Below are 142,188 nucleotides of genomic sequence, written 5' to 3'. Positions count from 1 at the left end.
TCATCTCTAACTGCCTCACTCAGTGCCTGTTACGGTGCATTTTCACACCAGAGCACTGGAAAAATCAGGTGTATTCATTTTCAGCATCTCATCTGTTGCAATACTGTGTTACAAGGAATGAGAACCTAATGGCAAAACTAACGGGATAATTTTGTTGAGATTTTTGTTTTAGTGTTTGTTACTTTGGGGAAAACTTTTCAGGCCTTTTTTATACACTCAGAACGAACCAGAAGTGAGGCCCCCTCCTTTCATATGCCAACGTTTACAAACTCCTGGAGGAACCAGAAGAGCCAGCCAACTTCAGTTTGGCAGAGGCAACACCTCATATTGGAGGTGTTCAATAATTTAGAAAACCGTATTTCAACATACACACTTCTGCTTTAACACCTCCAGGCAGCTGATGGTTGGAGCCACTACAGATTTTGAGCAGCAGTGTGAGGGACCTGGCGACTCCTGCCCCGCACGGGGGGCTGCAGCACTTCACGCAGGAGCCCCGGGCCACGGAGGTATTGGAGAAGGGCTCTGCAAAGCCATTGCCCAAGTGCTGGCATTTAAAGTCCTGGTTTTCTCTTTTCAAGTTTTTAATTTAAATATACGGGCTATAAAGAAAAGCCATCCAAGGGTATCACTAATGGATTGTATTTTCCAGTGTCCTACCTTGCTACTTTCTGTTACATACCATATCTCTATTTGTAGGTGAAAATCTAAACGTTTCTTTTATTTCTTCCATCAACTTGCTTGGCTGCGCCATTCCTGAAGCATTTCTTTAGTGCTGCAAAAGTGCATTTGTATCAAACTTTTAAAGCCATAATTTAAGAGGCGAATGTTACTGCTCTTGTTCGCATGCTTAGCCATTTACAGCTGAACAATACGTGATACTTACTAGCCATACCGATTCCTAACAAAGAGAAACCAGATACCAGGGGCCTCTTCACGAAACATTAACTTGCCAGAGGAAGACGAGAACTGCAAAGACCCACCCTGACTTCCCAGTTCAGTGGAGGAATATAGCAGCAAAGAGCAGGACGCAGATTCAGACAAAAGCCAAGCAGAGTAATGAACTGCTCAGAGGGCCCGTGACAAGCTACACGGTTCGTCTCGGACTATAGTTTAAACTTGGTAAGTTTAGGTACTGAGTCAATTTGAGTGAACATAAAGCCGAAGTAGACTGTTGTACCACAACAAGTGCTACTGGATAACGAAATCTGACCCATCACATTTTTAAGGTTCATCAGTAGAGGTCTCATTAATATGACACCTACTCTGATTCTGAATGTCTGCAGTGATTCTCCAGCTCTTCTTTGTTTCAGTCCTAAGCTTCAGGTGACTTCTCCTTGTACTGCCATTGTCTGGCACATAAAGAGAGTAATCCACTTCCACCATCTCTTTAAAAATACTTGTCGACTATAATAATGCCTAATAAATAGTTTAATAAACAATAGACATTGCCCCTCGTCTCTTGTTACAGATGCTTTCCTAAAGTCTTCCCAGTATTTTCCTCTTGACCTCTATATTCTGTGTAACCGTTCGTAACGTGAAGGAACGCTCGCCTCAAAGTCCAACAAGAAGCCAGACAAACACTTCCTTTGTGTCAGCATCTCACCTGAGAATGAACGGGGGTCAGAACAAGAAGACAGCCGTGATTAAAAGGTAGGGCAGGTCACGGCGTGCGAAAGCTCAGCTTTTGTTCCCAGTGGTTGCTCTACCGCTGTGCACACAACTGGTTAAGTAACTCACAATAGAAGCAGGCTCATTTTTACCAGCACTGGCCCAAATAATTGCTCGCTGCCCCATCACCAGCACCTAGACACGTTTCCTAGGAGCGGGGAATCCTGCTCAACCGACAGCGTTCCCTGCCCGACGGGAGGGAAGGGGAGACAAGAACTCCCTGGCCCTGCTCCTCTCCTCCTGGCTTCTCCCTCGCCGGGTGCAGGGATGCGCAGGGAGCACCGAAGCACACCAGACGTAACCCAAACCTCTGGAACACAGAGCTCCACCTGGGGTACCCCCAATCCCGGGCACTGCCCTTTCCTAACACAACCATCCGGTCCTTCCAGGAGTGCCAGGGAGATGCATTTCTTCTGTAACCTGACTTTTGTAACTCCAGTTTTAAAAGAAAAAAGGTATTAAGATGATACAAATTAGGACTAACGTTGTCTCATTTCTTGGGTCTAGTCTGTAGGAAGTGGATTGATTTCTGAAGAGCAGCCCACATGTATGCGTATAGTGGGAAAATATGCAGAGATATAAACAAGTTCTTTTAGCAGAATTTGTTCAATACGTATACTTTTTATACCCTAGAGATACCACATTTTTATGTCATACGCAGAGTTTGCCCTCTAGCTGTGGCCTTCTGTCAGCAAAGATAAAGTTAAATTTAAGTTTACGTGGAATGTAGCATACGAATTAACTGAAATGGATTTATTTTCTGCTCAATTGGAATGGGAATTCATGGAGTTCCATGGCCAAGCTGGTAAGAAGCTTGGTAAGTCACCTTTCTCGTTGCCCTGGAGCACCGTATTTCATAAAGAAAAGCACTCTTTACGCTTCCGCTTGTAGTGCAAAATATTTGAAATTACTTCTTTCCTCATAAAGAGTCAACTAGGCAATCTATTAAGCAGCTAAGTAACAACTTTTAAAAGACAGTGACATTGTAATACTTGCTTTTTCCTTTGTTCAAATAAAGCTTGTTCCTCTTTCAGCTCCTTTTCTGCTACCGATCCGCACTTTTCAGCTCGCTTTGCCTGAGTTGTCCTATCATAGGATAGGAACTCAGTAGATTTATTTCTCTGGGCGGACATCCTCCTTTTAAAATGGACAGCTTGATATTGTTAATTAAATGCTACATAGAAAACTAAGCACGTTTAATGATGGTGATATACACACTCAAAATGCAGTTTTTTATCTACTAGTGATCCTGCATATGAGCAGTCTGTTTTATTTCAATATAACCATTAAAGTATTTAAAGTAAAAAACACATTTAAGTAATTTACCGACTGAATTACTTCACAAAACCACTGCAAGCCCAAGGCTGTATTGTGAGGAAAAGAAGTAAGCATAAACGGTGAATTCTGCAAGATTTTTCCCATACTTCAAAACCAAAAAACCCCGAAACCGTGAGAGCACCAGTATCAAGCAGTATGCAGCACACAGGCCACGCGAGGCAGAGAACAGCGAGAAGCGGGGCGATGCGAGGTCCGAGAGCTGGCGTCGAGCGCGCGGCGAGGCCAGGCTGCCGCCTCCAGGCTCCGGCCGCGGAAGAAAAGCCTAGCAGCGAACCCAGGACGCACGGCTCGGGAACCTCCCCAGCCCGTACATCGCCGATTGCTGGAGACTTCCCCGTCCCCTCCCTGCTCGTTAAGCGCAGGGCTGCTCGCTGCCGCCTTACGGCGTCTTGCGTTTTCCGGGAGGGACACCTCCGGCACCGGGACACCTTTCCGGGACACCTCCCGGCAAAGGCGAAAGGGTGAGGAGCGAGAGAGAGAAAGCAAGAAAGAAAATTCACAGAAAATATAAAAACGCCTTTCTACTTTTGTTTGAAATCTGAAACCTAACATATGGTCAATATTTTAAAAAACCAGTCAGCTCTAGTTGATTAAAAACTAGTGTTAATACATAATTTTTAAGTAACAATAAAACCGTTCATGAGCGTTGGCGGAACAAATCGTTGATATCATGGCAAATACTGAAAATATGGCTGGACAAAAAAATAACATTAAGGACATTTCCAGTGTGTTTAGTCTCTCCTTTACACAAATCCTTTTCCAGAAAGGATTCACCAGCAAATTCTCCCAAATCGGGTTTGCATTATTTGCATATTGTGAAATATGACAAAGCATTTATTAAATTTATTAAATGCTTTGTATGCAAATGTAAAGGAATTTAACATATTCTCTTGTATTTATACTTAGTTATTTATCATATTGCATATACTAGAAATGAAAAATTAAGTTACCTGCAGGACTCTACAGTCCTTTGTTATGCTGTATTATAGAATTCTATTGTTTTCCAGTAGAATGAATCTGGACATTCAAGGGTACAATTATCAAAATAGGAATAAAAAAGGAAGTAAATGAGAAAACAGAGAAGATTGACAGTGTTTTTTAATTTTGGAGAAAAAATATTTAAAATAATAGAAAATATAAAAGTTGTTTTGTAGTCTGTATACTTATGTCAAAAATACCATTTATTGATCAAATACATATTTGACAACGAGTATAATGATGCATATTAAGCTGCTTTTATATTTTCCAGTAGAAACGCAGAGTTTTCCAGTGCTTGCAAGATGCTGATCACACACCGCTGCGTGCAGCTTAGTCGCCTGCACAGACTAGCTGACTCCGAGCAGAGCTGTTCTTTCTTTCTGTGGTTTTTCCCTGCTTCAGTAACGTCATGGATTGCACCTACATGTTGGTTAGCAAGAAATTCTTCTTTTTCATCTTTCATAATTTCTTCTTTCAGCCTCCGAAATCTTAGCTCTTCCTCTTCATTAGGCCACTCCTCTGACAAATCCAAACTGGGCTGCAACAGCTCACTCAAGTTGAGCTTTTCAACAGGTGGCATTTCTACTGGAGTTAAAGGGAGATTACTGTAATCCTATGTATCAATTCAGTTAAGTTATATTTTTTCCTAAGCAAAACACAGTGGTCGGGTAGTGTCAATCAATCAATCTAACAGAAGTGGGATTCGCTGGTCTTTTTTCCTTTTAATACATATTTTATTCTCAAAGATTTTTCACAAGTTTAAAGCAATCTGTGTTCTGGAAGAAACCAACAGTCTCTTGATGAATGCGAGCAGAACAGGGGCTTCCTTTTGATTGATAATTTATGCATCTCGTAATTTGGTAAACTCTGCACCCAGCTTTTTATCAATTCCACCACGCGGAAGCTGATTCAACGTTACAATCATTTTTGTGAAGTGCTCAACACCTCTGACTTACACAGAGTTTAAGAGCTGCGTGTCCTCGACACCCTGCAGAAATCAAGTTCTCAGAGTAGCGGCCACAGTCTTGCTCGCTGAAGGTCCCTCGTTGCCTTTACCACGGACACGTGCGACCCGAAGAGCAGGGCTCCGTATCACCGCCGGAGCCCCTGCCTCCTTCGGGGCTGACCCACGAGCCGTGCAACTAAACGCAGAGTCTACCACAGATGTCAGCAAGGCCTAAGTCTGGCCCTGTCAAAAACACTGTATAAAGGACAGTGATTTCTGAAACAGAGGAGGACCTGAAAGTGGAAAATCCCAGCTTTTTCCTGGCATCTCTACTTTGAGGAAAAAAACAGAGTGGAAATTAGGACTCACATAATGCATGTACATATAAGGATTGAGTTAAGGCTGTATATAACCCTAACTTTTTCTCTCACTTCATTTTTCTGCAGCATTTATAGCCTGCCAATGTAGATTGGGTATAAATAAGTATTACATGAACAGTCATTACATGACTGAATTAAAGAGGGTTTTCTGCATGATGAATAGGAGTTAAAAATATGTTCCATGTATCAGAGGAAGTAAAAAGGCAAAGCAAACAGATACAATAATCACTAACATACTATAAGTGCCCAAATGCAATCTGTGAGGCAAAACAGGAAAGATCTTTTAACACAATCAATTTAACTATGTAATGTAACGTAATGATGAAAACCAAAGTACTGATGAAAGCTTTAGCACACCTTGCATTTCATCCCAGCTGGCATCTCGGGTGAAACAAATTTAGCGTCATCTCAACTTACACCCTTACAGGTATGAATCTTCACACACAACTGAACCTTCCTATTGGCACGACGATGATTAATTCTAGGGTGTATGGACGCTCCCCTCCAAAGCGTGACTTACGCTGAAGTACACAAACCACAGTTACCACGAAGTTATGAGGGTACCCACAGAAGTGCCAAGCTCAGCAACAGTTGACCACCACAGAATTCATCCACTTTTTTGGGTAGGTCTGCACCCTAGACCTTCTGCTGCCCCAAGAATAACCACAACAGCCAACTATATCGCAGCTCAACTTTGACCGCGGCATTGAGAGATCATGAGATACACAAAGGTTTGGTTCTATATAAGCTATAGACTTAGGAGGCTCCCTGAATCCTAGAAAAGAAACACGCTGGATTTCATCTCTCTCCTCTTCTCACATTTTACAGAAGCAGCATTATTCCAAGGTACATTCTGTTATCCTCTCTGCATGAAGTATGTATATACTACTTCTTACACACTGCTCTCATCCAACGTGAACAGATGGGCCATGTGGGAGGGAGCAAAAAACTCTTGCATATTACAGAAGGTTCCCAAACTTCATGTGCATGCCCACAGATTCTAAATATTAAAGTCCACGGGATTATTTTTCTTTAAATATACCACTATCTAAGCTAACATTAAACATGATAACATAATTAAGTTACAACGCTGTTCCAGAGCATAATTTATAATCGTTTCGTCATTCTAATCTATTGTGTTTGAATTAAGTAGAACAGAATGCAATCCCACATTCTTCTGCAGGCAAAAATCAGCAGAAAAAAATGCTTTTGATTTGCTATTTTGAAGAATACTAACAAAATCCTCAAAATTTTCAAAACTGTGTACAGTGAAGGGGAGTTAAAAAACAGAATAACTAACTAGAGTGTTTCAAGTATATTACTTGTTTATTTTGAAAGGAAGCGTGCAACAAATGCATAAGGGAACTTTGAAAAACAGCTGTAATAGTCCACTCCACAATACAAGCAACACACTACCGTCAGAAACTACTCTGCTGTCTCCAAACAAAACTCTCACTTCACATACTAACTTGAAGAGTGATCAGCTGTAATTAATTCTCAGTTGCTACGGCTCAGTATAGAAAGTGATCTCTGAAAAATAAGACTGGTTCACCTCACACAGATAGATAAAAAGTAGACAGCCATTTCCATAGTCTGCACATCTTTAAAAACAAAATCCGAGAAAACCTCTTTCAGGTCATCACTGAGCTCCTACCACTACGCTAGCGTCAGCAGCACAGTACACAAATACACTCAGCCAGATGTCCCTACGATGGGTACCTTCTCCTGTTCAGGGGTTTTACTACTTTAGCCTAACACAAAAAAGACACGCTTTTGTTACTTCCCTAAATTTACTTTAGGTAACAATTAAAAGTACTCAAAGATCATTAATTTCCTAATTGTAAAGGGGAGAATTCATATCAATAAGCACAGTAAGAATCTGTACTCTATTCCACAGAAGTTCTTCTTCAGTTTTGCATGATTTGCTTATTAAAACTCCACTTGAATGCTAGAAAAAGCTTAGTTTAATTGGACCGAAGCATTCCAATCTATTTCAACCATGACAAGGATTTGTTACCAAAATACTCAGAAAGTCTATAAAAGGCATAATTTTGAATATCCAAGAGCCACATTAGTTCTCATTGAAAATTAATGGCAAATCTTTGGCATTTTATTCCCACTCCCAAGTGTTTTTCCTATTTCGATTCTAAACGTTACTCTGCTGTTGATGGAAATACCAAGTGACCACCTACACTTGGCATTAGGCCTATGTCCAGAAAAACAAACATTAGCCTCAACTGCATTAAGCACAAATGAAACAAAGAGCTTCTTTCCCTCTCATTTTAGTACTCTTTGTAAACAGATGTAGCACGATGCACCAGTAAACGTGACAGATTCTGCAGAACGTACAGCAAAAAAAAGTTAAATGACTGGTGTATGTTCCTGTATGCAAATGCTAGTATTTAACAAAAAAACCCCCGAAACACTTAATGAAGCTCACCCGCTTCCATGGGCCACTGATCACCTTCCGAGGAAGAGGACATCTCTGATTTTCTTTCGTAACATTTAGCAATGGCCAGTGCTGATTCCTGTAGGAATTCTGTGGCAATTCTGTGGAATACAGAACTTTGGGGCTCTAGCTCTATCATTAGGACTACATTAAAAATTAAACTAGGACTGGACTTCTAAAACAGTAAAATATATTTAAAAGAGCAATCTTGCATCTTAAGAGGTCTATTTTAATATATCACTGGTTTCCTTCCTGGAACACCCTGTGAATTTTTCCAGCTGATGAATTTACGCTAACGCTGATACCGTGCGGCTCGAGGCAGGTGTCCGGAACACTTTGTGCAGGCAGGTGCTGGGCTTGCTTCCTAGCGCACCTCTTCCAGTTAACGTCGTTCTTGACCTACAACAGTTCTTACCTAGCATGATCCTTGTTTGAGGAGGTATCAAAATCAGTGTGAAGCTAACAAAATGTGGTCTGAAACAAGCCTTGCTTTAGGTCTGCTGAGAAAACAGTTTAACTTGCCAACCCACTGAGCTACTTAACTTCTCTAATATGTTGTGTGAATCTGTCTGCAGATTTGCGTAGAAAGAGGTTCTCTTGCAAGTGCAAAAGCCAAGCTAGGAGGATAATACGGACGCTATCTTAATCTATAACTTCACTTGAGATCCTGATGACTTAAGGTGTTAAGTAAGCAGCTTTTTACATATTATGCATGCTAAAATAAATGTCCACTAATGTGGAAAAAATGATATAAACATTAAGCACTAGTAACGCAGATAAAAATTATCTATATAGAAAAATGCACTGCTCGCTTTCAAGTCATGCTAAAATGTGGTGAAATTTGAAGGTAAATAGTGGTAATTAAGCAACACTACTGGGATATAATTTGTCTCAAAACAATTATAAACAAGGTCTTAAAACACAAAGGCAATAATCACGTGAAGTTCTGGAAATGTGCATGGTTCCCTTTAATGACACCATACATGGAACTGAGATTAATAAAAAAAGATTTAGTCATTATCTTTACATCAGTATTTTGACTTCATTTTCAGTAGCTTGGTATTTTGAGCTGGTATTTTTATATTTCACCATATTGCTTAGCATTTTAAGTGGCTCATTCATACTCTGAATTTACTGCGTTCCCTTTAATGATATCACATTTTAACACCCCTAATTTCAGTCTGATACTAATGGTATCCACAGTAATTAGCCTTCATTACAGGAAAGCTTAAGTATGAGAAGAGGTCTTCTGTGGGAATATGCCCAGTATTTCTATTATTAATGACTTCTGGAATCTATCGGACCATAAACAACACAAATGATGTTGCATCTTCTCCCCTCTGCTGACAACTTCTTAATTTTACCCTGTCTGGTAGACAGGAGATCCTGGGTTTGAATCCCAGCAGGTATCCACCCTTTATTCTATACCATCTATGTCATGCCCAGGTCTTACACTTTCCAATGCATTCCAATTAATCTCCACCACTTTCCAATACCTTCCAGTTAATCTCCACCACTTCCCCTGTCCTCTGATACATACACACAGATATCATTCCCTTGGTCTATGGGCCATCCCTCTAAAATGTCCGTTGAGTTCATTTAGTCCATGACTTTGGGTTCCATCTGCCATAACAGTCCTTCAGGGCAGGAGAGAGGCTGTGTGGTGGTGGACTGTTGCACGCTGAAGCCAGTTCTGGTTCCATCACCGCTGCACTTTGCTCGGTTTCATCAAAGTTCATTCTTCATTAATCTGGGTGATTCTTACTGTAATACCGTTGATAAGGCATATAGCCACCATAAAAGTGATGACATACAGCGTTATACAGCAATTAACATCACACAATTCAGTTCATCGTCTATTTTCACCCAAAATCAAGTCCCCTTGAGGTACACATCGGACTTCCCCATCCTCCTGCATCCCTTGCCAAGTGCACCCAAGGTCCTTGAGCAAAAGCAATTCCATGGATGGGTACTCCTTTGCCTGAGGCAGGAGTAACCCAGACTGTCTTCCCCAGCTGGTTTTTTATGTGCACTACAGGGACTTTGTCCCCTTCCACAGTACGTAAAAGGTTTGATTGGGCAGGGCCAGCTCGACTGACAGGTCCCCTGGTGTTGACTAACCAGGTGGCCTTTGCTAAACGTGTATCCCAGTGTTTGAATGTCCCACCACCCATTGCTCGCAGTGTCGTCTTTAACAGCCCATTGTATCGTTCGATTTTCCCGGAGGCGGGTGCATGACAGGGGATGAGATATACCCGCTCAATGCCGTGCTCTTTGGCCCCGGTGTCTATGAGGTTGTTTCAGAAATGGGTCCCGTTGCCTGACTCAATTCTTTCTGGGGTGCCATGTCGCCACAGGACTTGCTTTTCAAGGCCCAGGATGGTGTTCCGGGCGGTGGCATGGGGCATGGGAAACGTTCCCAGCCATCCGGTGGTTGCTTCCACCATTGTAAGCACATGGCGCTTGCCTTGGCGGGTTTGTGGGAGTGGGATATAATCGATCTGCCAGGCCTCCCCATATTTATATTTCAGCCATCGCCCCCCATACCACAGAGGCTTTAACCACTTGGCTTGTTGGATTGCAGCGCATGTTTCACATTCATGGATAACCCGTGCAGTAGTGTTCATGGGCAAGTCCACTCCTCGATCACGAGCCCATCTATATGTTGCATCTCCTCCTTGATGGCCTGAAGTGTCATGGGCACACCGAGCTATAAATAATTCACCCTTATGTTCCCAGTCCAGATCCACCTGAGCCACTTCAATCTCAGCAGCCTGATCCACCTGCTGGGTGTTTTGATGTTCTCCAGTGGCCCGACCCTTGGGTACGTGAGCATCCACGTGACGTGCTTTACAACCACGTTCTCTACCCGGGCAGCAATATCTTGCCACAATGCGGCAGCCCAGATGGGTTTGCCTCTGCGCTGCCAGTTGCTCTGCTTCCATTGCCGTAACCACCCTCACGGGGCATCTGCCACCACCCATGAGTCAGGACAGAGACAGAGCACTGGCCACTTTTCTCGGTCAGCAATGTCTAAAGCCAGATGGATGGCTTTCACCTCTGCAAACCGACTCGATTCCCCTTCTCCTTCAGCAGCTTCTGCGACTTGCCGTATAGGACTCCATACAGCAGCTTTCCACCTCTGCTGCTCTCCCATACTACGACAGGACTCATCAGTGACCAGGGCATGTTGCTTCTCATTTTATGGCAGTTTATTGTACAGTGGGGCCTCCTCAGCACGCGTCACCTCCTCCTCTGGTGATATTCCCAAATCTTTGCCTTCTGGCCAGTCCATGATCGCTTCCAAGATTCCTGGGCGATCGGGGTTTCCTATCCGAGCCCGTTGTGTGATCAGTGCGACCCACTTACTCCACGTAGCATCAGTTGCATGGTGTGTAGAGGGGACCCTCCCTCTGAACACCCAGCCCAGCACCGGCAGTCGGGGTGCCAGCAGGGGCTGCGCTTCAGCACCAACCCCTTCCGAAGCAGCTCGAACCCCTTCAAATGCTGCCAGTGTCTCTTTCTCAGTTGGAGTCTAGCGGGCCTGGGACCCTCTGTATCCCCGACTCCAAAACCCTGAGGGTCGACCTCGCGTCTCCCCTGGTGCTTTCTGCCAGAGGCTCCAGGTAGGGCCGTTCTCCCCGGCTGCGGTGTACAGCACATTCTTTACATCTTGCCCTGCCCGGACTGGCCCAAGGGCTACTGCGTGAACGATCTCCTGGTTAATGTGTTCAAAGGCTTCTCCTTGCTCAGGGCCCCATGTGAAATCGTTCTTCTTCCGGGTCACTCGATAGAGAGGGCTTACGATCAGACTGTAATTTGGAATATGCATTCTCCAAAAACCCACAACGCCTAAGAAAGCTTGTGTTTCCTTTTTGCTTGTTGGTGGAGACACGGCTGTTATTTTGTTGATCGCATCCATGGGGATCTGACGACGTCCCTCTTGCCATTTTATTCCTAAAAACTGGATCTCCTGTGCAGGTCCCTTGACCTTACTTTGTTTTATGGCAAAACCGGCTTTCAGAAGGACTTGGACTATTTTCTTCCCCTTCTCAAAAGCTTCTTCTGCTGTGTTGCCCCACACGATGATGTCATCAATGTATTGCAGATGTTCTGGAGCATCACCCTGTTCCAGTGCCGTCTGGATGAGTCCATGGCAAATGGTGGGGCTGTGTTTCCACCCCTGGGGCAGCCGATTGCAGGTGTACCGGACGCCCCTCCAAGTGAAAGCAAACTGTGGCCTGCACTCTGCTGCCAAAGGGACTGAGAAAACGCATTAGCGATATCAGTTGTGCCATACCCCTCGGCTGCCTTTGACTCCAGTTCGTACTGAAGTTCCGGCATGTCGGGCACGGCAGCGGTGGTATGACTTCATTCAGGCCACGATAGTCTCCTGTCAGTCTCCGCTCTCCGTAGGCTTTTGCACTGGCCATATGGGACTGTTAAAGGGTGAGCGAGTCTTGCTGATCACTCCTCGGCTCTCCAGTCCACGAATCAGCTCATGGATGGCAATCAGGGAGTCTCGGTTGGTGCGATATTGCCGCCGGTGCACTCTTGTGGTAGCGATTGGCACCCGTTGTTCTTCGACCCTCAACAACCCCACAGCAGAAGGGTCCTCCGAGAGACCGGGCAGGGTGGACAGCTGTTTCATTTCCTCCGTCTCCAGGGCAGCTGTACCAAAAGCCCACCGGTACCCTCTTGGGTCCTTGAAATACCCTCTCCTGAGGCAGTCTATGCCAAGGATGCACGGAGCCTCTGGGCCAGTCACAACGGGGGGCTTCTGCCACTCATTCCCAGCTCGGCTCACTTCGGCCTCCAATGCAGTCAGCTGTTGGGATCCCCCTGTCACTCCAGAAATACAGACGGGTTCTGCCCCTGTGTGGCTTGATGGCATTAGGGTACACTGTGTCTTCTACAGCCTTATACTCCGGTGGGTCTGATGTGCCGCCATCAGATCCACACAGTCCAGTAAACCCGGTTGTCCCTTTCCTCCACCTGGCTGGAGGCAGGGCCCCTCTAGTTCTGGTCATAGTATTCTTTACTCCCTTCTTGTAAATGCAAATCAAAAGTCCCTTTATCAAGATTGGAAGTAAGATCAGCCCTTCTGCTCTGTCTGGGGAACTGCTCACTGGAAACCGGAGCAGCAATTTTCCTGGAAGAACGCCCTTGTGTGATTGTTTTTCCTTGCAACTCACGTACCCGTGACTCCAGCGTCAAGGTAGATTTTCCATCCCACTTCCTCATGTCCTCTCCACGGTCACGCAGGTAAAACCACAGGATGCCCCATGGTGTGTGCCCTCCGTATCCTCTCTCTTGAGCGGAGGGATGCTTACCCCTACTGGATGAGATACTGGTGCGTACAGGTGGGAGCAGGACGTATCCTCTTTGAATTGCTGGAACTCCTGGGACAGTTTTTCAAACAGTTTTTCCACAGCCGAGACGCAGGCCCATAGGGAGGAAGAGAGACTTTCTTCGTATTGCTGGAGTTGGCCAGCCAATTCATCCACCATTTGCTCCTCTCCATCTTTCCTCATCTCTCTTCATCGTCGGTCAGTATTGCCAATGAGTTGGCACACGACGCTGGTGCGCTCCACACCACCTTCTGCCACGTGGGTCATGTGCACCGGACTTCATCGGGATCTTTGGATAACTGCTCGTTGTTCAGGTCACCGTAATCACCTCCAGCACGGCTGCTTCCCTCAGGTACTGGATACCTCTCTCCATGGTGGTCCATTTGCCTGGGCGATATATAACATCTTCCTTGAAGGGTACCTTTCCTTCACGCCTGACAGAAGCCGCCTCCGGAGGCTGAGGGCTGGTGCCCCTTTTCCAATCGCTTTGTCAGTGCCCCCTTCCCTAGAAAGGGATCCCAGCTGCTTGGCTTCCTTACCCTCTAGCTCCAGGCTACTGGCCCCGCTGTCCCAGCATGGGAGCAGCCAGGTGACAATGTGCTCACCTGGACGACGGCTGAAATCTTTTTGCATGTTCACAGCTCACTCAGGGATAGGGATCGGGTGGTTACCATCTCATTTATGGGTTCTGCCTCTTCCTCCTTCTGTTCTCGTGATGGCCCTGGCTCATCTTCATCCCTTACTAAACGAGCTGATTTTCTTGTGTATTTATCCTCGTGTATAGGGGTGACTGGTACCAGCACGGGCTGGTTCCTTGGTTCAGCTGCAGCGCCTGTCGCCGGGGCTGGAGTGGCCGCAGCGCCTGTCACAAGGGTAGATCTCTGGATGGTATTCTTCAATAGTTGTTTAACCCTAAACAAGACCTGAACCACATTCAGGAGACATAGCAATAGGAACATGCTGGTTTGAACATCCCAAGGATATTAAAAATTTTCAAGAGCTGTTGTGACTAGCCTGAAGGAGAAAGGGAAGGTGAAGGAGCGGGGGAAAGTCTCCCCCCCCCGCCTCCCCCATAGATTGGCTCTCCGAGAAGAAAAGGTAAAGAGTGTAATTATTAATAGTTTCCAACAGATGGCTCCCGAGGTACGGAGATGACAGCAATGCCGAGTACAAATGCCAGATTAGTCTCACAACCAGTAACTTTATCACATCATAAACCAGTGTTACACAGTGCAGCAAAATGATAACCTTGGTCCAGCCCCCAGAGGTGACAAACAGCACAACTGGGACCATATACTGCAAGCAAGGTGTTACACAGCACAACTCTGAGAGCAAATAAATCAACATTGTGACCAGCGACTATTAAACCAATATAATGAATGCTTATAACGCATTTGCCTTAACACGCTCTGGTCAGATTTGTCATTATCTCAACCTTTCGTGCCCCATGTTGGGTGCCAAAAAGGACTGTTGTGGTTTAACCCGGCAGGCAGCTCAGCACCCCACAGCCGCTCGCTCACTCGCCCCGCAGTGGGATGGGGGAGAGAATCAGGAAAAAAAAAAAGAGTAAAAGTCGTGGGTTGAGATAAAGACAGTTTAATAGGACAGAAAAGGAAGGGAAAATAATAACAACAGTAATAATGATAAAAGAACATTCAAAACAAGTGATACACAATGCAATTGCTCAGCACCTGCTGACCGATGCCCAGCCCGTCCCCAAGCAGCGATGGCAGCCCCCCGGCCAACTCCCCCAGTTTCTATACTGGGCGTGACGCCATATGGTATGGAATAGCCCTTGGGCCAGCATGGGTCAGCTGTCCTGGCTGTGCCCCCTCCCAGCTTCTCGCTGGCAGGGCATGAGAAGCTGAAAAGTCCTTAACTAGTGTAAGCACTGCTCAGCAACAACTGAAACATGAGTGTCTTATTAACATTATTCCCGTACTAAATCCAAAACACAGCACTATCCCAGCTACTAGGAGGAAAAATAACTCTATCCCAGCTGCATCCAGACCACCAGCAATATTCCTTTCAGATGCAAAGCTGGATGACACCCATTAGTGAAAAAGCCCACAAGGAAAGCATCCCTTCGTTCACACTTTTTTTCAAAACAAATTACAGTAAATGCACACAAATACCTCTCCAGCATACCTGAAGCGGCTGGCTGCATGCAGAGTAGCTTTCCATTCCCAGAATCCCGAAGAAAGCACAGGATGGACTTTAATCCCTTTTGTATGACATCTTTAGGTGGAAATTCAAGGGGACAGTGTCTCAGATTCAAGGCTGTCAACGAAGTTAAGTTTCCTGTGAAAATGATATAATTTAGCAAACACAGAATCATGGAACAGCCCAGGTTGGAAGGGACCTCGAAAGGTCATCGGGCCCAACCTTTCAACATTTTGAAAGATGGGTGAGTTTTCAGACACATATAGTAGTTAAGTCAAAGTGAATGACTGGTATTTACTGTGTTTATGATTTCTACGATAATTACCGTTATTACATAATTAGCTAACCAGTACAATCCCCCAGCTGCTGAGTTTTGCTTTTACTCATAAATGAATGGAATTTGTGGTGTTGATAAATCAGGTTTTTTACCCTATATTAATTTTAATATGAAAGGAAAGGAATTGAAGATTTTAATTAAAGTGTTCCTTCTTTTCTTTCTAGTGCATTGTTCTGATTTTCTACTTCTGAAATTCTTGGGTCTACATTGCTTCTCACAGCTAGCCTCACCATTAGCTATTCTTGCCCAAGAAAACAAAGGGCTACCATCCCTCCACAAAAAACAAAGAGAGCGACAGAAATCTTTAGCCTCCCAAGGGCTAATGAGTTCCTGCGTCTCGCAGGCCTGCTGCAGCCTCCGACTCATCTCATAAGCAAAAGTACACGCAGCACAGGTTACACACGTCAAGGGAAGACGACTAGCAGGGTGGCAGTCATCTGTCATGTTCTGCTTGCTGTCTGGTGAGGTGGGAACAAAGTGCAAAATACACACAATCAATTTCAGAAATCAGATTTATGCTGATTATTTATATTTATAGACTATGTTTCATAGAAGTAAAATAAAATTAGCAATTCTGCCTTCCTAACTAGGTTTGCAGAATTAACTACTTTCAGTCAGTTTTGATCCAAACAAAACCACAACAGTTGAAATCTGTTAAATCTTTCAAAATATAAATGTACCAAGTCTCTAAAAGAAAGGTAATACCGTGTTTTGTACTCATGTTTATTTTAGATCGACATATGGTTTATAACAACGTATTTAGGAAGTGCAGCATTGAAAACAACACAGACAATCTCAATCTAGTCAATCAGAATATATTTTTCATATTGTATTACTGGAGTCACACTTTAAATCTCCATTCACAGCTTGACTGTACAGTCTAATCTGCCTCACTTTCTACAGGTTGACTGCTTAAAATTCTGACTGTGTCCATCTGCTTTACTCATTACAGTATAAAATAGAGTATTTGCTCTTCTAAAATGTTTTTGCAAAACCTTACTTGCAGAAATGACAAATAGATTACTAATAGCCCAGCTATTTAATTTTAAATTACCGGTAATTAAAGCTGAAAGGAATGTTACAAAACAAATTTTACAATGTGATTAACAACTCCATTTGACATTAATTCTCTAGAAATGTCACCTACAGCAATATTGACAAAGTACACTTCAAAAGAAAAAATAAAAACCAGCATGAAAGCAACTGAAGGCAACGAGCAGCAGAAGCAGGTCCTAGGGTTCTGCGGGAAGCTGGGCAGCGCAATGGAGTTCTTCCAAGCATCACGATGGGGACAACTGCTGGATCCTCTGGGTCCGCTCCCTTGGAAGAGAGACTTGAGATCCAAGCAGAAATGGATTCTCCACATCAAGGAGAGAGTATGTACAACCTGCTACATGTAAAACTATACCACAGCTACACAGGGAATATACTGCAACATCCTATTACTGCTGCGGAATGCAGATTTGTTCCAATTTCACTGAAATGGAGAACAAATGCACCCAAAACTTATTTCTTTTCAACTACATTCCAATTTTTCATTGTTTATCTGGTTTTTTGATCAGCCACAGGGTCAGAGCTGACTTGTAACTTATCAGTAGTGTAAGAAAAATTGAGTTTTGCCATCCCAACACCAATGAAGTTACTTATTTGAAAGTTAAGGAAAATTCAGGTCAAACCTCAGAAACATTAAAAACTTATTTTTTTTCTCCACAGACTATAGCTAGAACTAGAACTCTCAAATTTTAATCAGAGCTATTACTTTGAAGTCTGCTAAAGCTGAAGTCAAACTAAGAACCAATGAAAACCAGAACTGTCTGAATCATTATTCTGAAATTGCGCTCAAACTGCAACTAGGGTGATTTAGAGAAACTGATCAGGAATGGCACTGAAAAAATTATTTGTTGAAATCCCTGGGGAAACATTTAGATGAAAATTTAACTGCACCACATGTGTACCACATGCTGGCTGCAAAACAGACATATTGTTGTTTTACTGTAAGTTAAGTTTATGAGGGAACAATGCAGAATCAGCCTGCCACCGTCTTGTGGAAGGAGAAGAGTTCTGAGGAGATGCCAGAAAAGAGGAATTACCTGGTACCATGGATCAAGGGAAATACCCCAGGCAGACAAACTGGCCAAAAAAAATACAAAACCCCACGAAAATACCACAAAGGAAGAATTACTTGACTACAAATTAAGAATACAACAGATCAGCAGTGCTATATATGTAATTATGTTACAGAGTAACAAAAGTGCATAAAATTGAAAATCCGTGTTTATTGCACAGAGACTAAATATGCTGTTGTGTAATTATTGCTGTTGGTTTTGTGAAGAAATATATCCATAGAGCTCAGATACGAGTGCATCTCTGGCAAACAAGCAAGCACTCCCTACGCTCTCAACAATCACACTGATTGTTGTCAATATGGCATTGACGATAAGGAATGCTGAGGTTTGGAGGTTTATTAAATTTACTATATTCTAACCATCTAAAACCAAAAGTTTGCTAAGTGAGTTACAATTACCAGAATGCCTTTTCATACAGTCATGATTCACAAATTAGAAAATTACTTCAAATAATCATAAAATACAAATGCGGAAATGGAAGAGCTACATTATTAACAAGAAATGGCTTTGAAAATGCACCTTGTAAAGAACTATTTGGGAATACAAGTAGATTTAAAATAGTTTAGTATGAAGAAATTGAATCTATTTTTAAACAGAAATGATCAAAATGAATCACACAGATGACTTCAGCACTGCAAAAACGAAATCTCTTTTTTATCTTGCTGAAAACCACTGAGGTTTGAACATGATTTGAATGTAGTGGGGGAGTCACACAGGACATGCAGCTACAGCTCACGCTAGATGATGCGGCAGCATGCGCTGACTTCACTTGCATGCCTGGGGGGATGGCAAATTGGCACTCTATCTTTCAGCATCCTTTTCAAAATCGTTTACTTAAACGGCATCACCTACTGAGATTCTTCATGCTTTAGAACTGTTCCTAAATCATTCTGAAGAACACTTAGGTAGATGCAGCAATAACATGATCTAGCTCCTATGCAATGCTTTCTTTAGCAGGCTTGAAGGGTTTTATAACAGTATTGTCATCCCCATTTCACAGCAGAGGAAACGGAGGCGTGGGCAGTCCGGTGCCTTATCCAAAGCCAGGTAACTCTCCTGACTTCTCCAGCAAGCCACTGGTAGTCCTGGAAACAGAAGGCATGTATCCCAAGTTCCCCACAACACTGCCCACCTAGCGCACAGTACACTGGAGTCTGAGATGGTTTTTTGAAACATATTGGCTGGCAATGAATTTTTCATCTTTGCTAATTAAATTCAGAACACATGATAATTCTACACAAATCAGGTGAACCAGTATAAACGCTCTAGGAACAGCCACAGGTGAGTAACAAAACTGTTTTGTTACCACTCAGACTTCTGCTCCCCTTCCAAAGATTTTTTCATTCACTGAACTTTTAACAAACAAACAAACAAATTTTCAATGAATGAAGGCAAACGTTGCAAATTCATTCCAGATTGAGATGAAAAACACACCCAAGAAATGAAGACTAACAGCTGAGGCAGTTATCATGGATCATCCTCCAAACGCATCTCAGTTTACATTAAAAACTTTTTGTTTGGTATTGATGATACCAGCATCGTAAAACTGGTGTTCTGCTTAGAACGAAAAGAGAAGACAAAGACTGACAGAATGGCCACTGCAGGGCAGTAGCTCTGATTTAAGTTAGTGCTGACGCTGTCAGCATTAGCTCCTACTCTGTTTCTCGATATAGGTGGTTATGATGGCAAGTGTACAGACAAGAGAGCAATAGGGAAGGGTAGGAGGAAGAGTGGGCTGGGAATTAGCTCATGAAACATGATTTTCTCAGAAAAAACTGTCCTGTCAAAACATGAGTGTTTTGTAAAAATATATGAGATTTTAACAACCTTGCACGACGTCACAGGCACAATTCCCAGGTTTTCTCCCAGCTTACCAGGTGGGCTGCTCGGTAATCTCCTCAGGTCCCCGTGACCGGAGAAGCCTGCGATTGCAGGCTGCCTGGGACGTGCAGGGGACTTGCAAGTCCTGACAAGCACAGCCCCGCCACAGGGAAATGAGAAGCCTTTAGTAACCTGGATTAAGGCAAATCCTTGCATTACATCTACCATCCTCTAGCTAGGGTTCAAAGCACTGTGCCGGTCCAAGTCTCACACTGTCCACTACGTAAGGAGTCGAGTCGGAAGCAGCTCAGCTGCTGCGGGGCAGAGGGAGGCACAGTTCTGCAAATCACGCGTGTATATATACGCATACACACACACGTGTATCTGTATATATTATACGGTGGCAATTGTGGTATATATGTCGGCTAGGCGGCAATGCCATGGACATACAGGCTCTGCCAAGGGAACAGATCATCCAAAGTAGGGCATATGGTAGGACAGCAGCACCCCAGCGCAACAATCCTGCCAGCCTTATCCAGGATCCTTGTGACTGTTAAAAATACTGAAGTGGATGTGTGCAAGTGGTTAAGGCAAATGATGCTGAAAGTCCTGCTGGCAGAGCTGGCAGAGCAGACCGGCCTGGCTTGGGCCGCCCCTCCTCAGCGCGGGGAGCACTGCAGCACTCGCTAATGAGCACATGCACAACTTTGGGAAGCCAGGCTGCAGCCAGCCTCCAGAAATGCCTCCAGCCATCTGTCATCGGTGCACTGCTGCCCAGCAAAACCTGCCCTGAAAATCCTGCAGCGCTGTTTTCCAACTGCTGTGCCTTGAACAAAACCTCAAACACAGCAGGAATGCTGGCATCCTGCCATTGGTACTTCTCATCCACACAGCCACGGGAAACAGGTAAGTGCCACATATGGTGGGAATTCCCTTACCTCAATACCAATCTGGGAAACCTGTAACGAAGCATTACAGTAGAAGAGTCCTGATCTAGGATCTGTCCAGAAAACAGCATCACCTAAAACAAGTTTTACTGCAGAAAGGCCAGCATACCAGTGGCCCATTCTACTTTGAGAGACACGAGGATGTTTAAACCAGCAAATAATATTTTTTTGATTCAGTCACTGCTCAGCTCAGGGCAGAAAGAGCAGAGTTCTTCCAGAACAGGCTGCCTCATGTGAAGCAGGAATGGAACAACTGACGCCCTCTGTCCTTCCCCTGCCTGGGCTACCAGCCATTCCTCTCCAGCAGCCGGATGGGCAACAGCAGGACTGCAGAGGTCACCAAGTCCAACTCCAGTTTGAGGCCACTTCCCTGCACTCTTATATGCTTTGATCCCCTGTTCAAAGCTCTCCTTCAAATAATTCTCGTAGGAGACAGACTCCACAGGAATAAGCCCTGCTTCAGGGCTAAAAGCTAAACTAAACTGCAACGAAAAGCTAGCTAGTACAGCAGAGTCGGTAGCGCGTGTGAATAGTCTCTGAATACGCAGCATCTGAACCGCAGGGGTCAGTTGGTTTTTTCTTCCCTACGCATGGATGAAGACACCATCAGGTCAGGCAGCGCGCAGCATGCCTGCACCCTCCGGCACGCTGGTCGTGAATGATTTCAGCACAGAGCTCGGAACGGCCAGAGGGGATTCTGGCCTGACCTGGGAGGATGAGCTGCCTGAAACCCGTGGGTAGAAGGCCTGAAGCAAGCAGGGCCCGAGAGAGCTGAAGAGTGCCAGGTCTGTGTGGAAGACCCTGGTGCTGGAAGCCTCAAAAAGGAACTGGTCCAGACTGCCCCAGAATAACTACTAGGTGGAAAGCAAGAGCATCAATATGGCATCAGCATCATTTTCTGCCAAAATCTGAGCAAAGGTACAGGGCTAGAATGGCTGCGATGTAACGATACTCACTGCTGTGCCTGGTTGCTTTCTTAATGCACTGCCCCAGGACCACACTTGCACAGCATTAAGTATGAGCAGCAAAGCTTTGTTAAAATAACAGAAAACTTAATAGTGCTCGGGAACATTCTTGGGCCTTAGACTATGACTGTCTGTATCACTAAAGGGCTGGACTGGTCCTTGATAGCGGTCTGCCTGTACCAGCCAGGCCTCTCCCAGGCAATTCCTGCGCGTGGCCAGGAAGCCGAGATGCTCCAGACGCGCTCCCAGGGCAGTTCTGCACGCTGCCATGCTCGGGGCCGAGACAGCGTAATCATATCGGAACGGGTCATTTTGTGCCAGCTGGCCTCAGCGCTTGGGGATATTCCTGGGCACATTTTATTTACTAGCAGAGACACCATCTCGGGGACAGAGGCAGGTAAGATACTTCATGCAGAGAGTACTGGAAAATGAAAACAAATATAATTAAGTGCAGCGAAGCACAGGAGCCAGCATGGTCTACCATAAGCAGCTGCAAAAATGTATGCCAAAGCGCAGTCTGAACATCAGCTATGTAAGCAGGAGGGAGCTAGGCCTAACTGGGTGGCCGTCTTCAGTTCGAGCCACTTGTTTGGCTGACACAAGCCCAGACTCCAGCTGCAGCGTCGGAGGGAGTCTCGCAGTACTACAGCCAGCACCCCTACAGCTCAGACAACATCAAATGGGGATAAAAAACCCTCCCAACACTTATGCTGTGAGGACTCCGAGAGCCCAAGGAGTCCCAGCTGGACCATCCCAGGAATCCATGCACCCTGCTCTGCTTTCCTTAGGCACATTTGGTTTGGAAATATTTGTTATTCCAAAGTAGTAACTGCTAATGCGAAAAGAGTTAGTAAAATGAAGTTACAAACTGTGAAGACATCCTTAAGTGTAAGAAACTGCTGTAGAAGTTCTCAGCTCTAATCACATTCAGTTATTTATGGCTTACTATGCAGATGTCTGAGATGACGGACGTCCGAGACACGTTTTTTACCTCAGCCTTAGTCAGAGAAACAATATTGAACATTTCTGATTAGAACACTACATTTAATAAAGTTTTCCCCTCTTATCAATGAAGGCAATCATTATAAATAACACAAGTAATTTTTTCCCCCTCTCATAGCACATGTTCGTGGTAGATTAAAACCGTTCTTTAGATAAATATTTTAAAGTCTAACCACAGAATTAAACACTAAGAGCCAAAAAACGTCTATGATATCTTCAAAAAAAGAAGGGAGTACTTACCAAGCTCTGTGGGTAGCTCTTTTATAGGATTCCTTTCTAAAACCAGAGTTTTCAATTGCCTTTTCAATAAAACAGAAAATAGTAGCAACTGTAAGAACGAAGTTCATTTAATTAAATAGAAACACAAGAATATTTTTCCTCCTTAATTTTTTTCTTGCTTTTGTTTCCTACTACGGAAAGGACTCCACAAGGCAAACCCACACTTCTCCATCGCTAACATTAGCGCTGGAAGATAACACACCCCAAAGCTTTCTGGTATGACAATCTGGAGTTTGCATTTATGCCCATTTATTAGATACTACTTCAGTGTTTAGTATTTGATCTTTCTTTGCAAAGCCTGCTTATCACTTTAAAGTCTGATACTGACTGTTCCAATTATAAACACATCATTTTCAGTTGTTTATAATTTTGCTGAGCTTCAATTGTTTGGGTTGAGTGCGTTCCTCAGGCTAAATCTGAGCTAAAATTGCTCAGCCATTTTTGATAATGAGATTAGAAAAAAATATGCCCTATTTGTATTTAATTTCGTTAACTTCTTTTTTTTGAAAAGCTCTAGCGTTCCTATTCTTGGAAGCAGCCTAGAAGCTTGGCATGGGTCACATAAAACATTTATGGTATTTATGTCACATATAAGATAATATTTTTTTGATATATCTGAAAATCTGCTAACATTTAGACAAATCCTAGGCTTCTGCAGAAACGTCAGTATGACTGTGCTCCGAAAACAATTGGTGTTAGCGATTAAAATGCCCAGAGTTGCTGTCCAGACTGTTGTGCGCAGCGTCTCTAACGCAACCTCTGGGCCACGGCGTGTTTAGGGTACAGGGCCGCTTCCTCCAAGGGCAGGGAGGTCCTCTCTTCTTCCCCTTGTAGCGCACAGCCGCTGACACCCAGGCGGCTGTGAAGTGGAGACTATACAGAAACCATACTTCACCCACTTCCTAGTTTTTGACCGCTTCATTTTGCCATTTTAATAGCATTCTTTTAAATAGCTTTTAATATCCAGCAACATAGCAGATCAAGTGATGTTCTGTAGACAAGATGCTGTCCGTACCATAAGTGAAATATCATCCTAACAGGAAAGCTAATGGGTTTTTATTTACTAGTGTTGCAATTTGACTTGTTTACTGTTAAAATTCAACAAAACAAACAAGAAGAAAGCTTGGTAGTTTCTGTCATAATATTTCTTTACCTCTAGGAAAGAAAAACAAACCAAACATTTTGGCAGCTGCTCAACACCGGATTAACATTTGTGGCAATATTTTAAGACATTTCAATTCAGTCAAAAAATGAAAGCACCGTATTCATGTTTGCATTTTTGAAGCGGAGTACTGAATTCCATTTAAAGCAAAAAACTAAGCGAAAGCAACAGGAGATTCCAGACTCCGAAACCCAATTCCCCCGCAGTTTGAGGCACCACAGTACGTATGCCGGGGCGATCCCGCTGCCTCAGAACCCCTCAGCGTTTATGGCCCTGCGCACGGAGAGCTGAGGCCCTGCGCCACGGCAAATGCTCGTTCTTGCCCACTCTTGCCTGAGTGCAACCTCTGCGGCAATGATGATGTGGAACATGCCCTTGGCTGATCCCTGCCCAGCCGTACATCCGGATCTCGCAGAGATTTCTAGAGATAAAAGTGGTCAAGTGGTACTTTCCCTCCCTGCACGCCGGGCTAGACGCCATTTCCTCAACTGCGGTGACGTTTTTGTTTGACTTGGAGAAACTCGTATCAGAATATCTATTAAAATCAGTGACAAGATTAATTTACAACTTCAATGGTCAATCGATCCAGCCCCAAACTAGCACAATGTTTCAATGAGTCTCTGCTTTGATGAAAACAACACTTTCGGCTGCTTCTAGAAAAAAATACCCAGAGAACTTCCAGACATCTTAAAATATATCTTAGGCTGCAATGTGTAGTAAGGATAAACTGAAACTATAATAATGTTGAGAAAGCTAAGTAATGTTCAGTCAATATTTCTGATGGGCATTTTCTAAAAGCTGAGCTGCTGTTTGAAGTCAGTAGAAAAATACAAACAAGATAAAGCATAATACATGTAGGGACTAATGACTGACATTATTTTTGAAGAAGATGCACACAGAGAATGTCTTAATTTCAAAGGATTTCAACCACTCGATGATGAGTGGAGTGAGTCTCATATGATTTACAAACCATATTAAAATACTATCAGTCCTGTCCAATTTAAAAATAATTTATGAAAGCTGTATTTAAAAGATTTGAAAACATCATTAAACTTGACATTTTTCAGCTATTTTTAGACGCATAACTTTAATTTACTGTATTTTTCTAATCACAGGTTGAATATATAATGATTCACAAACAAGTGATCTTAAAATAGCTTTAAGCACCGTGTTTCAATCACAAGATGCCATGAAATTGGTTTTGTTTTTTATTTTGGAAAATTCTGTAGTATATACTGTTCAAGGGTTGCCTCCTCTTCCTCCTTACTCGCTCTTCACAGAAAGGTTTCTTTTAGAACCACAACCACAAGCAAACTGTCCTGTGCTGGTCTTTATTTTCCTTCCACTAACAAAACCATTTCTTTGTTCCTGTTAATTCCCATACATGGTGATTCGTGGTCTTCCAGTTCTGGGCTGAGAAGCAAGGAATTGTCCAAGGACATTAAAAAAAACTGGTGAGAAGTTAGTTTTGGTGATCACGGCAACGTGAGAGCAAGTGCACTTTCCAGGGTCACAGCAATACGGTGTACTTTCCTCCTCGCATACTCCATCTGAATCAGCGACAGCCAATTAATCCTTCCAACAGTTAATACCACGTCAGACAACCATCAAGACCAGATTAATGGGTAACGTTCTTCGACTAAACTGTCCTTCATCGTCACTTAGGAGTGACGTGAAGTTTGTAACTGTGGGTCCCCGTTTTCACCTCACCTACAACGCTGTAAAAATAGTCACCTACAGTCAATAAAATGAAAATGGTGCAAAACCTATGTGAAAAGACTACAGGTCTTACATTTCTAAAGTTAAAAGAGTTTAGAAATTCACTGTGTAATATTAATTAGACCTTTCACTTCATCTGAGTTTTAGTAAACAAAATTAAGCTTATTTACCGCTCTCCTGCACTGAGGTCAACGCCAAACAACAGCATATAAAAGTCTGACTGTTACAATGAAATTACAGTAAGGCAAATAGAAGACAAATACAATTGTTATTATATTATCCGTATGACCAATGGTCTTACCTGTGGTAACCGATTCCGGGGGGAAGAGCTTTAATCTTGTTATACTGGAGATCCAGCCAAACAAGATGTGGCAGCTTTTGAAATAAATCCTCGGGAATCGTTGATATGACATTTCCTTCCAGATGAAAGTACGACCAGAGAAAAACATAAGCATGTTTTAAATCCGGAAAGAGAGGGGATGTTCCTTGGCATGCAAAGTTTCAAATGTGAAAACTGTAAACTGCTCTATGCTTTTATGGAAAGAACACTGTTAAAGGGGATTAAAGGATACACAACTCTACGAATTACACATGGAAGTGATTTATTTAAGGACTTTTTCCTGAAAAAAAACCCAACAAACCAACAAAAAAACCAGGGATTAAAGATCATAGCTAAGAATCTGTAGCTTTTCCACTCATCTGACAAAGCAACGAGCCCTTAACTGCTCTGTGCCATACTCAGGCCAAGGGCATCAGAACTACTTATAACAATTTACTTACCTTTATGCTGGGCAGTCTATATATTTCCTCAGTAAGATGCTTAATATTTTTCCTGCTGACATCGAGAGTACTTGAAGATGACAACAGACACTGTTCGACGGCTTTCCTGATCTCTTTTGATGAATTAGAATCAGACAAATTTCTCTTTTTGAGATGTTTGTCTCCAAAATTATCACTGCTGCTGTTAAATTCTTTAGCGTAGTTGTCACCCATGTGTCAGCAAGCCTGGAATACCGACTCAGTAATTCAAACTGATCAGCGGAAGGCAAGTCATGAGCTGAGAGAAACAACAATGCATTTCGGAAGGCGAACATAAAGCAAGTTTCTTCTTTATATTATTAATTTGCAGATTATCCCCAGTGCTGTGTGTTCTCTGTACGATACAAAACAGTCAAATAGTACTTTATATATGTACACTTATAATAATGATAGAATGTATCAGAATACATATTTCAAGGTATAGTAAATAAGAAAAAATCACCAACTGGCCCTTGTGGCTATTCTCCCCCCACACCACGTCATATGTAGGCTTGGCAGAAACACTAACACACATACATGCAACAAATAATCGCCCTTCTGACAGCATACTGCCCTGCCAAGTCTCCGGGCTGCCCTCTTGGTCTCGCCTCGTCTCATCAGGATCTCCTTCTCCCCTTTCTGCTAGGCGTCAGACGGGCACTCGCACCTCACCGCGGTCCCTCGCTGGGGTACGGAGCGCAGCCGGGCGTTGGGGCCCTCCCAGCCCATCTCCAGGGGCGCGGGTGCCGCTCGGGCCTCAGCCGCTCCGCCCGCTCCGGAGCGCGACCCCGGCGCTGCGGCCTTCCCTGCCCGCCTTTCCCCGCGCTGGGCGCGGAGCTGCTGGCAGGCGGCCGCCGCAGGGCAGGGCTGCCGGGGAGGGCCCGCTGCCCTGCTCCCCAGCGAGCGGCGGACCGGCCGCCCCTCGACCCGTACCCGCCTGCGCCCGGGAGGCTCTCCCGGGCCCTCGCCACCCAAGAGCCGGTGTGCGACCCTACCCATGCTGCAAGCCAACCCAAAGACGAACGCGGTCTCTCTGTTGCGGTCTCTAATTTCTACTGATTTTGGCGGGTGCTAGGATCCTAACAGGGTGCTTAGCTGTGCTCCTGTTCCCTCCGGGCCCGGGCTCTGCCTGCCCGACACGCACCGCCCCGCTGAAGCCGCCCGAGGGCTCCCGGTGCTCCGGCTCGCCAGACGCGAGGCGGGAGCGGCCGCGGGCCGCGCCCCGAGACGCGGGGGGCGCCCCGCCGCAGCGGGGGCCGCCCTGGCTGGGGCACCCGGCGGGGCGGCTCCTCCGGCGGGGCGGCTGCTCCGGCGGGGGCGGCCGCGGCTTCTCCGCCTCCCCGTGACGGCCCGCGGCGGGCTCGGCTCCGCTCCGCGCCGCACCGCACCGCACGCAGGCGCAGCCCCGGCCCCCGGCAGCGCGCCAAGGCCGGCTCCGCACCGCCGCCCGCCCGCCCGCAGGAGAGCCGCGATCGGCTCTTCGGACCAGGCCGGGCCGCCGCCTCGCCGGGCCCGCGTCTCCGCGGCAACGGGCAGGCCGGCCCCTGCTGCCAGCGCGGGGCAGGGGCGCGGCTGCCGCCCAGAGCGGGTCCGCAGCGCTCCCGCGCCCACCCGAGGGCGGCCCCAGCTGCCCCGCGCGGCGGGGAGCCTGGGCAGAGCAGGCGGGGCGGGGCCGGGCTGCCAGGGGAACGCGCGGCCGCGGCCCCCGGACGTGGTGGGCTCGGGGGAGCGCAGGGCCCCTCCTGCCCCGGGGGGGGCCTCCAGTGCCAGTCGCTCGCCGGGAGCTCTCGCGCTACCCGAAAGGGCCGTGAAGCTTCTGCAGAGCAAACCGTTAGAGGCACGCTGGGTCATTTTTCAGTGACCGAACAGAAATCCTGCATTCTCGAAGCATCTGCCCGAGCCTTGCAGGATCCTCTCGCCGCGCTCCGCAGCGCCCGTGCGCGTTGTTAGCTGGGCTCGGTGTTGGCGTTCTCTCCTCACGGGTAGAAGGTGCCCGTGCCTGGGTCAGCGTCGCAAGTACGGCATTCCTCCGCTTCTCTCACGGACTGCTTTTAAAGCATGTTTTCCTCCGTTTCCCATTATTACTACTTGTTTGTCTTCCAGGGCCCACGTCCGCCGTATCCCTCACCCCAGTTAAGCGGTTTTGTTTGCAGGTTTCCCTCTGGGGAAGTCACCGGGTGGCTGCATCCAGAGTAAAGGCACGAGCCGTGGAAAGACCCCCAGCTCCCCAGGAAAACCCTCCCGGTAACGCAGCCCCGTCGGGGCAGTCACTGGCTGGTGTTTCAGGGGCAGTGTCCCTGCAGAGCCTCTGCACAGTGCGGCGAACAACAGGGATTAGCCAGGGGTTGTCTTGGTCTGAAATAAAGTATGCTCTTAATTAGCACGATGGTGGAAATCCATTGCTGGGACACGAAGAGTACTTAATCTTACAAATCCAGATAATTATGTTCCCAGTGACCTGACCAAGTCTGATCAGCAGCACTAGTAGGGTTTAAAATACAGGAAATTCATTTCAGAGTTTAGATACATGATTTTTTTTTTCCCCTGACATACTGTGCTTATTAAACTAAATGAGAAAACAAAGCTATTTTAATGGGATTCCTTTAGAAGCTATTTCCTTACAGGAGCATTTTTTTTAATTTGTAGAAGAGAACCTGACACATTTTATTATAGTCTGTAACCTCAAATGCATATTGCACTCCGTAGGAAAGAGTATCTTGCCAACTGCAAGAACTATCATATGGCGAAATACAGAGCCTTGGCAATAATATTTTGAGGCAAACGGGTAAACTTCTTGATAGATCCCATGCATATACAGTGTCTGTTGCAGCAAGTACAGCTGGAGACTGGAATGTCTCAAACTGCCAGAGATACGGCATTAGTGCAAAGCTTTGACTCCATTAAATTTCTAATTGTCTTACCCTGGCTCACTTGAACAGTCCCCTCGTTTAGGAATTTCTGACCTCCAAAGACTATCCGGACAGGAGCCTGTTTTGTAGTAGAGCACGTTGAACCTTGAAAACTTCCATTTTATAGGAAATCTCTGAATTCCGAAAGAAAAAAACTATTGTGCTACAATACTGCCTTTTTCATGGGAACAGTTGGCTTAAATGCATAACTAAATCAGCCTAAATCTTCATGTTTGTTTTGTTACAGGGCCGCAAGCTTCCAAAAAATACACCATTACCTGGGCCGAATAAGAAAAAGCACCCATTCCTCAGCTGGAATGCATCTCCACTTTGAAAATACAGATTCTACTAATTAGGCTATTACTGCTGATTTTAAGAAAAAGCAGGTATGACTAGTAATTTCATTATGCTTTTCCTGGAATAGATTTTCTTTGAGGCTACTTAGGTGATTAAATCCTAATTATGGGCAATATTTATAAACCAGAGGGCAAAATTTATGAAAATTAAAAATGGATCAATGGCAAAGGTGTACTGAAAGAAGTATTGCTTTGCATTTGTTTATGCAAAGCCAAACATATTTTAGGATAATTTTATTTAAGATGACATAAGAAAAAACATTAGGATTAAAACCAGTGACATCATTCCATTAAAGCAGTGATTATTTCAGGTAGTTTTGGTCTCAGCATTCTGTTTAGAATTCTGTAACACAATAGCAACAGAGAAACATTTTCATGGGCATTTCAAGGAGAGAAAGTGAATCCGGAAAGATACCCAACTTTGGTAAATCATCTTAAAACAAGACTTTCAATGTTCCTTTTTCAACTCTAGTTGTCCAATTCAGCCTCCTCACTTCAGTTCTCTATGCAGTATCAGCACAATAACGCAATACCATTTCTTTAACATGACAGTATCTAGGAAGATTTTAATCTAATGAGAAGGCAAAAAGAGGTAATAGATCAAAAGTCAATCAATATATCCCTCAATACGTTCCTTTTACTTTTAGCAAGCCAGAGTTACAAGCTTCAGTCGCAAAGCAACGGCCAGTATGCCTATTTCACCGCACACCTCACTGTCAGGCTGGTCACTGCATTTTCAGGTTGCTGAGCTGCTTGTGAGTTTGACCCTCCCGAACCTCCGGACTCTGAGCTCTTTGGGCCACCCAGTCTCAATACCCGCAGAACTCCTTTACAAATACAATCACAACAACAAAAATGTCATTAAAGTTTGCACATGAGATGGCAAACGAGCAATATTCTGTATAGATTATTTCTGATCTTGGGGGATAACTGAGGGTTTCAGCTTTTTGTACTGGGAGTCCCCTCCTAGAAGGAAAATCCACGCAGGGATTGAATGTACAAAGAGAAAACCACGCAATTGCTGTGCAGGCAGAAATATCCCAAGGGCAGGCTGCAGTAACAGCCTTGTCCAGCCCTGGGCGGGTCTTGACCCAGCATGCTGAAGTGCAGCCAGGTCTCCACCTGAAAGAGTCATCCTAGTGATAGCATTGCACAGAGAAGTGATGTCAGAACAAGGGGGAACAGCGACAGCCAAGGGCTTGGATGGGATCGCTGAAGACCTGCATTTGTATCTTTCGACAAACACAGAACCTGTTTGGACATTGAAAGAAGAATTTCCCATAGGTGTTAGGGTGTGGTTTTTAATCCTTCAGCTGCAATGACACTAACATAATTTATGATGGACCAAAGTGATTGCCAGATTATCTCCAAAGATGTATAGGTCTCTACTTTGGGACTCCACTGTTCTGCTAGGCAAGAAAGGAAGTGCCACGTGTTTCATTTGATTGAATCACAAGATTTTTTTTCTTCTTTTAAAGCATGCCAGTCTCTGAGAAGAGCAAGCTTGGGCACTGATCTCCTGTCAGCACCTGAGCTGTTGAGTCTTCATTACAGAGGGCTTAGAATCCAATATTCCAGGGTGGACACTGAACCGCAGCCCTCCTTCCTCCCTAGTCCTGGTTTCAAAGACGCTGCACTTCAAATGCACCAGTACCCGTGGAACGGAGGGAAGCTGCCCCCGCGCATCATCATGCGTTGCCCTGGCACTAAAGCACAGCAGCCAGTTGTCTCCTACGACTCGGTGATAGCCTGGGTGGGCTCCTCCTCACGTGTGTTAGAGCCTCCCCGGGGCACCGTGAGCAAAACTGAGGTCTTTACAGTGCTTTGTCACTATCGACTGTTGCATACGTCAGTACCGCTGACACGTCTCTACAGCGTCGTAGATTGATGTGGGTGACAGAACGAATGGTGCCAGAGAGATTCTCACGCAGAGGAGTTGTTCGATTATGGACGTTAAGGGTAATGCATCATCCTACAGAGTCGCGAGTGATAACCAAGCTTCAGAGAAGCGTTCCGCTTTTCTGCCCGGCTACTTGTTCAGATTGGCAGGCACTTACGTTACACAAGTTTTACTTGCATTTGACTTCAGATAAGTTAGGAAGCAAAGTTTTTTCTCATCTTTCTAAAGTAAGAGACATTGAATAATACAAGAAAAGTCATTGCTTTCTATATAAAACTACTCTCTATAGCTTTATCTAGATTTTTTTAAATACTCCCATAAGTGAAAGAACTAGATGAGTGAATTCTAAGAATGAGTCTTATTAAAATATAGTAACATATGTTCTTAATTTCTTAGTGAAACATTTGGTTAACCTAAATAAATAGATAACATAAGCAGAAAAGTGAACAGACACACAAATGAAAGGAAACACAAGAAAATGAAAGGAGGCAGAAGTCACCAAAAATGTGAAGGGCTGGATTGCTCAAATAGTACCAGAAATAAAATCACTCTTTCACAGGATTAAGCAAGTGGAAGCATTACAGTATACAGAAAATTAAGCAGGATATATATTTTACACTGCAAAAGGCTAAACCAAAACAAGCAACTGCACTAGCGCACACTTACCTCAACAGCTTAAGAGGAAGAAGTTCGGTAGGGAGGGAGGCACTTGTAGCCCTCCATGGTCTGAGCGGCGCTGGTAAAAGGCATGCCAGCGGTGCAGCCGGCACTGCAGAAGCCCCACACTGCAATGAACGGTGTAGCCCTTTTTCTACCAGCCTGGACAAGGTTTGAGTTTTCAGGTTGCACGACAGCCGTTGTGCCTGTTCTGCTTGCTGTGGGCCACTGCAGGTGACCCTAGTAAGAGAAGTTACTGGTTAACTGTGGTGGTGTTAAAAGACTTTGAAACAGCTGGATCAGAGTGATTACTATTAGCATCTTTAAAACCAGAATTGGCACTATTTACAGAAACACTAATGATAGGAAAATGTGTGAAATTTCCCCCTTATGTAATGTTTATTGAAAGAATTATGTGTTCTTTTAGAGGAACTTTTTAAAATAAACATAGGCTTTTCTCTGTAGGCTTTCTTGATGAAGGAGGCATGTGAATTTAAGAATCATGGTAATATTCCTTTCATCATCTTAAACATGTTGCAATTATAGCCATTATATTCAGTAAAGGGCTTTTAATAGGAATGTGATATCATGGTATATTGCCCCCCTTGTTTCTATGCCTAAATTAGGAGTGTCTTATGTTATTTGCCTCCTTTGCAGTTTTATGATGATTGGTAGCATTTTTGTTCAGAAACCATTTTCATCAGCTCACTGAGAACAGATAACCATAAAGAATGCAATGCTACTTCAAGGCAGTTCTATTTTTATTTGCACTGGTTTTATTCAGGATAACTTCACTGATACCAGGGAACCTGATCCTGATTTCCATTGATGAACGAAGAAAACGATCACCATTCCACGCGACCAGTGAAAAGACAGAAAGGGAACCATAAGTAATAGCTACCAGTAGAGGATAACATAAAGAGGTAAACTGCAGGATCCATACTGCTTAATTGAAGTGTGAGATTAAGAAACAAAAATTGAAATATTATCTTCAGTTTCCCTCATACTAATTTTGACATGATATGAAATATACAGCTCACGATGCTTGGGAATGAGAATGATCAGGCATTCCTTGAAGGATACTCATTCACTTGCAGAACTGAGGCATTTGAGAACAATTGGATGAAATAATTGCTGATACAAATCCTTTGATTAAAAGAGTAATTCTGGATTTTCATAAAGAATTTATTTGGCCTGTCCTAGATTAGAACAGGTATCATGTCTCCCAGTTAAATGAATGTTGGCTTTGCCTGTTGAACGTCAGTGAGATTTTGATGACACACAACATAGGTGGTACTTACTATACGAAAACCTGACAAGTTTGGTTCAGCATGTGTAATTCCGTAAAGTTAGAGATGATTTCATGGCTGGTGAAATGAAAGAAAACTCCAGTCTCTTGGAATCTGTGAGAAAAGAGAGAATACGCAAAAGTAAACACAGATGGGAGAAGACAAACTCTTCCAAACATGAGAGTGGTTGCTCTGCCTTTTGAAAGTCTCCGCTTACGCCCAGGTAAAACACAGGCACGCAAGCCCCGTCTTTCTAAGGCGGCAGTAGGGCTATGACGTAGCATCTTGCCTATACTCTAGGCAGTAGTCACATATGCTTTGATCAGCTGATTTTCCACCATCACATGCCCTGAAGTGCTACGTATGGATGTGCTTCAGGCTGGAATCCATTTCCACAAGAAGAGACCAGGACGGCGCGTGGTTTGGAGGGCAGGCTACGCTATCTGTCTGCTTTGCAGTGGTGTACAGTCCCCTCCCTGCCATACCTGGCACTAGCTAGCTGTCGTCAGGCGGGATGGTGGACTAGGGGGACTTTGTGCACGCTGCTGACCACAACAGTGCTGGTTTGCCTAAGGTTTTTCTCCTGCTTTCCCTAGAAAGAATAGAACCTTCTTGCAGCTTTTCCTTCTTTTCTAATTTAAGAAAATAATCAGATCTGTTGTATATTAACAGTTTCTAGGGACAAACAGACATGCATATAGTATCCCCAAGACTTTCACTAGTAAAATGCCTAATTGTCTCTTAGTAAAAAATAAAACACAAAAAGAAGAATGGAAAACGGAAGAGGAAAAAATTAAAAAAAAGGAGTAATGAATTCTTAGTGGTTTCAGAAACAGTCTGTTCCCAATAACCTCTTTGGTCACCCAGCTTGCACAGTTCCCCGTTAGAGATGTAGTTAGAGTTACGTCCAAAGATGTCTTGAAGAAGATATTATCGTAAAAGTCAGGTTTTAATTAAACTTCCTCATTTCAAAACCAAAGTGGATCTCTGTTTCCCTGGAGACCAGGATGTGTAAGAAGGCAGAATTTTCTCTCCATTTCCCTTTCCTGTGTTGGACCACTGTAGAGCAGTTTATGTAGCTTAATTTTTTCTCCCGCAGGATTAGCATTCATGACTGAATGGACGTTTTCGTAAGATGGCTGTAGTTGTGTCACTGTGGTGGGTAATCTGCGTCGATACTCTTGACGTGCAGTTGTTCACTGAGGGGATCGACATCCTTCACTGCATGTTACTACGCTGGCTTTGAATAGCGGTATCGGACACGAGTGCCCGCTGAACAGAAGGGGAACCCTGTTTTCACGTTTTAGAAGTAGAAAATGAATACGATTCTGCTACAGAAATAACACAGACCTGTCTGCTTGAACCTCCAGCACACCTGCACTGTGGGTGAGAGCAAACACTGGTGTCAGAGAGAAAACAGGAGGGCTATGTTTAGTATTTTTGGCACTGATTTTGCTCCATTGTAAATGACTGTGCACGGGCAGTCGTGACCCAGCATCCTCTGGTTCACAAACTGACCCGAGACGGTGAGCATTTCATCCTTCGCTCAATTTCTGCTGGTATAGAGGAGGAGACAGCAACTGAGCTCCATCTGAATTACTCGAGAGTAGACGGAGAGTTAGGATTCTAAATAAATCGGAATTTATTTGCAATGGTGTTAAAATATTGAAAATGGAAAAGCTTATATAACACCATTTGTGCTAAAGATTTGCAAATTAAATACAAATTTCACTTTTCCTAATGAAGTCAGCAGCTGTGGCAGTTTCGCCCAAAGGAAGGACCACCACTACAGGATTTAGAGCCTGTACAACAAACACCACGTTTAATGACAGTGTTGTTTTTCTCCCCTTTTCCTTCCATGCACTCTCCAAAGTCAATGTTCATATGTCTCTCATTTCCCCTCCAACACATTCTCCTTTCTATCATTCAGATGTTGTCAGATATGACTTAAGATCACAAGGAAAAATACTGTTTTTCAAACTGGAACATCATGAACAATTTAGATAATCAAAACATAATTTCCAAGGGCAAAATACAGCCAAATACCGTTGTCAGTGGCCCGGATTCTTTGCCGTGCCACAGACGTCTGGAGGAACCTTTCTAAACTCTTTTATCTCTTGGTTCTGTCATCTTTGTTGGTGGCAGTTCAAAAGGCGCCAGCACGGCACAACAGTCTCCGAATACCAGGTTTGGTATTTAGAGTAAGAATATCCTTTCCCAAATGAAAGTAGAGGGCAAAAATCAGAAGAATTTATACCTGACAAGAACTGTTCTATTCAATTCACGATAAACCTCACCCAGTTTTCTATTCAAGGTAACACTCTCCCTGACAACTTCAGTATTATAATTTAGACTGACAATTTCAGTATTATAATTTAGATTGAAACGGGGCTTAGGTTTCAAACACGGCACCTTCTTCCCGTAGAGCCCCACGGAGAAGTCCGTGGCTGTCGTAATGAGCTGAGTAACGAGCACAGGACCAAACTCCCGGTAGCCGTCAGGGCAGCTCCCGCTGCTCCGTCCAGAGACAAGCCTCTGCAGTTACGGATGGGCTTAGATACCTGATAGTTCTGCCCTTAAAAAACAGACTAAAATTGTGATTGTCTTGGCTATGCAATAGACAGGCCTCGTGAACGGGCAGACCTCATCATGAGGATGATAACAAGACGATAATTTTCTTGGGGTTTGTTAGGAGTTTGTTGGGACATGTATGTATGCCTAGGGCTGACTTCCTAGGAAGCAGGAGTAAAGGAGAGGACCTCGCTTTAATTAGCCTGTATTAGTATCAAGAATTGTGAGCAGCACTTAGTAGTGCTCTGAATAGCACTAGAAAACCCCAAAGAAATGACTTACAAGGCCTTTTATTTCTCTCCTATTTGTCTGATCTTTGTGAAGGTAAAACTACTTATTATGCTTCCAAGGAAGCAAAAATTAAACAAAGCCCCACGCTGCACCTCCGTCCATTTCGCAGGCGAAGGAATCAAGAAATGTGGCGGAATGAAACCCTCCTCTGGTATTAGGACCATCACGTCCTTATTTCCCACTCTTTTTTCCTACACTACATCTTGCAGACTTCTTGGAAAAAGACTATGAGTCTGTGCTATGGATTTGATTGTCCAAATATTAGCGGAGAACGCGAGGGAAATGACAACTGGATGGCAGACAGCCTGAAGCCGTTTGATGGCATCTTTCATACTTTTCCTCCAGAATGTAAAGGGAAGAGGAAGGAAGGAGTGAGAGCTGATAGCTCAGAGATTTGCAGTGTATTTAAAAACAAACCTATCCCTACACAAAGCAAAAATTACTGTCTTGTATAAAAGTGTTCTATCTTTTTATTTGAGACCAATTCTTTCTGATTTCTCAAAGAAATATTCTTTAAGAACTATTCTTCACCTTTGGAAAACTGTTCTTAAATTACACCTTTCAATTGTAATCCTTTTACAACTTTCAGGCTCTTTTAAATAATGACTAACGCCTAGCAAATTTTCTGTAAGGAGTACAATAACTAACATATCCATTTCAAAACATGCTATGAAAGAAAACAGTGTAAATTTTAAATTAACAGTTAGGAAGCAGCACCTCAGAAATTATGAAGGTACTTACTGATGGTATAACAGGTACAATCGAATGGCTGAAGAGCTGCCACTCGCCTTGACATTTCAGATGCGGTCTGTTAAGATTGTAAGTTATTTCTGAGAAATGCGTTTCATTAGACATTCCACGAGACTCTTCAGTTCAACAAGCCATAGAAAGCGGCGTCACGAGCACGTTACAGCTCAGCATTCTGCAAAGTCTGTATTGTCTTGGGATGAATTCTTGTCCTGAGGAGCTCTGCAGCAATCCGAGTCTCATCACCGGCAGAGGAGCAGGAGCTCTCTAGAGCTAGTGAGATACAAACACTGAGTATTTAGGCAATGGGGCTTTTCCATTACGTAGCGCTGCGTGGAACAAAAACGCAGCGTAGGGCTCCTCATCAGAGCTCGCCCTCCCTATGTGTTAGCAGTTCATGCAGCAGAACGGACCAGTGGCATGCTTTGCTATTCGGGTGTTGGCAGGCTGTTTGCGACAGGGGCCGTGGGCCACGCTTTTCTCCTGACTACTTGAAAGTAGTGTCGCAGGCCCAGTAGTTTACGGAGGAAAATAGAGATCTTCTGGACATACTGCTGGGAGAACAAGGCATCTGAGGTACTGTCCGTTTTAAAGCTCTGAAGCAAGTCCTGGAGGCTTCACCCAGTCGGGCGAGGGACTCGGCAGCGCGGCGGGGAGGTGCAGTTTCCGAGCGGCGGTGGAACGTCTGGGTCTGGGCCTCTGCTCCTCCGCAGGGCTGCCTGCTGTGGGTCCCCCAGCTCTCCTCCGAGCCGGGCTTCCCCGCCAGCTGCGGAGCTTACCGCAGAGCCCAGCCCACGCCGCGCTGGCTGAGCATCGCCCGCCGGCGGGCTGCAGGGGCCCGGGCGGCAGGGCCGGGGGAGCGGTGGTGTCCTTCAGCGTCTGCTGAGGAAACCCGGGGCTTTCAGTGTGCGTCTGTGTTCAGGGCTCCGTTCTACCTGGGAAGAGATGGAGCGTCAGGCACTAAGTATGTTTCTGGCTTTGGTTTGGGCTCTTGCATTGCACCTGTTGCGGTGATCAGCGAGAACCCGCGTTTCAGGCCCGAACTACCAGCCTCAGGCTTGTTTTTCTTCTCTATCGAAACTTCCCATGTAACGTCTTCCAGACACACTGCAATAAAGACCTCCATAGCGAGGGAGCTTCCGAAACGCTGTGGAATCTCTAGACAAGAAAAAGATTGATTTTCCACGCTACCCACTAATTTAAATCAAGTCCTTATTTTATTACAATAGCTGGATAAAAATCAATGCAGCTGCCTTCACGTTAGCGAGGTTAAAAATCAGTAGCGAGTACTGGTGACTAATTTAAGATGAGCTGTTTGCGCTTTCATTAATAACAACCGCACGCTGGTGAAAGACTTGGCCATAATATCGGCTGATTGCCTTTCATACTGGTTGCGATGTTTATGTATGAGTTTAAAAATAACTGAACTGGGTGAGAGAGCTGCTGACAGCGAAGATGCCCCTGAGGGAGCGGGAGCGGGAGGCGCCGGGCCAGGACCGCTCCCGCGGGGCCGGGCCGGGCGCACGGAACCGGGCAGCTCGGGGCTCGGCGGGGAGCTGCCGTGCCGCGGTCCGGCCCCGCGGCCCCGTCCTGTGGCACCGCCGCCGGCACGGCCCCTGCGAGAGAGCCGCGCCTGCTGCGCGGAGCCGGAGGCCGCGGCGGGGAGCGGGGACCGGCGCTCCCGGCGGACGCCCCGCTCCGCAGCCGCCGCGGCCGGGCCTCCGGGCGGCTGGGCAGGGGAGGGAGGAGGAGGCGGAGCAGGGGGCGGAGGCGGGCCCCGGGCCCCGGTCCCCTCCCCGGCCCGGCCCGGCCCGGCCGCACCTGCGGGCGGCGCCGCTGCCCTCCCGCCGCCGCCGGGGGCGCTGCGCTGGGGGCGGTGCGGCCCGGCCCGCCCCGCCGCTCCGCTCCGCTCCGCTCCCGCCTCCCGCCTCCCGGCGCTGCGGCCGCCCGGCTCCCCGCCGGTCTGCCCGGCCCGGCCCGGCCCGGCCCGGCTCGGCTCGGCTCGGCTCGGCTCCGCTCCCCTCCCTTTCCCTCCCCTCCCCTCCCCTCCTCTCCGCTCCGCCCCGCTCCGCCCCGCTCCGCTGCAGCCGCCGCGGGCAGGAGGACGGGAGGCGGCGGCGCCGGGCGCTGCCATGCGGGCGGGCGGCGCCGGGGCGCGGGGCGGGTGAGGGCGGCGGTGGCGGCGGCGGCTGGCGGCGGCTCGCAGCGCCTGGTCCCGCCCGCGGGAGCCGCCGGACCGGCGGGGAGCGGCGCGCAGGGCATGCCATCCGCCTCGCCCCGATGTTTCACTGGGGCAAGTGGAAGAAGAGGATGGGAGCGAGCGCCTCCTCCTCCAAGAGACCCGTCTTCGACGAGCGGGAGGACGGTGAGTGCGGGCCGGGGTGCCCGGGGTGCCCTGCCCCGAGGTGCCCGGGGTGCCCTGCCCCGGGATGCCCTGCCCGGTGTGCCGTGCCCGGTGTGCCGTGCCCGGGGTGCCCTGCCCGGGGTGCCCTGCCCCGCACCTGTTGAGCCCCGCTCCGCCCGGCACGGCCGGTCCCGTCCCGCCCGGCGGGGCTGCCCGGGGGCAGCGGGCGGCGGGACCGCGGGGCGGGCGCGGTTTGCCGGCCGGGTCTCGCCTCCCCGCCGGGCGCAGGGGCAGGAGCCGCCGGCAGGCGCTGCCCCGCAGGAACGGGGCGGCCGTCGCTGCCATGACGGGAATTTGGAAGCGGGCGGCGAGGGAACAGTTTAGCCGTGAAGTTTCGGTCTGTGCAAGGAGGTCTGTGGTTTTAACCAGTAAAGATCCAGTGCAGCTGGCCGTCAAACTTCTAAAAACTACCTGTCATTGCAAAAAGGCTGCTTTGGGTTTTTTCCCCAAAATAGGAGTTTTTTGTAGAAATGCACCGTGAAATACCACAGTGGCGTTAGACTTCTCAGATGTAGGGTGAAATTTCAGAGGACCAAAGGAAGGAAACTCTGCCTGTGGGTGGGGGAAGACTCGGGAGAGGTGTCAGGCCAGCAGACGGGGTGCTGGGCGGCCACGAGCTCTCCCGACATACAAAGAGCGCTGCCATGGCCCTTGGACACCAACCGAGCACTGGCAAAAATCCCCGGCTGCTCAGAGCACTCGAATTGTACGCTAGATAAACTTGGAGTTAAATGTATATGTTAATTTGAGTCTTCAGGGCACGGTGATGCTCTAGTGTACGTGAGCACTGGGTCTCCTGGCATCCCCGCGGTGAGGGTGACCAACCCTGAGGCTGCCTGGGCTGCTTCTGACAGCGGAAGGGATGTTAAATCAGGTGAACTTTTACTGGAGAAGTAGCTGGTTGATATCACCAACAAGTATTTATGAGCAGTTCAGAGCATGGCACTGAATTGTTAACCCTTGCATCTCTTACTACAGAAGTGTAGAGAAACTGTCTGTTAGAATGGCCCCTCCCTGCCCGAGGGGTCTGCTGTGCCGTGGCTGAATGCGCCGCAAAATTGCTGTTGGAAGGAAAACTGCAAAAGGCATCCAGCCCCCCCGTCCCTTTCTACGAACGGCGTGCGTGAGATGGGGTCGGTGTGCGTGCGGGGTGTGTGCAGCTCCGGGGGGCTTGACCAGAACGTTGTGCTCAAAGTGGAAAATGTGTTTCCTCTTGGATGCGGTGGGTCAGCAGGAAGAGCAAGCGAGCCGAGTAACAGTGCTTAAATTGGAGGCTTTGCTACATAATTCCGAAAGCATTTCAGTCTGAACTGAGCCCGTATACAGCCAATATAGGGAAACTGAGCTTTGCAGGTGAAGGACCATTGACAAAAACCTGTTAACATCTCGTAAGGCGTTTTCAAGTAGCGCTTTTGCAATAGCGGAGACTTACTAGGACATTACTTTCTTAATATTGCCTCTTTTTCATCCCTGCCTGTTAGTGTGTGCTCAGAGCAATTACAGTGTTGTTCTGGTGAACTCATATTTACTGGCATGGCATGGTTGCTATGGAGATCGCTTAAGACATTCCAATAACTTCCTTACATAAAGAAGCCAGTTAATACTTTGGGTTTGTGTGTGACATAATGTGGCAGAATTGCTAGTGATGACAATTTAAAGTGAAAAAAATTAGAAAAAAAAAAAAAGGAAAAAGATAGGTTAGTATCTGAAATTTTACCCGTTGGTGGTTCCCAGTGATGGATATAGAATAATGAGCCTGACTGTCTAAATCCAATGGTTAATCCCTTTTAATTATGATAGGGTGTATGTAAGTAGAAGGTTAACCTTTATTCTAGTGAGTAGTAACGCAAGGCCCAGTATTTACTCTCTGATAGATCAAACTCCAAATGTGTAGATTTTTGAGGCAAGAAAACCCTTGCAGTCCTCTTGCCAGGCTTCCGTGGGACTGGTTTCAAGACTTTACTGAATTACCGCCTCAAGTCAAACCGGTGTGGTAAGCCAGAGCGTGGTGGGGTTTCCTGGGGGTGGGCAGTAATGTGTTTGCTCTCGGTGTAAAACACCCGGCCCCGGAGGATTATCCGCTCTTAACCTCACAGTTAGAAATCGTCCTTTCTCTCCAGTCCGCGTCTGTCCAACCTCAGCTTCCTACTGCTGGATCTTGCCGTGATAAACTGGAGGAACGCCTGTTGTCGTGCCCCCATCTCGGTGTAGCGGCAGGCTGGGATCGTGGCCGCCTGCGTCCTCGGCGGTGGGATGCGTGGATTGAGCTCTCTGAGTCCGTGACTCCGAGGGTAAACTTCATATTCCTCAGTCTGTCTCGTGGATCTTCTCTCAACCCTCTCCGTTTTTTTCAGCATCGTTTCTGGTAATGCTGGGACTGAACTCCTTGCTTCGGCCGGGATGGAGCGCGGGGCAGGTGGGTGCTGGCACAGTGCGTGTGCGGCGCTGGCTCGTCGTCCGCCCGGGGACAGGGTGGTGTGGAGCTGTGCTATGGAGCGTCGCGCCCAAGGAACGACTCTCCTGCTCCCTCCTCGCTCCCCTTCCTGGGTGCTGCGTTGTCCCCTGCCCCCCAGTTTTTCCCCGGTTCAGGTAACGTCTCCTGACTGTGAAGCTGGGTGCAGGCCAAGTGCGGCCGGTCCTTTGCATTTCACCTGAGCTGCAGTGGGGGCACAGTGCATCTGCATCTTTCTGACACGCTTTTGGTACCGTGCTTGGCTGCGGCGCGCGCGTTTTGCTGTTTCACGTTTGCGCGTACAACCTTTGAAATATTTCTGAGCGTTTTGGAGTCGGGATTCAACTAACAGAAAAGCTGACTTTGAAAGGAGAGTGTCTGCCTGTTTTGTGTGCTTCCGGAAGGCGCTGGTGCGTGAGAGATCGGTCCCGCTCGCTTTGCGAGGGTGGGCTTCGGTTGGCTCCATTTACACGGGAGCCTTGGCCTGTCCAGCAGCGGCTGCGTAGGCCCCAGTGGGGTGCAGGCTCCGGGCTGTCCAGCTAGAGGTGCTGCCTGGTGAGGCCTTTCGGGCAGCCGGTTTTTGGCGAGGTGCATTGCACCCTGTTTCTGAACAGAGGAAGCTAATGAAGGGGTGGGGGGGAGGGAAAAAGACTATAAAAAGGGCGGGAAGAAGGATATAAGGGCTGCATCAAAAGAATAGCAGGGCTGCAAGGCTGAGCACTCTCGGAGCTATGGTGTGCTGGAACAGGGTGGCCTCAGTAAGCTGCAGTGAACCGTCCATTTTCCATCAGGAAAAACAGGCCTTTGTCTGTAATGGCTTTTTAGGGTTTCTTGTTTACACCTGTAAAAACCTTTTAAAAGCTTCTTACTTGGTCGGTGAATGTGTTTGCCGGCACAAAGGCCCAGTCTGGGCGCCAGCGGCCTCCCTGCCTGTTGCGGACCATCAGCTCTCCGCGGCGGGGCACGGGGCGCTGGAACGTCTCAGCCCACGGTCGCAAGGCTTGTTTTTCATGGGGGCAGAAAGTATTTTCTGTTGTCGTTCTGGGAAATGGCCAAGCAAGTTTTATTGACACCCCCCCCTTTATTTATTTATTTATTTAACTTTATTTTTTATGCCAAATGGCGAAAACCCGTAATTGTGAAGCCACAGGAATGTTTCAACCCAAACATTTAAAAAAGCGTTTAGCAGAGTTGCTAGGACTTGGGAAATGGGACTGAGTAATAGGAAATACACAGCACTCTTACACTTAGTGCTATTAGCGTTGCCCACAGTTGTGTTATGCGAGAGAGGGGGAAAAACACAGCATGAGGGATCTTTATACGCAGCTATATCTAAACAGGAATTTCAAGAGTGCGTTTTGGTTGTGGCTTCTCCTGAATCAAAGTGGCCTACTAAAAAAGTGTGTGTAAATATACATGAGAATATGTAAAGCCATCTGGTGCTTTCTGCTGAGCTGTTCCTTCCTTTGCTTACACCGAGGTGAGTGGTCTGAGGGCTTTCTGCCTGTTTGCTGACACTGAATTAGATTTCCAGCTGATTTACAAGGTTTTAATGCTGCAGCCCAGTTATTTTCATCATGATTTTGTCTCGATCACTTGTTTGCCCGTCCCTTATTTGAGTCTCTCTACTGGAGTGCAGATGGCTTTTTGCAAGGGGGTCAAGTGCAATCTCCTTGGTGTATCTTACTTGCATCAAAATCAACTTTTTAAAACCAGTTCCCAGTTTTACAGCCCACAGGTACAGCTCTTCCAGTAAGCCAGTCTGACTCGGAGAAGCGTGGACTCAGGGTTAGCCTTTGGGTCAGGTGGAACGACCGTAGGTGTTCTTGTTTCCCCTCTCTATTTGAAATTCTTTGGCTCCGGTAATACCGGGAGGAGGCACCAGACTGGAGTTTGGGGGAGGAAAAAAGACCCAACTGCAAGGGCAGCCGGCAGCGTTCCAGAGGATGTGCGGGGTGCAGGGTGCCGGGGAGGAGGGGGAGCCCCGTCCCGGGAGGGCGTGGGGTTTTGGGGCCGTGGGGTGGGTGGATGCCCCCTCCTCGCGCAGTGCCGGGCTGGCTTCTGTCGGCCGTGGGGCCCCGTCCTGAGCGCAGGCCAGCGACGCCCCGCGTCTCTGGTGGCCGGTCTTCCCTGTGGCCTGCGCGTGTTGGTAGACGTGGGTCTAAAACTTATAAAAGAGCTGCTCTGCGAATGCCTGCTGCGAGTTTCCAAGCTGAGAAATACTATTCTGTAAAGATGTGTTTCCCTGGTAAAACAAGAAAACTGTTATGCGTCTTGAAGCTGTTTCCTAGCCACTCAGTTTGCTGAAGTGCTCCAGCTTTAGGGATGTGCTGGGCCCAGGGGGCTCTTGAAGCCCGAGCACCGCTCGAGGGACGGTCCCCGCTCTGCCTCTCTGCCATCCTCATCCTCGCGGGGACCGCGGGAGGCTGGAGAGCCTCGGCAGCTGCGCGGCATGGCGCCCATCCCCATGGAAACGGGCGAGAAGCTGCAAAACCTGGGGGAACGTGCTTAAAATAATCCCCATTTTAATTTCAAACCCTGTGTTGGCAGGCTGTAGGGTTACACACGCACCAGAGCGTGCATCCCTCCTGCCTCACCCTGGTGACCTGGTGATGGACAACTGGAGTGCTTCGTTTGTGAAGCTGTTTGTACAGAGAACGAACTGCACGTGCTGGTGCCGAACCTGCCTCTTGCTCCGACCTGCCGTCCCGCAGCCACCTTCTGCTGAGCCTGTGCCGGCTGGCTGCGGGCTAGCTGCCGGGTGCTGCCGGGTGCTGCCGGGTGCTGCCCGCCTCCAGCTGCAGCTTCGGGGAGCGCTCCCAGACCCACGTGTCATCGTCAGCTTACATCACTTTGAAGTCAAGAGTTCCGTTGTCACAGATTGGCAGGCTGTTTACGCTCCTCCTTTTACTTCCGATGTGCTGATCCGCTGGGAGCAAGGTGTCCAGCGTTCTCCACAGTGCTAGGCATTAGTTTTTCAGATCGGGATTCTCCCCCGTAATTGTTTGTTCCCAGGGTTGGGACCTTCAGGGAAGCAAGGGCATGCTGCCAGGCTGTCGGGGGTGTCGGAGTGACAGAGTCGTGGAGAGGACGGGGAGCAAAGCCTGACCTTGTCATGCGTCCCGTACCTCTGCGGTGACCCAGACCCCTCCCGCCAGGTTTGCCCCAGGTCTGGGGGCATCCTGCTGCGCTGCCAGGAGAGGGACCTGGGAGACGGGAGGGTCCCAGCCCTGACCCAGGAACCAGGGGAAGCTTCTCGCCCTCTCCTAAGGTGATGAGTATCATAAACCACGTGCTGCTCTTTCGGCCCCCTCCCACGGGGTGGCCAGCACGGCTCGGCCAGGTCCCTCGCTCCCTGGGGGCTGGGGCTGCCCCGCGGCATCGTCCCTGCTCCAGCCAGCGCCAGCCGTGCTCCTCCTGCTGTGGTGGGCTCACCAGCGGGGCGAAGCAGCCTAGGGGCTGGCTCCTCTTGCGGCCGGGTGCCCGGCACCGGTTCTCCCGCCCGGCTTCATCGTCTCAGCCGGGCAGGGATTTCAGGCCCTGGGGAGGAAACATTGCCCTTTTGATTGGAAAACTATGGACTAATACCCAGTAGGGCAGTTATAAAATCCCAAATCCTATTTCTTTAGGGTCGGATACAGATATGTTAAGCTTCCATGCTCTGCAAATTACTTATTAAAGTAATCACTGATCAGATTGCAAGGCAAACTTTTTTCATAGCCTGACTCTTATGTGGCTGTGGGTTGAGAGCACAGATGCCTTTCCCTGTTATTTAAAAACAAGAGAAAAAAGCCTTTATGTACTATCAAAGTGGTAGCTAAGTAAGTAAGTGGGGGGAGGAGGGAGTGGGAATTACAAGGAGGTGTCAGAAAAGCTGTGTTTAGTATTGTCAGCCGTGCTTTGTTTTTGCTTTAATCTTGCTTCCCCCGGATCCGAGGCTTTTTGTGCGTGCCTTGCCCAGGGACAAGCTCTTGCCACACGCTCGCTGCCCCCAGCCTCCCCAGCAGAGCCCGTGCTCCTCGTTCGGTCGAAGGGCTGGAAACCTTTCCCTGCGTGAAGCTTTTCAGCGCGTCGTGTAACGCAGAAGTAGGTTGAATCCAGAGAACTCGGTAACTGCAAGTGTGTGGTAATGAGCACAAGGTTTGGGTTACGGGCTGTCTTTCTCCTTCAGAAATAATTAATAGCATTGCTGTCACTCTCCACGCTGAAGGCCACGGTCCGTTCCCAGTAGCGCTGGAAGAAATCTGAAGAAAAAACATTCTGGACGTGCACTGCTGAAAGGGGGAAAACGTCTCCCTTTGAGCACTGGAAATTGCAGTTATGGGAAACGGCTGCTGCTGCTCACCTAAGACCGCGCATTATCTTTCACTTGTGCTGGCTTAAGAACATATATATTTTTTAAAAAGAACATATATATTTTTAAAAATCTTTTAATTGACAACTGTTTACAAAACTAAACTGCCTTTTGTGGAGAGAATACAGTATGCGTAGAGACTGGAAATTGCATGTTTCCTGCATTTCATTGTGTATCTTGTTCTTCCAAACCTGTGCAGCGCGTTCAAGTTTCCTTTGCCCTTTCCCGTTCACAACGTCACCGGTAGCAGAGGTGCGGCTGGGGCCTGCGGCTGGCTCGCCGCCAGGGCAGAGCGCGGGCTGTGCGGGGCTGTGTCCGCTCCCGCTTCTCCGCCCTCCTCTCTCTTGGCCTCTTCCTGCCTGGGAAGCTGCCGTACGTTGGCCCGGCGTGTGCGTCGAGGTGATCTCTGCTGGTCCACGCAGCCATAGGGTAAGCAAGGCGCAGATTTTCCTGCTGTTGCGTTTCATGGAGGTCCAGCGCACGCAACAGACCTGGCCAAGACAGCCGCAAGCGTCGTTTCTCCGAATCTGAATCCCGCCTCTATGCGGGCGTTCCGCTTTGGGGAGCGGGGCTGCCGTGTCCTCTGGCTGGAGGAGCTGCGGCGGGCGCCGGCGATAGTGATGCTCGCAGGCGGGGGGTTCCCGAGGGCTGGGTGTTTAAGCACCGTTGGTGTCACCACACCCTTCAGGTGGTGCCCGCGAGGGACCGATCCGTGCAGCATGCCCGTGCTGAGCCTGCCGGCTCTCTGCCTGCAGAGGTCCTGGCTCTTGGCCTGCCCACCCCGGTGCTGGCAGCATGCGGCGGTGCTGCCGGGAGGCAGAAGGGAGGCGAGGGCCGTGGCAGCTCAGCGCAGAGCCGGCTCCCTTTGGGTGCTCACTCACTCTTGGGCAGACACAGGCTCTCGACGCCAGGTCAGTGCGACCCTCCTCCTCCTCCCTGGCCGCCAGACCCTGAACACTTGAGTCTGGCTCACCCGGCACGTGGCCAGAGGGGAACGCCCTGCCGCGTGGGACCCGCTGAGCATGGCCTGGCCCTCGCTGCCGCGCAGCGCTGGATGGGGATTTCGCGTCCTCCCTCCTGTAGGGACGGCCCAGGCGTCTTCTGGAGGCGAGGGAGGAGAGGTCCTGCAAGGCCCCGAGGGGCTCGTGTGTCTATGGGAGGTCTAAAGAGAGGAGGTCGGGGTAGAACAAACCCTGAGGGCAGCTGGCGCTGTTTGCATGAAGCTAAGTGAGAAAAAATTAACAAACGCAACAGCAATTCGCAGGACACTTGACTGATAGGGAGGGAAAAAGGCAATCAAGGAAAAGTGATTGGAAATACAGTTCAGGTAAAATGTTACACAAATTAACACTCGGTCTATTCTGTAGAGGCCACTGTCCTCAGAGTCGGCTTGAAACGGGCTTTCTGTGAATTCAGAGTAACATGCAGGAGCACGCTGCCGGGAGTCTAAACACCGTACTGACCACGTTCCCGGTGCTGGCGTGGTGACCTTCCCAGCTCTGCTGGCATTCCTGCCGATGCCTGCAGCTTTCCGGGGGTGCCAGTACGACGAGAAGGAGCTGATGGTGCCAGGTCACTCGCAGGCACCAGCACCGGCAGCTGCCGGCCCGGAGAGCCTGCACCATCAGTGCCCGGCTGCGAGGGCACTCACAAGATCATCTCATGCTGTGGCTGGCAGGACCTCAGCGCGTGTCACCTGACAAGTGAAACCTTCCTGGAAATGAAAAAAGTTGCTCTTTTTGCGGTTTGGTACTTTTGTCGTACGAAACTCGGGTTCTGAACTGGTACGCAGGTTAAAATGCCCACGGCTGGTTGGGTTCTCGCCTGACGGGGGTCACTTGCCGTGCATGGGCCGGCGGAGGGCTGCGCAGCGCGGTGCATGCTCACGCGCCCACGCAGGTAGGGGGATAACGTGTGTTTCCTTTTAAATATCCATTAATTTCTTGTGGGAATGCCTGAAGGTGAGTGTGGTGGGAAACATTTGTGTGGAGCAAAGACGCTCGCTTGCAGCGGTGTTCCTCTGCCCTGGGGTCAGGACTTGGGCTTTCCGTTCGCCGCGGCCACGACTGAGTCTCCGCGAGTGTGTCCTGTCTGGACGTACTCGGGCAGGGGAGGTTGCTGAGCCCGTCGTTCACAGTCAGCCTGAGAGATGTAAAAGCAGGTACGACTCCTCCCGTTCTTTTCCAGGGGCCGGCTCTCCAGCCGTGGTTTCAAACGCTTTGTCACTCAGCAGAGTCTCTGAAACGTTTCATAGCTGTGTTTTTGTTACCGTGCCGTTTCTACCGCCTTATCCCAGGATCCTGTAACAAGGCACCTACATAATCATGACGAAGAGCTTCCTGTTGTGTGACTGGCTAAAAGTTGTAGAGGAGTGTCACGGGGCGAGGTGGCAGGGGCAGAGGGACGGCAGGTGGTGTGTAACTCCGAGCGGCTGCGTGTGCGGGGCACGGGTAGGTGTGCAGCAGGGAGAAGAGCAACCGTGGCACTGATCTCCCCAAGTGAAGAGAGGCGGGATAGCTCGCGAGCGGCTTAGCTTCTAACAAGAGAAGATAAATGTCAGTGTCCTCTTTCCCTCTCCCACTGTTCTTCAGGAATTAAATTGCTTTAGGTGACAGTTATGGAAAATTAAAAGTGCTTAGGATGTGTGGGAACAGACGGCTCTGAATACTGCTAAGCAATGAGATATGACAGTGTGTGAATGTTGACGTGCTAATTTACATCTAGTCTGTTGTTCAGGGTCTCTTCCGATACCTGGGACTAGTGAAGAGATGCCGGTGCTGAAGGGTGTTCCGAGTTCAGCGGCTTGCTGATTTGACTGTGCACACCGAAACCTTGCAGGCTCATGGTTAGCTGTGCTGTGTAATTGAATTAAACAGCAATGTAATGTATTTACAGCTCAGCTGACAGCTCTGGAAGCTGATCATTTTCATTTATTATTCCAAAAAACCACACTTATTTGGTTCTAGTGGCATCAGCAGAGAGCTGGTGGGCTTCTGAGGCCGATGGTGCTCCGAGTAGCTTTCAGGTTAACCTGCAAAAGGCCATTCCAGCATAGAAAGTTACCTTATTGTCCAAGGTTTTAGTTTTGTTACAGCCTACCTGTCTGGTAAAAGATCTAAGTGATCTTTTACATTTATTTTGGTAATATGCTGGTTACAGCGTATTGGAGCACTGGAGAACGTGCACCGAGTAGCTCTGAAGCAAAGTGGTGAGGAGAAGAGTAAAGACGTAAACGCGTGGCACTGTAGGTACTGGCGCACTGCTTTGGGTCTCCCGTTTCTGCACGGTCTGTACAGGGGAAAATAAAGCTGTCTTTGCTCAGAAAAAAATATTTCTTTCTTCCTTTCTTCATTTCAGGTTAACTCCCTCACCAAAAAAACACCCCCCACCCTCCAACAAACAAACAAACAACCCAAACAAAATCCATAACTAAACAAAAGTTGGCATCGCTGCTTAAAACACTGGCTATGATTTATGTCCTGTGAACTTAGAGGGATTACCTGGTGGCAACAAAAGGCCGTCATATATATACTTCAGATACCCAAGGGGGAAAAAAGGAAGGGAACAGTGAAACTCAGTAACTGGGTTTCCTTCCTTTCCCTTTAACTGGGAAAAACCTTCCATTGAAAAGAAACTATTGCAGTATTTAGGAACTTAACAGCCAAGACACTTCCTAGCATTCGACTTTAATGCTATTGGTGTGTGGGCAGGATATTCAGTGTAAGGGCACGTGGAGAAGTACTTACTTAGGTCCCCTTTTACGGTCACTTGAAGAATTCCCGTGTGTTTTTAATTCTAGTGCCTGAGTACACCGACGAAGGTCAGAAGGAAGGGGCTTGGGCTGAAGCCCAGGTTCCTGTGAGCAGGCAGGTCTCTGTGAGGATTAGGTGAAACACTTATGGAGGTGCGGGCTGCAATGAACGCTAAGTACCCTTACCCCAAAAATGGAGTAAATTACGTAGCTGGAAAGTCCCCTGCATTAGATGTCAGGGACTCATCCAGGACCATCGGGTCAGTCAAGATCCTTCCAAATCTGTTTTCCACTGACCGCACGAGTAGCATGGTACATGTACACAGCTCAGGAGTCTCTGGATGTTGGGTGAAACACATTTTTCTTTTTCTCGCAAATAGCTTTTTATTGCTGCTACCACTTCTGCGCTATTTCAGGTATAGAAGAAACACTTTGGAAGCACTGGATGGCAAGCGTGCTGCCGAGGTGCGACGCTCCCTGTCGGTGCACGCTGCAGACGCCCGCGAGCCAGGGCCACGGCAGCTGCGCCAAAGTGGAACCTGCCCGAGCGCACGCGGGGCTGCGCGGCTGGGCTGTGCCGGCTGCGGCGCGGGTGGCTGGGCCGGCTGCAGCCCTCCCGGCCGCTGGCTGCGGAGGCTCAGCCACCTCCCGAGTCAGACCGTCGGCGGGTAAATCTGCTCGGGCTGCTGCTGACGTTGGCTGGACACAACATCACCTCCGTGACTCGGTGCGTTTTTGCTGTCAGAAGGGTATTACACCTCCTGGGGAAGACCTTTTTTTGAACTGTGGTATGCAGCATGCTAGACTACCTTGTAAAACAAATGTCATATAATCCACTGGAAAGCTATATACAGCACATTCACTTTATATTTTACTGGTTCCCCAGTCTTAATGGGAACTGGCAGGCAAGACCAGAAAGTAGGAAACACAGAAAATTATATACGTTAGACTTGGATTGTTTGCACTGTTGGAAAATGTGCTTTATGCTTTACAGAAAATAAGGCTAAAGCTTGGTCCCAAATAATTTGCACTTTAAAGGCTCAATGCCGCATGTGGTAATCACATGAATAATTCATACACATGCAAGCAGTCCCCATAATTTCATATTCAAGCCTGATTCTAGATTTGCTCAAAACTCTGAACTGCCATCGATTAGTGGCTCCTCCAGCACAGAAAGCAGCTTGGCAGGACCTTCAGCGCAGGGATGAAACGATAATCTCTCCAGCCGGTGCCAGTCGCGTGTCTCCGCAAGGGCTGGGAGCCTTCCCCGTCGTCCCCACTTGGGCGGGCTCGCCAGTCGCTCCGACAGCGTCCAGAGCTCGGCGACTCGAGTACCTCCTGGGTCTGACCTTGAGACGTTTTCATTTGCTTTCATACATCGTTGCACCTTTAACCAGTAATAAACACTAGCAGGAAAGTCAGCGTGGGTTTGAGCTGTTGCTATGAGCTCAGCGTAATGCTTTGAGTTCCCCAAATGGCAAATGATGCCTGTTCAAGAAATGAACCCATGTTGTGGGAAGAGATGCGGATAAAGCAGCAGCACGCGGTGGGCAATAAGAGGGAGCTGGTGAGCAGGCGGGTGGCTTGGGTTTTCTCCGCCAGCATGCGGGTGCGTGGCTTGCCCCTCGACACGAGCGCTGCCTGTCGGCTTAATGCTGGGGTTTTTGGAGCAACTCGAGAGTCCTGAGGTTTAGGCACGGCTGTACAGACGACACAGGCAGGCGTCCTGGCTGGAGCTGGTGGGCAAAGCGGTGCTCACGCCGGGGTGCTGACGGCGGTACCGCGCTGCTCTGCTCGGACATCCCGGCTGGCTGCGGCGCCGGCTGCGGCTAATTCACGAGTTAGACCCACTGGCAACCTGGCAGCTGCCTTAAGTTGTGGGTTACTGCTAGGACACTAACGTGCCGGGGACTTGTGATAGTCCCTCGGTAACTCCTTAAGAACCCGCGAGAGCAGAAGAGCTCTGTTGTCAGCTCTGGTGTGGTGTGCGCAGCACGGGGCGAGCACGGGGTGCTGGGGGCACCTGCGAGCGCGGTTCGTTTTGTTCAGTTGGGTTTTGTTGCAGGTTAAATGCCGCAGCAGGAAAATTGCAAGCAGGTGTCAAAACAAGCACAGTTGTGCCGAGGCGAACTTAGGGATTGATTAATGAATATTTTCAGCATGTTGTATATTTTTTTACATGGCTTTCTGATATAAAGATCGATGTGTGAAATTACTTAAAAAATAACAGGTTTCTTTTAAGTAGAACAAATTGCTTCTGTTTATGAAAATGTTGAGTAACATCAACGAACAATTCAATTGCTGATTGCCCCTCAGTACTACTTTGGAAATAATTTTAGTTAGTGTTTCCTCTGGCCTCGGTTTGGATTTTTCCATGCACGTAGTTCGGCATCTCCAAAGGTACCCCCGCCTCGCCCCCTCCTCTCTCTGGGAGGCCTCTGTCCTCCTCCTCCCTGCGCTGAAGTGGGAGTTCTCCATCGCCGGCTCCTCTCTTACTCCTACCCAGGCTCTCGGGGGTTTATTCCCAGGGTGACCAGCGCGGGGGGAAGGCAGGCAGATGGGCGGCCCCGCAGCCCGGTGGTGTTGGACGTTGGCGGTGGGGACGCTGAGCGAATGCAGAGCCCTGGGGGATGTGCTCAGGCCCTGCAAGCCGCCCGTGCTCGGGTACCAGCGCCCCGAGCTGCCGTGCCGTGCCGTGCCGTGCCGTGCGAGGAGGGGGGCTCTCCCGAGGGTTGTCTCTGCTCCCCACGCACGCACCGCTGCGGTTCATAAGGGGGCGAGGGCTGCACCCCGCGGCAGTGACTGCCGCAGCCGGAGGGGCGGGCGATGCCCTCCGCTCTGCGTGCTGCTGCCATAGAGACGAGGTTTCCCTCTTTTTGTTTTTAAACTCTTTTTCAGGAGATGTTGTCTTTCCAGAGTGAGTTGGTACATAACCGTGTTCAAGAGAATTTCTTCTCACAGAAATAGGACGTCTGCTTTCCCTAGAGGAGTTAAACTTGGTGAATAATTGTTTGACATCCCCACTGTCTGTGAATTGGGGTCTGCTCTCCTGTTGAGTTGAAATGAGTCCTGAGCGGTTATGGTCATCCGTCCCGCCCTCCTGCAGGTGCCGGCCGGGCAGGCTCAGTCCCCTGGTGCTCGGCACGCTCAGATGCATCGGTGTCATCTGCGCACTGAGTGAATCTGTTCTGGCACCTCCAGAGGTTTGTTGTTAACTTCAGGGAGCACCAAAGGGGATCACTGCTCCTACCTGGGGTCAAGCCTACCCCAGCAAAAATATCTTCAAGTATTCATGAATCTCTTGTGGCTCTTTTTTTCCTTTCCAGATTTATCTACATGGCAAGCACGTGTGACTAACAGCCACTCATTTATACTGTCTTGGTCCTCATCTTTCCTTCTTTGCAAAGAAGAGCCCCTTCATCGCCAGAGCTGTGTGCAATACCTTGCCTGACTTGATGTGTGGCAGAACGCAGAACCGCACGTGGGGACATCAGCAGTCGCAGGGAGACCGAACCCCCCCAGCCGCTTTGTCCTGTCCTGGCGTTGGCGTTCACCAGCCTCGGAGCTGACGGCTCCTGGTGCCGTGCGCTGCCGCCGGGCTCATCGTGGCGTCGGGGCAGCAGCCTGCTTGGGGTGGCTTGGTCGCCTTCCAAACCCTCGGTGAGCCGCCAGCGCTGCCGACCCACTGTGCGTACCCTCCCGTCAGCCCTATTTGTCAAAAAAGTGTAGGTCAGTTGAGTAGCAGCGTTTTCACAGGCAGTAAAATGCTGCGGCAGCTCTGACGAGCAGCGCGTCCATTGATCCCAGCGGGAGGTATTTTGGGAGCGCGTCTGCTGCTCACGAGCCTCTGGGACAAAGATAGGACTGTGCGCCTAAAATAGCACCCTGGAGCCAGGCGTGCGGTGCAAACCCCACCGGTGGCTGCTCTTGGGAAGGAAATCCAGAGTTTGTTTTCAAGTCATCATCGCTGTGTTGACAGGGCTGTCGCGGGGAAAGCTATCTCAACTGGGAATGTATAAATTAACTCCAAGTACGATGTACACACATGCAGATATCGCACACTGCTCACATTGCAATTTAAGTAAATAAAGGACTCGTTAGCTGTTAAAAAAATATATATATATATAATTTCCTGCCTGTTGAAGAAGAAAAGCCTTTTTATTGTCGTAGTTCAGGGCATATTCCCCTCTAAAGCTGCCTGTTGAGGGAGCTCCTTTGGACCCCCGTGCCAGAGGGCATCGTAGCGTCGACGTGCTCCGAACGGCAGCAGACTCCGCTTGGGGCTGTGCTGCGCCCGCTGCTGCGGCAGCGAGGGGTGCTGTGCCGAGGCGACCCTTCCTGGGAGGCAGAGCACCGCCGCTCTGCTCCTGAGCCATGGGAGAGTCATGGTTGATGCCAGTGCATTCGTTAATATGCATATGTTAAAAAAAAAAAAACAACCCCAAACCAGACATCAACTGTATTTCCATGGTGCTAATCCACCCAGTTGCCAAGAAATGAATATAACTGATGACTCCAGCCCTTTTTCATGAGGTTTTTTTTTTCCTTTTCAATTTTCTTTATGGTGCTCAAGTGGAATGAAATGCTGTAGCAGAGACCACCCTTAAATGCTGTAATTGTGGTATATGCAGCAGTACTGGAGTTACAGTATATATGTGTTAAAAAGCCAGGAAGCTGCATTGCATTTTTAAGTGTATCCTCCATTGCAGCCCTTGCAGATGAAAGGCCTCGTAGACGCCCGCAGATGATAAGCAAGGGCAGAAGTCTGTCTGTTAGCTGAGCTGCTGCTGAGTTTGTGTCTGCTTACCTTCACATAAAAGCCTCACGGTTTGTGCTCTTAAGCCTATAGATTCACTGCTGCAGTAGAAAAGGAGGCAGACTGATCTGGCCTGTGTATAAACAACTTTTTTTGGTTTATTTTCCCAGTGTTCTGATAGTCGTTACCAGCCACAGTGAAATAGCAGGAGGAACAAGACTGTCTTTCATGTCCCACAATGAATTCGCTGGTGTGGCAAGTAGTAAAAGCCTCTTTTGATTAAAAACCAGAAGCAGCTGATTGTAGAAAATATTCTGGGAGACTCTTTGTTACAAAGAGTTCTTGGTCTCAGGGCTGTTACACACTGAGTCCACAGGAAAATCTAACGTTTCTGGATTTATTTGGAGAAAGCAATGATAATCAGGAAACATCGGATACGTGATAGAATATATTATGTTGAATAGAATAATGACGATTGTTCCCCAAAAGACACATTTTTTCTGTCTCATACCTCTTAGAGGCTCTCTTGTAGTGTAAAAAACCAAAAATGTAATGCTGAATTCTGTCTTGTTCTCAGCCATTTTTAAGTTCTCCCTTGAAACCCGAATGCTCCGTGCCCTCATCAGGAGCGGAATAAAGGGTGGGCAAATGAAGGAGCGTTGGATGAAAGACCACAAGGGTGACCGAAAAGCCACCAAAACAACTTTACTGATGGCGTTGTGCTATGGTAATGCATGGAAGCCTTCAGTGCAACCGGAGAGAATTGTGCAGAGAGGGGCAGCTCCTGCAGGAAAGAAGCTGCAGCGAAAGGGGCGGGAGGGGGCAGAAGAGAGAGGTGCTGGTTTGGTGACATTGGTGGACAGCGCGTGCACCACCAGAGGACTGGAGAGAGCAGCCCTTGGGCTCGTGCTCCGCGGTGCTCCGGAGAGCGGAGACCTCTCGCTGGCTGGCAGCCCGGGATCAGGGGGTGGCCGCCCGTTTGGCTGGCGGCGGGGGAGCCGGGGGTGGCCGCCCGTTTGGCTGGCGGCAGGGGATCAGGGGGTGGCCACCCATTTGGCTGGCGGCGGGGGAGCCGGGGGTGGCCGCCCGTTTGGCTGGCGGCGGGGGAGCCGGGGGTGGCCGCCCGTTTGGCTGGCGGCGGGGGAGCCGGGGGTGGCCGCCCGTTTGACGGCAGCACGAGGCCGGCGGGGGAGCGCGCAGGCTCCACGCGGAGCGGGATGCTCCCCTGCCTCCGAGAGCCGCGCTGAGGTCGGGGTGCAGACCGGGGCACTTGCCACGTGCCCGAGCGCGGGGCCGGGGGCTGGACCGGCACCTGCTTGGAGTGGGAAGCCCTGGGGTGCTCTGCCGGGAGCCGGGGTTTTTTCCGCTCTTCGCCTGGCCTCGTGTGCGCATGGCACAGGACTTCCAGGGAGGGTCAGCTCCCACAGTACAAAGAGCTGTAGGGCTATTTATCCTAAAAATACGGGGGACTTTTCCTGCTCGCCTATGATCAATCACACCCCAGCTGCCGCTGTGAGCCTAACAATTTTTCCACAATACCTCAGTGTTTGTTTCTGCATAAAACATGAAGTTAAACAAGAAGTAGGTAGCTCCTTTTCTTTTCAGCTCTAAGCAGCCTTTTTTGCTTTCTTTAGGTACACAGAAAAAATATGCCAAGTCTGAGGACTTCAGTTACCTGTGGTTACTGAATTTAATGTGGCTCATTCTTTCTTGGAAAAACATTGTTAATTATTAATATTGCTAATTTTCCTATTAATTAATGTTTAAAATCTTCCACATGTGGTGTCAGGGCCTTTCCAAGTGATAGGGCACTAAGATTAGCGATGGTCTGTCTACTTTTAATACTCTCGTAAGCCATTTCCCTGGTCTTTTAATAACAAAGCATCGGGGTTTTTTTCTTCTCCAAAATGGCTCCATCTCTCTAAGATGCATTTGTGTGATTGCACGTCAGGAGTCGGGATATCGTTACAGCATGATAAAGTGCATTGGATTTCACGTTAGCAACTGGTGCATCTCTACAATTACTCTTGCTGCTCATTATTATCTGTATTTCCATAGCAACTGGAAGGTCTGGTCACGGGCCCACTGCTGCTGCGCGTGGTGCTGGAGAAGCGCGGGAGCTGGAGGCAGCATCCCCTGGGCCGTCTCGGCCCCTGCTCCCCGCCGAGCGGCCTCGGTGCCGCTGTGGGCAGGGCTCGCCTCGCCATTCAGCAGAGCTCCATCAGAACTCTGCCCATCTTGTAGAAAGCTACTGAAACGTTTTTTTCTCATTTGTCTTTACCAGATAGCATGACTCCTTAACTTTCCGTACGGTTCCTACTCTGAATCGGACCTCTGAGCCATCCAAACACCCCGTCTCCACGCGTGGTCGTACCCGCCGGTAACCAGCCAGGCAGCCTGGTGCAGCCGGGCAGGAATATCTCCTTCCTGCCCTTCAGCGTTCGGCTCGACAAAGGAGCGTGAGCGTCCCTATCGCTCTCTCAGCTCGTCAGCCTCTTAGGGGTAATACGGCCTGACAACCCTTAAAAAAAATGACTGGAGAATCTGTTCTCCTGCAGTCTCGGGGCACTGCTTTCCACAGGTTGACTGTTGCTATATAAAGAAATAGTCTGTTGTTTCTAAATTTACTCCGTTAATGTCACAGAGCATAAAGAAAAATAGGAAGAATAAATGGACATTTACAGCAGGGAGATGCAGGCACAGGCCAGCTGCGGCCGTACGCGTCTGGCTGGGTGCTCGCCGCGTGTTTGCTCCTCCTTCTGCTTCCTTACTCAGGCCTGGACAGTCGCCTGCGTGCACGGCTCTGCACCTCAGACGTGACTCCTCCGTGCGCTGTGCGGTTGACTCGGGTTTTAAGCGAAATCCAGACATTGTCAACATTTTTAAAGAAACAAAAAGGGGAGCGAAGTGGCACGCTGAGTTTGCAGTCGGTGGCGGGACAGTCGTGGGGTCGTCATCTTTCCACGGGCAGAAGGGAGCGGAGCCCCGTGCCCACAGCAGTGCCGGCACGCGCCGAGGGGAGGGCGCTGAGGGCACCTGCCAGGCTTCGGGGAGGCTGCCCCGGGGTTCGTTAGTGTCCAGGCCGTTCTCAATCTCATGTAAGGGTTTGCAAGCCTCAGGAAACTCTGGGTACGGGCGTCGCACGGCCCGGAGCCGTCCGTCCGTCCGACCAGCGCGTCAGAGTGCTCTTGCCTCTTCTCTGCCGCCAGCAGCAGCCTTCTCGCTGCACAGGGGAGAGGCCAGATCCGCAGCTGCAGTCAAGTATAATCATTAAACATAAGAAATTACTTACGTTGCCATAAATATAGGCACATTTGGGAAAAAAAGTAATCCTTCTCACTAGGACATGAATGTAACCTACCTGGACAACATCTTCTGGCCCTCAGATACCCCTCAGCTTGTCGTGCTCCGGTGTTCCTCGTATGGACCCGCTGTCGGGAGTGCAATTGGTGTTGTTCCGATAGATCCACGGTCAGATTTCCCATGTGTAACATAAGTGGAACCTCTGTTCCCCCTGTTTGTTTTTTTAACCTTTTTGGGAAGCCCCAGTGCTTGCAAGTTCTTTGTGGACTAACATGTTGCAAATTTTGCCTAAAGTTTATTGCAAAAGTAGGTCTTGTTACAATGACATTGGGTAGGCTTTGAGCTCAAGTAAAGCCTTTATAGTATTGTCAAATGTATGTCCCACATACGTAAATTCCTTCCTACGAGTGCTTCCGAGAGCTGATATTGATACATCGGGATGCGGGGACGCACCTACCCGCAGATGAGCTCTAATTATTTTTGTTGGCTCTGATCACGCAGGGATGTTTGCCCAGGTGGTACCTGCCGTGATGCTCTGCAGGATGAGCCCCTTGTTGAGGCCGTGTCCGTTTGTCCTTGGCCGGGAGTGCCCCTTTGGGTCACAAAGATTCCCTCTCCGTAGGGGCACAAGTGTCTGGGCGTTACGGTCGGCCAGTTTGACTACTGAGATGGGGTCCAAGAAGTGACCTGTTAGACGGCGCAGGAAGCACCCGCTGGGTTTGGCTTGGACCTCCTAGGCCGGGCTGTGCCCCCATGTTGGACTCGAGCTCCCGCACGCAGCACCGGGAGCACGAAGGGGCGTCATCGTGGGCGCAGAGCGGGACGGTTCCCGGAGTACTGGGAAACTGGAGGAATAAACCAGGGGAAGGAACGGGAAAGTGGTACCTCATTCTTCTGCTGTCTGGAGCACCTGTTTCTGTTAGACTTATCACTTATTACTGTTTTAAACTCATCCCTCTGTTAGTCCCTCTGGCACCGAGGCTCTCTCCCCCGTGCAGTGCGGCGGCTGTCCGCCAGACGTCAAACCCGCAGCCTGTTTGAGGCCAGCCTTTGCGGTTGGAGTTGCCTTCGGGGGCGTTACGGGGATCGGTACGCCCCGAGCAGGGCCACACGCGCAAATCCTCCTTCTTGTTCCTCTCGCCGTGCCCAGCGGCCGCACTGCGTTGCGGTCCCCGCCTGTCCCTCCACCTCCCGCAGCCCCGCGCCGGTGGGAGCCCCACGCCCGTGTCTCGCCAGCGGGTCCATGCCGCGGAGGTGGGTTTGGCGCTGGAGACGCGCAGCCCGGCCGGCCTGGCCAGGACCAGCCTGTAATTAAAACGCGGTGCATTGGGAGGGTAGCGAAAAGCCATTAAGAGGCGCTCTGCTGAGGCTGCTTGGGCGATGCTAATTACTGGCGGTTAATTAAAAAGCAAGTAAGAGGAAAGCTCTTTCAGGGACTCGAGCGAGGGCGTGGGGTGGCTTGCTCTGTTCTCCCCGCGTTTCCTGGTTGTAACGACACGCGGCCCCGCGCTGGGGTGCGTCCGCCACAGACGTGACTCGCGTCTTGCAAGAGGCGCTTCCTTTGGCGAGCGGGCAGCCCGCTGCCCTGCCCGCGCCACCGCCGACGGCTGCCTGCGTCCTGATGCCCGCCGGGTGCTCGCCGCCCCACCTCGCGACCTCTTCTTCCATCCACTTCCATCCGCCGCCCAACACGTTCATTTTCCTGTTTCCACTGCGAATCTATGTCAGCAAATGAGCAAAATAAATGTTGCTTGTTTGTTTTGACAATTACAGTACAGATTTAATTACGATCCTTCTTCCTCCTATACTGCTGAATTTTATGTGGTATGTTTGGCGTAAACAAAGATGTTCTGCTAATGTGAGATACGGTTATTAAAGATACACTGCCACGCTGAAGCCTAGTCACGGAAACCGAAGTCAGCTGGAGCTGAACTCCAGCGTGTGTATTGCCAGGTGCATTTTTTGCAGCCTGCGTGCAAGGAAGAAGCAGATGCTGTGCGGGGACGTCACTGGGAGCAACTGGGTGAACCTTGGGCACGTCAGCTAGGGAAACTGAAAAATCCGGAACACACGGGAGAGAAAACCACTCCTGTGCCTGCATTTATTTTGAGTTAGCAGCTTCAGATATTACAGCAGAAGTACAATATTTAAGTCTCGGAGTGAGTTCTCTGTTCAAAACAGTGGGTATCTTCAATTGTCACTCACCGTGAAAAGGGCCCGATTTCCCTGCTAATCACTTACTGCCTTTGAAGGATCTGTTCTAAAGTCTGAGCCTATTGTGTCGATATGAAAGCAGCTGTAACATTGTCTTGCGATGGTAAATTGGCAATGACTTTGCCTTTCATAATTAGTTAACAAGGAATCGCTTACAATGTACGCGTCTTTCAAAATATCGCTGAAATGTGCGGCACGCGTTTGACACACTATTAATTGAGAACAGGGTTTTCCAAAGCTCTCGGGCAACAGTTTCCCTTTCCCCTCGCTCAGTCGGGCCACAGACAGAGATGAGGACAAATTAAGCCAAGCGTTTGAATTTCTTTCTGAAAAATACTGTGGGACTGCAGGGTGATTAAGGGGGCCTTACCGGCCCCCTGACCCTGTTTGAAACAGCCCCGGTGGCACCGAGACGAGCAGCCCTTACCCCGGGGCTCCTGCCGGGGCTCTGTGAAGTCCCCCCGCTCCCGGTGAAGGTCGCTCTCTCAATTGCGTCTTGTCTGAAAACCTCTCCAGGAGGTAACTTGAGGGAGAAATTATTTCTAGAGATTCTTGTCAAATTACAGAGAGTCTTTAATTAAATGAGCATCCATTACTTAATGGCAATTACAGAGAGAAAATCCTTACTTCTGAAAGAGGCAAATCTCCAGTTTCCGAACAAAAATTTGCTTTTTAAAACAATAAGATAAAAATAGCTAATTCTGCTCCAGAACTGGAGCTTAAAAGAAATTAATGTCTGTCCTTGGAGGGATTTAATTTGGAAAGTGAAATACGCTCGCGTTAGCTTTCTGCACACATCTGCTGTGGAAGAAGCCACAGCCGCAGAGCGAGCCGTCGCGGCTCGTCCCCGCCTTGGTACGAGGCCGATTAATCAGTCTGTGCTTTCCGGGGGTACCACGGCACCGGACCCTGCGGGGGGTTTGCTGTTCTTCCTCCACCGTTCAGAAAATGTCCCGAAGTTTTCCCATCAGCCTTGAAACAGCTGCATCGCCAGGGGAGAGGTGCGGGTGGCGGTGGGAGGACGCGGAGCCGAGGGGGGGCACAGCCGCGGTGCCGCCTCTGTCCCTCCTGCGGCGCGGCAGCGGCCGCCTGCGTGGGGCTGGCGTGAAGAGCCCCCCGCTCCGGGGGCGGCGCGGGCTTGGGTGCCTCCGGCCGCTCCACGGCTCGCCCCGACCTTGCTCACATCTCCTGGCAGAGTTTGGTTAGGCAGCAAGCAAGGAAAAATGGGCCCAGCCGTGCTGGTTTAGAACCAAATTAGTGTTTTTAAGATTTGCCTTACGTCTTTCGGGTATTTTTATCGTCTGCCTCATTCTAACGGTCTTGTCTGAGTCATCTCATCCCTAGTTTAGATTTATGCTCCTTTCTGCGCCTACTCCCAGCAGGACCTGAATCCACCAAGTACAGCCTGCTGCTGGCCTCGCTGAAGTCATGCAAGACTGTTATTATTAAATTATGTGGGCATTGGATCGAGGAGTTATGAATATTGATATATTTTATTTAGCAGCCTTCTGAATTTAATGAGTGTCCATAATACAGTAATTCATAATTTATCATAAATAAAGACAACAGATTAGGTTGCAATTTAATTATTGCGTATTTTTGTAGCTGTTGTGGGGTTTGTGTAGCAAAATACATGCAGGAAGAGCAACCCTTCCTAAATTACAGCCCTTTCTTTGAGCAGTGAATCAGGCAAACAGTCTTACTTCTTCCAGTGGTGCTGCCCACAGGAGAAAATGTCTTTGCTCCGGAGAGTTTGCAGGACCATGTTTTGATTTCCACGCGCATGAATGGCGTGAGGCCCTTGCAAAGCTGTTGCGAGAGTCACCCCATCGTTGCGTAAGTTCATAGAATCGTAGAACACCAGGTTGGACGGGACCTCAAGGATCATCTGGTCCAACCTTTCTTGGCAAAAGCGCGGTCTAGACAAGATGGCCCAGCACCCTGTCCGGCCAGATCTTAAAAGTGTCTAACGTTGGGGAATCCACCACTTCCTGGGGAGATTATTCCAGTGGCGGATTGTTCTCATCGTGAAAAATTCTCCTCTTGTGTCCAATCGGAATCTCCCCAGGCGTAACTGGTACCCGTTACCCCTCGTCTTTGCCATGGGACTCCTTGTAAAAAGGGAGTCTCCATCTTCTTTGTAGCCACCCTGTAAATACTGGAACACGGTGATAAGGTCTCCCTTAAGCCTTCTTTTCTCAAGGCTGACCAAACGCAGTTCTCTCAGCCTTTCCTCACGTGGCAGGCTTCCCAGTCCTTGCATCATCTTTGTGGCCCGTCTCTGCACCCTCGCCAGCCCGGTCACACCTTATTTGCATTGTGGGGACCCAAACTGAGCACAGTATTGCAGGTGTGGCCTGAGAAGCGCTGAGCAGAGTGGGACGATGTCTTCTTTATCCCTGCTGGTGACGCCCTTGCTGATGCAACCCAGCATCCTGTGGGCTTCCTTTGCCGCAGCGGCGCGCTGCTCGCTCGCATTGAGCTTGTTCTCCACCAGGACCCCCAGGCCCCTTTCCACAGCAGCTCCCCAGCCGGGTAGATCCCAGCCTGTCCTGCACTCCTGGATTATGTTTTCCCAGGTGCAAGACCTTATATTTGTCTTTGTTGAACTTCGTAAGGTTCTCGTTAGCCCGCTCTCCCAGCCTATCCGGGTCTTCCTGCAGGGTGGCTCTCCCTTCCGAAGCGTCCACTTCCCCACTCGGCTTGGTGTCATCGGCAAGATGTGCTGTCATCTTCGCAGAATCGTAGAATCGTCTGCTCTCCTTCCACAGCCACTTGGTTTCTGCTTATTTAATGAACAAAACCCCTCCAAGTGGGGACAATGGACAGCTGCACTGCTCGTTTTATTCCAAATGGTGAATATTATATTTATGATAGATGGATCCAAATATGGTCCATCTGTTATGTGTTATTAAGCTGTTCACTTCATAGAGAAGAGAACGTTTCCCTATCTCTTCTGTGATGTTCACATGAAGAGCTGAGTTTTTTAAAGCTGTTTAATGTTTTTCTGTACGGAGTGGATGCTGACACATGAGAAATTCCAAGAAATCATGCACTTCGTGTTCCCGAAACACCAGGGCTGCCAACGCACGTCAGTGGCAATGAAGTCTGGCCTGGTCTCACGCGTAGCCGCGTGTGCCGTCCGTTCTGTGCATCGTTGCGGCTCACGGTGACCTCTCCTACCTGCTCGCGGATCAGCCAGCTCCGGCGGGAGGCACCAGTTTTACACCGCTCTTTCCTGGCTACCAGTGTTGTAGTGCGAAGTTGCCGGATGCGGTGAAATCGGGCAAAACCAGGCAGAGCCGTCTTGCTGTGAGCGTGGCTGGGCTCAGGGCGGGCGTTGTGGGAGGCGGCTGCTCGTGGGCACCGGCTCTGCTCCAAATGGCCGCCCGGGAGGGCGACGGCTGATCCCAGGGGGGTCGAGGAAACCGGCGCTTGTTCCCTTCGGCGTCTCCTCGTCTGGCCGTGCCGCACCCTGAACCGCCTTGCAGCTGCCGTCGGCTGGGCTGAAGTTTGGGTGCTGAAAGGAGGTTTCTGGCTTGTGACATGATTAGAGAGGGACGGTTCAAGAAGCTTTAGGAAGGGGAGGAGGAGTTTGTTGCCATAGGACTTGAATTTTGTATTGAGCATAAGGGGAACGGAATCAGACGTAATCAAGAGAGAGCTAGAAATAGTCCAGAGATAACGTCCTGTCTTTCCCTTTGAAAGTATTAAGAGTTTTATGATTAATTTAAGGCAAGCAGCACTGGAGACTAAAATGAAAGAAAGTTGTGGAAGATGCAGTAGGTCAAAGATGAGATGATTTAAAGGATCACTGAGCTGAGAGTTGCTAAGAATAGAGCACGCCATAGACAAAGCGAAGTGTCAGGTAGTCTGATGGGATGCTCATGCAGATGCGGTGTCTCGGGGATGACGGCGGTGGTGGAGTGACGAGTGATTTGGAAGAAATTGGTCAGAGAGCAGCTCTGCAAGAAAAGAAGTTGTGCCTGGAACTGGTGGGGGCTTGATCAGTCGTGAAGCCTTGGCTGGGTGCGCTCAGCACCGCGCCCCAGGGCCTTGCAGCTGCTGGGGAGGGACTGGAGGGGACCACTGCCAGTGACCAGCACCTCCGACCCACGAAGAACGGGCGAGGGACTCGGCCTGTGGTCTGGGACAGCAGGACAGTGCCAGAGGGAGGGAGGGAGGGAGGGGACGCCTTTTTCTCCATCTCCATCATCAGCAGGACAAGCAATAGGTGATTCACTAAACAGGAAGGAAGTAGTGGTTGGACATTGTGGAAGACGTCCCTATGGCAGGGACAGCCAGCTCCGCGGGGCAGGCTTCCCGGGACGCTGCGGCTTCTGTGGGCACAGGGAGCAGTGCCACCGAGGTGGTTTGGGACAGTGCCGCTCTGGGAGCCGGGGCAGCAGCTGGCTTCTAGGCAACGTCCTGTCGTCCTACGAAACGCCCTAGGTGGAAGCCACGTCTGTGCGGCTGGAAACCTGCTTCAAGTCTGGCTTCTCCTTCTGTAGAGATGAGAAAGTGGATTTCTTGGTAACATTAATTAATCTCACAGTACTCCAGTAACGTCTCATTTTTCACCTGGGGACTCGGGTGATCTCTCTGGAGAGCACGGTGCCCACCCGCCGGAGCGGGGAGCGGCTGTGCCAGGCCTGCCGAGCCGAGGAAGACGCGGTGTAACGGCCGCTCCCGCGTTGGGTCCGGACTTGCTCCGTAGCCTTGGCCCATTTCATCTCCATTTTGCTTTATCTTGACTCGGGATGTTTTTCTACCCTGCCTAATCAGAAGCTCAGCTATTTCCGTGCAAGGGTCGTCCCTTACTGTATTTGCAAAACTCTTAGCGTAGTAGAAACCTTGAATGATTTTGAAACTCCGATAACCATTATTTTGATAGCCCAGTAATAGAGAGTCAGTGACTCACTGACGCAGATTTATGGCATTTTTTGTGCTTGCATTGACTGGTAATCTTAATATTTTTTCAATGATTTAGTGTTTAATGTCTACCACATTCTTTCCATACAAACATTACTTTTCTTTGCTGTTTTGGAGGTGATGCTGGCCAAAGCCACTGGATTACGGTGATAGTGACATGTACGTTGCTTCACATCTCCGGGTCTTCCGCAGCGTTGGGCTACAGACTCACCCTGCCAGCGTGTTTCCCTTCGGACTCGGGAGGCCGCATAACCGGCAGTCCCTAACCACTCCTGACTTGCAGTTAGTGGTGTTGCTGGACGTGGTCCCTCCTGCCTGCCGTGAGGAGCCCTGAGGATGACGGCGTCTCCCGTGGCGGACGTGCCCAGCTAGGAGAACAAAACACTCTACAAGTGTACCTGCCAACCTAATGCTTTTCCCTAAAATAATTATTATTGCATTTTAGAAACCAATTTTCACTGGAAGTTGTTTCTCAAGAGTTCTTGATCACCGCAGTTAAAAAAAAAGAAAAATAATTTCAGCACACTTGAGAAACGCATTGGCACAAATATAAATTTAGCAAAGACTTTGGTTTCCTCCACGCATGATGCCGGCTGGCTGGCAGTCAGGGTGTTCTGTGCGCAACTTCGGCAATTTCTGTTTTTATAACACACACATTACATTAGGTGTTGATTCACATCTCTGACATCTAGAAAATTGCTCCTTAACAAAAGGAGAGTAATAGTTGTGCTATGAAATATAGGCACGGTCTGGCCACATTTTGGATAACTCTACCCTATTCTTTAGAAAATTGGTTTTATTACTGGTAATTGGGCTAAAAGGAAAACTATTTAATCCTGGCCAACCCAACTTTCTGGGACATTGAGTTCTAATAGGCAGATATAAACTGGTCTTAATAGATGAGTCTGACATCATCTGGCTGCTTATTAACTATTAAACCTTGTTTCAGTAATTCTCTTGGCAGCTATGTGTGTGTTGCCATAGTTTCTTTGTTAATAGAGCAAGGCATTAATGCATTTTGAGTACTTCTTGCCCAAAAGACATGAAAAAAAGCCTTATGGTTAAAGATACAGACTCGAACCCGTTACAAGAAGTAGGCAGAGCTAGCTTTCTGCCTGCGGACAACGTCCCATCCCCACGGCTCTGTGCTTGCTAGCACGCAGGACGCAGGTTTGCACAGCTAGAAAAGCGTTGCAAGTCCCCTGATGTAGTCCGTGCTTTGCACACCCCGTTGGACAGTAATCTTGAAATACACATATTGCATATTTAGACAAACGGTGACTGGACCACCAAAGCGGAGATTCCTGGACGCCGTCAGGCGTGTTTGGCTGGGGACCCTCGGGGACCCTGGAGGTCCTGGAGGACCTGGAGGACAGGCTCCCCCGGGGCTGGGCAGGACGGGGCTCCGCGGGGTCCCGGGGGTTGGGCAGGATGGGGCTGGGGAGCGCTGGGGGCTCGCGCCTGCCGCGGGTACCATTCCCCATTTTTCACTTGTGCTGCTCCGCAGGGAGAAGAGCCCAAATTAGCCGTGCCCTTTTCATCCCCTCCTTCGTTAGCTGCCAGCGTCTCCTCCAGAGCGCGTTGCTGGAGGGGACCGCGTGTGTTGGCGAGGCATCGGTGAGCAGCGTGGAGCCGACACCTGCGCAGCCACGCAGAGTCTTGTCGTGAACTTTTTGAGGACTTTCAGTAAGCATAAGCAGTGTATATTTCTTCTGTTCTCGTCATCCTTGGGACAGATCAAACTGGAGGGATAAAGAGGTTGAAATAATTTCACGTCTTCTTAGATGACAGTCTTCAGATTCAGCCTGAACTTACTTAGGGAGAAATCTGTGGGAGATCCGTACAGTAGTAAAAGGCTTTTGTAAGTAATTACAGGCTTAAGGGAAGTTGTAGCATTGGAGAGTGACAAGTGGTGTTTATCCCATATTTTGTTCAATATTGTAAATTACATACTTATTAAAAAAAATAAAATGGGCAAATCCAGAGCTGCGTAAAGCTTCTAAACCTGAGTCCCCAGGAACTTGGAGAGCACTTGGGTCTTTGGATGCACACGTGGGCACAGAGTCTGCTGATAACCCTTCTCTAAAAGAAAGTCCTGAGTGCGCGGGTCCGCACTGGGTCAGCGGATGGGGGCACGCCGGGGCGGCGGCGGATGGGCACCGGCTGCACCAGCGCGTCCTCCCGCACCGGGGGAGGCGAGAGCAGCCGCGTCTCGGCCCCCCACTCTTACCGGAGCTCAGTGAAGTCAGCCAGCAATTAACATGGCAGTTTTAAAAAGCAAAAAAAAAAGCCTGCGTATATGCAAAATTTAGCCTTCATTTACTTAAAGTGGCTGGGAGCTGCCTTTTTGGGGAGAGTTTCCTGTCTGGGGGTGATTCGGTGTCAGCACTTAGTTCTGTTGCCCTTGGAGATGCTTTATATAAATTCCAAGCAGGTAGCTAAGACATCCATGTTGCTTAATAAAAAGGCTTAAATGTCGCTTTGCTGGGATGCTGGACATCTGTACTTCTCTGGTCTGGGTGAGACAGACTCTTTTGCTGGGCAGAGGTGCATTCCAGAGCAAGCGTGCAATTTCAGCGTGACCACAGAGGCTGGACGTTCATGTGCACAGTGTTTTCTCTTACCTAAAAGGGGAGAAAACATTCATGGCAATAACTTTCTCCTACATTCGGAGGAAAGCTGAGACCAGAACCCAATTTAATGTAATGTTTCTGTTTCTTTTAGAATTTCTTCTCACTTTTTTGAAATTTTTAATTACGCGCATGGATCGTGAATGGTAAAGCGTAGTGAGTGGTGGAGAGAAGGGGAAAAGCACGATTCATTCAGACTTTGGTGCTTTGTTGTGATTACCAGTGCAAGTCGCATGACAGGTTTCATTCTGTGCTTGAAGAAGTGCGGTACTAGCTCGGGAGCTAACATCTTAAAATACCTCATGGAAAGGCAGCACACTAAGAGGAGGTAAAAGGCGAGAAAAAAAAATGGAATTTTTGGAAATGCAGAACTTTTTTTTTCTACTTTTTTTTCCCCATGGCCCCACGGGTATCTTTTGTGCTGAAACAAGGCTGCGGTAAGACAATGATTTGAAAGCTGGAAGGGACAAACCAGGTTGTGTTCTCGCAGCTTTTCCAGTAGCGGTATATATATGTAGGGTCTGTCAAACAGTGGCACTCCGTTTGTACCATGAGCATATTCTCCATCATATGGAGATATATATATCCATTATAATGGCTTTTGGAATATTTCTGGATACTGTTAAGCTAATTTAGGAAACATTTAGTCTTTCTCTCTCTATTTCTTCATCGAAAGGAAGCAGATTTTGAGCAATGTTTTCCCCCAGGAGGTAGGAAAGTAGTATTTGCCTTTAGGGAATAAGGAGAGAACACTTTCCGTTCATTGAATCTAACTGGAAAGTGCTCAAGATGTCAGGTATGAAAACGGAGGCTGAGAAAAGGGAAAGGTTTTGATTTTTTTCAGTTAACTGTTTCATTTATCAGATTTTTTTTTAATTTGGTAATTAAGGAAAAATCTAAATCAGTGCTGTTCATAGTGCAGTGGTTGCATGAGATGCACAACCGAGGACATGGTCCAGCCATAGGGAAACCAGACGGAGCCCAAGGAGATGGAGGAGGGATTTGTGGCAGAGGTACAAGCAGGTGAGAGGACCAGACGGTACGTCACCTTCCCTTGGTGGAGAAGATTTTAATGGTAGAAATAGTCCCCAGCGTTGCCCCCACCTGCTTGTTCAGATTGTCTTTTTTAGGGATGAAAGGTACCCCCTTTTTTCTTGGGGAGAATTTGCACTAGTTTCAGTGAAGGCAGGACTTCATTGGCGCTTTGCCTGTGTATTTCAAGGTTATGTTTAGGACGCTTCTTAGGGGATTACTTCTTCATATATTTACTTGGGTGGTCTCGGCATCAGTTACCCGCTGGGTTTGGGTTTGTTTCGTATTTCTGGGTGTGAGTCTCGGCGTGGCTGTGCCGTGCGCTCTCCGGCAGGCAGAGGGGGTTCCTGCCTCCTGTGGCAAGGGCTGAGGAGGCTGCTGGGGTGGCGGTGAAAATCCATGAATTGACAACGTTGCTGGTTTTAATCAGTCCGATTTGCTTATAATGAGAGTCGGGCAGCCTGCTCCGGCAAGGGGTCTTCAGCCCCTGAAGCACAGCCCTGAGCAATCCGCAGTTGCACGGCTTACCTTCTCCCATGCTTGCTTGTTTTTTGTGAATGTTTTTAAATTAAAATGTACAGGTTGTTAGTGTGTAGCTGCTACATAGGAACAACATCGTAATTTAAGGAGGAATTGCTTTAAATCCGGTGCATCAGCAGATAGATTATCTGGAAGATAAATCGCGGTGACGTATAACCGGGAAGCCCATCAGCTCCAGCTGCCACGATTTGCTCTCGCTTGTCATCGTTACGCTGATGGTGTTTCTGTCCTCAGACATCTCCGTTTCAGCTTAGCGTTTCCTCTCCATCACGCGGGCGCCCAGGCCGTGGCGGGAGGGCCGGCCTGAGGCGGGGCAGAGGGGGTCCCGGTGGGCGACGGCCTCCCCGCCGCGCTCTGCCGGCACCAAGCCCCGCGGCGTCGGGGCGGCTCCCCTCCCCTGCACGCGGTGGCCGGCGGCAGCGCTCCCGCCCGGCCACGGCCATCCTGGGCATCTCCTCCTTCGCACCCAGCCCCGGGGCTGTCGAGGCAGCTTACGTAGCTTCAGGGTTTGCGCTGCTCTGCTGCCCTCCGGGGTGCTGCCAGCCACGGTCTCGGCGTTACCTGTCCCTTCGCGCGGCAGCCGGGCAGGTAACCGTCCCCTCTGCCGCCCCAGCCCCAGCCCGCTGCACGGGGGTCGTCAGGGGTTTCACCGCTGGAGAATGGGCTTGTTTTCAGCTCCCGAGCGGAGAGGTGTGCTCCCCTTTTGTCGGCCTAATCTCTCATTGCAGGGATCTCATCTCTGCCTGGCACACGGGGCAGCGTGCTTCTGGACACTGAGGATTTCAGTTTCCCCCTGCCGTGGATGGTACCGAGACCCGCTGGTTTGAGTCACCTTCTGAATGAGGGACAGAGAGGGTTGGCTGGAAATCTCTTAGTTAAGTGGAGAAGGTGTGCAGAGAGGGCAGGGAGGGGATGGGAGCATCTCGGTGTGGGTGCGTTTCTGTCAAGGAGCTGCTGAGGTAAACTGCAGGCAGCGAGGACAGGAGCGGGACGTCTTGTCTGAACCGCCCTGCGAAGGACGGCACTTCCCAAGGGCTGAAAATGATCTGACGAGCCCCCCTCTGTGCTTCCATCGCCGTTTTCCATTTAACGATGCTCCTGGGGCCAGGGGCTGTGGGTACCTGGCGATGAGGACTCGGTGGTCCCCAGGCAGGCTGTGCAGGGGACAGGCACGTCCCTGCTCCCATTCCCAGCCTCGCGGGAAGGCAGAGCCGTTGCAGAGGCACAGGGGGAACTTCGTGACGCTTTGCGTTAATGACTTCTTCCACCTCTAAGCAATTGTGCTGCCATATTAAAGAGTGAAAGCAGAGAAAAGTCATCAAATGCTAGCCACACGGTAGAAAATCAGTTACACTTTGAAGAGTCTTTCTAGTGTTCTCCAGTGACTAAGGGTTCATACGAAGTGTATGGGTGAGACGACCCCTCTTAAAAACTTGCAGTCAGAAGCCCTGTAGACACCATCTGAAAGCAGAGGGTTGCAGGGCGTGATCCGGATGGGCCGAGTCCTCCTTACTGCGTCCCTGAAGACCAGCGTGAGGTGGCCCAGGAGCCCTCTGCAGTTCGTGATCTCTCCTGCGTAAGGCCATCGCCAGACGAGAGTTACAAAGCTGTTGTAACGCACGCGCGCACAAAGCTGCTGTATACCTCATGTTCTTTATTAAAAGGTCACTTTGGTCTGCAATAGAAGTACTTCATTTTTTTTTCCCCTCTGGGAAAAAAATTGCAAAAATCTATTTACTATGATTTGTTGGATCAATTTTAATCAAGAATATACGGATGTCTACTGGTAGACAGGTACGTTTCCTCAGGCCTCAGAATTGGTCCAGCATCATCGCACCAGTATTTATTTGGCTGAAAAGCTGTATTGAATACTGGGATTTTATGATTCTACTATGTGAGGTGTAAGTCAGATATAGTGGGTATCCTTACGTTTATTGGAGTCACAGTTTCAGAACAGCCAGTGATACTTTCATGTTAATATTCATGTCTGTATTAAGTAATAATATATATGCACATATACATTCTGAGCATTAAGAACATCCGTATTTCCAGCTGATTGGTATTTGCAGGACGCTTCATTGTACTAGACTTGTTCTGGGAAGCTCGGATACCCCCGACTTGGTTTTACCTGTAACAAACAGCCGTGACGGCTCTCCTGCTCTCGCCAGCAGGCACTGCACAGGGGAGCAGGCGTGCCGTGGCCTTTGTGTCTGCCTGAGTCTGGTGCAGAGGGAGACTCGAGGCTGGTCGGCACTGCCGTAGCTCTGCATTGCTCTGGTGGGTCTTAAAACGTGTGGGGTGGCTCGTGGGTTGCCGTGCGGTCATGGGATGGAGTCATACCCGCCACGCGGAGCAGGTCTCTGTCGTGAAGTACCCACACCGAGACGTTGTTCTCCAGGAAGAAGACCTTCTTCCACTGTCCAGGGTCTGCTTTTGTCTCCCGTAAGCTCACCGAGCTTTGCTCGCGGCAGCGCGCAGGCCAGCCATCGCTAGCAGGGCAAATACCTTTGTGGTAAGCAGGAGGGAGTCTTAAATGATTATTAGACAAGAAAGGGGCTAATTGAATAATGAATAGTTTGACTAGCTCTCTTTGCAGTAATGTTGGAAATAAGTGTCACCTACTGTGACAGAGAGCCGATTCTGTAAGAACACCAGTTACTTATCTCAAACTTCAGAATGATCTCTTCCAACTTTCCCTTCCTGGTGTAGAAAAGCGGAGAGGATTTTACATGAATTAATACATCTTGATCAGTCTGTTTCCAGCAGGAGTTGAGTACCAGTTTGTTACAGTATTTGAGTGGGAGGAAAGAAATGTGAATTTGTAAGTGAAATAAAACAGGAGAGGGGGAATAAAGTACAGGGAGGGGGATGGGGAGACGAGAGAGGACAGTTTAACGTCAGGGTCTGGCTAAGCCTGTGTTTTCCTTTTGTGTATGATTCTGTGGACACATCATCTGATGATTTCACATGGCGTGAATCCTCTGCTTTGAGAAATGACAGAAAGACAGAATTTAGGTTTTCCAGAAAGAGAAGGCTGGTGTCTTCTTAACAGGCATGAATTTTTGCAGTCTGAAGTCATGTTCTGGGCAGTACCTAATGAGTCTGACCTAGAGGATTTGCAGTCAGTCCTTTAACAATAATGTAGAAATAATTACAAGTGAGTCGCTTGTTAGAAGGATTTGGGTTTGAAGCTCTTTTTGTGCCCGCGTGGGAGACGATGGAAATGCCTCTGTACTGCAGGAGGCACCATCTTTTGGGGAAGCACTCGCTGGAGGGCTCGCCGTTACCCAGGCAGAGGAGTCTTTAGCCGGAGCAGAAGGCAGCCGGGAGACTCGGTGCTGGCAGCGAGGCAGGAGAAGGTCTGTGGTGACGACTTCTGGGGAGATGCTGGGTGTCCCCGGCGCTCGCCCCGGGCACCGGGGCTCGCGGAGCCCCTGCATGAGTTAAAGCCATGCCATTAGCAGTCTGCTAGCTGAGTGCTGCAGTGAGTAAGCACAATTTCCTTCCCAGCTGCCCAGAACACTCGATGCGTGCGAGGGAAAGAGTGGATGTATTTTTGAGATGTAGATTTGCTGACATGTGAAGTGGGAGTCTGGAGATCCAAAAATAGCGGCTGTGTTTTCTGAACGGAGAGGGATCTCCATCGGCCGTGAGCGGGGTAGTGCCGTCACCCCTCCCGGGGTTCCCAGCCCCGCAGGTCCCCGTCTTTCCGGCAGCGCTGGGGCCGGGGGATGCTCGTGCCCCGCCGTGGGAGGGAGCGGTGCGTGCAGGGAGGGAGGTGGCCGGGCTGGTAGGCAGCACCGTGCTTTCTGCTGGTGAGAGCTTTCTGCTGTCCTATCTGCCTGCTCTGTCAGAAACAGCTCTGTGGTGGGGAGGAGCAGGAGGGAACCTGGCAGGCCGATTCAGAAGGTACAGGACCTCTGCGAGAGGGTTCCTCTGCACTGGGCAGAGCTGCCAGCTGGATGTTTCCAAACGTTTCCAAAACAATACGTATCCCCAGTTCCTGAACCTTTGCTGAAGAAAAGACCAGCCAAGATTTAAAAGAATTGGAATTTTAGCCACAAACCCTTTACTCACTGACCTCAAGACAGTCCGCCGCTGTCCCACTCCATGAGGACGTGCACGCCCCCACACACACACGTACGCCCTTGGGAAGGTCTTTATGGGCACCCCGGCGCTGAATGGGCATGTGTAGTCTCACCAAGGTCAGGGCGTCCCTTAAGATGGCACTGCTGAGATACTCAAATCAGCTGTTAGGAGGGCTTCTGGGATTTATACTTCAGAATTAGAGGCCACGTTAATAGGAGATTTTTTTTTTTTCTTTCTCTTAAGTGCTATCAAAAGAGATTTTTTTGTAGGCGACAAAATTTTTGGGAAAAAAATAAAATCCTGTTGGCACAAGTGCTAGAAAGCAGGTCAGCTGCCAGAAGGAGAAGCAGGCATGGCTGGCTGAAGAACAGCACAGACGTCTGCTGCTCGTCCCACCCCTGCGCAAGAAGCAGGGAGCTGGAGCCGTGGCCAGGATCCGGATGACTCTGTACAGCTGCTGCAGCAGTCCCTGCGCGCTCCGCTGCCTGTGCCGAAACTCTCGTCACCTTCGGCGGGAGAGGGGTCCCTCCTCTGCCGTCTCATCCCGCCCTCTGTCCGTGATCGCTGCTCAACCCGCGCAGGCGTCCCCGCGGGCTCCTGGGGCCAGGCAGCTGCCGTAGGAGCCTCCTCGCCCGCGCCGTGGGCCTGTGTCATCGCTGGGCTTTGTCCTGGTGGTGGGTCAGTCCACGCACGTCCATCTGCGCTGCCGGCAGCAAAGCTCATTAGAAACAGAGCTGCGGGTGTCCTGCTGGAAAAGACGTTTCTGGTTCTGCCCCCGTCACCGTGTGCTGCAGCCATGGGCCTTAAAGACGACACCGCTCGCTGTGTGCCTGCAGCAGCTCCGTACATGGGGGCCTCTCCCCAGAACCTCTCAGGTGTTTATAAAAGCTTGGAAAATGGCACTCTGATTCCGAACTAGCTGACTGGCCCTTGTGTGGCTCTTTACCAGACCTCTCTAAGTGGAGAGTGGATGGTGGTAGTATAAAAATGTTATTCTGTTTGAAGAAAAATACTCTGAAACCTGGGCTTTTCTGACACTAGCAAGTCTCTTCCAGTTTCTTTTTTTGTCTCTGAGAAGTCAGGTAGTACTAAAATACCGGTAATGAGCAGATTGAACAAAGACATTATTAAATAAGTTGATATGATTTAAAAAAAAGTTACAGAAAAGCATTTGTACTGTATTGCTGAATATTGTCACTCTTTTTGGAAATGGCAGAAGGAAACCCTGAGTTTGGATTCATACCTTTAATCAGTACTATCTATCTTGATAAAAATGTAATGGTTTGCAGTATTTCTTTTTGCAGAGTCTTAAAACAGGTCAGCAGTTTCTCAGAAAGCAGGGTTTCCTAATGTTGTTCCCAAATGTGCATTTTTAGTACCGTAATCATACAGCCCAATGTTGTAAGAAATAACTTCACCGGCTCTTGAGAACACGCAAATATTCTGCCTTGCTTTTCTTAGTGGCCTCAGCCTTGCAGATGTTTGTTCACCTGAGCCGTAGGTCCTTGGTCAGGCAGCCCATCAGCGCGTGCAGAAGCGTCTGGTGAGCCTTCGGAAGCAAAGTCGGCTCTGCAGGCGCTGCAGCTCCTGCCCGCAGGCAGCTCGGCCCGCGTGTCTGTGCCGTCTGCTCATCTGCTGCCCCGTGTGCATCAGCAGCGTGCCCGTGCAGACCTGCACAGGGTGCTCGGTGCTGTGCCCCTGCATCCGCTGGGTGGGCAGAAGAGCCCACGTAAGGTCTAGGAGCGCCCGTGGAAACACTGTGTGGAGCGCTAACATCAGCACGAACAGGAGCAGCGCTTTTCTGGACGGGGGTCTTAAGCAGTTGGTAGAGGAGTGTGCTGGGACACTGTGGAGTAATGTGTAGGGACGTGGTGGAAGCAGGAGCTGGTCAATAGGCCGGTCGTTTCAGTCTCTGTTTCCTTAAACCCATATCCAATGACTTAATCCGTGTGGTGATTCCCGCTGTACTTTCCCATTAGCTTTCTGTGTTGCTGCATCATGGACTGGCTGAGGCTGGAAGGGACCTCCAGAGGTCATCTGGTCCAATCCCCTGCTCAAGCAAGGTCGCCTAGAGCCGGCTGCCCAGGACATGTCCAGATGGCTTTTGAATATCCCCAAGGACGGAGACTCCACCACCTCCCTGGCAGCCTGTGATATTTGTGGGAAAGCTGGCTGAACCAGTTCAGGGAACTGATCTGGGTTGAAAATATCTGCCTGCAAAGAAGTGGAGGGACACGAGCAGGAGGCAGCTTGACACCCATGGTGCCGCTGAGAAAAGGAGATGTAGGACCACAGCCTCCAGAGTAGCATGTGGCCCAGCCTTTCCCCGGGTCCCCCCTCCCACCTCGAGGCACAGACGGGAGTGGGACAGAAGTTCCATCCCTATAATCCCACCTCTGTGCCCGGAAGGGCATGCACTGGAGTTTTCCCTTCCACATGTCAGTGCACGGACCGGCATCACGGAGCTTGCTCCGGGTCAGCAGCCTGCAATCACCGTCTAGAAGATGATTAAATCCTCCTGCCTTCCTGACAGGCAGTTCCCCGCTGCGGCCAGGAGCCAGCGTGGCTGCCGGCCACCCTGTGCGTGGGGCTGCTGGCAGGCGCCGTGGATGGGTGGCCCTGGGGAGATCTCAAATGGCTGAGATGCCCAGGCATGCCTCAGCAAGGGCTTCATCTTAGGTGCTGGCCTGATGTTCTTCCTTGGCTGACTTTGTTCCCTTGGCTTATATGAGAAAGCTTATACCATAGCACGGCCAGCTAACGTGTCCCAGCTTACCTTCTTGGCTTTAAAGAGCATGGTAAGATACAGTACGATTAGGTTAGTGATAGATCAGCTAATGTCTAACCTGACTGCGCAGTGTGCCCTTCTCATGTCCAATACCAAGTCACGGATGGAGGAATTTATTTTGTTTATTGCTTGTATTTTTAAATGAAGCTTTTGTTTTATTTAGCCTTTAGCATAATCCATTTCAAAGTATATAAGCGAGGTTTCGATTTGGTTCCTGGTTTGATCCTCTTGAAACTGGAGTTGGCGGTGAAACACTCTGAAAGCCCAGGAGATGGAGTGTTCATTATTTATCTTTTGAGATATTTTCATTTTTCCCAGCAAACATTATTGGGTTGTTGTAGATTCGCAGGAGCAAGTTGTCTGCACAGAGTCTGTGCTGCGCAGTAAGGCTTCTAGAACATTTTGTTTTCAGTTTAGACAACACTGAAAAAGTTGAGCTCAGCCCTACAGGAGTCCTAATTAGCTCCATCAGCGTATGTGCACCGAAATCATTAAACGTGTGTTGTTGGGTTTAGCTAAGGAGGAAGGAATATCAAGTGCCACCTGACTGCACATAATTAAGTTTAAAGCATGAAGAGTTAATCCCGCTGTGTATTAGAATTTGTGCCATTTCAGTGTGAACTCTGTATTTCTCGATACACAAGTATTAAAAGTTAGTAGGAATTAGTGTAAGCTGTTTGCTATTGAGCTGAACAATTGGTCTGAATTGAATGCTGGAATAATACTATTATTAGCACTTGTTTTCCTGAGTAGGTAATGATCGCTTCGACCTGCTACCGGAACAAAACGATGCGGTAATTAATCCACTGCATATGGCAGGGCGGGTTTTATTCCGTGATCAGCATCTCTCTTACTTGGTATGAGTCACAAACAAATAGGATCCCATTGCAAAGTGTTACGCCCGAAGGCCCTGGCTTTGCCGTGGATTCTCTGCCAGCCTCGCGTCTGTGGACCCTGCTGAAAGCAGCCAGTGCTGAGTTGTGTAACTGTGAGTCTGGCTTAAGGCAGATCCCTGGCGCTTAACAAAATTGAACACACAGCTTGTGTTTTTTGCTGCAGTGAGATGGGCACCTTCCAGAGCTTTACCAGGAAAACCGTTGTCTCGTTAAAGCCTCCTGTCGATTCTGCTGGGCCAAAATATCATCCCCAAGCTCTACCACTGCCATTGTGACTAGAGTTGAATTTGGACCTTAGAAGTCCCAAACAATGGTTCATGGACCTCTTCTCGTTATTTCTGCCCTTTACCCATCTGGCAGCTGCAAGCTGCAAGCTGTCCAGTCTGTGTATAGTTCTGCTCCGACATCTTTGCACAGTTTCTGTTGAGAATAAGACGCCTCTGTGCTAGCTCCTGTGCGTACGACACGCAGTGCAAGGCATGCTTCGCACTGCAGAACAGGCTTTTCAACACGGGGCACAGAGAGAGTTCATTCACTTTGGATCAGAGACAGAGCCAGGAATAGAGCGCGGGGCTGGTGGCTGGCGGCGTCCTCGGTGACAGCGGCATGGTGCTGTGGTCCCCCTCCACCCTTCTTTGCCCCTGCCAAAGGTTTCCTTTACTGCCCCGACTGCATGCTGGGCTTAGATCTCGATTTTGCTCTTTCTCATCAATTCCAGTGATGGTACGTTAAAGATTTCTTGCTTTGTACTTTGGTTTCATGTGCCGTTTGTTTCCTCTTAGTTGAATCCCCTTTCCTGGAGGCTGGAGATACCAGTATGATTTCCATGTAATCAAATGCTGGCAAGTGCCGCCTCCGCCTGTGCAAAGCATAGCAGGAACAGAAAGCTTGAACGAGGCCCTTGTTCTGTGCTTCCCAGCGAGGAAAAATTGATGTGGACCCAATAGACAGCAGCCTGGGCATATTATGGCTAACAGCTTGCTGGGGAACAGTCCTTAGCAAATTGCATTTAATTTGGAAATGTGTAAAAACAGCAAATTAAATGTGCCAGCAAGTTTTTTTTTTTAAATGTCATTTTGAAATCTGTTTATTTTGGAGGTATGTAAGTAAAGAAAAAGAAAAGAAAGAAAACCATGACCTGCTCCCCCCTCCGAGGCAGCTGAAAACACCTTGTGGCTGAGGGTGGTGATGGTGGGGCTCCAGGCAGGAGGGAGTTTTCTCAAGCGGAGGTAGCGGTGTTGGAAAACTCAGGTCGTATCCTTTGCAATTATCGTTAAAGCTTTGCTCACGGTCTGTGGGAACACCAGGCAAAAGTCGGTCTATTAATTTTGTTGCTGGGTGCGGTTTATTAAAAATGTAAAGTCAGGGCACATTGTGAAGAATGTGGGTTTAGCGTGATGGAGCAGCATGAAAAATGCAGACGGTTTAAATTTGGCCCATCCTCACGTGGAGCAGAGCTTAAAAATGGAAACTGTGGGGGGGGAGCACATGAAGTGTATGTTAATTCTTCTATGGGATGAGAATGACCTATTTCTGTAAGTCATTTTTGATTGCCAACTCTAGGCAATGAAAATGTATTTTCTGAACGGTGAATAATTTAGCAACTTTAAAGTGATTAACATAGGGAAGAAGATATAACATGAAAGGTAGCGTGCTTTCTGAGCAAAATACGTTCCTGTGCAGGAGGGCAGCATGAATCCTTTGCATCCTTTAAATTCTGCAAATTCACTCAAAGAAGGTTCCTATGGAAAGAAGAGACGAGGTTTAGGCTTGTGCTCATCCTCAGGACAAAGGTGAATTAAAGACCTGAGGATCTGAAGCAGTTCGTAGTGTCAGACTCTCCAAGGTGGCTTTGTCACTGTTCAACTTTTGTTTAAATTGTGGATTGAAATGATTTAAAGAATTAACTTCTCATTTCATGGTTTCCCTTATACAGTCACAACCACAGTGTGAGCTAAGTTCATGAAAATAAGCAGACTTTATTTCTGATATAAAACATGTATTTATTACACTGCAAGTTCAGGACACTAAATGAAACTATGACTGTGGCATAAATGTGAAAAATTCTGTCCTTGTTCTATTAGACAGGACTGAAAAATGGTTAATGCTTTAAAAACTGTGCCAGAAAGCCACAGCTCATCCTGCTCTTAATCCATTTACTGGATGTTTTATTGGCATGTACAGAGTGAGGCTTTAACTGCACTCGTGCGACACGGAGCCTCTCGGTGCAGTGCAGACTAAGGGGCCCGCACCGCTGTCTTTGATTGCCATGCTTTCTAGAAATTTCAAGTGAGGCAATTAAGTTTGGTTGACAGAATTGCTTCCCCGCAGAGCAGTAGAAACTGGCATTAATTATTTTCCTAGTCGTCTTTATAAGAGAACCCCAGAAAAGCTTCCCGCTATATATACCCAGGAGTAAGGTAAAACACACTAGCTTGCAGGTCCCTATGATAATTTTTGCCCATGCACCATGGGCTGCGTGATGTTGGTCTTCCCCCTTCTCTCGTGGAGCTTTATCCATCCCCGGTCATGCCAAGACAAAAAATAAACAGGAAAATTGCTGTCGAATTGGTGGCCGTAAGAACAACTGGTTCTGGTCCTGCTGGTTGGTAGGACCTCTCTCGCCTGTCAGCAGGAAGAGGGCGTCAGCGGTGTCCCCAGGACAGAACTCAGCAAGCACCTGCTCTCTGGCAGGTCTTAAGACATATCCTCCTTCCAGTTAAATCCAGGTTTGCATAAGCTGAGCTGCAAACCCTGCTGCATTCCCATGTTTTCAGAATTCATCAAGCATCGCTGGATGGGCTTAAATATTTTACAGTTCAGATACAGCTTGAGGGTGCAGTGCAGGTTTGCTTCACGAGTGTGGAGGCTGAGGAGTGCTGCAATATCCATTTTTTATGAGGTGGCAGGTCTGATGAGGACGGTTGCAATGAAGCAGCAAGCCACAGGGCCATCTCAACGCCTGCAGCAGGTGACAGGTTCTGCAGAGCGTGGCCAACCCTGCTGCACCGCTGCTGCCTCCTGCGGAGAGCCGGCCCTTCTCTGCCCGGCTCAGCACCCCCGTCCCTCTCGGGGAGGCGAAAAGCCGAGGACTTGAGCATTTTTCATTTCCACGTGTTATGCGTTCCTGCTGTTACGGCTCATGTTAAAATACAAAGATGTCCTTGCATAACAAAACTCGGATGAGCGTATTTTTAATTCTTAGTTTCCTTTCTCTAATAATCCTAATGAGGACTCTGTACCCGAGAGATAAGTCCAGCTAATGGGCGCGTGTGCGATGCTCTGTACGGACGCCGAGGCCGGGCTCGCGGGGGCTGCCCTCGCCCTGGGTGGGTGCCTGTCCGGCCAGCAGCGCTCCCGGGAGCGGGGAGCCCCCCGGCTCGGCCCCGGCCCCCGGGGTTTTAATTTTCTGTTGGTGGCAACCAGTCTGAGAGCAGAGAGATGGTGTCCCAGGCAGCAGCGTCCTGACGCGCTGGTGTAGAATTCAAGATGGGCAGCTGGTGCGGCTGCTGTACTAGGGTGACTTTTAGAGGAAACGGTTAAGGGAGGATTTCTCTGAACAGTCTGCAGTAACATAAAAACTCTCTTGCTGGCTGCGTAAAAATCATTTATCTGGAGTTATGTTTAAGGACATGAAATGATGAACTGGGGTCCCATGAGGCTAGGCATGCAACCCCATAAAGGGGAAAAAAAATCCTGCATCAAAGGAATTCCTAATGAAATTACTTTCTTAGAATTTTAAATGATCCATCTCTTCCATATATATTTCAATTTAATTTTGGAGATGGTTCTTGAACGTCTACATCCCCGATTTTATTACAAACTTTTGAAATGCTTCCTTCTTTTCTTCTCCCTCATGCTTTCTGCTTCATCGCAAGAGTCCCTTGTGGACCTCTGGCGCACCTGAAGTTAGTAGCTGCCTTCTCATAAAACTTGGAGGATTGGAGCTGGCTTACTATAGTAGTAATAGGTTTCTTCCTGGAAACAGTGTATTTCTTCACTGGCTGCATTTTATTTCTGATGACTAAAAGTTTCTGCATCCTCCTATGAGAATTCCTTAATTGTATTTAAACTGGCATTGCTCAGCGAACCTTACTACTGCAGAGCCAAAACATATGGTACGTACATAAAACATTAACATTTTTCCCATGGATGGAAGTGAACTGAGGCTGACAAAACCCAAACTTTTCTGTTGTGCTGAGCAAAACGGAAATGGCAAAGTTGCCCCAAACTTTGTTTTCAGCCTAGTTTTCGAGAAAACTTGAAACATGTTTTAAGATTTTTTTTTTAATGAGAGTGTTTTCTATCAAACCCAGTTTCGGCAGAAAGCTGTCTGTGAGCTGTAGCGAAGAGCAAAGCGTTGCGTCTGCCGCACTGCGAGGGCTCTGGCGCGGCAGCTTTGCCGATAGACCCAGTAATGCCAGCATCAAACGAGGCTTCTCGTAAGCAGGGGTGGAGAAGCGCTGAGGAGTCGTCATCCAGCCTGCGTACGGAAGGGAAAACCGCCGGGCAGCGTGGCGGAGGTGGCTGTGGTTTGGGATGGGTCGTCTCCCCGAGAGTCCCGGCAAATCCGCTTTGCCGGGGCGGTCGCGCAGCTGGGCGCTCTGGCGCTCGGAGGGGCTGCAGCCTGGCGCGCCGGGGCAGGCGCGCGCTGACGGGGCCGGGGGTTCACCTCTTGCGTGGCCGGTGCGTGGAGCTGTGCGAGGAGTGGAGAGGACAGGGGCTGTAGATTCAGCAGCAGTTAGGGGCAAAATACCCATTTGGGTATTCTACCTGAAATCCACATTTTTCAGCAGAGAAATCAAAACTTCATTTTGGGTCAAACATCTCATTTTGTGTAATTATTTACCCTTTTTACCTTTTAAAAGTAAAATGCAAAGGAGGTCTTACTGTACAGAAAAGTACTGTCAAGGTCAGTTTTGAAAACATTCCAGAAGAAGAGAGACTTTCCCACCTCCCTACACACTGTAAAAAAAAGAAATTAAACTGAGGAAATGAATTAAACGTTTTGGTATAGCCAGCATTACAATTTTTGTCGGAATAAATTTGTCTAAAACTGTTTTGCGTTACTAAGGTGCTTTCTGTTCACTTTAGGAGTTTTAGCAGTCACGGCCTAGCCCTGAACACAATACAACCTAAATATTTTATAAGGCACCTAAAGTCATCCATTTATCATTTATAACATATGTTGCAAAAACATTAAGTAACATTTAGCAGATGTTTATTGCTAATGTTATGCTACTATAAACATGTGCTATCAAGACTTTTTTTTTTTTTTGGTAAATCAATTTTAGTTACTTGAATAAAATTTTCTAAGCTGTAGAAGTGGGGGAAAAAAAGCAACAAAACAACTGAAGGGTAGCGTACACGTCCAATCTGTCAGCTTGATAAGAGATGGAAGCTGAATTTGGTGTTTGATTAGATTTATTTTCTAATGCAAAATGCCATGCCTTCAAGGAAGGAACGTCGTAGTACATTTTGATGGTAATTTTCACCATCTGGGTAAAACGTTTACGTGCTGGGCCCATTAGAAACTGGTTGTCTGGTTTTGGATTCCTAGAGAAGAGGACCGACGCTGAAAAGCAGGACACCTTGCCTGAGCTTTCTGCCTGCTCTGGTGGCACCTCGGCCGTCCCCGGGGCCACCTGCACCTCTCCCACGCTTGCCGGCCTGCCCCACGCTCCCCACTTCCCTTCTGGTGGCTTTAACCTGGGCTCTGCCGTCTCCTCCTCTCCCCAGTGCACCGTGTGGGGAAGCCCTTGGCCCGGGGCTGGGACGGTGCTGTGGGGAAGGAGAGCGTGGTCCGTGGGCACTCCTCAGGGACGAAGCCTGGGGCTGCCTGCGGCAAGGTCTGTCGCTGTAGCTAACCCCCCGACGCTGTGCGCGGCGCGTGCTGCTGCGGTGCCCAGTGGCCGGGAGCTGGGTTCCCTTCAGAGCAGCGTCTCCTCCTCCAGCACTGGCTTATTTTGCAGGTCGCCCGTGCCCCTAGACGTGGCCCTGCCTGTCTTCAGCGGTGAGATCATGCTCTGTTCTCAGTTAAAGAGAAGAAAGGGGAAAGATGAAGAATGAGGAGTCTTTCTGTCTACTGCCTGATCAGTCCTTTCAGGCATATATATACACACATACATAAATACGTATGTGTGTATATTGGGTGTGTGTATATACATTTCTATAGAAGCCTTTTCTGCAAGCATTTTATGTTGAAAATAATCAAGCCCGTTAGTTAGTGCAAGTGTTGGGTGCATCGTTCTCAAGGCGTGATCCTGCTCTGATGTGGACTACAACCAAGCAGCACCGTGCACTTTATTTCTACCAGCTGAGTGGGTGTCCCCGATTCCTGGCGTGTGAAAGCCCACCGGGTAAGCCCAGCCTGGTGGCTAGCCTGGGCTCAGGAGGAAGGCTGGTGGCGGGCGCTGCGGAGGGGAGCTGGCCTTGAGAAGCGAGGAGGTGACTGGGGGAGGTTTGGTTCCCTCTTTTTTTCCCCATGGCACTGGAAAAATCAAACTTTGTAATTATGATGGAACTGTCCTAGAATTAAATGGCTCAAATGACCTTCCTGATCCTCTTGTTCTATTCTGGGATAAAAAGCAGGGAGAGATGAAGAAAAATAATTACTAGTGCTGTGGCGTGAGAAGTGGTGATTATCCTGTAAAGCCAGCCAAGCAGCCGCACGCCTGAGCTGGCAGAGGCGGTGAAAGAAGTGCCGCAGAGCTGTAGCTCGGCCTCGTTCGGTCCAGTCCTCCTCCCTTTTTCCTCTTTCACCACCAGCGTGACTTCTGTTTATTTCCACGGCGTGCGGCAGTGCTGGTGGGGGGCCCCGAGGGGATGCCGCCGAGCGGGGTCCTGTCCCTGCAAGTCCTGTTTGCTCCATCCTGTGATGGAGCCCGTGGATCCCGTGACCGGGCAAGCTGGGGTGAATGTCATAGACGAGCTTACCTTTGTGTAGCACTGGCATGTGTGATCACAGGCACTTTAAGCTAAGCTTAAATTACTCGGTGTGTGGAATTAGCTCAGGGCCTTTTGCTGTGCCTGTGAAGCCTTCTCTGCCGGTACGTGGTGAGGTGGAGCTGGGGGTCAGGCTGGCCCAGGAGCCTGGGCTGGTGTGAAGACAGGGAGCGCTGGGGGGCTGGCTGAGGACGCCCTGCTGCTCGCGTCCGGAGGGGCAGCGCTCGGATCATCACAGCATCATGGATTTAATGTCGTATTTAGCACTCAGTTAATTTATATGCCGTTCCTGAAGAGGCTGTATATCAGCTTTACTCTTCCTCCACCCAGGGTTGCTTTTTTCCCCATTTTTCTTTTTTCTATCCGTGGTCAAAAATACTAATAGAAGGTATGCAAACTGGAAAAATCTCGTCTTTCCTTCACCATATAATCAGCAAACCTAATCTAGACTATCAGTAATGCTCAAATACCTGCCCGAGCTCTCAGCTCTCTGCTCGTCTGCCTGCGTGTACCCTGGGCAGAGGGCCTAGGTCCGAGGCCGGGCGGCGAGGGGTCCCTCCAAGAGCACCGGCCCTTCCGCACTGTTCCCCCCAGGAGGAATGTTTCTCCTGGCAGGTGGGAGAGGCACCGGGATTGCTGCTGTGAGGGCAGAGATGTTCTCTGCCACATCAGCCGTTCCTTGCAGGGTCCTCCTGCATCAAAACCTGCACCTCAGTGTTGGCTTCTGAAATGTGCGTCCGCCCCAGGAAACAGGTCTGGGGTTTGTAACGGTGACACATCCAAGGAACTGGGATAAAAAAGTGTGTTCCTGTCGTTCCTGGTAGGGCTCTAATTGGCAGTCCTTTCAGCCCAGATGAGACGATACCGTGATCAAACGCCTTCAGCTCTGCTCTACTTTAGACTTGGTGCGCCGGAAGAGTTTGACTATTTGCCAGGGAGATGTTATTCCAGCTGCCTACGCGGTAGTCTGTGTGCTTTGTCCTCGGCGGAGCCGCGCGGCCTCCTGCCGCAGGGACCCCGCGCTGGGCTGTCGGTGCCTGCCCGGCCTGGCTGGCAGTCGGCGGCCGAGGCTCCCAGGCCAGGGAGCTGCCAGGCGCTCTGTCTGCCACAGGCCGATGAAAAAGCCTTGGCTGTGCTGGGACAATCATCATCTTCAGGAATGACATCTCCGTATGCAGACTTAAAATAGCGTATTTACCACACAGACAAATGCACGCTTTCAGCGGTGCCCAGTAACACTGTAGCTGCCAGCTGCGGAGATGTGCCTAAAGGTTCACGGGCTGTCACCTCTTCCCCTCAGCACTGCGGCACTAACGGTAACAGTAACAGGCTGCCCAGTAACGAGACCTTCACCTCCGCGGGCGGCCTCCCCGCCCTGCCCAGCGCATCGCTTGGGAGCGCCGCGGGAAGGCCCCGGGCTGGGCCGCAGTGACCCCGCTGGGGCCCAGCAAAGCCCGGGACGGGCAGCGAGGTGCTGCCCGCCTGCAGCTCCCACTCCCACGTGGCCCGTGTGGGGACGGCTCCAGGGCCGGCCGAGCCCGGTGCTCTGCCTGGAGCGCTTACATGGGTAGCGGGGGGAATCCCGATATAACGTTTGCTTTTTCAACACCACCACTCTGTAATTTGCTTGGAAGCTGTTTAACGAGCGATACATTGAGCGTGCACAGAACAGGCCGTTTACCAGAGAATTTTGCCGAGAGGCAGTATCCTTCTAGAAATACTAGCCGGACATGCGGGAGCACAGAGAAGCAAAACCGTCTTCAGCATTGGCCTCAGGGCATCGGTTACTGGTTTCGTTTCGTGTGGTCCGGGGGCTCTGGCGAGTGTTAGGTGCGTGCAGCCAGCCTCTGAAAACAGGCCTCACCCCCACGCTAAGGGCGGCTGATTGCTGTGAAAGCTGCGTGGCGTGTGCCCGTCAGCCTGTGTATGTAAAGCCCATGCTTGTCTCCTGTGCTTTTGGCCAAGACCGCTGTGAACTCATTTAGTTCTCGCTAATCTGCACCTACGAGAGCTCAGCTGGGTAGTTAATGAATAACCCATTTGCCTCCCTGCGTTGTTATTGCAAAGTAACATAGCTTTTTCTGCCAGAAATAGCATTGGTAAAGCATACGGAACACAAGGGACAAGGTGCTGTGGTTTTCTCTGCCGTCTCTGGTGCCTCCTGAGCTCGTTGGTAGAGAAGCAGATGAATGTAATGCGCTTGCACTCATTTGGAAGGGCTCCTGGCCAATGCAAGCAGTATTTTTGCACTAATTAGGAATGGTTTCTGGCCAATGCAAACATTATTGTACTCAATATCAATAACCCAGTCTTCCTAAAATGACTTTGCAGTTGCTTTGCATGGTCTATTTGATTCCTTACGGAGTCACAGAGATTCATATTTAATCATACAATAACTCGCTGTTTTTACACGACTTCAGAGTTGCTTCCTAATAGTATGTTTGAATCCTTAGTTTCTAAAGGGGTTCATTTATAGCACTGGGCTTGTATTATACCTTTAATTTCTTTCATTATCTACCAGCATTCCCTGAATTCCTGGGTAGTTAATGCTCGCTTGAGTTTCCTGTCAGTCACATTATACTGTATTTCCATTTTTCTCACCCATGTAATCTTCTCTGTGGATATGAATAGGCAAAACAGATCAGCCCGAGATGTTGGAGACTGAACGTATCGCTTGTGCTTTTTCCAGTGGTAGAAAGGAAAGCAGTGGTTTCTTGTGCCGTATGGAGCCTTCCAGTCAGAGAAAAACGGCTGCCTTGTGTTCAAAGGGTTTCAGGCTCGGGGAGGACTGCTGGCAGCATTCCCCATTGGCCTTTGCCCCCCCTCGCCATCAAATACCTCTGCCTTTTCCCCCAAGTTGCTTCACCTCATCTCTAATCACAAATCTCACTTTTGGTCTCCCCGATCTTCCCAATTCACTCGGGTTCATCCTCCAATTCAAAAGCTTTTCATAGCGAGTCCTCCCCGTCCCTCCTGCTGTCCTGCCTCTCTCTCTCCCCCCCGCTGTTTTTAGCAGGCCCACCGCTTCGTTGGAGATTTGCTGAGGTTTCCGTTTGCAGTGACGCCCACGTGTCCCTTACAGGCTCTTTGCAGGGCTTCCCTGCTCTGCCCTCCCCTTGCTCAGGCCCTCCCCACCGCTCTAAAAGCTGCGCCTAATCCCGACAGCTGTTAATCCTGCTGCGGTTCCTTTTCGTCATCCCCTGACTTTCTCGACCGTTGTCCCCCGTTGCAGCATCCCTGCGCCCCGTGGTCCCCGCAGGCTGTCCCCCTCCCGGCATGGCCTGCCTGGCTGCCCTCTCCGTCCAGCCCCTGCCTCGCGGCTTGCAGAAGCGGCCTTTCCTTCCTGGCTGGAATCGATGCGTGCCATGGCTTCTGAGTCTAAGCTGTCACTCTCCCTGCTGTGAGCTGAAACTCTTGGCATTTTGTGGCAGCAGGCTTGTGGTTCCTGTGGCCGCGTATTCATGTGTCCGCATCAATTACCACGGTGCTTTCTTCCGAAGCTAGATTGCAGTAATGTAATAGGTAGACAAATGCTATTAATTATGCCAACATATAGAAATACATTGATAGAAGGGTGATCATGCCATACTAGCCCTACAAATTTGCTGTTACAAGACTCAAAAAATAATTTCTTAGGTCTTTAGTGTTGTAGAGAGTCATTCTTGGAGTTAAAACTTCCCTGATTTTTTTGATGAAGCTGAAAAACATGCAGATAAATAGTGAAAGGTTGACTCGATCCTTAAAATGTGATTTTTAATTTTCTGTTTTCCCCAGATTTGAGGGTATTGGACACCGGGTTTACTAACTGCACCCATTGTTTTCCTACTATTGGACATTAATACCAGGTCCTGACATTGAACCCTCACTGGATATCTGTCATGTGTCTGAAGTTTTATGGTAGTTTTGTCTTGCCATACGTTTAGGTATCTTGTAAATAAATTCAGAATAAACAGACAAAATAATGAAAACAGTCGGAATTTTAAGATAGTAAAGAAGAAACCTCATTTTTTTGCATCTTACATTGAGGCATACTTGTCCTTCTGTATAAAGAATTTTTGCAGAGAAACATACTCTTTATTCTCTTTATTTCACTGGAAAATAGAAGCTGTGCATCCAGTCTGCTTTACCACACAGTACATTTTGTGACTACAATGAAATCTTAATTATAGAGATGTCAGTGCAGCACCTGGCACTCTTGTGAAGTGGGCTGGACTGGGCTGCGTGAGGTTTGGTGAGGTCCAACAGGCATGTGAAACCCTGCCATCCTGCTTTTCATGCGTTACTGGAGACTGAGAACAAAACCACGCTGAACTAAGCAAATCCAGGTCACGGTATTTATCTTTATTTGTGATTCATGGTTTGCGACTTGATGCCAGGGAGAGTCAGGAAGAGGCGTGTCTCTCTCGTGCGAATGCCAGCTTCTTAGGTCCAGCAGTTCCACTTACCTGCGAAGGTGCTATATTGATAACGAGCTGTTAGAGGAGTCAATAGGAATAATTAGCGTATTTTTTTCATGAGGAGCTAACAAAATACCCATTGGGGCATTTCAACACAACAGATGGCATTGGACTGTGGTGCGACCAACAAGTCAGCGTCCCTGTGCCGCGGTGCCGCACTCCCTTGCATTTGTGCATTGCAGATGGTTTTAAAACAGAGTAGAATAGAATAGAATAGAATAGAATAGAATAGAATAGACTATTTCAGTTGGAAGGGACCTACCACAATCATCTCGTCCAACTGCCTGACCGCTTCAGGGCTGACCAAAAGCTAAAGCATGTTATTAAGGGCATTGTCTCAAACCCTGACAGGCATGGGGCATCGACCACCTCTCCAGGGAGCCTGTTCCAGGGTTTGACCACCCTCTCGGTAAAGAAATGCTTCCTAAAGCACCCCAGGTTTTCAGGTCCCTCTCCGCCTCTCATGGGTTCCTCCGGTTCAACCTCAAGCCAAAACCATTTCTGTACTTGCAGATTGTGACTGTCAAAACCGTGCCACGCTGAAGTCGAAGCAGTGGGTGAGTATGGGCCTGTGAATAGGCAACAGCTGCCATCTCCCGCTGGCTGGGAGCGTGTGTCATGAAATCCTCCACTGGCATCTATGACTCAGGCTCCTACCAGTCACCCCCAAATAATCAGCTCTTCTAGTTGCGGGTGAAAGACGTGGAAGACAGCTTTCTCTTGTCAGCTCACAGAAAGTGGCGTCTCTGGAGCATACGTAATTGTTCCAGGCAGGTTCAGGATTTCTATTTTAGGGATAATCACATATTCTGTAGTGATATGTTGTCATTTTTGGAAATCCAGTGTGTTGCGCACAAAAAGCAACATGCTGCTACTATGATTTTCTTCCTCAAATGTTATTTGCTTTTTCTTTAACGGGATTGCTTACTAATTCCTGAAGAAAATAATGAAACTAAAAAAAACCAGTCAGTGCCTGTTCATCTAACATCATCTGAACTTCAAATCAGCAGAACTGTGTATTTAATTTATTAAAAGTGACATCTTTGCTGAGAGGTTCAAGGGCCTGGTGAATATTCATATCTAGATTTGTTTCTTGACTGCTGACTAGAGCATGCTTTCTAGATCAGTTGTAGTCATGGATACATAGAAATGACACTTTTGGTTTTGTTTTCTTAGTGACAAAGATTTTTTACACAATATTCCCAACATTATAATAAAGAATTGTCAAAAACTGACCTCCTGGAGTGATCGCAGATCATGAGCACTTGCACATGGTTTAACTGCCAAGAAAATGCTGTGCTTTAAAGGTGCTCACTCTAGCTGGGTTTCCTCTTTGAGTATTTCTTAGTGACCAAAGTTCAATTAATGAATTTGCTTGCACGTAAAAAAAAATGGATCCGTTGCCCCGGATGCTTCAGCACTGTGTGTGCTAACGTTTCGGATTTCAGAAAGAATATTCATGAACAAGATGTAGCTGCGGTTGGTTTGTTCATTGCGGTTGGTTTGCACATTGCTCACTACAGTCTCTCTAATAGGGGTGGTAGGAAAAACCTCAATAAAATGCTGCCTGTGGCTGCAGATTGCTCCTTCCAGGGCTGGGTTTTCTCAGACGGGAGGGAGCAGGCGACCAGTTTGCAGCTCCTGCAGCATCTCGGACGAGCCGGCCACTGGCTCCAGGCGTTACCCGCGTCCTTGCCAGTATCTCGTGGCTTCTCAGCCCAAGACCTGTCAAGCCCTGCTAAAAGAAAGGGAATCACTAAAAGGGAAAGGGAATCTTATCACCCACTGGGAAGGGGAGTGATAAGGAGATGACACACCACCCGTGTAGCTGAGCCTTTCCTCCGGAGGCGCGGGAGGCCGTCAGAAGGACGGGGTGGCACTGGTTTCCCCACGTGGTCTTTCGTGGAGTCTCCTGGAGCATGCCGGGGGAGGAGACGGTGCATCTGCCCTTCAGCGTTGCTTATGGAGTGGGGGAAGATACGTGGTGGGAGCTGGCCCAGACTCTGTTTTCAATTTCATTTGGCAAAGTTTTCCGAGATCTCCTGCAGAAAATGTCCCACAAAAGTGACAATAACAATATTTTGGATATAAGCCCAGCACAAAAGGGTAATAGGAACTCCTTGGGCATGTGTGGGCTTTTGATTCATCCTCAGAGATGACAGATGTGCATTTATTTAAGATCTGGGAGTGGGACTCGGAATATTTATAGTGAATTCTTTGCTCCCACTCTTCCTGTGTGGTTTTGGTCTCCACTGTCAGTCAAACACGGGTTCAGTGCTCTCTGTTGACCATCTCGTGTATCATTCACACTGAAAATCCCCAAGCCCGTGCCAGGCATTTCTCTTTGTCCAACCTTCAGAGCTTTCCGGGGAGGAGATGCTGAGGGTCCCCTTGCACGGTCAGGGTCTCATGGTAGAAATGTCAAGGGCTGGCGGGTAGAGCTGAGCAGGGTGCAGCTCAGTCCACCGGTGAGCTCCTCCTAAACACCTCCAGCCACTTTGAGAATAGAACAGAATAGTTCAGTTGGAAGGGGCCTACAATGGTCATCTAGTCCAACTGCCTGACCGCTTCAGGGCTGACCAAAAGCTGAAGCATGTGCCTGTGCAGCAGCCAGCACTGGTGTGCAGGGTGTGTGTGCACCATGGCTTCGTTGGCAGCCCTGCAGCCGGCGGAGCTGTGAGGACATTAAGGAACTGAGGTATAAAGAGGCGATTTGTGGAATGGGAGTAATGCTGTGTCCTTTACGTTGGCTTTTGTGACAGTATTTATTGGTTTGTTTGTCTGTGAGGCACTCCAACTATATGGTAATGGGGATATCTCATTATTGGTATAAACAGACCTATCCTTTTTATTTATTTAAGATTGATAGTAGATTAGATCACAGCAATAGTTTAGTAAAAATTATTTTGTTTGCAGTGGCTGCTGATCAAGGCAGTAGCTGAAGCGTTATAGCTGCGCTGTCCTTTCTTGCCATTACTCCTCACCGTGGCTCTGGAAGAAATAACAGACCTGGTGCGGATGGGTTTGCACATGAAGAGAGTGGAAGTCAGTCGCCGTCCTCTAGATGTTGTCCTCTGGAAGCACAAACAGGAGACCAACTGGCTGTTGAATGCGCACAGCAGTACGGAGCCAGGCGCGTGGAGAGCAGCGGCTGCCCGCGGCGCGGGGCGTGCGGCTTGCTGGCGTTCTCCGCTCTGCTGCGCTCTGAGTTTGCTCACGCGCTTATGGCATCTCTGTGAGACTCCTCCCGTATCAACACGGGTCAAAGCTGTATTTTAGCTGGTGCTAAACCACTTATTTAGTAACCTAATTCAACCTGCTTGCAAGCTACTTCAAGCAGGTGAAAGAAACTGTTGAAAGAAAAACAAGTGCTGTCCCGCATCTTCCCCAGGAGGCGGTGACTTTTAATAAAAGCTTGGCCAATGCTCTTCAGTTGTCTCCTTGTCTTCATTTTAAATATGAGATCTTTGCAGTAAAGCATTTACAAATTTAAATTCTTTTTTCTTTACCTTGTAGTGAACTTTGACCACTTCCAGATTCTCCGGGCGATTGGGAAGGGAAGCTTTGGCAAGGTAGGCTTGAACGCTCGGTCTTGAGTTTGCTTGTGTGTTTTATCAGGTGCCTGCTGTTATGTATTTATGGTTTATTGAAACAGTAACGGTGCTGAAATAGGCTATTTTTATTGTTGGATGATGGCTGCTGAGTAAACACAGGAAAAATGTGTTCAGGAAAATACCTCGTTCTCATTTGGTATTGCTTTAATTCTTGGCATCGTGGTGAAACAGGTGTATTTTAAACTACCAGCACAATCGTGACCATTTCATGGCAAATATTCATTATGTTTTCTGTTTCCTGAGAGGGTTTATAGGTTGTGAGGGGGGACAGTAAGTCGGGAGGGTGTTGGAAGTTGTTCTGGGTGATTGACTGAGCTGGCACGATGTGGTCAAGAGGGTTCTCTGAAGCCCTGGGCTGTTTTCCCACTCAGAAATGAGTTATGCTGAAGAGTTTTTGTTGTTTATTTTTAACAAGTCTTTTTTGCCAAGCATGTGGGAGAAGGTGGGAGGTGATGATCAAAAAGCTGGATAGCTCTGGAAGTCAGTTACTGGTTGATTTCCTAGTTTTATTCCTTTTTCAATCCCTTTTTCACTGACTCTCACTCAGTCCCTGTGTACATAACTATCTGCTGCTTCTGTCAAGGCATTTCACACCATTTGTTTGCACTGCAAGCACGAAGTTCGATGTGTATGTGTGCATGCACGTGTGTATGTCCTTGCACACGCACGAGACTGCATTGTGTTGGTACTGTTCTGTAGTTACTTTGTCGCCTGCATTTTACTGTGCCCCAACAGTAGTTGTGCCCCTCTGTTTAGCCGAGACGTCTGCACCCGACGGACAGGCACTGTAGGAGTGGTAACCCTGGTGATGATTCATTAAAATGGCTGAATTTGGTTGTCGTAATCTTCTCACGTGACGGCCGCATGCTGTGGGGCTTTGTGCCAGGACTGGGTGTTAGGGTGGGGCAGGGAAATGGGCCTTTGAAATTGTGCAAAATGTGGAATATTGAACTTGTGAAATAGCACAGACTGGTTCAGAGGATGGCGCAAGCGCCTCCGTGTCTCCACATGCTGCGAAAATAAACTGAAGACGAGCTGAGCGATCAGAGGAAAGCTGTATCCTCTCTCATTTCTTTGTGGTCTGGTCATCTTGGCCAGGTTCTCTGGTATGAGCTTTGATCAACAGCTCATACCGTGAGGGTAAGAAAATCTGAGTCTGGCCCAGGAGATGAACCGTACTGTCCTTTTACAGCCCGTTATGGCCCTAACGAGGCAGTGTCATGCCGGCGATGGCCATGTGAGCAGCCTGACCTGCTGCATTCGATGCTCAGAAACTTTGTTCAGATGCTTGGAAACTTTGCAAAAGCAGAAATTTCTCAGGAGATCTGAGACCCGTTTGGCCAGAAGAGCCCAAATTTTTACCGATTACTGAAAATCTCTTTTTAAATACTTAAAATGTATTAAGTAGCTTTAGTCTTGAGAAACAGTAGCAGTACAAAATCCAACCGCAGTCTCGATGCGGTAGAGTCCAGCTCTTCTTAGAGTCAAGAGAATGGACGCTATTAGTCATAGTGCTGTCATTAGCACTGCTTGCTAATGAAGACGTTTTCTTGCAGCCTCAGTTAACTGACGAGCGCTGAGGTATCTATTACACTTTTCTGGCGTGCTCGGGGCACAATCTACCCACGCAAATTCCCGCCTGCCTGCCTTGTAAGTCCACATGGGATCAGGGCTAATGCTGAGCAGGGGCAAGTCGGGGAGAGGGTGGGAAGTAGTCACCCAAGCAAGAAGAGGTGAAAGCTGTCAGCAGAGCTATGTCAGATTTCTGAGGTTGTATTAGGTGATGGAGAATGATTAAATACAAGCTCAGGTCCTTCCTTAGGGTAGCACTGCAAAGGTAAAGCATACAGGAGAGGAAAGTCTCCCCAGACGCTCCTGGCGAGAACAGGAACTCTCAGGGTCTTGTGACTCCTGCTCATCGTCAAAGACCAAGACCTAACTCAAAATCTTACTAAAAATAGCAGCTAACTTTTTTTTTCAAGCTCACAGGAGAAAACTCATACTTCCACATGGAAACTTTCCGGAGAAAAGAGGTTTTATTCTGTTGAGCAGCAGCACTTGGTGCTGGAAAATTAATTCTGCTCAGAACGTGAAAAAGGAGAAAAAAAATATTCTTGTCCCAGGGCAGGACCTTTTTGGCTTTGAAGAGAGCTGCTCCTCATGGCTGCTTCCTTTTCTGTTTATGTTGAAGGAAGGTTAAGTCTAGCACGTAGCAGTCTATCAGGCATCAGAATTGTATATACACTTTCAACAAAATGCTGAAATGATTCATCTGTCATCTTTCTGGATAATTATGTCAATATGCTAAATTTCCTTTGATACTAAGGAAAGCTTTTTACATTTACAAAGTCATTTACAACTCGCATTTAATTACAGAAAATGCAGGACTACCTACCCGAAAACTCTTACTTGAAATTTATGAGTAATTTAGTTGCTTTGGTTGATTTAAGCACTTATCTGCCCACATTCAGGAAGGTATTTAGGAGCCAGGGTCCCGTCCATCTCAGAATGGGGCTGTGGACCCGCAGTGTGCAGTGGGTGGCCTGTGAAATCTGTGACGCCGTGTGATCTCGTAGCGACGGGACCTAGGAGGCAGCAACCCGCTGGGTAGCTTTGGGCAAGGCATTTGCTTTCCACTCTCGTTTCGTGCACCTCTCAGGACAGACGGTGTGGTCCTTGGTACAGGAACTGTACCAAATGAAGGAAAAAGGCACTCAGAAATCGCTTTTGAAGAGACCGGGGAGCCCCTGAGCTGTGGCTCTGTCATATCTGCAAAACCCAGCCAATTTCTGTTTCCTAGAGATGGGTTTAATAATCTTTAAGATACTATTAATCAAATGGAATCAAATCGATTCCATGTTTACTCAAATTAGCAAATGTGTAATATTTTCCATACATATTAGAGGTCATATTATTTGATTTTCGTATTTTAATAGGAGCGTTATGTTTCTCCCATAGCACAGACTCCTTTCTCAAGCAGCAGCAGCTGCTCAGGTTTTAGCTGGTCCGTTGCCGTTAGCCAAGGAGCAGTAGCCAGGAGAGGATTTCCAGAATGTGATGCAATTTGTCACCCCCTGTTTTAACGGGAAACGCACTGCGAGTTTCATCACGCTTCACAAGAGACATGATGAGACCCGGAAATCTCAGGCGGCGTTGGCTGCATTGCAGGTATCCTGACGTCTGCCTTCTTAAAAATTGACCTCTCCTGGCTTAAGTCTTTGTTCGAACCGGGAGGTAGCCGGGGGAGCGTTTGCCCCTGTATTCATCCTCCCACCTGGGCTTCCCTCTCCATCCTCCCTCGAATCAGCCACCGCCACCTTTTCCAAGGAACAAAGAACTGGATGGGGTTATGGGAATTCATTATGTTCACTTCACTGCTGTGAAGAAGGAAAATCATATCTGAAGTTCTTCACCACGGATTTATGTCTGCTGTTGGAAATAGAGGATTAAAGCAGGGGATGGGGGCTGGAATGAGCAGCAACGTGAAATGACATTTTCCAGAGAGAACAAATACATCTCGGGGTGGGTGGGCCTGTGCAGGCAGGCCGCAGGGGCCTGGGGGGCGTTGCTTTCATTTTTCTTCTTTTTCTTTTTTGTCTTTACTTTGAGTAATTTATGAAGTTTTATTGGGAACTGCGAAGGTTCAGGGGAACCCATCTGGTAGCAAAGAGGTTTTTATAGCTGGCAGGCGGCACAGTGAGGGCCTGGAGAGCAGGGACCCCAGACAGCCCCCGGCGCGGGCGGCGCGGAGGCGGGAGGCGTGCGCGGCTGCGGGTGGGGTCGGGCGGGAACCCCCGCGGGGGATGGGGTGAGAGGCAGCCGCGAGGGACGGCGGTCCTCAGCACGGCGGGGCGGGCGGGGAGCACGGCGGCTGCCGGCGGAGGCGTCCACCCTCCCCGGCTGGCCGGCTCCTTGGGCCGGGGCGCGGGGTGGCCCTGGCTGCTCAGGAGGTGCTGAGGGGGCCCTGCTCCCCGAGGGTGGCTTCTCACCGACCCTTCCGAAGAAAGCTCGCTTGCAATGTGGTTTGCTTTGCAAAAGTACTTTAACTTCATGATTTTGTTGCTTTAATAATTCACACAGCCTGAAGCTGGGTATAGAAAAGCTTTAATCCATTTTCTGAAGGTCATAAATGCCCACCCAGTAGATATACCGTAAAGAAAATTCCCTTAAAGTCTATTCTCTACTGAATCTCTCTTTGATACCAACACAAGCTTGATCCTTTGTCTTCTTTTTCCGGCTTTATAAATGTTGGATTTTTTCCCCAAAAAGAAAGGCTACAAACACAATCCTTTGATATTAAAATACCACAGGTGGTTTTTGCCCTTGTTTTTTCCTTTGCTGTACTGGAGCTCGCCTGAGGCCGAGGGTTTGTCAGAGCTGCAGGCAGGGTCTCAAGATGCGTGTCCCTGCCGGACATCGGCCCCGTCACTCGTTCGCACGCTGGCGACGGCCCCAGCCCTGGCGTGGGAGGGTGGCGGGAGGACCTGCCGTGTTGTCAGGAGGCTCGGGAGGTGAAATTGCATTTGTTTTTTTAAAGGGCAGTGTGGTTAGCTGCGAGGGGGCAGACAGGCGAGGGGTGTCCATGTGTGTCGGGGTGCCTCTGGTGTTTGACCACCCAGCCCTGCCTGGGTGAGGTTTCGCTGGGCGGCCCCAGCCCTGGAGGAGGGAAAGGCCCTGCTTGCTGCGCTGGTGCCGTTCAGGCACCGTCCTGCTTGGCCCCCGGAGCTACACAGGGTGTCGTGCGGGATGGAGCAGGTCCTCCAGGCAGGAGAAGCGCAGTTGCAGGAGCGGTGATGCGAAGGGCATGCTTCACCGCGGCGTCCGGCACAGGAGCAGCTCCCCTGGCCGGGGGTGCACATCTGCCCAAACCCCTTGTCTGGCAGTGACCACGAGTGGGTGCGTGAGAAAGCACGGAGCACACGGAGGGTGATCCTCCCTCCGATACAACCTCCTAGGTAGCATTTAGTGATTTATTTTTCTTTCTTGGACGTTGCTAAGCTCTAAGTGTGTCATCGGTACAAGCCACAGGAGAGAGAATGGCAAAGAATGAAAAGCTGGAGTCTCGATGTGGTCCAGCACTACCTTACTGCCCAGATCTCGGGTTGTGGGGTCAGCAGCAGTACAATTACAGAGCAGAAAATGCTGCTGAATGATCTCGAGTGATGGAGTGAGCAGTGACTTCAGCTGGAAGGAGGCCTGGGACATGATACTGCGCACCCCCGCCGGGGACCTGTTTGGGGTTTCTGAAGGATCAGACTTCATAAGACAGTGATTTCTAGTAAAAGCTGCCCACCTTTGTTATTATTATATACCCAGTGCCTTATTAACATTTGCATTAGAAGCTGCCTGGGGTTTATTTCAGCCCCTGTCATTCCCTGTGGATGAGTCACGCTGGTGTGGGACGGGAGGTGGGACGGGAGGTGGGACCGATGCTCCCGCCAGCAGCCGGGAGGCTGTGGACAGGAAAGCGGCATAAGAGAGCGGAGGGTGGAAGCATCCTCCTCCACCCAAAAACCTGCTGATGGCCCCTGGGCCACCCCTGCAGCTTTCCACGCGCGAGTGGGGACTTGCCCCAGAGCAGAGCGCCGTGGTGGGCCGGCATCGCCTCCTTGGGCTGCGCGGCTGCTGCATCCCCCGTCTCGGGCGGTCCCCTTGCCTGAGCGTGCAGGGAGGGGTACGTCTGCTGCAGAGGGCACGCACGAGCGGCAGCTCCTGGGAGCTGGCTGTGGAGCGGGATGGCTTCGCTTTGTGTGCCAGGCTCGCCCCTCACTCATACAGTTTCTCAGCTTGCTGCTCAGACAGCTTCTATCCCTCCTGAGTCCTGAAACCTGCTGGTTCCTCGTCGTCAGGAGGCTTGGAGGAAAGCGGGATGCTGGTTGCAAATTGTGGTATTTGAATGTGACGCTTACTCTCAGTCAGGCGCGAACCCTGAGCTCGCTGTGGTCTGTCCACTGATTCATTGCATCTTGTGCCAGGGGAAGCCTGCTGCGTATTTTGCTGAAGCCTCTTCACGGGGTAGGGATGGCTTTTGTGGCGCAGTATGTGACACCCTCTCTTGAGTCACAAACACACGTCCCTGCTCATACAGCTCCTTCCGCTTACGCTTCCCTTCCCGGGCCGGGGAGGACAGGCAGGCACGCTGGTTCTGCTAGCTGCACGTTGGGAGTTGAGAAATGCGCTGCAGGTCTTATGCACAACCAAGAATAAAATCCGTGATGAGCCAGTCTCTCTCCTTTAGCCCCTACAAAACAACCCAGAAGATGTTTTCATTTGGTTTGCTCCCCCGCGCTTTGTAGACGTGCTCCGCCTCGTGCTTGCAGAGCTGTTGGGGAAAGTGCAGTGCCTCTTTACTCCTTGCCTGAAGTTTTGTCATTTTCTCTTGTCAAGTTGTCTTTTGCCATCAAAGTGCACCAACACCGAGAGGATCTAGTGCCTTGTTGCCAGAACAAAGCTCGTCTCTACTAACTCATGCGTAGCAGCGAAGCCTGATTTGGTGTGGTGATTCATGAAGATTCCCTGGTGTCTAATAATGCGGTTTAATTAATGATGGAGCCTTTCCCTCCTTCTGGATCTCTGTCTTTTGTGTTGTCTGATTGGTTTTCACAAAGCTGAGAGGAACTTTTACATCTTTGAGTCATCCATCCATCCGTAAAATGTGGCTGAAACTGGCCAACAGTCCTAAAAGTCGGTAGGGGCGAGCGTGGAAAAAAAAAATCCCATAACCTCATTTTCTTAGGAAACCAGACACAAATGTTTAATTCATGAAGCCGCAAGCAAGTCCAGCAGACTGGATCCCTCCTGGCGTGAGCCTGCATTATAATGCAGCGGAGCTCCTCTTCGGGGGCAAACCGGAGCCCTGGGCTGCCAGGAGGGGCGGGTCCGCGTGTGACGCTGCGGCATCGTCCCCCTCCCGCCTCCGCTGGGGCTGGGCCGCGGCAGCGGGGCAGGCGGTGCGCGGACGTGGCGCTCGGGGCAGGCGGCTGCCGCGGGGAGTGCCGGTCCCCGCTTCCCCATGGGATGCGCTGATTCAAAATGTCACAGCGCTAGTGGTGACGCCTGGGGATGTGCTGGCGCCGGTGCACTGGTGCTATTCGTGAGTCGTGTGTTGGCGGCGTGATAAACTGTCACTAGTAATTGTAACGGTGGTAACCGATGGAAAAGGGAAGAACAAAGAGTGCTGAATGATCCCGTCCTCATTCTTGCCTCACTCTCATTCTGTAATGTTGTTGGCCCCAGGGATGTCACTACTGCCTGCCTCTGGTATCCACTTCCAAGCTGTTTTGGTTTTTTTCCCCTGTGTTTTTTCCTTCCCCTACCGCCTCTGAACTGTACAAAATGAAGAAAACAGGAAGCATGAAACATAAAATGTTTTAAAGTTTTGTATAATTTTATGTAAATGTTTTTTTAATTTTTAAAAAAGCTAGCATGAAATGAAAAGGAAAAAGGATGTCTGTGTTTGTAAGCGCAACATTAAACCCGACCTCTGTGGTCCGAAGTTGGCAGCCAGGCTGTCCTGCTGGGGCGCGGTGCAGCGATGGCCGGCTGGGTTTCACGGGCCCGGTGGACGTGGCCCTGCACCGCTGGCCGCCTGCACCGCTCTGCCCGCTGATGCCTGCTCCGAGCCAGCGTCATCCCTCTCCAAAAAAGTGTGTAGCCCCAGGCAACGCGTGCATGTGGCGAGAGCCTCCCCGCAGAACAAACGCCGTTCCCTGGCGCAACCAGCCTGTTTAATTGGGATGGAGTTAATCGAGCCTGTCAGGCACGGGGGGAGGGAGGGTGGCAGAGCTGTGTCCGGGGCAGCCCTGCGGTGCGGCAGGGCAGGTGCACGCACCCGCAGCCTGCACGCCTGCCCGAGCGCAGCGGGAGAAACCACCCTCACTTCCACGGCAGCGGGGTTGTACGACCTCCGATGCCGAGCCGGCTGGAGGGCCCTGCGGTGATGTCCCAGCTCCACGCGCCGCTCGGGCTGGGGAAGCAGAGGTGCAAACAGGCGCAGCTAGCGAGGGGAGGCCACCGCCGCCACGGGCTCCGCCGGCCATGCGGCCGAGGGATGTGCCTGCTGGCAGCCGTGACCGGTGCCTTTGTAGACTTAGAGTTGCCTTGTGCCAGAGGAGGTGCGTGGCACTCGTAATCCCACTGCCATTTGAAGAATCTGCTTTTCGCTTGCTCTGCTCTGCAAAGCAAGGATCTGTGGATCAGGTAATTCCCCAAAATAGTAAAGGAGACAAAGACGCTGCTGCTTCTGAGGCAGCCCAGCCTTCCTCAGGCCCTGCACCCTTTCTCAGGGCTTTCTCAGCCCTGAAGGCACCCAGCGATAGGCATATATACTGCTTTCCCACTGCAGCTTGCAAAAAGGTCGTTAGTGGGAGGAAGCCTAGACAGCAAATCCATAATGTATCTTCCGCATGACATGTTTGTGTAAAGACTATGAAGTTCTTGTTTGCTATAAAGAGTAAAATGATGCAGTGCCATTACAACGCAGGCAAAAGAAACAGCTCCCAGGAGGGTCCAGCTCAGGAGGCACGACGCCAAGCTTTCCGAGGGGCATTTTCTCTTTCCTCCACAAACTCCCAGAGTCCCACAGTTGCCTCCAACTTCCCAAAATGAGAGTGGCAGTGAAGTCCCTATGGATGGGAATGCCCAGCATGTTCTCATATGCCCTTTTAAAAACAAGGTGTTTTTCCGATTACTTGTGACTGTTGCAGAGGTATGTTTAGTTATTGTTGTTATTAACCCAAGCTGTATCTCTGACAATTTAGGACCGCAGGCTGGACCCTCTAGGACATCCCTCTGCCATATTCTTTGCCTGGTTTTCCTTTACCACATTATCTCTGCCTGGACTTGGTTGGACCTTTAGCTCTTGTTTGTGGTCTCCTTCTGCCAGACAAAACCCATGGTGTGTGTCCTGGGTCTGAAGGTAGCACAGCTTTCGTTCTTCATTCCCTGCTATCGCTGCTGCTTCACTATTTGTACAACTTGCAAGTGCTAGAGGAGGCATTGCAAGGGGTGCTGCACGAGAACCCTCGGAGGCTGACAAACCCTCTGTTGGTGCTCAGAGCACTTGGACGGAGAAGCAGGTGGTCCTCATAGCAGCCTTGATTGATAGACACACGGTGGCTGGCTTTGCGGGGTGGGCATTCTCAGCATCGGTGCAGGGGCTCCTCTTAGTCTGGAAGCAGAAGCAACATCCTGAGGTGAACCACAAGGCTGCTTCTGCCCATCGATGCGATGAAAGCTTGCCATGGCTTGTGTCAGCAGAATTTTTTTCTCACATATATTACCGTGTATGCATCACGGCTAAATAGCTGTTTCCTGCTCAAATTCTTCCTACCTCTTACATGTGACTTTTTTCAATATTAAATTCTAACAACAAAATCCACCCCCCCACCCCCTTGCCTAAGCCACAAATGCGATCTCATTTCTAGGTCTTTGATTCAGGAGACCTTTCTGTGGAGTAACATATGCTGTCTGTTGAGTGGCAGATGTCTCTGAATCAAACACCGATACTTGTGTTCAGAAGGGCCAACCTAATTATGGGGTAAGGAAATGGAGAGCTAAAGGTCTTTGAGGGGAGGAGGAGAAGTTGCAGCACGGGAGATCTCCAGACTCTGCAGGAGTCTCATGGACTCTCACAAGAAAAACAGTGGGAGTAGGAAAGGGCAGAGCTGGGTTAGGTGGCGTGGCTGCAAAGAAACCCAACCTAAGTGCATTACTGCATTTCCTTTACTATCATCCATCTGTGAGAACAAAGAGCAGAATATTTTGGCGCTTGATTGGATTCATAATTGGAAATCTGATTATTGTCGCTCTTCTCCCTTTGCATGTCTTCGTTCTTTGCTGCACTGGGGAAGGAGGAGGGTAACTCTGGTGTAGGGGGTCTCCTCTGGCCCCAGCGCCCTGCACCTGCCATGGTGCTACCACTGGCCACCAGCAGCCTGTGCGTGCTCGTAGTCCTGCGCTCCACTCCAGCGCAGCGTCCAAGCATTTATTTATTTAAACTTCTGGGACGCGTGGATGCGAGGCACAGAGCTGTGTTACTGTAGTCCTGAGCCGTTCCTGATCTGATCACCTGCGCCGCCCATCGCATTGATGGCAGTAGACACAGAAGAGTGAAAACTCTGGAGGTCATGTTCTTCTCACATTACTCTTAAGAGAAGTGCCAGTTCAGCTGGGCTCGGCTGTACGCTGCCCGAGAGGCTGTGCCTTGTCTTTGGCGGCAGTGGTGTCTTTACCTGCCCGCTGTGCCAGCCGTGCAGCCAACGCGCAGACTGATGGTCTAACATGGCCGACATACATAAAAGAGTCTTATTTTTAAAGTAAAAAATGTGCCCTGCTTTGCTAATGTTAATGATAAATTTCTCAGTGGCTTAAATATGACCAGCATTTGGATCTTTTTTTTGTTCTGACAAGCCATGGGACAGCACACCCCGCAAGCTGGTTAACTGAACCAAGAGCATGGGATGTTTCAGCATCAGACGCAGGATTTGGCAACAATAAAACTGAGGCTACATTGGACATCAGAATCATCTACAGGTCCTTAGAAGCTGCAGCCTATGAGTTTGGGATGTTCTCTTAATGCTCGAGGCTGGACAATCCAATTACAAACCACTTAATGTCATAAATGATAAGGAACAATGTCCTCTGTTCTTATGAAATTATGACTATATCAGCCTGATACAGCAAATATTCCCTGAGCACTTTTATAATAGTTTATTAAAGGAAATATTGTCTGGGTTTACCCAGAGCATTATGGGGTGTACCCATTTTGTTACTCTAGGCAGCACCATAGTTCAATGATGTTTGCAGAAGGAGACTTTCTCCTTTTCTTCGCATGATATATTTCTTCTTGTAGGTTGATGAGCATTCAAAGAAGTCTGAAGTTCATGAACTCCTCTTTAAGTGTCTGTACACTGCTTAAAAACAAATCTGTATCTCATAGTAACGGTACAGACACAAATCCAGGGAAGCTGTACTGGGTACAGTTCTGTGCTTCTGGTTTTTCGATGGTGGATACAGGAGCTGCCTACAAGCCAGTAACAGGCAATTGAGATTTTCTGTGTCTCAGCAATGAAGAAAAAATGGAACATAAGAAGTATAAACAGAAACTGATGCAGCTGGTATGCAGTTAACACTAGAAACTGTTGTTGTAATGATAGATTTGATATAATTCTGCCACAGCCAGAGAGACTTCCCGCCTGTGTTGTGCACCCCAAGTCAGCTGCAGCACCTAGGCTAGACCTGCCACGGGACAGAAACGTCTCATGAGCCAGACTTACTAGGAAGTGCCTTTCCCACTGATGAGGACGTGCCATGCTTTTGTTCCTCCGAGTTTTTCCTGCCTTTCTCCTTTGAAATGGCCTCTTTTCCAGTCTTTTAAGGATCAGGTAGTGGTTTCCCAGATGAACCATGGTGATAGATTCTGGAGACAGGCAAAAAGAGGACGTGGAAAAAGTTGTTGTTGTGGAATAGACCTTTAGCAGTGGATCAGAAGGGTTGTGTGGAGGGTTGGGTATGTCATGTGGCAAGGTTGGGGAGACCATGAGAGTGCATTTCTTGTTACTTCTGCTTGGGATGGAGTCTCCTCCTCCCATGACCACCGTATTGCCCACCATGGGGCTGCCCCGAGCTGCACACCAACCAGCCGAGGCTGCAGAGACCTCTGTGTTGGTTTTATGTACCATTTCTATTGCATTTCTATTTAGGTACCATTTCTATTTTGCATGGCTTCAGAGTTTGGTGACCCTCTGCATCAGCCTCTGAGCGCCTTTTCCCGTGTTCCTGTGCACCTTGGCCTTTGGTCCCTGTCCCCACGCTGGCGAGCACGTCCCAAGTGGTAACTCAGTAGTGATGCAGTCAAGAGAAGCTGCTTTACTGCTGGGGAACTGAATCTGAAAAGTAAAACAGGATTTTTATCTGTGTTACCCTGACCTGTGGAACTGGGTTCTACTGGGAGAGCAATGATCGCTAGGTAGATAGATAGATACCCGCATATGTATATGTATACATACCTACACAAACACACAGAGCTTATGATGGTTATTAGGTGCTGCCTTCCTTTTGTGGGTCCTTAGCCCCCGAGGGAGGAAGCACCAACACTATTGATTTGAACTACATGCCATTTCTTAACCTGTGTGATGAGCCAGGTCCCCCTGTATGGGTGTCTGTCCTTCAAAAGTGGCAGGACATGTTGCTGACACAAGATGTCCTTTTGCAAAAGGTCTGTGGTTTTCTAGGCAGGCTTTATTCATAACTCTTTTTCCCTGGGCAGCAAATGAGCCTTACAGTCTCGCTACCTAATTGTCTTGTAAAAGCTATACAATTTGTCTTATGAATCTAGCCAGGTTAGCCTCAGTCATGGTTATTTATGGTGTTGCTTAAAATCATTATGTCTGACCATATTCCTTACAAAATCTAGGTGTCATGGTTTAACCCCAGCCAGCAACCAAGCACCACGCAGCCGCTCACCCACTGCCCCCCGGTGGGGTGGGGGAGAGAATCAGAAGAGTAAAAGGGAGAAAACTCGTGGGCTGAGATAAAGACAGTTTAATAGGGAAAGCAAAAGCTGCGCACGCAAGCAAAGCAAAGCAAGGAATGCATTCCCTGCTTCCCACGGGCAGGGAGGTGTTCAGCCATCTCCAGGAAAGCAGGGCTCCATCACGTGCAACAGGGACTTGGGAAGACAAATGCCATCACTCCGAACGTCCCCCCCTTCCTCCTTCTTCCCCAGCTTTATATACTGAGCATGACGCCGTATGGTGTGGAATAGCCCTTTGGGCAGTTTGGATCAACTGTCCCGGCTGTGTCTCCTCCCAGCTTCTTCTGCACCTGGCAGAGCATGGGAAGCTGAGAAGTCCTTGGCCAGTGCAGCAACAACTAAAACATCTCTGTGTTATCAACACTGTTTTCAGCACAAATCCAAACCATAGCCCCCTACCAGCCACTATAAAGAAAATTAACTCTGTCTCAGCTGAAACCAGGACACTAGGGATCCTGGAGTCATTTGGTGTAAATACAGGTAAACGCGTTTCTGGTACACCTTTCCTTTTTATGCTCATGTCCGAGCGTGCTCCCGAGCCCTTTACATCGGCGCAGTGCTGCCGTTTGTTCAGGTGGACGGTGCGTGAACACCGTGACATCTGAGGCCCATGCGCTGTGGTCAGAAAATAGCCGGCATTGTCCAAGTGCAACATATTGGGTATTTTCATGAGTATTTTCATTCTCTGACTGCCTAGAGAAAGCTTCCTGAAAAATTGACCTACGCTGTACAGAATACCTCCTTCATTAGGAAACATGTAAGGAAACCAGGAATGCATATTTGTTGCACAAAGGGTGACATTTTGCCAATAACAAGTGGCGAAGAGCTGCTGCTCTCTCCAGTTTCTCAGAAGCTTGATATTTGTCCGGCTGCTCTCTGACAATTAATTACCTCAGCCAAGCGCGGTACAAATGCTTGTGCAGGCACAGAAAACCTCACTCCGTTGCAGCGGATGAGCTGGCTGGGTCCCTCGCACAGAGCACCCAGCGTGCCCGAGCGCGGGGCTCGGCCACGCGTGTGACCATGCCTTGTTTCAGAGCGGAGCAGGGCACGTGGCCCAGCGTCCAGGAGACCCCGCTGCTCTTCAGAAACAGAAAACCTTCTTCCTAACATGTCCAAGCACGCTATCAGAAGTTGTGCACTGGGACTTCTCTGCTTCTCATTTCATTCTCTGCCCAGGATTGATGGATTTGGGGAGGGGGGGGAGACAGAAGTGACTAATTCTCATGCCTCAGCTGTATTCCGTTCTGTCATTTAGGTACCTACTCTTTTTTTGTCTCTGTTGCTTTATCTTTCTGCTAAATACTGCTTTTGGCATTGGGGAAACAGGGACGTGAAGAACAGGCAGAGAGAACGGTCAAGCTGCTCGGCCTGTCACGAGCGAAGAGCTTCTGAGAAAACGGCCATGAAATCGAGAACAAGTTTTGTGAGCCGCATAAGTAATAGGATGTGATTTTCGGTGGATTTGAGTCCCGGAATGCTGCTTTCCTCCGTCTGTCTTTCCATTAATAACTCTGTTGGCCGTCCGCAGGGTGCGATATGACCGCTCTGCGGCGGTGCAGGTGCTGTCGGGGCAGCGAGGGGCCGTCAGACGCAGCCTAGCAAGGCTCACTGCGGAAAAGTTCTAGACATGTTTATTTATATAATGTGGATAGCAAAAATGCTAGCTGTTTCAATAGTCTTGTAAAATTAAAAGATTAGGAATGAAAACATTGATGAATTCTAAATTTAGTGCTTTCCATTTTCACACAAACTGGAGACTTTGTTCTCTGAAATAAGACCTTAACTATAATATCGCTTTGACAATTGCAAATGTGCTTTTCTAATGTTTTATACTTTTTTTATTCTTATTCACCTGTCACAGTTGCAGTAAACTGTATTTTTTCTGTATGATCAGGAATTCGACCTCCCTCAGGAAAACACTCTGGACTGTAAACACATGAGATTTTTTTAAAGAAAGAAAAGAAAGGAAAGTAACAGTATTTATTAAAGAGGAGTCTTTTGTGTCTCTGCTTTTCACTCTCACCTCCCGTTTAGTTACTATTTATGTACAAAATCCATCAAGAATCCTTCTGTTAATGTTGTTTGCTCACAGAGTTGCAGTAAGATTGTTGTGCTATATTATTGCTGTTGATCTAAAAATTCTTTTTAAAAGTAAGTGCTAAAAATTCCTCTAAATAAAGGGCAATGCAGTCTAAGATACATATCTGTTCGTAATCAGCAACTGGTGCAATTAAACCAAACCATACTGGAGATGAAATAAGGACCGACCCGTTCTTCACAGCTGCCGTTTTGACAAGTGCCACTTAGCAGGGGTGGAGGAGCTTTGCTTGGCTGCCACGCGGCTGGTTATGAAATAGTGCCCTGCGTGTGCTCGTCGCAGAGGTCCGTGTGTCCTGCTGCATCCCAAGGCTCTCAGCTCTGCTCTGCTCTACCTTGTTTCCTCGGTAGGGAAATACATTCAAATGCAAACTTAAAGGAGGATGCTTGCGTAAGATGAGAAAACTAGCTTTTAGCCCCTTGCTATTCTCTTTCAGCTTGTCAGAGAGAATAAGATACGCAGGGTTGTTCCTGGGCAGAGTACTCCACTTGGAGACCTTACTCGGCAGCAGCTCCTCTTCTGGGCGATGCCTCCAGGATCAAGTCAGAATTTAAGCCGTGGTCAAGCACTGCTGCTCGGTGGCGGTGATGAGCTCAGGTATTGATCTGCCCCTTCCCGATGCCCCGTGCCGTTAATCCAGCGAGCACGGTTTGCTACGAAATCGACCTGCTTGCCATTGGGCACGCAGGGCTGGAGGCTGAAGTCATAGCGATGACTCAGCTCAGTAAGTGCTCTCTGATGGTCATGGAGACATGCATGATGATGGGCCACTTGAGGGATGGTGAATAACTCAGCAGCATTAATGAGTGGAAGCGTAAAAGCTCTGCAGATGCCTAATAGGAGAGCTGCAGTAGGAAGAGCCTCATCTCTGCTGTTGAATGCTTGAAGCATATTTCTTCATTTTGGTAATACGATATAATTAAGTACTGTTTGGCAGGTTTGAAAGAAAGACTTGCGAAGCAATCCTGTGGCTCCTTGGGAGCAGGCTGGATGCAGCCCCTTGTCTGCTGGTGACCCATCTCCTCGGGCTCGGACGGTGGGGTGGCCACAGTGATGGAGGAAGGAGACCAGCCAGGGGGAGCGGGGGGTTTGTCCATGTCCAGGCTTGTGCACGGCCCCTGTGCCCCCCCTCTGGAAGGGACCTCCATCTCCCCAGCCTCTACAGCTGTGTCTTCCAGGAGGCAGAGCTCTCTCCAGCCAGCCATGACAGAAATCGATCATTAGAACTGCAAGAGATTCCTCGTGGAGAAGGGACTCGGTATATTTTGTATATTGAGTTCTTGCATGCATGGAGGTCGATGCTGGAGCTGGAGGAGACATCTCCCTGAGGAGCTGCCGTAACATTCACTTCCCTGTTTTTTCTAAAGGAAGGATCAACAGCGGTCACAATGAAATTCAGCAGTAATTGATAGAGTTGTGCTAGGCATGCTAAGTTGGTCTTAACCACAAATTATCATTAATCTTCTCCCTTCCAAGATGATATTTTCTCACTGACACTTTTGCTGTTTATATGCTGTGATAGTTCCTTAGTATCGTCTCTGTTGGTGCTCCTCCAAACGCTTTGTGTTGAGAGTTGGGTGCGTAGGACAAAGGGAAAATAAAGCTATGTTTGGTCAGGTCCTACAACATCTAGGTTTGAACTGCCCTTTTTCCCAAGGGAAAGATACTGGGGATTTGAATGCAATATTGAAAAGCAAATGTGAACAGATGGGACTATAATCTGGCCAAACTTCCATCCAGGCAAGTTACTGACTTTAAACCTGGAGAGGGGTGCTGCGGTGGATGGAGGGAGTAATGCTGTGTGCAACGTGGACGGTATGTGCACAGAGGTATTTGCTGTCAAGTAACAGTTGTTTACGGTTAGTCTGACTTCTGACTGCCAGTTGGCAGACCCACCAGCTGATATTAAAGTCTGGGAGGTTTTTGTAGCTCTGGCATATTAGCTATTTTTAATGAACTGAAGTGAGCTTTGCTCACCTTTATGTTGGGAGTCACTCCACAGTTTGGTGGCGTCTTAGGTACAAGCATCTGCGGTGTGACAGCTCTTACGGCTACTTAGCAATACTTTGAGCCTGGTGCTGAAAAACAAGGTCTTTCAGTGCAGAGGACCTTCACTAGAGGAGATGTCTACCAGGGCAGATCCCTTTGTAGCAATTTGGCAGTAAACACATTAGCGCAATGAAGGAAGCTTCTGCCAATGAAAAATTAAGCATTTGGCTGCAAGTGGCATTAAATTCCTCCTGAGGGCTTTGCACTGCGAAACACGAGTGTCCCCTTCTTTCTTAGGTGAAAAGTTATACCTATATTTATTTGCTTCGGCGCGGAATGGAAACTTTGGTGCCTGAGAGGCAGGTTGCGGCAGCAGCACAAACGAAGACGTTAGGCCCCATCGCTCTCAATGCCATTGCCCGGCAGTGCTGTTTCAAGATGAGTGATGAGGTTTTTCGAAATAGCACAGTGAGTGTTCTTGCCGTGGGATCAGGGAAGGCTTCAACATTCATTTACGTTCAGAGATTAAATAAAGCCCTTTATTCTTCATTGGAAATAATTAGATTTCTCTCTGTTCCCAAGTTTTATCAAATATGTAACTAAAAGAATAATTTTATCTGCCTCTTTGACCAGCGTATAAAACATTACAGAATGTAATCATGGCCGTAATGAAAGATGACTCCAAATACAAGACTTAACTCAAAATGTACGCCAGCCGTAGGAAGACGTACATTTTATTCAGAAAAGGCTTGTTAACTGTAGTCGTATACAGGGGTCCAGATCCTCATGTAAATCCATGGAGTGCTGCTGAGCTGGAGTAAATGGTGGATCCAGGTTTGGATCCATCCAAAAGGCGGAAAGAGGATGGGTCATGGTGTCTTCAGGGATTTCTGCAGGTTGGTCTGATTTCTCATCATTCTTCTTTAAATAATAGGAAAGCCAGAAAAGCCCAGCAGATATATGAGCATGTGGTTAAAGCTACACCAAACCCTAGATGCCTAAGAGCCTTTCCGTAGGAAGCGTGACAGCTCCAGAACCCATCTCCCCGTTTGTCCTCCCCGCTCTCGGCAGAGCCGTCCTACAGTGGGAAACACAGTTCCGTCCACTTTGAAACCTCCCCAGTGAGGGTCTGCTGCTCTGTGTCCTTAAGGTCAGCAAATCCCGGCCACGCCACACTGCAGACACGTGCTCAAGACTATGACCAAAGGATGATCCAAGATGCCTACAGTTTTTGTTTTAAAATTTAGTAAAGACATCAGATTTTGAGATATCTGACTGTCTATAATTTCTGTCAAATGATGAAACTATATAGCTGGCATGCAAGAGGGGAGAGGGTGGAGAACAAGACAAACAAAAGTAAGGAAAAATGCTCCTTTTTCTTTTTTGTTTCTTAGGTTTATATGCTGTCACTTCTTTAGTTTTTCCTTGTTTATTTGGATTAATGTCTCACAGGAGGTAAAGAAGTCTACACGTTTTTTTGGAGCTGCAAGTCAAATAATCACCCATATCCAAAACTTGATTATAGAAACATCTGCTTAATGTCTGACGAGATGTTATTTTCTCAGCATGACATTAAAAGGAAGTGCTTAATCCGAACCACCTAAAATTGCTTTAAATCATATGATTCAGAGCATGTAGATAACATTCTGCATCCCCCTCTCAGGAATTCTTGCAGGAAAATGGGAAAATATTCCACGATAGACGCCAAAGAGAAGAACTCGGCTCCCCGCTTGCCGTGCGCAGGTGCCAATAAGGAGAGCTTTTCCTGACACAGTTTCAGCGTGCTGGTTGTGTGCCGTTTATGTCAACAGCAAGACAGAAATAAAAATGTATGTGCAAGCCTAGTTCTGGATGTGTTTTGAGCACAGTCCCAGCTATACCTATGCAATGTGTTTTACTTTCCTGGAACACAGAGGACTGGCCACGTTCGCAGAGGATATAAACCTGTACGGGTCTGTTGAGCTTCAAGGAGGTCTGCGGATGTGCACAGACGAGAACGTGAACACATTCCTAAGGCTACAGAGTTGAAGTTACTGGTGTATGGCATGCTGAGGTGCGATCTCGAGCAGCACGTTTTATTTTAGGTCAGAAGAGGTTTTCATCTCTAGCATCAGCAACTGAGAAAGGGGTTTTTAATGGAAGCGTTGACATGGCCTGAAAACACCAACAGGCTTGCTGTGAATAAAAGTTTTATCAGCTACTGTTACAACTTGGCTGCAGCAAACAGCAGTACTGAATTAAAGAGATGTTAATGATTTATGGTGTTCTGACAAACCAGTCCTTCATCAATCTTGTGATAAAGCATAACTTTTCAGCAGGGAAAAAGTAAAGTCGTAAGACTGCATGAAAAACATCTTAAGGAGTGAAATGTGGTGAGGTGTTTGGAATAGAAAACAAAATCAGCTCTTGAAGACGTGAAGGCAGATGTGTTGAGCTTGGTAAGCTCAGCGTGGCTCCTGAGGATTGCAGTCATTTCCATTCACTGCCGCTTTGCACCTTTTAATTTGCTTTATACCGGAGTAGATAGGTTCTGGTTTTGACCTTTGCCTCTGAAGGGGAGACTGTGTTATTAAAACACTTGCTGTTATTCTTAGAGATGTAGCTGTGAAGTGGTCCCAGCTGGCTGACACCATTAATTGCAGAAAGGCTGCTGCAATACCAGGTGTCTCTGGAGGCCAGGTGCCCGTGCCTGGGTGCAGCCCAGTGGATGTGCCCAGCACGGGCCCCTCCGCGGAGGCTGGAGATGGGCCGTACGGAGTCGGTGTGCCCGCTGCTGTGCCCCTCAGGAGCCCAAAGATGGGGGGTTATTTGCAGAAGACGGCAGAGTAGCAGCAGTAGGTACCTGTCTGCACCACGTGTCCCCCGCATCAGCGTCTCACCTGGACCGGTTGTGGGAGCAGGTAGGAGCAGCGACGTGAGCGTTACACCTGGAAGTGTCCGTTGTTTTGAGGACCACAGCCAGCTGATTTAAGGGAAAAGGGCTGGGGCTGAAGGCCACGGGTACCCCCACCAGGAGCACCCGAGCGCAGGGAGGCTCCGCCGTGCAGCCTGGCCCTGAGCAGTGCCTTTGGCCTCATCCAGTCCAGAGGCACGGCCGAACGCTGGAGAGACGCGGAAAGGCGGAGGAGCGCTGTTGGCATGGCCAGCAGCCGCCCGCCTGTTTGTGTCACCCAGCCGGGTTCGTCAGCATGGCATAATACAGGAGATTGCTGTGCACGTTGGCGCTGGGACCAGAGCTGCAGATGTCCCATTCTTTTAAATGGGTCTTTGTGTGCTGGAGATAATAGTTGGGAAAAACTGCCAGAGACACTGCTGTCAAAACTGTTCCCAGAACAAAGTTCTGGTTAAATAAGCTGCATAATCAAGCAATGAAGGTTTTTGATTGTTTCAAAGTATGTTTTTATTCGGGACCAGACAGTATTATAGTAACGTGTCCCCGCTGAGCGTGGGGTAAGCGCCAGGGGTAAGTTGTGTGTAACTCTGCAGTCCTGCTCCCAGGACTTTGCCTCCAGCCGCGGTGGCACAGCCTCCCCAGGGCGTCTCGGCTGCTGGGGCTGCGGGCTCTCACCGTGGCCGCGGGCTCACAGCAGGGTGCCGCGAGGTCCCTCTGAACTGCACCAGACCCATTGCCCACTGGGCCGCCGGCATCGTCAGAGGAGCTCTTCTAGGGACAGGTCTGAAATTTTCCGTCTTGCCCAGAACGCCCTCCACCAGGACCAGCCCTGAAGGGATGGTGAGGGGCTGCACAGGCTCCTGCGGTGCCGGCTGCCTTTGGCGTTTCCAGCCTCTTGCGCTCATTGAGCCAAGCTCTGGGTCAGCAACCACAGAGGGGGAACTCCTTCGAGGGACCAGCATCCTTGAGATGTCGGGTGCCTCTTCTGGGCCTCTTCTTGTAGGGGAGCTGCTCCTGGGTGAGGGTACCTGTGGTCTTCAGTCCCAGCCCTTTCCCCTTAGATCAGCTGATTTTACTGTCCTGTGTGTCAGGTAATTATCAATTTACTTTTTGTTCACGATTCATCCTGCCCAAGGCACACAGCTTTGTGCTGCCCATAGCTGCACTTCCAGCCGTGCTCGAGAGAGCACGTCTGTCTGCCTGTCCTTCCTCGTTTGCTCATTTCTGGGTGTTGGGAGAGGAGAACCTCTGCAGAACCGGGCAGTGTTGTCAGATGCCCAGGACCCAGCTGCCGGGTCATTGCTTTTGTCAGAGTCAACACGACTGTTGCCTTTTTGAGAAGACTTTTGATTAGGTAAACCTGATTTGATAAATTTGAGGTGATCTATGGCGGAGGTTGTCGGTGTTTCACACCTGATACCGCCCGTAACTCATGTGCTTTTGTGGCTTTGTGGGGGTGCTGTTTTCTGTGGGTTGTCACAAGGCAGGGGCTGGGAACCAGCACGGTAATTATGGGGATCAGAGGAGTTTTTGATCACAGGAGCGTCCCCAAGGGAAGGCAGGGGATGGTTGTGGCACGGGCCACTTCCAGTCGCTGGTGGCCCTCAGGGGACCGTGCCCCTGGCCGGACAGGGAGGGCTTGGGAACGGGCCCTTCCTAGTCCCAGGTGGAGCCCATCGTTTGCAGACCCAGCCGAGCCCCCTTCACCACGCTCGCGGCTGGCAGCCGGTACCCGGCAGCGACGGATCAGCAGCTGGAGCAGCCCGAGCCAGGGAGCGCGGGGCCGTGCCGGCGGATCACGGCCACAGCCCTGGCACGGTCACCATCCCCTACGTGTCCACCCACGCCTGGGCCCGTGTGGGCTGCTGCAGGGGATGACCTTGGTCCTGGGGTCCTTCCCGGTCGGACACAACAGCCATGGACTGGCCCGTGGAAAGCAGGGGGATGCTTCCAGCAGAGCTTCATCCAGCTGCTCACCATGGTTCATGTGGTTAATGAATCCCTGATACTTTAATTATATCTTTGCAAATACACCTAGGAGGCAGCTTTAAGCTTTGCTATCTTAGCTATGCCTAAAAAAAAAAAAAAATTGATTAGCTGGTTTTATCCTTCATGTTTAGGAGAACTGTAGAACAAGTTAATATTATCTTTTTAATTACAAGTTTTACACAGATATTAATTACCATCAGTGCCATCGTAATACAAAATGGATACGAAGATTGCTTTTAAATGTCAGGGTAACTGATACTGCGTCCTGTGCAACCGTGACACCGTGGCCGTGTCAAATGCCTTCGGTTTCTCTTCAGAACAGCACGATCCCTGTTTGTTACTTTCCTGATAGCAGCTGAGAATTGATTTTATCTTTTTTTATATGATCGGCAAGACTCTCTCTGCAGCTCTCGGTACAGAACCGCCCTCAAATGGCGGAGCCGGGGCTCCCGGCGGCGCTGGTCCCCGGAGGCCCCGGGCAGCGCGTGGGGGCCGCGGGGGCCCAGCCTGCGGTGGCTGCCGGCCCTGCCCTGCCGCTGCCGGCGCCGCGGCTGTCCCGCTCTCCTCCCGCGTGGGCATCGCTCTGGCCCTTGCGGCGTTAATTGCCAAATAAAGTCCTCTCCGGCTCTTCTTTAAATTGCCAAATAAAGTCCTCTCTGGCTCTTCTTTAAAGGCCGCGTGGCAGTAATTTCCCTCCCGCGGATCAGATATAGCCACTTTCTAAAGAACGGAAACACTCAGAGAAGGGAACAGTTCCGTGTCTTGGTTTAACAGGGGAGCTGTGAGAGGAAAGCCTGTCTAAAGGAGGCAAACTTGTTGAAAATCAATATTGGGGTTATTCTTTCAGCAACAGAACAGCAATGCATAGTTTACAGTAAACCCTTTCTTACCTGCTTTACTGTCTATTGCTCAACAAACTCACTCTAGTTTGCAGGAAATCAGTAATCACAATCGTCTTGCTCTTCTCTGCAAGGAAGAACTGGCTGTCGCTGGTTTTGCAGTCTGTCTTCGAAGCCTCAGACCCTCACTGAGCACCGGCGGGTGGGTTCCAGCTGTACTGGAGTGACTGGTATTTAACCCCGACGCTCCCTCTGAGCCCAGCGGTCGGGGTGGTCTCAGCAGAGGTGCAGTAAGCATGTGCTTACGTTGCTCTATCACAAATTACCAGTTCTTTCTCTTTTCTCCCCATTTCTGCTGTAACATTTAGTGATCAAAACTGAACCCAGTTCGCAAAAAAACCTCGAGCTGTTTATGCATCGTGGTACGTGCCTCCTTACTGCTTCTGGTCCTTCAGCACAAAGAACTTTGCTCTTCCTGCTACAGAGGCTGCAAATCTCCCATTTCCTCGACATCCTTCCCGAGGCTACTGCCATGCTGTCCCCTGTGGCGGGGACTCTTTTCCCCAGGCAGTCCCAAAGCCTACTGATGCTTTTGGGCACCACGGGCAGTTTTATGTTTATGCTTCACATTTCAAGTTTCAACCTTGCAAGTAAAATGGCAGCTATATAGACATGGGGGAAAGTGGGGAGGGATTTGGCCCCGGCAGCCCGAGAGGGGAGAATGAGCCCCACCGGTGGTCCCACCGGGGTCCTCCCCTGCTCCAGCCTGCGTCTCGGTGGGACCCGGCACTGGGACATCGTGCTGGTGGCCCCGGCAGGCCTGGCGACTGCTAGGTCTTGTTGAGCTTGCACAGCAGGAGCGGTGCAGGCTGGGCCAGGTTTTGCCCAATACTTCACTTCTCTGCGCTGCCGTTCTCAGAGGGAAGCAGTGCCTGGTCCCAGGCCGTCCGCGCAGGAGGTGGTTGGTGTCGGAGGTGACTGATATTTCTTTTGCTGGGTAAAAGCTTAGGGCCAGATTCTGGTTGTGCTTTTGCTCATGATAATTCCTCATGACTTCATTCGGGTTGGCTTATTTTTGAGAGCTGAAAACTGCTGCTCCAGGTGATTAATGGCTGGAGAGCGCTGCTGGCATCCAGTAAGCTCTGCCAGAGGGGTCGATGCATCATCCCAGAGTCACGGCCATTTCCAGAATGACCACTTGCAACTGCAGTGCTTTTCGTCTCTGGAGAATGGGAAATACAGAGACCTTTTTTAACCATTTCAGTATCTAACTGGAGATTTGTAGGTTTTCCACATGGGAGTCCAGACATCAATACCCAATACTCAGCAGAAGCTGGAGGAGAAATCAATGTATGTGGGCAAGGTGCAACCACTCCAAATAAGCGTTTTTATAAGGCAGAGCAGTGTTCGGCCGTGGTTCACTATCGTGTAGGATTAAGGTGTTTGATGGTGGTGTGTAGTGCTTGCTAACGCTAAGCTTTGACTCTACTCTAAAAACAAAATAAGTGAAACCCAGCTTTGTATGCTGAAACTTGCTGATGGCTCAGCCGCAGTCAGTGAAGTGTCTATGTATGTAAGGATTACAGCACATTTGTCTCGTCTCTCAAAGGCAGAAGCCACTGAGAGATTCAAGAAGAAAACCTACTGCTCACAGTTCGGAAGCAAGAGGAAGATCTCTTGAACCCAGCTGTGGGTATTTGCATCCGATGCAGAGGACAGGATTGCGGGTGCCTTAATTTAAGATGACATCTGCATTTGCAGAAGGAAAACATAATCTTTGTGCAGCCGAGATCAAGCAATCTCAAGTATTTATCAGCTCCGCAGATCCTGCCCAGAATGCAAACTACTTGCTTTTGTTTGAGCCCAGACAAATTGTGCTGCCCCTTTATAATTAGTTTGAGATAAGTCAGGACATCCTATTAAATGATGAGATGACCTTTCATCTGAGGGGGATTTCGGCCCATTGGATTCCTTCAGAATCAGCAGGAAAAAAGTTATTGGATTTCTAAGGGAGAAAAGGCAAAGCCTGCCTAAGAGAGAGCAAGTTGGACTGAAAAATGTACAGAGCAGCAAAAATTGAGATGATTGGGGAAAGTATGCTAAATTAACAAGAACAAAAAAAACTTCCAAAAAGGACATAGTGTCCGAGTCCCCTGGACACCAGAAAACGCCCACATCCCAGTGCTCTATTTCCATGCCAACTTACACCATGGTTGGGTGGAAATCAGAAATAACTCTTGTAAGCAACAACTCAATGAGTGATGCAGGGCAATAAGAAGCCAAATAATTCCTGGCAGGTTATGGACTTTGTTTCTGCTTTTGGTGCTTAGCCCATGGTGTGATGGAGAGTGCTTTGAACCCACAGAATAAGGTTTATCCTGAGGCTTTATCCTAAAGTCAGGTTTGTGTGAGAGTGTAAACGGTGCGTATGCTTCCTACCCAACGAGCAAGGTTCATCCCTGCAAATTACAGTCATGGTGTGGGTGGTTGTAGAAGACAAACCAGTCAAAAGTCTAAGTCCCTCAGATATGTTCTACTTACTTAGTCCCAGGATTTTTGTTTGTTTGGTTTGGTTTCTAAACCTTAAATTGTGGTCTGATATTTGAAATTCTTAATGTTTTCCCTGGGTCAGTTGGATGCTGGTGAAAACAGCCACCACCAAGCTGACTGCAGGACAGTGGGTTCAGAGCCGTGCCAGCCGTTCCCGCTCCAGAGGCTGCTGTTCGTTCCGTCTTCTCAAATTAAAGCTGGTCCCTTTGTGTTCCCCCCTTTGATTCTCAGATGCTACGGGAAAATCAGGTGAGCTTTGGGTGCTGTGCCATGTTTCCGTGTGGTGTGTGTTTGCCGCGTGGGAGCATTGCCACAGCTCAGCTCGGCACGGCATGGCACGGCACGGAGTCCTCCAGGTGCCCGGCGCTGCCGTGGCGGAGGGATGCAGCCCTGCTGCCCTGTGCCCAGTGCCCCGCCAGCTGCCTGGCTCCTGCCGTGGGGATGCCTCTTGGCTTCCCATCCCTTCACTTTTTGGCTGTTCTTGCGCCTCTCTCTCTCTCATTGATTATCAGGACAGTTTAAACGGACGCATTTCCTGTCAGCTGAGCAGAGGGTGAGATGTTTTGGCACTGGGAAGCTGCAGGGACGGCTTTGCAGCGGATGAGGTTGGGGACATGATCCGGGCGGTGCTGCGTGACCAGGGTGGCAGGGAGCAGCGCTGCGCGTCTGCCCTCGGGAGAGGCAGCGGCGAGGATCTCCTGGGTGCTCATGGAAGGCAAAATGAAGTCGGGTTAACTCCTTGACTGCTTTTGCTGATAGAAACAAACTCTGTGCACAAAGCGGAGAGGCAGCTCTGAACACTTCTGTTCATGTACTGTGTTTTTTAATGATAACTCTTACCTTAAAGAAAGGCGGGTATTTCAAAGTCAAGAGTCAGTTTTCCCCGCCTGTTACTTTTTTGATATCACCTAGGTCAATGGTCCTCGTTAGTCCCCTATAAATTAATGCCATAGCTGGGGCTGTTGAGTGAAGACCGAGATTGTCCCAGATTCAGATGAGAAGAAGCTGCCAGCTATGGTGACAATACAGGCGTCGTCATTGTCTGGGGCCCCATAAAGTGAGACCGAGCTGGGAGATGTTAAATGCACATCTCATGTCCTGAATCGCAAATGCAGGCTCCAAACCCTTTATGCCTTTAATGCAATAAAAGCAAAGGCAGCTGTATACAAACCATTTGGCAGCAGCTGAATGTTCAGGGTATCTGGGACTCTATTAAATCTTTTATGTGCCATGTCTTGAGCAATATACTACCAGCTGATGCCTGCCTTCTGCTTCGCAAATCTGGCAGCAGTACATACAATTTTTTCTAATGGCTGTATTTAACCACTGAAAATTTCCTTTGTGTGGCCAGGGACCGCATTATGCAGAATGAGGACAAAGTAGTCTCTTCTTTCTGCTTTCTTGCCTCGCTTCTCATTGTAGATCTGCTTGCAAATGGATTGAGATTAATTTAAAAAACCACTCTGCCTTGTTACCAAGTAGATGTTTATTCCTTCCCCAGGAACAGATGCATGAATGGGGAAGCACAAAAAGGGAAGGATAAGTGTTGGGGCGCTGACGTTTCGGGGGGGCATTTCTGTAACCAGGGGCATTTTACGAAGGATTCCTGCCTGCGGCAGAGGACCTAAGCAGCCGAGCCTGGCCGGGGCAGCACCGGACACCGGTCCTGACGCTGGTTCGACTCACGCTGGATCCCTGCCAAGAGCCGTATTGACGTGCTCATTAACGATTAACGGCTCTGGTAGTTATAGCGGTACAAACAGAGCATGCCTGGGGCACCGGGGAAGTGCCCTCTCGCCCCGGGCGTCCATCGGCCGTGGGTGCGCTGCCCCGGGAGCCGTGCCCCGGCCAGCTCCGCAGCGAGAACCCCGCGCCGCCCGCGGGCACGCGCCCTGGGCCACCCCGCGCTGCCCACGGGCGCAGCCAGCCGCCTCCCGCTCGTCCCACGGGGTGCCCCCGCACCCCGGCGTTTTGGGAGGGCTGGCTGGAAGACGGACGTTTCCATCGACGCCCACGTTGGTGGTTTTTTCCAGAAAACAGAGAACAAAAATTTCCAGAGCGCCTGAAACTGGCATTGCTTTGTATGTAGGTGATGCTGTTCCATTTCAGAAAACTATTTATTATGATTACAGAGTACAAGAAGTTTTCATCATTTTCTCATTTAGTATACTAGGTTTCCATTTTCCCTGCAGAGAAACAAGAGGCAGGGACATAAATATAAAATGCAATACCTGTTAAGATATTGCAAGTCACAAACTAAAAAAAAAATTTTTAGAAATTAATGAGCTTCTAGCCATAATGTGAAATAAACTGACATGAAGAAAGAATGTTGTTCAGTGCCTGGATGGCTGTTATTCAAAGGCTTGTTTTTAGAGAAGTTACATAGCAATTAACGTGTTTTAAAGGGATATTGTTAGGTCTTTTCTGCTCAAAGAATTTATAAAAAATAAAGTTATTTTTGCCTGGTTTATTCATGTACGGCCAGTTTAGTCTGCTTAGGCAGGGGTTGGATCCTGCCGGTGCTTTGCACTGCAGTTGGTAGTTCATTACTGGTTTGCAGTTCGCACAAAGCGGGGGCTTTACCTGGCGTTTTCGCGTTGCGAACAGCCCCTGGCAGCTGTGGCCGATGGCCCTGGCATGCCCACAGGCGCCGGAGGGGACCGTGCCAGGCAGGGGACGGGGCTGGGGACACCGGCTCTTGCCCGCTGGCTCAGAGGCGTGCGGGGCACGGGCTCTGCCGCCTCGGCGTGGCAGCCAGCGCAGGGTGTGGCTCCCAGGGCGAGCCCCGTGCGCGGGCATCGGGCTTGCAGGGGCCGCCACAGGCGAGGGACGGGCAGCCGGCAGCGGCCTTCGGTCGCGGACTGAGCCGGGGCCCGGTGACCCCCTGGCCCGAGATGCGGCCCGCCGTGGCCTCGGGGCCGGGCTGCCCACCCGCCGTGCCGGCCGAGCCCGCTCCCGCGCCAGCCGCGGTCGGCTCTGCCAGCGGTGCCCGCCTCTGGGCAAAGGGTGAGTTTGGCCAGGGAAAATTGCTGAGGTCAAGGTGCCTGAGAAGTGAGCCTTTAACGTGAGGTCTGAGGTGTGCCTGGAGTTATTTCAATACATAATTTTCCGTCCTTGCCGTAATTGTAATGATGACTGCAAAATAATCCCCGTAATTTCAGTGTGCATCGCTAATTGGGATGTTTTTATCAGGCTAACGATAACCACCTATTATTTTGTCACCTTCTTGCTGTAATGTGTCCTTGATGATATTATATTGTGCGCCGTTAGCACTTGCAAATGGTTATTAATGGCAGTATTTTAGAAGTGCGGGAGGGTTCGGCGGCTCCCGTCTGCCTGCGATGTTTGCTGCGTCCACAGGAAGCCCCTTTCCTTGCTCCCGCGCTGGGTAAGTGACCCGCTCCCTAACGAGCGGCCTGAAGCCGCCCCGCGTCAGCCTCCCTGCGCCGCTCCAGACGAAGGCTGCCACACAAAACGCCAAATTATTTCTTTCTCAAACAAAATACATCCAGCGCGTTGTAATCATGGGCACATCTGATAATTAAGAGAACCGATGTAATTATACCAGATGTAGAAATGTCATTAGTTCATTTAAAAATAGTTACCTTGATAACTAATTAGCTCTTTTAAAAATAGTTACCTTGCTAATTAAGGTGTTGTTATTACTCGGAAGCAGCGGGGGAGGCACGCCAAAGGCAATACTGGTTGGAAGCCCGTGCCAGCCCGGCGGGCTTCACGCCTGTCGGCAGAGCAGGTGCCGGGGCCAGGTGCCGGGTTATGCGCCGGTGCCAGGGACCGGCGGCTGCCGGGCGGCCTGGCTCTGCCTGCCGGCACGGGGACAGCTGCGAGCAGCCGGTGGGAAGCTGACGTTTCGCGTGGGGACCCACCGCGGCCTCCTGCTTGCCCGGCCGCCGGAACGGGCGGCACCGGCCCGTGCGGCGGGGAGCAGAGCGGGCGGCGGCGGCAGGCGGGAGCGACCCGGCCGGCGGCAGGCAGCTTGGTCCGCAGCAGGGCCCGCGCCCAGGGAAGGACCCGTCCCTGTTGGCGATGGGTCGGTGCTGCTGGCGGCTGGAGCCTGGGCTGGCGCACAGGAGGGGCCCGGGGGCCGCGAGACCCCGAGCAGGGCGGGTCTGTGTCTTGCCAGGGCAGAGTACTGCTGCGTTCCTAGGGGCACGGTGTTTGTTGCTGTTGTTGTTAACAAATTTACATTTTAATCGCTTTCTGCTAAAACAAATTGGATTATTTTGACCTTTCAGAGCACAGCTACGTACGCAATAGATTAAAAACAATCTGCTGGAGGTTGGCAGCCGGCAGATGTGAGCAGAATGGAGGCGAGGCTGGGAGAGAAGCCCCGCCATTGCCCGAAGCCGGTCTCCATTCGGAGGCAGCGAGCACAAAGCTCTCTCCCTCAGCTCCCAGGCACCCTTCCCCGCTGGAAGGCTCTCCCGCCGCTGGCCGCCATGTCCTAGAGGAAGCTCTCGTGCGGCTGCGCAATTAGAGACGGCCCGGGCGGGGTGGCGCAGCGCCCGGAACGGGAGCGCACGGGCGCTGCACGGGAGCAGGGGTGCTCGTATTCCTGGGTCCCGAGTCACAGCCCGGGGATCAGGAGCGTTTGATAGCGGGGTGGAAGCACTGAGCGGTGTGGGTCTCAGCCAGTAAAGCAGTGAGTGAGGATATGGAACATTTTACTGAATCTCTTTTTTCCCTTCCCCTTCTGGGGTACTTTAGGTGTGTATTGTGCAGAAGAGAGACACGGAGAAGATGTATGCCATGAAGTACATGAACAAACAGCAGTGCATCGAAAGAGATGAGGTTCGCAATGTGTTCAGAGAGCTGGAAATCCTGCAGGAGATCGAGCACGTGTTCCTGGTGAATCTCTGGTGAGCGTCTCCTCCCCTCTGCCCTCGGGGGCCGCCGGAGCCACGTTCTCCCCGTCCCTGGGGTCACGGACGTCGGTGGGAGAAACCCAGTGAGCTGCTACAGTGGGCGTCTGTGAGAACATGAAATGCGTTCAGGAAACACAGCTTGCTTTACACAGAAGATATCCAAATGTTAGGGCATCAAACATTTTAAAACAGCTTAGCTTCTCTTTTTCCATCAAAAACCTTTGTGTGTGTGTTGGGTGTTTTTCACAGCCTTCTTGCAAATACCACTGTCAGGTCCCTCCCAGGGGACCCCCCTGCCAACTTCACCTTAAAATATTTTTGTACCATGGTGTGTCGGTGTGTGCAGTTTGACTGAGGTGTCCTGGGGCAGTACGATGCTCCCGGTGGCTGCCGTTAAAGAAGTAGTCCATCTCATGCGCATGGAGATACTGAGAACTGTGACAGTCTGTGGTGAATGGGATACTGCGTGGGGCCAATTTTGGTAGCAAATAACAGCTTGAAGAGTAGAAGAAACTAGCATTTTTAGAGACGATGATTTATAACTTTTATTAATACAAAAATTATACAAACTGTGTAGTGTTTTACGCAGCCAGTATTTGGTCCCTCTGAAGGACTCCATCTTGCAGAGATGGGCTAGCAGTTGCAACAAACGGAACGGCGCTCGGCTGTCGCCAGCGTGTTCCGGGCAGTGTTCCTGAGAGAGCTCCTAACTCGCGAGGATTTGGCGGGTGGTCGAAAGCTGTCCTGACCGTGTCTGGGTCTGCGCAGGCACTGCAAAGGCAGCTCCAGAGACCTACACCCAGGGGTGCTGGTGGGGTGGGGGACTAATGTGGCTGTAGGGAAGCCAAGGAGATACACTGCATGCCATTTCTTACTGTGACTGCCTAGACAGGATGCGTTTCAAAAGCATTACCCGCTAAAGCTATTTGTTAGATTTCAGCCTGATTTGAGGAGTTTTTTTAAAATCAGACCCAAAAATGTTACTCGGTAATGAGGATAGTTTTTGCCAGTGCACACACAATCAAGCTAGTGCTGAGCAATTTAAAACGTAACTATTTTTAGTCATCTGTTGCTGAAAAAAAGTTATGAGATCTCTTCAAATTATCAGGTGCATGGGCTTTTGCTGGAAGACGACTAAGGGCAAAAAGTGCTTTGCAACATGTTCACTGGCCAAATAAAATATATTCCTTTAGAGCTCAGATGTATCATTAGCAAATTTTGCACGACATACTAATTTACAAGTTTTAGAAAATAGTGCATTATATCCTAAGGTCGTTGGTTAGTTTGGGATGAGTCCGTAGCAGTCAGCCTCGTGGCCCTCCCCTGGTTCCTGCTGCCGGGTGGTCCGGGTGGCCCGTCCTCTCTCTGCCTTCCCTGCCCTGTGAAGGAGCGCCCGCCGTGGGGCAGGGATCAGAATATCCATCGTCTTCACCCGCAGTTGACCAGCACGCCACAGACTGATCCTGTGCCAGCGTCTCTGATCGCTGCTGGGAGGGAGCTGGGGCAAGAGCAAATCCAGGACACGTCGCAGGGTGATAGAAATAAGGAGTTCAGGCACCGCAAGAAGAGCGACATTTATGAGAGGTGATGGAAACCCTTTGATATCCCACTGAGTGCAGGATGACAGGCTGAGAAGGGAAGAGTGGTCCCTTCTCTTACTGTATATGTGACGTGGGTTGCTCAAAATTTTGCCTAGGATTTGTTCCCCAAGTGTCTTGAACACCCTTGGCATGGTTTGAAATGCATTCCTTCAAACGATAGCATGGCTTCTTGTAAAGGCAGGCGCCTGCAGCTGTGGCTTCGAGTGTCATCTAGGCAGGTACGCAGTATTTCCAACCCAGTGGTTTTTGAAATGCCTAAAAATTTGTGCAGCCAGAACCACAAGGAGAAAATAGTAAACGTAAAAGAAAGGCCATGCTTCCTTGGAAAGGATTGGGTAAGCAAAAATGATATTTTATGTAAAAAATGCAAGGAAGTGCATCCGCAATGCACGGTGTGCAGCAACCTCCTTCAGAGATTGCAAGGGTTCTGTTACTACTGAAATGTTTTTAAGGCTAGGCTCAGCGCCTCGTGAGCAGCTCCCTGATTTCGTGGAGACAGAAGAGGGGCAGAAGCGGCAGTTTTTTCCTGGGGAAGCTGCACACCTCGGTGGCCGGAGAGGCTGAGCCTTGGGCAGCCGGCTGGCCGCGGGCGTCCCCTCCCTCTCTGGCCCTGTCGGATGCGCGGCAGGCTGCCGGGCGGGAAGTTTTTCAAAAATTCAGAAAGTTTTATACCTGAAGTGGTGAAAGTTGATAATACTTTACATTCTTTTTGTTGATCCGTTACTCCAGAGTAGACAAATAAGTTAATATTTATTTTTTCAGCATTTTAGCAATTGCAGATATTTTTTCCCAAGAAGTAATGAAATTCTTAAGAAAACTTGCTCTCTTAGCAAGTTTTTCCCTTTCAGCTCGTACTTTTAGAATAAGCCTACATTTAAGATGAGAGCAGAATCGTGTGATTCATAAGTATTATACAATCCCACACGCTCTTTCCTTAGAAATAGTGTCGCCAAATATAACAATTGAACGTTGTTTTGTAGTGTATCCTCACTGCTGTCAGTCTCCTGCGGGATCCACTGCAGATTTAGAGAGGCGTTTTACTCTACAGTAAATATAAATCTCTTTTTCTGGTTTGTATGGTTAAATTAGCACTTGTGTTTTCCAATTCTTTTTCAGGATAAGCAGAGATATTTTAAGTATAGGTTTATCAGATTGTTCGCAATTGAAAATGCTAAGTTTCTCCAAAGTGACTGGCTAGCAAAGCCCCGAGCTCTGCCTGCAGCTCTGCCTGCAGCTCTGCCTGCAGCTCTGCCTGCAGCTCTGCCTGCTGGTGGGGTCACAGGGCAGTGCCGGGGAGGTGGCGGTGGCAGGGCGACCGGCGGGAGCTAATTGGGACGCTGACCTCCTCAAAGGAAGCGCTGCTTCGTGTAGCAATACGTTAAAAAAACAGGACAGCATCTTGAGTTGCGCTTGCTTAATTAGAAAGGTGTAAACACCGAAGCGGGCGTATGTTCGCAGTGGGAATGTTTGCAGTTTTCACAGGAGCTGTGTAATGAGGAGAGGGAGAAAGCCCGACTTGGCTTTGTGATTCCCGTGAGATGCAGCCTGCTCGCTCACGCGCTGCTGGTCCCGCAGGTACTCCTTCCAGGACGAGGAGGACATGTTCATGGTGGTGGACTTGCTTCTCGGTGGCGACCTGCGCTATCATCTGCAGCAGAACGTTCAGTTTACAGAAGAAACGGTCAAACTCTACATCTGTGAGATGGCGCTGGCTCTCGACTACCTGCGAAGTCAGCACATTATCCACAGGTAACCACGCAGTCTCTGCCTCGCAGTCGTTAGCCGGCGGGAGCTGCCTGTGCACCGCGCTGCCCGGGGCTGCTCTGGGGTGGGCGACGCTGTCTCTGCTCAGTGAGGCCCTTAGCCCCATCGGTACCCCCCGGTCGGGGAACTGCCGGCATTAAACCGCCCCAGCAGTGCCGGTCCTGGGCACCCTCCGGCTGCTGGTCCTGCTCCCCGTCACTCAGAGGAAGCCTCATGCTTCGCCGGGGGCGGAAAGCGCCTTCCGGGGCGGGTTTCAAAGCAGTCTCACAGAAATAGGCCCAGTCTTGCGTTATTAATTTTCCCTAGAAATGATGCCCGAACAAGCCAGATGCTCCCACGTTTTGCCTGGTTGCCCAGGAAAAGCATATTTCTAGTCCACCATAAAGGGACTTGTTTCGTGTTAGGGTATTTTTGTTTTATTTGTTTCTAGTTTTTGATAGATAAAAAAGTTGCAGGTATTTTGTTGTTGAGTTGCACCCTTGATCTGACTGAGATTTCATCTTGCTGTAACCTTGCTTCTTTTCCCAGAGATGTAAAACCAGACAACATCCTCCTCGATGAGCAAGGTAGGATCTCTCTGCCTTGCTTTCTCTGCCTCCTTCATTCGAGGGACAGATTCTTTACGGTCTTGAATACTCCGTCTCTTTTTATCTGGGAAAAGCGTGGAAAAGGCACCACTCCTAACTGCTCGGTGCTTGGTCGGACGTACCCGAGCATTGCAGTGCCAGGGGAGATCCACCAAGGGCAGCCCCTCTCCTCGTTACCCCCCCTCGCTTTGCCCGCACTCTGCCTCCTTTCTCCCGGTGCCCCAGTGCACGGGGCACCCATGCCAGCCGTGCGGTACCCGGCATCGTGGAGGGCCCGAAGCAGAGGAACTGTCTTTGTTGAGTTTTAGAGTGAGTGATCTGCACATCCACTTTTAGGATAGTTTTGGTGTCTTCCTGGGGGGACGGATGTGGGCTGAGGCAGGTGGAGTGAGCTCGGGAGCCTTAATGAGAGCCTCTGTGGGTAATACTGTCTCAGTGGCCTACACAGGAGAAATACCACAGGAGATCCTATAATGACCTCTATTCCAGTAGTAGATCTTCTAAAACAAAGACACAGCCTCTCAGGCTCCAAACCGTCCGAGTTTTATCATAAAGCCTCATAAAAACCAAAGCTTGCACTTGCGTGGAAGTTCATTAGAAAATAGCGCAGGTTATAAAGCCCAAGCACAAATGGGCGAAAGGAGAGGTCAGGGAAGACTTCAGAGGAGAAGGCAGTCCGTGCCTTACGCACCATTTTCGTAGCCGCCTTGTAGATAGAGAGCAGAAAGTAGCCTCCGGAAGGGGAAGCGGGTGGGTTTTCTGTATACCAGCCTGGCTTGAAAATAATGACATGTTCTGAATTTTAACTTTCAGTCCTGATGACAGAGAAAGTAGAAACAGAGAGAAGGTGTTCCCGCACTTCTTGTAATATCTGAATGGTTTCTTCATGCAGGCTTAGCGTTTGGGAAGTATTGCTACGACTTCATTCAGCTGGCACGTCCAAAGTTGCTGTGGTCTGTACAGAGCAGCAGTGGAGTGTTTTGGCTCTGGGACTTTGGGGCAGTCGTGGATCAACGGCTTTTATCGAAGACAGTTCTAGGGTTTTAATCAATGCAAGCATGGCAGTATCTTAGTATAGAATCCCTGTTGTCTTCTCGCTGACTGTAGGTTCTGGACAGAGCCATTTGACCAAGTGCTGGAGCTGGTGTAGGTTACTAGTTCACTCCAAGTGCGATTTAAAATCAAGACCCAAAGCTAGCTACCATTTAATCACCTCGCAGACTGAGATCCTGGGAAAGCTTCGGGATCTGTTATGGCCGTTTGGTGGGGTCTAGCCCTGACCTGCCTGTGCCCCTGCTACACTGAGGGCAGAAGCTCATGAAACAAATGTGTTCTGACTCTACATTGCCACTGTTCTGTGCTGCGATTAATTCCTTCTTAAAATGTGTCTTTATTTAAGGTCATGCACATTTAACAGATTTTAATATTGCAACAATAATTAGGGATGGTGAAAGAGCAACTGCATTAGCTGGAACAAAGCCATACATGGGTAAGAAATAATAGCTGTTCCTTACGTCGGTATTTTACATTTCAAGAGCGCTCGCCGCATGCCGCCTGACAGTCCCTGTCTGTGACAAAGGCACTGAATTAATTTAGCACGTTAATGCATGCGCCCAAGTCATTCAGCAGAGCCTGATCATTTGAAAAGTGAAACTCCCGGAGTGAATGAATCGCTGTCAGCACACCCTCCCCATCCCGCCCTGCCCTCCCTGCTGGCCCGGGGCTGGGACTTGGTGCGTCCCGGCGGGTGCCGGCTTTCTGCCATCTCTCCCCCGTGTGCCGGATAACCCAGCTGCCCAGTGAGGGCAGGCCTGCTGCTGCTGCTGCTCCTGCTGCTCCTGCTGCTCCTGCTGCCCCCGACTTGCAAAGCTCCCCTCGGGCAGTAGTGCATAAAAATAACCATAAGGTTAACGTACTGACTTACATGAAATATTGAAATAGAAACAAACTGAAGTCAGCGAATAACCTGTTGCATCTTGCCCTTTCTCTTCAGCCCCGGAGATTTTCCATTCCTTCCTGAGCGGCGGGACGGGCTACTCCTTCGAGGTTGATTGGTGGTCGCTGGGAATCATGGCTTACGAACTGCTGCGGGGCTGGGTAGGGCTCCCGGACGGTCCGAGGTCCAAGAACGCGCTTTCTGAATGACTGCAGAGAGGAGGGGGAATTTCTTCTCATCTTTCTGCTTTTTTCCCCCAGAGACCATATGACATCCACTCCAACAACCCTGTGGAGTCTTTAATTCAGCTCTTCAGTACTGTCAGTGTTCAGTACTCGTCTGCGTGGTCAAAAGAAATGGTTGCTCTGTTAAGAAAGGTAAACGGTGCTGCTGACGTGGTTTACATTGTACATTAGCTGCAGTGCGTGCGGGACTGGCTGGAAAATTTTCAGCGTATTAATAAGTAATGTAAAATTGAAATAGGACTAATTTTTATGACTTTGTTCAGGCTTAAGCACAGATTAATCTTGTGTTTTGTTTATTATCTCTCTAATAAGATGCATAATGTGTGACAGCAAGGGAAGGAAAAAGGCTGGTTTTGGTGTGGCAATCAAATTCCTACCTGGGCTAGAACGGTCCCCTTCCAGCACCCCCCTCTGTGATCGTCGTAGCCTAAAAAGGCAGCGATCGTGGCTGAGGCAGCCGTGAGATGGAGGAGCGTGTGCTGCCCCTGCTGCCTCAGCTGCTCTCTCTTCTGCCGGGCCGAGGGGTCTGACTCGGTGCATTGGGTTGCGAGAACTGTCTGGGGGGGTTCCATATCTATGGGACAGTCTGCTGCTTTCCTTGTACTGCTACACGAGAAAGTTGTTGATTTGGTGTGGAGGCTGTGGTTTTAGCTTGAGAACTCAGAAAACTAGCTGATGGGTGTGCTATAAAAAAGATATACACGGTGCTGGCAGCAAATAAGTGACTCCGATGTAAGTTAATGTTGGGTGGACAATTTACATAATTCGACTTTGTTTTAATGAGAAGCAGCATTGTTAGTTATGACTGCAGCGGAGCATTCAGCAAGTTCACATTGCCATCTGCCGGCAGTCGGGCTTCTAGAGACCGGGTGGGGATTAAATGTCTCACCAGGAAAATGCCAGCAGCCACCTCACCCTGGAAGGACCCCCGTGTCCCCCCAGAGCGCTGGGGTTTCTGTGCTCGGGGTGCCCCTGCCATAGCCCTGCCCGCTGGGGCAGCCCGGGGGGCTCTGCCGGTGCCCGGGGGCAATGTTGGGCGCTGCGTTGCCCACTCGCCTGCCCGGGCCGGCTCCCACGCCCTGCTCCCCGTTCACCGCTCCGGCACTGCAGCTGTCCTGGCATCGACGCCCTGCGTCTCCTTCCCGCTGGGCTGGTGCCGTCGCAGCGGCCTTACTCAGGAATTGGGAATTTCCCCCTTTTCATTTTAAAGATGAAGATAATTTTACGCAGTAAAAAAGTACCTGAAATGTTCCCCCAGGCAGCAGTTGCTGCTCGAGGTGGTCTTTTACCCCGTGCCCTTCACAGGCATCCCCACACTTGGGCACTTGGTGGGCTCTAAGTACAGTCACTGGCTGGGCCGTGGGGGACGCGTTACCCACTTCTTGCACAGTTACCTTTGGCATTGGAAGAACACTCAATGCTGATTTTATTTCCTGCAAAAAGGCTGTAGCCACCTATAATTAGTGTGCCTAGAATTATGCTGCGGTTTTTTGAAGGAAACAGTCCTAGATGGGCATTTTGTAGAGGTCCTACCGTAGGTGTCCATCAGTCGGGAGACCGTACGTGCTCAGTTTGCGGATGCCCAAAACTGAGCTGGGGTGGCTGGAGCTCAGGACTCAAATTCTAAGTGCTCTGGAAAAATGGCAAGAACTGCTCCAGAGGTGGGGTGTGGCTCCGGTGCCGGTGGCAGCGGCACGGGCAGGCAAGGGGGCCAGCACCGGGAGAGGGGCAAGGGTGGCCGCGACTGGCCCGCCATGAGCATCCCACACCTGGGAGAGGAGGGACGCGCACGGGGCTCTGAGGATGCACTGCGGAGGTGGCATCAACTGAGCTTCGCTGAAGATCTCCACGGGGGGAGACCAGGCACAGAATTTTATGGAAGCCCTACCTAGATCCCACGTTAGACGTACCTCCACGTTAGACGTACCTCCACGTTAGACGTACCTCCATGTCAGACATACCTCCATGTCAGACATACCTCCATGTCAGACATATCTCCATGTCAGACATATCTCCATGTCAGGCATACCTCCAGCGGTCCTGGAAGCTGTAACTCAAGTCAGCCGTTTACAGCGTGGTACATGATGCTGACTTCTTTGAAAAATCAGGTCTGTCCTCAGACCGGTGTCTCAGTGGATCAAGTGATCATTTTTTTTTTTCCCTGTGCTTAGTAAACCATGTGTGTGATAAACGGAGTAGTATCCCCTGGTGTCACAGAAGTGGTGTGAAAACAGGACATGTGTAGGTTGAAATCGAAACGATGAGCATCTGGGGGAATCAACGTCTTTACAAGGGAGCAGGGTCTGTCCCTGGCACGGGGAGGAGTGTGCCGGGGCGGCAGTGCCCGGGTGCTGCGGTGGAGGGTCGTGCATTGCAGGTAGGCATGGGAGAGCAAACCCGCACGGGAGGAGCAAACCCGCACTGGCCTGAGTGCTCATGGTGCCGAGTTTTTGGCCATCTGGTTGCACAGCCTCCAGAACGCTTTTCTGATGTGTTTTTTTTTCTACAGTCTGTTACGTATTTCCCATGACAGAAAGGTTGCTGCGTGGCTGAACCATCTGAGTGCATCCAACAGGCAGGACGATGCCGGGCTCCTTTTCTTTCTCCTCTGACGGGAATGCTTTTCTCTCCCCAGCTGCTGACCGTGAACCCTGAGCATCGCTTTTCCTGCCTGGCCGATGTTCAGGCCTCGGCGTACTTGTCCGGCGTGATCTGGAGCGACGTCTGCGAGAAGCGGGTGGAGCCGGGCTTCGTCCCCAATGTGAGTAGGAGCGACCTGTGTCCCGGCCCGGAGCAGGGTCGGCTCTCATCGTTAGAGGAACCGCTGCGTTCAGCAGAGGCTTTCTGACGGAGAAGTAGTTTCCGAGTGTATTTGCTGCGAGAGGGTCTCGGCAGTGCCTAACGCGCGCGGTGTCCTGTCGTGTCGTGTGTCCCGGCAGAAGGGCCGCCTGCACTGCGACCCCACCTTTGAGCTGGAGGAGATGATTCTGGAGTCGAGGCCCTTGCACAAGAAGAAGAAGAGGCTTGCAAAGAACAAGTCGAGGGATAACAGCAAAGACAGCTCACAGTCGGTAAGTGCTTTCTGGGGTAACAGCCAGCCGGGAAAAAAGGCTGAGCTGCTGAATTTGGGGCTGTGTAGCAGCAGTTACTGAGACAATGCAGTAACTGCCGATTTATTTTGATAAAAACATTTGCCCAGTGGAGTCTTCCCGACAGCCAGATGTTCCTCTTATGTCAGTTTGATGAAACTCTTTCACAGTAATCTGTACTTTGGAAAATGAAATGAGAAACAGAGGTCTGGGCACAGCGGTCAAGAGAAAAACTAAAAAAACCCCACATCCACACGATCTTCGCCTTTCCGAGGGACGCTGCCCAGTGTCTGCGACAGCTGTCGGAGGGGTTACACAGTAGTAGTTTATCCAAGCGCTGACGATGGCCACGCAGAAACATCTGGCCGGTCAGTCCCATTTTTGGGTAACTATCCCGCGTTTTCTCTTGCCGTGTGAGCTGTGCGGCTGGGTAAGCCCCGTGGCTCTGCCGGGCTCCCGTGCCGGGGTGAGCTCTGGCTGTGCCGGCTGGGGAGGCCGGCACGTGAGCGTGGGAGAAGCGTGCCAGTGTGCCCGCAAGCACTTTCTGCAAAGAGGGATCCATTAGCTGGGAAATTAAGCTAGAGATGAGACGCATTTGTTTCTTCTTTTCACTGTGGGGGTCACGGTGCTTTCATATCACTGGGGAGATAAATACAAGAATCTCGGTTTTACAGAGCAGACGTCCCAGGAGTAAAACCAGCTCCTTAGGCAGCAGGGCAGGTGCTCAGTCCCGCAGAGCCCGGGGTTTTGCAGGGGGTGTTTGCTGGTAGAGCCGGGGAGGCTGTGAGAGCCAGCGTGCGTCACCCGCTGTCCCTGCTTCCCCTGCGCAGTGCCTCTGAGCTGCGCAGAGCCCAGACCGAGGGAACAAGCGCTGCTCCCCGCAGCGAGGTCAGCACCATCCCCTGTCTGAGAGCAGCAGGGAGCGCCGGGCAGGATTTTGCCTGTCTCGTCGTCTGCACCAATTAACTGCAATGGATCCCTTCCCTCTTCAGCGGGAGTTAATGCTGCGGTCAATGAGGCTTACTGTAAATGCTGAAGAGTAAATTGGGAAGCGAGGGAGGAAAAAACAGAATAAGCAAATTTGCAAATACCTCGCCAAGGTTTTGCTGCCAGGAGAGTTAAGGGCGCTTTCCTGCCAGGACCCACGGCCGATTGCCAGCCGCCCGCGCCGGCGCTGGGCAGGAGCCCGTCCCTCGCCGTGGCCGTGGGCCGTGGCTGGGGGTACACGGGCGGGCGGCGCGAGGGCTGGGCGAGACGTTGCCTGGGCAGGAGGCGGGAGGAGGTGGAGTGGAGCAGCAGCGTCTGGCTTCAGAGGAGGTCTCTGCACCTTGGCAGAGGTGATGCAGGAGGTAAAATAAAGGCAGGAATCGGGAAGTGTGGGCTGTCTGCACGCCCGCGTTTTCCTCCTGCCCCGTGGGTGCTGCCAGCTTGCCGACATGCACGCAGCCGGCGTACCTGCGCAGCCCCCGGGCCGGGCCAGCCGGCCACGGGAGAGCAGCTCTGCGTGGGACGAGGCGGCAGGTTTGTGCCTTGTTCTTGCAGGGACTCACAGGCACAGGCGTTGTGCTGGTCTCTCCCCTGCCCTGGCTTTCCTGTGGGCAGATAGCACTCCCAAAAGCAGAATACAGAGATAAACGTGTTGTGTTTGTCTGGAAAACTGTGTGCTATCTGTGTTTTATGGAAAACTGTGCTCGCTGCAGATGAAGCAAGCTACTGGTGAAAGCCATGAAGGCAGTCGGCTGTGCTGTTTCCATCATCTCTTTCGGTTGAAGTTTCTGGTGGCTGGGAGGCTCTGTGCGTACGGCGGGAAGTGCTGCGATGCTGTAGGCAGCAATGAGATGCAAATGGGACTGCTTATGCATGTGTTGTTTTTCTTCAACAGGAAAATGACTATCTCCAAGAATGCCTTGAAGCTATCCAGCAAGACTTTGTCATCTTTAACAGAGAGAAGTGAGTGTGCAGGGGTAATTTTTTGAAAGAAAAAATATTCTTTTTCCTGTCTTCTCTTAGGAATCGGAGTGCCAGGGCCTGACGGCCGGGAGCGTCTCGCCACGGGCTTAGCCCGGGGTGACTGACGTCAGCCGAGGAGCTCAGGTGCTGCCTCTGTATGAAAAGCAGTTCTCACCAGAAAGGGAGACGAGATCAGGGATTATTAATCACTGCCATTAAATAAAATATGCTGCAGAGAGACTTCTGGGCTTTAACATATGTATGTGACACTGCTTCAGTTCCCCCATTGCATCTTCTCATCCATCCTGCTTTTAGAGGATGATGTTTTGGAAAATGAAGGCAAGGAACGTTCTGAAACCTCTGCAGGGCATGAGCGGGCAGTGAAGGCGCTGGAGTTAAAGCAGCTGCTTTCCCCCGTGTTCGAGCACACTGACATAGGAACGTTGGTTCGTGAGTTAAGCAGGAGGCGGCCTCCGTGGAGGCGGTGGTGCTGGCAGGGAGCCGCTGCCCTGGCTGTGGCACAGGGCACTCGTGGCCGAGGTCTGGGTGGGCAGCGCTCCTGGAAGCTGAAGCCTTGCAGGTCACGGCAGAGTATTTCAGAGTGTTTTGGTGTGTTTTGCTGATATGTCGGTCCCGTCGTGACCTTTTTATGTGCTCTGTGTGTGCTCTGGAAAGACTCGTCTCATTTACCATGGGTCTGCTCTAGGCACCGCGCGAAGAGTGGTGCGTGGGCAGCCCGGGGCACGCGGGCTGCTGTAGACCACCTTCACACCACTCCTTCTGCGGGGTGTTTGCTCTGGGGATGACTGTGTGACGCCTGGTTCCTCTGCTCCGCACAGGCTAAAGAAGAGCCAAGAGCAGACGAGCGAGTCCGTGTCCCCCCCCGAGACCACCGATGAAGCCGAGACGGAGGCCGAGTCTGAGACCTCCAACTTGAACATGTGCAGCTCCGTCTGCTCCTCCGCGGGCAGCAGCTAGGCTGCAGCCGCCGGGCGAGGGTCGCCGGCCCGCGCCGCGCCGATAACCCGTTCTCAGGTTGTGCTGAGCACCACAGGCTGTCCTCCGATACCACCGGAGAGCACTGACAACTAGTCTCGCAAAGCTGTAGCAGAAGAGAGAGTTCTTACAGACCTGCATTCCTGGATTCAACGGAGCGCCAGTTCGGCACACTGGTCGCCTGTCGTGGGTAAAGATACTTGCTATGCAACTTGTCGGAGGAGGTAGATCAACTTCTTTACTTGTTCTTTTTTAAGGTCAGATTGCTGATCTGCACAGGGTTTTTAATACAGTAAGATGACAAGAAAAGAAGTTACGTCCTTGGGTACAAGGGAAGACACCGAGCAGGTGTGGAGAGGGAGGAAGGCTGAAGAGGTGGTTTAAATTTTACTTTGGTGTTCCCTGTTTGTAAAGGCTGCCGTAGGGACAAGCCATCCCTGTGTAAATCGGAGCAGCCCTGGGGCCTCTCCGGGCTGTGGCGGGCGGCACCAGCCTCCTGGGAGCCTCGAGCTGCTTGGGTCCTGCGGCTGAGGACGTCCCAGGCACATCCTTGTCCTCTCCTCACCTGTCAGAGTTTCTTTCCCCGCTTGGGGCAAATAAATGTTTTTTGTGCACTCCATGGATTCTTCTGGGGCTGGATAATGATTAAACATGTAATTGAGATGCAGAACGTATTTAAAATATTTGCTCTCTTCGCATAGCTGCTGCGAGTGGCGAGGAGCCGGGTGAATGGATCGGAGAGTTTGGTTCTGTTTGTCCAGGCTCGGAGGATGCAGTTCATCACAGGTTCACATTTTATTGGAGACCAAGCGGGTGGCCTTGCCATGCTGCTCGGTTATGAAAGAGGGGAATATCTTATTTCACCCTTCGATTTACTTTATTTTCAGTGTAAAGTAAAAGTACTGTATATAATTTACCGATACCTGTTTTAACTTCTTAATAAGACGGGAGATCTCCTTAACTTGTTCCAGCTGTGGATATTGCCTTTCTTCTTGTTTCAGAAGCCTTCACTATATTAGTTGCTTAATCTGCTGTAGAGTGGCTTTTGGTTACTATTGCTAAAGATGAGCCATGGGTTCTGCTGCAGGGTACGGCTATTGCGATACACGGGGGTTTCATTAGAACTGCATTCACTTTCAAGCTATCATCATCTGTTTGCTGCCAGACGTTAAGAGGTCGCAGGGTTTGCATCCTTACTGTATATTCGTAACACAAAAATGGATAGAAAATGTTTTTAATGGATGCAGACTCCCTCAGGACAAATTTTGCTGCGTTTTCAGTTTTTGCGAATGAAACAGAAAGGCGTAACTGGTATGAAACAATTTTATATGAAAAATGACACGACATGTCTGTTTTCCACAGTTTTATGTGGAAATTAGTACATGGCTAAAATTGTGCAGAACCAAATTTTCATAGAAGTCTTCAAAAGAAGAGTTGAGGTGTGCAGGCACAACTTGTCCGGTCGGGGAGGGAAGCCAAAGCTTTGATGCCAGTTGCACAGGTGTGTTCAGGGCCGAGCCAGGTAAACGCTGTCGGACGCGGCAGCTCTCGCCGGGGTGGTGAGCGTCCAGCCCCCGGCCGTGCCCGGTGAGGGACCGGGGCCACACCGCAGGGCCTCGGCGTCGGCTGCGGGTCCTTGCGCGGGCACGCCCGCGCCTCGTTAGGAGCTGCGTTAATGATGGGCTGGAGGGGAGCTGCAGCCGCTCAGCGAGCGAGGTCTGAAATAAATGCTTTCCCCTGCGCCTTCTCCCCAGCTACCGAGGGCACCTACACCCTGGCCCCGATCCCCGGCTGCACTGGGAGGGACCTGCCCTCTCTGGCTCGCCAAACTTCCAGTCTGATTACTGGGTACCAGGGTACCCTCGTTACCATAATGACCTAATTACCTTCTCCCGCACCCCAGAGCACACCGTGTGCTCTGGCCCCGCTTGCTGCCGGCGAGCAGCCCCTGCTCTCTGCCTGGGCAGCCCGGTCCTCGCCCCTGCGCTCCCCACGCTCCTCGCGCACGCCTTGTTTCCTCGTCCCCCGCCTGTGCAGCCGGGTCCGTCCCGGCGCAGTGCGGTGCGCCCTGGCTGCCGGCCCCGTGCCTGCTGCGTGCCTCGGTGGGCTCGGCTCCCGCCGCGGGAACGGTGCCTGTCGGCAACGGCCGTTTGCAATGATCAGGGTACTTTGCAATGTAGTAGTAACACTTCGATCTCAAGTCACAAAACCACATCAAGACGGGTCTGATAACTCTGCTGCCGCGAGGGGCGAGAAGCCCACCGCTTGGCCTGCCCGGACTCTGGGGCAAGAGAAGCAGAATGAGGGTCAAAACCAAGTATTTATTCAGGAATTACAAATTACGGATGATTTACTCCACCAGTATGGATAGGGTTTTTTTCAGTAAACTCCATCTCACTGTTTATCATTTTTCTGTAAATAATGACAAAAGTTTGGACTATCGGAAGGACAAGGAGCCTACCTTATTTTTGGACCAAAACGTCCCATCTATGAGAAGCAGATAGATCCTATTCCACCAGAAGCTCTCGGGCCAGGACAGATGTTGGCAGTTTGGTAGGACATGTCTAATCATAGGTTTTCATCGCTTTCTTTAGGACAAGTGACAAACGGCCCTTGAGGCCGAGGTTGGTGTGCGTAGGGAGGAGCTGGCTCGCTCCTGAAATGGATGTTTCTCACCCTAAACCCTCTCCGTGTCGGTCATTTATGTTCCCTTTTCAGCACTGCTCTTCCTGGGTAAATTGTGCAAAATCTCCTCAGCAGCACTCGGCGGAAACCGGGAAAGCCTCTGGGGAGACACCGGGTAATTGCTCCTTCCCAGGTGAAATCATTCGGGGCAGATTCTGGCTGCCCGGGAAGCACCCCTGAAATCCAGCAACGGGGGAGGCTCTGCCTTCTGCCACAGTCTCTTTCTAAACCTTAAAAGCGACAGGACACAGACCTCTAGGACCCCGCACTGGCTGGTAGAGACACCGTGAGTACGACATAACCGAAGTACTCGTCTTTGATCTTAAATAATGCCTGGTTGTAACTTCACTAGTGCCCACGGGGGACCTGGTTTTATTGGCGCCTGTTTATGCCTAGTCCCTGGAGAAGAAACTACAAGAGAAGAGTAATTGGAAAACGGAAAAATGATAAGAAACAGATACGTGTTTGCTTCATTGCCAAAATCCCCACGATGGGTTTCAATACACCGGGCCCTTCTGGCCCCGCGGTGCCGCTGCTCCCTGGGCCCCTCTTGTGTCGCGTCCCCGTCTCTGTGTCCCCGTAGCGAGGCTGTGCCGATGGAGCCTGCCAGCACCGCGCATCCCTGTGGCTCCTTCCAGGGACGTCCCGCGTAAAGCTGACCCCAGCTGCGCTGAACTCTGCGCTGCAGGCGATGGGAGCCTCTTTCCTCCCGGCGCCGTTCCGTCGGTGATTTGCTGTCACGGGCACAGGCCGGGGTGGGGATGGGGAGGTCACGTCTGGGGTGCAGTGGGGTTCCACCAACGCCGCCCTCCGGCGCCGCTGTCGTTCGTAGCCGTCGGCGTTGGATGAGTCGTGCGCTGCTGCCGTCCGTGTGACGGCGTATGGAGGGCCACCCGCCCGAGTCCTCGGCGGGGCGGCGCATGTGGCGCTGGGGGCAGCTCGCCGGGGCCGGCAGATGAACCGGGGGCTGCCAGCCCTGCCGCCTGCCTGCCGCAGCGAGAGCCGAGCTAGCGGTGCTGGGCACGGTGCGTGCGCTGGGGCCGCGGGGCTGGTGCGAGGGGTTATTCTCTGCGAAAGGGCTGGTTCCTGTGAAAAACACACGGCTTTGGAGTTCTCTGAACCGCTCCTCTCCTGTTATCCTCTCTCTTGCGTTAGAGCCTGACACAGCTCCAGGTGTGAGCGAAACTCACGGTGAAGTCGTGAGATGCCCCTGGTACCAAACCCCATCGCGCAGAGCTTGAAAGAAGTCAATAGCAGCTCTGGTTTACATCTCCACTACAACCAGAACACAATCATTTTCTGCAGATAAATACATGTATTTTTTGTATGACAGATTTATACAGGGTGTGCCATTATTCGCTGTGAAAAGTCTACATCGCCTATAAATTATTCTCCTTAAATTCCTTGCCATAAGATTGTTTTCTGATCGCTGTTGTATTATGAAGTTTTGCAAAGTTGCATATTTTTAAGTGTTTCCATTGAATTCCACAGACTTCACTGGGAATTTTGCGTAGAAAGCAAACACCAGAACAGGTCCTGATGTTTCTTCTGTTGCCAATTCTTTATTACTCTATACCTTGCCAGAAGAAGAACGAGAGTAATAAAATAATAGCAAAAAGGCCAATAATTGGACAATTGACATTGGACAGTGCTGAAATCCTGATGCCTTGGTAGGGTATTTTTTAAAATTATTTCAGTGGAAATATATGTAAAGTATATCTTTGTATTTTATGTTAATACATTTCTGTAATTTTATTGCATGAAAATTCTACCATGTCACAGAATATTTAAGTTATGACAAGTTTGTGTTTTTGCAGATACTGCGAGAAGCCATTGCATATGCGGAGTAATAAATGTGTATTTTTAACATTGCGAAGTATTTGTTGTCATTTCTAGGTTACCGATCTGTAGGACAAAACAGTGACTCTTACAAAAAATGATTACATTTCCTGTTCACACATCGCAGACTGGAGCTGTTCCGCACCCAGGTGACGCCGGTCGGTGCAAGAGCCAGCAGGTAGCACCAGCCTGCTGGGCGCGCCGGCGGCAGTCCCCGGCGGCAGCGGCGCTTCACGGCCGCGTAGCGAGCGGGTCAGTACGCCAAGGATTTGTCATTTGCTGCAAAACGGCGCAGCGCGGAGCCTGGCAAAGCCGGGCGGGTGCAGCTGAGGGTGATGCGGCTGTGTGAAGGCATGAACCGTGAAAGCATCAAAATGCTGAAAGCTTTCTGAAGCGTGGCCGGAGCCCCCGAGCCAGTGAGACGCTGCCTGCTAGCGCAGAGCCGGGGCGGGACGAGGGCTGCAGGAACGCAGCCGTAAGACTCCTTAAAAACCGCAAAACGGGCGTTAAAAGGGGACCAGCTGAACCCAGACATTTTACAGCGTCCCACTTCCCAGTGGCAGTTAGGGGGTGTTTATAATTCCCTAGGGAGGGTTTATCTTTACAGCGGCAGGGCTGAGGGCCCTTTCGACGGTGGCTTTGGGTCTCGGAGAGGATGAGGAGCGCCCTGGGCATGGCCACCGGCCTGGGTCCCCTCTGCCCACGCCGGCCCCTGCCCGGGGACCTGCACTGCATGGCCCCGAGTCACTCGGTTCCTAACGGGCCCGGGCCGGGCCGGTGCCGGGGAGTGAGATGGGAGCGCGGGGAGGCATGTGCCAGGTTGCACCCGCGCAGGGGCCAGGGCACCGTCCCGGTGCCCAGCGCCCACCGTCGAGGCACCGGCAGCCATGGCTCGCTGTGTTTTAGTATTTCACTGCACGACCCTGCATTTTGTATCTTAAACTCGATAAAAACGGCCCCAGGGAACTTCAGGAGGTCTCTGGTTTTTCCTCTTTCATCCCTCATCAGCACTGGGAATTATTTATTACAGTTCTTGGTGCAACGTGCTGGCTTGCTTTATCTCGGTGTAGAAAGCATCTACAAAGGCTCTTCCTCACTTCAAAAGAAGTGGTAAAGGAATGAGACAGATCAATATACGAGCCTTACCTTGGCCTTACCTGGCCGCTGGCAGCCCATGCCCCGGCCTCGGCAGGGCTCTGCCTCCGGCGTGACCTCTCGCGGCGTCCCCGGGCGTCCCCGAAGGGCCGAGGGCACGCGGGGCACCCGAGGGGCTGGGTCGCTCGCCCCTTGTGCAGGGGGAGAAGGCGACGGTAACAGGGTGAGGATAGTTCCCCACACACAGCCCTTAAATTACAGGGGGTGAAAAAGCTGACAGACCTAAACCACCGCGGCAGCCGCAAGAGCAGGCAGCTCTGTAGCTGCCGGCCCTGTGCCCCTTCCCGCCGCGCCTAGCCCACAGCAAGCAGCGTTTGCCGGGGCTCGCCCTCGGGGTGGGACGAGCAGGGAGCGGCCGTCCCCATGCTCATCACCCGACGTCGCCTTTCTCTCGTACCTGCTGGGATTTACCGTGCCGCTGTTGCGGCTGGCTGGGCCTGACGGCAAGGCGGGTGCCAGCTGCTGCTGCCCGCGCAGGGCGGGCCAGGGAGGAGCCAGTCACCCAGCGGAGCAGGTCAAGGCAGGGTTTGCCACAAGCTGGGAAAAAAGCAGCAAAGAGCATGGAAACGCAGTGGTAATTTAGTGTCTGTCTGGCAGCTGCTTTGCACACGTAGGGGAGTGTCGGGACTGTTTTCACGCAGCAAGCGTGAGCCCTGCAGCATCCCGCTCCCCGCTTTCCTCCGCTGCGGCGGGTGAGACTCCATCCCCAGGGCAGCCATGTCCCGCAGCCCTCGGGCACCTTTGGCCAGGCACCTCCCAGCAGCCCTCGTCCGGGCTGCTTGGCTGTGGCGTGCCCTCGCCCTCGATTTTAGCACCGCGCGATTTTCTGCTGCCTGCAAATGTGCATGCATTTAATACCGATATGATGCATTGCATATTCTGTTTTGTTTTGGACTGGGCAATTGTTGTTTTTGAATTTTACTGTTTTTTTAAATAGTACTGCCGTTCTGCTAGAAGCGAGAGGTTCATCCCCACTGCAAACGCAGGGCGTGGGGGCTCGGGCTCCTCCGGCACGGCTGCGGTGTCTCACTGCCGCTGCCACAGAGCTGGCTGGCAGCCGCCGAGCCAGGCACGGGCCCTCGGCCAAGGGCACGGAGCGTCTCCCCAGTCCCCTTTGCCTGTGTGTGCCTGACCCAGAGCCTGCAGGAAAGCTGTCCAAAGAAATTAGGGCCAAACAGAGACTGCGTTTGTGCCCCGGGTGGTTTCGTTTCCCGGCAGCTCTGGCCGCATTAGCAGGCGGCTGGCTCTGCTGGGACCCTGCTCAGCATCTCCTGGCACCGGGAGAGCTGCAGAAATGCTCTCAGCCCCGTCCCACGCGGCAGGAGGCTGGGGCGAGCGCAGCAGTGCCGGCTGCGTGCCTCCCGGGGCCCCACCTTTGGGAATCGGCTCCCTGGCGGAGGAGATAAACGTAAACCCTCCTTCAAAGGGGAAGGGGCGGCCGGATTTCAGCCCTCAGCTGGCGAGGTGAACCGAGGCACCAGCCCAAGCCGCGTCTGCAGGGCGATGCTGGCAGAGGGGACAGCGACGCCAGCCCCTGCGGGGTCCCCGCGGTCCCCGGGTGCTGTTCCCTAACGAGCCCGGCTGTTGGCGACAGGGCTGGTTCCAAGGCAGAGAGGACAGGACGTCCCTTGCTAAGTGCTACCGAGCGGGGGGTGCCAGGGGCATCCTTGTCCCCCCACGGATGTCGGGGCAGTCGGGAGAGGTCATTTCCAGCAGATTGCACCTTTTACCTTTCCCATTCCTTAGGCAGTTTCCACTGCCCTCGCTTTAAAACTCCGACACTGTATTTAGAAATAAAATAAATAGATGTTCAATAGTCTTGGTGCAATTGCAGGAAAAAAACAGAAAACCAACAAATGAAATTAAATAATTTGTTTGAAATTAAATATAAAATATATGAACAAATGCATTTTGATATACGTTTGATGCAGGAATTACGACAGGTCACTGCATTAAGCTATGAGATGTAGGTCAGGTCAGATAACGAACAAAACCACCAAAAAAATCCCTTCCTGGTTTAAATGTGTGAATTCAGATAATAATGCATTCAGTCCTGTTTAACTCGTGGGTTGCATACGAGTGCCTGTAACGAGGCTTCACACCCATCGGGCTTCGTGCCATCTCCGATCAGCCCCCCCCCCGTGGGACACGGCCCTGGTCCCCGCCACCGTCCAGCCCGAGCTCTGCAGCACGGCACACGGACGGCCCCGGCGCGCTCTGCGGCCGCCCCCCGTGCCCTTTCCCTTCCCGGTA

General features: G+C 49.8%; 1 protein-coding gene and 1 long non-coding RNA gene across 4 annotated transcripts; both read left to right on the top strand.

Annotated features, from left to right (window-relative positions):
* The first annotated feature begins 27,488 nt into the window (after window positions 1-27,488).
* LOC140656094 (uncharacterized) lies at window positions 27,489-34,195 on the top strand. Its single transcript, XR_012043972.1, has 4 exons — window positions 27,489-28,445; window positions 28,533-28,673; window positions 29,586-29,724; window positions 31,173-34,195. It is a non-coding gene; the product is annotated as an uncharacterized lncRNA (long non-coding RNA).
* A 4,865-nt stretch (window positions 34,196-39,060) lies between these two features.
* On the top strand, window positions 39,061-138,793 carry STK32C (serine/threonine kinase 32C). Of its 3 annotated transcripts, XR_012043971.1 has the most exons (13): window positions 39,061-39,514; window positions 92,209-92,264; window positions 121,931-122,082; window positions 125,265-125,438; window positions 125,982-126,019; window positions 127,440-127,529; window positions 128,034-128,137; window positions 128,237-128,353; window positions 130,857-130,982; window positions 131,161-131,292; window positions 131,481-131,678; window positions 133,193-133,260; window positions 134,100-134,131. XR_012043971.1 is itself a non-coding variant. In XM_072871369.1 (12 exons), the coding sequence occupies exons 1-12, from the start codon at window positions 39,430-39,432 to the stop codon at window positions 134,236-134,238; spliced, it is 1,281 nt and encodes a 426-aa protein (XP_072727470.1). In that variant the 5' UTR covers window positions 39,061-39,429; the 3' UTR covers window positions 134,239-138,793. The 3 variants fall into 3 exon arrangements, 2 of the variants coding, with proteins under 2 accessions (XP_072727470.1, XP_072727471.1); XM_072871369.1 differs by lacking the exon at window positions 131,481-131,678 and having other exon boundaries at window positions 134,100-138,793; XM_072871370.1 differs by lacking the exons at window positions 92,209-92,264; window positions 131,481-131,678 and having other exon boundaries at window positions 134,100-138,793.
* Window positions 138,794-142,188: the final 3,395 nt, after the last annotated feature.

Source organism: Ciconia boyciana, chromosome 8 (assembly GCF_034638445.1).
Source record: "Ciconia boyciana chromosome 8, ASM3463844v1, whole genome shotgun sequence".
In the NCBI taxonomy this organism is placed as follows: Eukaryota; Metazoa; Chordata; class Aves; order Ciconiiformes; family Ciconiidae; genus Ciconia; species Ciconia boyciana.
This window is presented reverse-complemented; position numbering and strand designations above follow the sequence as displayed.

What these genes read in the sequence shown, in the direction of transcription:
- STK32C (XM_072871369.1), top strand. Translation starts at nt 39,430, where the DNA reads ATGTTTCACTGGGGCAAGTGGAAGAAGAGGATGGGAGCGAGCGCCTCC. An exon ending in GGAAGGGAAGCTTTGGCAAG is followed by an intron (nt 92,265 to 121,930) that starts GTAGGCTTGAAC and finishes GGGGTACTTTAG; the next exon opens with GTGTGTATTGTGCAGAAGAG. An exon ending in GTCATCTTTAACAGAGAGAA is followed by an intron (nt 133,261 to 134,099) that starts GTGAGTGTGCAG and finishes TGCTCCGCACAG; the next exon opens with GCTAAAGAAGAGCCAAGAGC.